The sequence below is a fragment of the Pseudonaja textilis genome, chromosome 2 (assembly GCF_049901715.1).
Source record: "Pseudonaja textilis isolate UNSWEBS1 chromosome 2, rPseTex1.2, whole genome shotgun sequence".
In the NCBI taxonomy this organism is placed as follows: Eukaryota; Metazoa; Chordata; class Lepidosauria; order Squamata; family Elapidae; genus Pseudonaja; species Pseudonaja textilis.
Window position 1 is genome coordinate 156,960,904 of NC_141991.1, and position 121,896 is coordinate 157,082,799.

The 121,896-nt window shown below is 40.2% G+C and overlaps 3 protein-coding genes across 7 annotated transcripts; 1 reads left to right on the forward strand and 2 right to left on the reverse strand.

The window, feature by feature from the left end:
- Positions 1-20,943: 20,943 nt before the first annotated feature.
- LOC113444447 (uncharacterized) lies at positions 20,944-58,753 on the reverse strand. Of its 2 annotated transcripts, XM_026713224.2 has the most exons (6): positions 58,484-58,753; positions 42,047-42,340; positions 39,789-40,040; positions 36,246-36,329; positions 26,717-26,800; positions 20,944-23,928 (listed from the first exon to the last, which is right to left on the reverse strand). In XM_026713224.2, the coding sequence occupies exons 1-6, from the start codon at positions 58,548-58,550 to the stop codon at positions 23,906-23,908; spliced, it is 804 nt and encodes a 267-aa protein (XP_026569009.1). In that variant the 5' UTR covers positions 58,551-58,753; the 3' UTR covers positions 20,944-23,905. The 2 variants fall into 2 exon arrangements, with proteins under 2 accessions (XP_026569009.1, XP_087782254.1); XM_087926128.1 differs by lacking the exon at positions 36,246-36,329 and having other exon boundaries at positions 58,484-58,719.
- Positions 58,754-61,851: 3,098 nt separating this feature from the next.
- Positions 61,852-81,892, forward strand: PLA1A (phospholipase A1 member A). The gene is made up of 11 exons (XM_087926129.1): positions 61,852-62,132; positions 64,943-65,144; positions 66,780-66,957; positions 67,095-67,203; positions 71,763-71,864; positions 73,130-73,219; positions 75,009-75,176; positions 77,178-77,267; positions 77,971-78,079; positions 79,207-79,371; positions 80,751-81,892. Exons 1-11 carry the CDS (start codon positions 62,066-62,068, stop codon positions 80,833-80,835), a joined length of 1,365 nt encoding a protein of 454 aa, XP_087782255.1. The 5' UTR covers positions 61,852-62,065; the 3' UTR covers positions 80,836-81,892.
- Positions 81,750-121,060, reverse strand: POPDC2 (popeye domain cAMP effector 2). Of its 4 annotated transcripts, none has more exons than XM_026713226.2 (4): positions 120,262-121,060; positions 109,218-109,326; positions 88,033-88,405; positions 81,750-83,121 (listed from the first exon to the last, which is right to left on the reverse strand). In XM_026713226.2, exons 1-4 carry the CDS (start codon positions 120,750-120,752, stop codon positions 83,036-83,038), a joined length of 1,059 nt encoding a protein of 352 aa, XP_026569011.1. In that variant the 5' UTR covers positions 120,753-121,060; the 3' UTR covers positions 81,750-83,035. The 4 variants fall into 4 exon arrangements, with proteins under 4 accessions (XP_026569011.1, XP_087782257.1, XP_087782256.1 ...); XM_087926131.1 differs by having other exon boundaries at positions 87,911-88,405; XM_087926130.1 differs by having other exon boundaries at positions 87,945-88,405; positions 120,262-121,059.
- Positions 121,061-121,896: the final 836 nt, after the last annotated feature.

Sequence of the window (121,896 nt, forward strand, 5' to 3'; positions counted from 1 at the left end):
GGCAGATTTTCTGCTCCCATCTGCTATTATGTGGCCTAATGTACAGATGCACCAGCTTCATAATTAACCATGACATTGTCTAGCACTCTTAGCATGGCTATGAGGCAATGGCTCCTACATATGCTGCCTTTTGCTTCTAGGCACAATCTAGGTCTATCTCAGCCCTTTCAATTGTTCTCTAGTTTTATGATCATCTCTCATGACTGCTGTACCAATTCTGATCACTATAAGTAATAAGATTTAAAGCAAGGTTAGGATTAGGGTTAAAGCAGAGGTGGTATTCAGCCAGTTCTTTTTTTATTTTTTTGTACATTTTATTTGAGTTTTCACAAAGAGAAAAAAAATACAAATAAAACATCTTTTTTGAAAGTAGCGTAATCCCGGGTTACATTTCTTCGTACAGACACAAATTCAGGTTCATGCTCATTTTTATATTCTATTCCATATCTTATTACTATTTTACATTTTCTGCATAGCTTCTCCCCTCTTTTAATTTTCTAGGAAGGCTAGACTATTTGCTTTAACATCTTCCCATGGTAAATTTGATGTATCTGTTCACAGAGTTGATATGTTTGGTGAATGTTTCCAATTCCTGTGTTTTGATCTTGACCCACGTATTTTCCACATACCTATACCAACGAGTGGGTGGAATTCTTATGAAGGAGTCTAGGGCTTTGGTTTCTACCTCTTTCATGTAGAGATTGACCACAATGGGGCACACAGGTAAACCCATGGCATTGCTGGGTTCTAGTCTGTAGAAACTTCATTGCATTTAAAATAGGTAGGGGTCAAGCAAAGTCCAGCAAAGCACATATGTGGTCTGGCCTAAGATAGGTTCTGAAACTGCCACAGAAAATATCCCAAGCAGTGACAGTACCACTTTATACTGCACTTGTGAAGCCACAGTTCGAATACTACACACAATTTTGGTCACCATGATACCCCAAAAATGTTGAGAGCCTAGAAAGTGTGCATAACAGGGCAACAAAAATGATAAGGGGTCTGGGGCAAAATTGTGTGATGAACGGTTAAGAGAACAAGGTATATCTAGCCTATCAAAGAGAAGAATTAGGGTGATCAACAGGAAAAGCATTGGTAAGATTGCAGTCTGTCACTTATACTATTCAACATGTTCACAGGAATAGTTATGAGAAACGCATATTTGCATACCATTAAGGTTAAAATTGATGGTATGGATATCAGCAACTTCTGATACACAGATGAAGCAACATTGCTCAGAGAAAGAAAGGAGGATCTGAAGTGGCTAATCCCAAGAATCAAAGATGAAAGTGAAAAATTTGGACTTCACCTTAACATCAAGAAAACAAAGAAAATGATAACTGCAAAGAACACAATAGTCAGAGTGCAGATTGACAGTGAGACATTAAAACAGTAAAGGAATTCATCTTCCTGGGTTTTAAAATCAACCAAAGTGGTGACCTCAGCTCTGAGGTCCAGAGGCGTATAGCACTTGAAAGAACTGCAAAGTCTGGCATAAATAACATCTGGAAGTGTAAAGACATCAACCTCACAACCAAATGCAGATTAGTTAACGCAATAATTTTTCCAATTCCTACTTATGGTTATGAACTCGGACTCTGAAAAAGGCAGATAGGAGAAGAGTGGATGCCTTTGAACTGTGGTGATGGAGGTGACTATTGGGCATCCTTTGGACTGCAAAAATAACAAAAAAGTCCTAGACCGAACCTCACCAAAAATATCAGTTGAAGCCAAGATCACCAAACAAAGGCTATGACAGTGAGAGCTAACTCACTCGAAAATCATCATGCTGGGAGTGATCAGTGGAAAAAGGAGAAGGGCAGGGGTGTGATCCAACAGGGTTAACTACCGGTTCGGTGATTTATGAGGTTCGATGATTTACGATGTGCTTCCCTGCACGCTGCGCACGTGCACCTGTAAATTGTCATCAGCACGCTGCGTGCAGAGAAACAGCCTTTGAAACAGCCCTCTTGTCCTGCATTTTTAACTGTAGCTGTGCCTCGTTCGGCAGCTGAAGTTGAAAAATCAGGAAATAAAGGTCAGGTAAGAGCCTAGATGGGCGGGTGGGCAAAAACATCAGCAGACATAGAACCAGTTCTATGTCTGCTGCTCTTCAGAGCTACTAGTTCTACAGAGGTGGACAGAACTGGTAGAAACCCACCCCTGGAGAAGGGGCCACCCTAGCATCTGCTGACTGGACACTATAAAGGATGACACCAGGATGTCAGTCGCAGATCTGAAAGAGGTGGTGCGAGACAGAGGGGTGTGGAGGGTGCTGATCCATAGAATGTCCAAGGCATAACTGAATGGCTGGGGAAAATTCTTCTCATAATCTTCATGAAAATTGCTGGGATGGAAAAGAAGACTTTAACCTATTTGTTTACTATCATTCTCTGCTAACATCAGCTGTCTTTTGGGAAAGGTAAACCAACCTCAAATTTGCTGCCACCCCCCACCCCCCCATTGCAATCCTTATTCTCAGAGGTGGTATTCAGCAAGTTCTGACCAGTTTCAGAAAACTGGTAGCAGAAATTTTGAGTAGTTCGGAGAACTGATAAATACCACCCCTGTCCCCACCTATTCTCTGCCTCCCAAGTCCCAGCTGATCGGCTGGGACTTCTTTTGTTGCTCTGCACAGGAGAACGGAGCTGGAAAGCAGGTTAGGGGGGTGGGGAGGGAATGGGATTTTGCAATAACCTTCCCCTGCCACCCCTACCAAGCCACCCCCATCAAGCCACGCCCACAGAACTGATAGTAAAAAAATTGAATCCCACAACTGCTTATTATGCCACAATCATATTGCTCCCAAATCTACTACATGCTAAGGAAAGGGATGAGGTTTGACAAAGTTTTGAAGAGGGCTAAAATGGCTAAAACCAACTCCAGGAAACATTCAAGATGATCCAGGTGCTAATGGATGCTGCTGTAGTGAAGTAGAAGAAGAGTTCTAAACCCATGGACCCAATAGAAAAAGGACAGAAACTGATGAATGAGTTAGAACCATTTGGAATAGTTGCAGGATGTAAAATTAATAGAAAGAAAATGAAATTAATACCTAAAAACTTAACAGAAAAACAGAAATCAGAACTAGAAGAGATAATGGGATTACAAGTGGTAAAGAAAATCAAATACTTAAGAATATGGTTGACAGCACAATGTAAGACATTAATGGAAAACAACTATGACAAATTATTACAACAGGTAAAGAAATATCTAGGGACATGGGTTAAACTGCAACTCTCCCTATTAGGGAGGATTGTCACTGTTAAAATATCCATTCTCCCTAAATTCACCTATTTATTTCAGACAATACCAATTAAAATTCACAGAAACTATTTTGCAGAACTTAATAGGATAATTGCAAAATTTATTTGGCAAGGGAAAAAACCAAGAATAAATTTAAAAGCAATGCAAGATATGAAGAGCAGGAGAGGTATGGCCCTCCCAAATTGGGAGTTATATCATTGTGCAGCTTCCTTAGTATGGTTGAAAGTGTTAGATCTGGGAGGATGGTTCAAGAACGGAGGCAAGACTCAGATAACAACAACAGTTCTTTATTAGTGACTTCAGATCTGAGCGAAATATCCCAGCCGCAGCAGCCCCTTATATAGGGCTGGCTGCGGCTAGGCAGCCAATGAAAGCGATTTGAGTTTGCTGCTCTTGGCTGGGCCAATCGCGGCAGCCCGTTTACTAGCCAATCGCATCAGTCTGCGGTGACCAATCACGATCTGCTACTCGCGGGCCAATCAGAGTTGCAGGCTTTCGAGCCTGCTAGTCCGGAACAGAAAGATTGGGTAAATCTATCTAATAAAAGAATACTAACTTTAGAAGGCCATGATTTACAGAGGGGATGGCACGCCTTCCTTTGGGATATGGGGAAAACCAAACAAAAATATTTTCATAGACACTTAATTAGAGATTCACTATAGGCCAATTGGAGCAAAATAAGGAAAAAACATTATTTAAAGGTCTCGATCTGACTCTCAACAATGGAGGCAATGGTTCACCTGAATAATTTGGACATTAATAAGATGTTAAAGTATAAAGATCTATTGGATATACAAGGAAATTTGAAATTATGGCAAGACCTCCAGGAACAAGGGTTACGAATTGACCAATGAGCATATCTCCAAGTTCAGAATAGATATAGACAGGACATGAAAGACTTCAGAATCTATAATAAATCACAACAATTAACAAAATAAAAAATAAATAAATAAAATTCTATTAGGCCCAGATAAAAAAAAATATAACAAAATTTTACAATTATTTATTAGAGATAGAATTAGAGGAAGAAATAGTTAAAGGTAATATGATAGCTTGGAGTACGAATATAGGCCGTAGCATTACTCCAACAGAATGGGAGAAGATCTGGAATAGAAACAATAAAATTACAAAATCGGCATCATATAAAGAAAATGCTTATAAAATGTTCTATAGATGGCATCTTCCCCCTTTGAGATTAGCGAAGATGTTTCCTAACATGAACCCTAAATGCTGGAAGTATAAAAAGAAAGAAGTAACATTCTACCACATGTGGTGGTCTTGTACAGAAACTGAAAGATATTGGCTGAGAATAAAGAAATGGTTGGAGGAAATTATGTCTGAGCAGATTGAACTCAAACCAGAATTCTTCCTATTAGGGATTCTCAACAGACAATTCCCCCCAAAAGTTAAATATATAATACTACATATATTGATGGCAGCTAGATTGGCTTTCGCACAATGCTGGAAACAACCCTATACTCCACCTGTGGGAATGATTATTCAGAAAATATCAAGCTGTGCAAGAATGGATAAACTAACTCTAGCACTAAAAAATAAAGAAGTATCAGAGTACTAAATGAGTTGGAATTGTTGGTATGAGTGGATTGATAGAAGATAGAAATAATAATAATAATAATAATAATAATAATAATAATAATAATAATAATAATAATAATAAATGAGGAGTGTTAATAGTAGTAATTAGATATTCGCACTAAAGATAAATTGCAAATATGGCACAAAATAATGAGATAAATAAGGAACCACAAACTGTTGATGGTGTAATTATTTTTAATCATTTACCCCTTTTCCCTTTTTGTTCTTCTTTCCTTCCCAATTTGTCTGAGTGTTGTTTGTGTATTTTAATTGTAAAACTTAATAAAGTTTATTTAAAAACCCCCCACATGTTTAGCAGTTTTCCAAAAGATGCTAAAATCCACATTTTGATATTGCCTGGCAATAGCTAACAGGTATATTTTATTTATTTATTTTATCCCCAACATTCATAGTTAAGCTGAGGAAATTGCCAATTTCCCATTGTTTATTTCTCCATCGATTCCTATCCATTCACTGCTAGTTGGCTATCTGCCCTCCACTGTACAATCAACCAGAACCTCTATTATACCTCCAAAAGCATGGATTTACACATGGGCAACTTCAGGTCTTTTCTGCCATAGGAAAAGGTCAGAGGGCAGTAAAGGAAAGTAAAAGGTCTCTCCTGTGCATAGGAAGTGATTCAGGGGTGGTATTCAGCAGGTTCTGACCAGTTCTGGAGAACCGGTAGCGGAAATTTTGAGTAGATCAGAGAACCAGCAAATACCACCTCTGACAGGAGATTTTACAGTATCCTTCCGTTGCCATGCCCAAGCCACGTCCACAGAACCGGTAGTAAAAAAAAAATTGAATCCCACCACTGAACTGATTGTGCCTGCAAGTCACATACTTGCTAAACTGGTTACCCCTAAGTAATTGTGCCACTCACTTGATCCTTGTATCTATGAAATTTCTGCATGCCCTGGGAAAACAGCAAGGGATACTCTACAAGAGGTGGCATTCAAAGATTATCAGCACCAAAAATGGAGACATCTGCCCATGTCATTTGTCCAAATCTTCATAAATGTGCCCCACATTTCACTGGTGTGATTTGGCTTATAATTAGACATAAACAAAATAAAATGGTTAGAAAACAAAATATTTCCTACTACAATAAACACATTAACCATGAATATAACTGACATTTAGTGAACTGAACCCAATAAATTTCAATCCAACATTTTTAACAGAAGATTATTTTAAAAAGCTATCCAAATAATCTTGATATGCTATAAACCAGTATGCAAATATTAATTTCTTAATTACAACAGTTATTATGGAAAAGGGAAAAATTGGGAAGGGAAAGGAGGGAACAATAAGTAGCAATCTAAGTTCTCCCCAGAGGTAGTCTGGCTTTGGAGCTAAGACTAGTTAGAGGCAGCAATAACTGCCTTAGAGCTGAGACTGAAAGTTTAATAGGCAATCAGCTGACCTGAAGGAGAATAATTAGAAAGGTTAAAGGACTTAATATTAGATTAATGTCTGCCTGGAGGAAAAAAGCAGATTCCTGGGAAAAATTTAACACTGCAGCACATTTGTGCTGTGCTATTGGTCTCACATTTCCCCTCTTCTCTCTCTGCTCTCAAGGACAAGTTAGCCTCCCCTTCCCCATTTCTCTCCCCAAAGGACAAATCTGCCCTACAGACAATCTCTCCTCAGTCATATGAGCTGTCAACTCAGCACAGCTTCCAGAAAACGGTATGGGGAAATCCAGACTCATATTGCCTGGAAGTCTGAAAAGAAGGAAAAAGGAGTGTATGCTCTGTTTCCTGGCAATGTGCTATTCTGCCCCCACTCCAATGTGACTAAGAAGCCAGAGACCGAAGAATCTTAGCATATTAAACTACAGGCAAGTGTGCTTGTGAGTGAGGTTGGGAGTTACCCTTCAAAAATTGGATTTAAATGAATCTAAATTGGAAAGAAATACAATTAATAAGAATATTTCACAGAAAGTTATTCATTTCACGCTTCTGTCATAATAACAATTATAATTCATCAACAGATAAGAGTCCTTAAACAGGATTTAGTGGCAATTTGAAAATGGAGTATGCTGTCAAATGCCCTCACCAAAGGCTCCTGCAGAGACTTTGGCCAGCCACAAAACAATTATTTCCTATCAGGAAAACCAGTGAGGTTATTTTCCTTGAGTGCAGGTGTTTTCAAACTTTTTGAGGCCATAGAACCTGTTAGTTAAAAACAAAACAAAAAAAACTCTGAGCCCCTATTCTCTGCCTCTTAGATACACAGAGAGCAAAGAGTCATATGAGCATGAGAAACTACCTGAAGAAAAAGAAGAAGAAAAGGCTTCTGAAGATCACCTGGCAAACCCACCCTTTCCATTGTACCATTAAAAATGGTTAGGGGTGCTGCCTCTCAGGGAACCTCATTGAGTTCTCATGGAACCTCGACGCTTCCAAGAACACACCCTCCCTAATACACCAGAAGCTCTATAGCTGAACTCAACTTATCTTTGGTTCTGATTTGTGACATCTTTGGATATAAATATAATGCTGGCACTTAGTTTTGCAACATGCCACTTTCAACTTATTTTCCTTTAATTAAAGAATTATATTTTTAAAAATCAGTTAGATGGGGAATCTGGCAGGTGCTATGGAAGGAATCGTATTCATTTCTATACAACATTAAAAATTGTGGTTCTCATTCTGAATCTAGTTCTGGAAGCAGAACAGTTTACAGTACAGAAATTACCTGGACAAATTCAAAGTTCAAGCAAGCAATCAGAATAGAGCTGGAAGGGAGCTTGGAGGTCTTCTAGTCCAACCCTCTACTCAATCAGGAGACTCTATACCATTTGAGATAGGTGGCTGTCCAGTCTTTTCTTAAAAACCTCCAATGATGAAGCCCCTAGATAGAACTTCTGAAGGCAAGCTATTCCACTGTTAAGAAGTTTCTCCGTAAGTCCAGGTTGCTTTTCTCCTTTATCAGTTTCCATCCATCGTTTCTTGTTTTGTCTTCTGGTGCTATGGAAAATAAATTGACCCCCTCCCTCTTCTTTGTCGCAGTCCCTCAAATAGTGGAATACTGCTATCATGTCATCCCTAGTCCTAGACTGGTCATACCCAATTCTTCATATGTTTTTGTCTCCAGGCCTTTAAATCATCATAATATTGCCCTTCTTTGCACTTTTTAAAAAGTCTCAATATCTTTTTATAATGTAGTGACCAAAACTGGATGCAGTAATCTAGGTATGGTCGTATTAAGGATTCATAAATCAGTATTAATACTTCACATGATTTTTATTCTATGTCTTGTTTATACAACCAAGGGTTGTATTAGCTTTTTTGGCTGCTGTTACGCACACTGCTGGCTCATGTCCCACTAGGACTCCAAGGTCCTTCTCACAGTAACTGTTTTTGAGCCAGGTTTTACCTAATCTGTACTTGTATCTTTGGTTCTTCCTGCCTAGGTGTAAAACCTTGCTTTTCTCCACATTAAATTTCATATAGAATAGAATAGAATAGAATAGAATAGAATAGAATAGAATAGAATAGAATAGAATAGAATGGAATGGAATGGAATGGAATGGAATGGAACGGAACGGAACGGAACGGAACAGAACAGAATGGAATAGAATAGAATACTTTATTGGCCAAGTGTGACTGGACACACAAGGAATTTGTCTTGGTGTAAATACTCTCAGTTATACATAAAAGAAAAGATAAATTCATCAAGAGTCGAGAATCATAAGGTATGACACTTAATGATAGTCATAGGGTACAATAAGCAATCAAATCATACCAGGAAACAGTCAATATAAATCATAAGGATACAAGTGACAAAGTAACAGCCATACAGTCACAAGTGGGAGGGGATGGGTGATAAGGAGTGATGAGAAGATTAATAGTAGTGCAGACTTTGCAATAGTCGAACAATGTTGAGGGAATTATTTGTTTAGCAGAGTGATGGCTTTCGGGAAAAAACTGTTCTTGTGTCTAGTTGTTCTGGTGTGCAGTGCTCTATAGCGTCGTTTTGAGGGAAGGAGTTGAAACAGTTTATGTCCGGGATGTGAGGGGTCTGTAAATATTTTCACAGCCCTCTTTTTGACTCATGCAGTATACAGGTCCTTGATTGAAGGCAGGTTGGTAGTAATTGTTTTTTCTGGATATATTGTTGGATATGGCCCATTGTTCAAGTCTGTCAAGATATTTTTGTATTCTGAGATTGTTTTCTGGGGTGTTGGCTATTCCTGCCAGTTTAGTGTCATCTGCAAATTTGATGAGTTCTTCATTTATGGACGTATTGAAGAATATTGGGCCTAAGACAGAAACCTGTGGTACCCTACTGCTTACTTCCCTCCATGTAGATTAAACTCATTGAGTACGGTTTGTCAGCCCGTTATAAATCCATCTGGGGGTGATGCTGTCTATCCCACATTTTTTTCTGGTTTACCAAGAAGTAGGTTGTGGTATACTTTGTCATATGCCTTGTTGAAGTCTAAATACTGTATATTATGTCAGCAGCATTTCTCTGGTCTACTAATTTAGTCACTTGTCAAAGAATGAAATAAGATTGGTTTGGCATGATTTGCTTTTAACAAACGCATGCTGGCTACTAGTTATAACTTTATTGGTTTCTAGATGTTCAAGGGTCTGTTTTTTAATTATTTTTTCCAGTATCTCCCCGGGTATTGATGTTAGACTGATTGGTTGATCTTATCTAAAATACTTCTTCTGATTGTCTGCCCTTATATAACATCATGTGCTTCATTCATTATCTGAGTTTATTTTAGAAGGAACCTCTTCCTTCCAGGACCTGAAAGGGGGATTGCACTAGCAATAGACCACTATTAGAGTGGAGGGGGGAGTTTTAATTTTATTTTGATCTGGCTTCATGATAATCTCATAGAAGATCTCTTCACTGAGAAAAAGTTAATACAGTTAAAAAAAAAAACCTGCTACATTATCAGTTTGAAACTCCATTAGTCTTCTAATAATCTCTAACAGGATGCCCTAAGAAAGTTTACGTTCTAGCTGTAGCAAGAAGCAAACAAATCTATTGTGTTTGATGCTGATATGGCATGCTAATGTCCCCTGGCAGGAAATACTAAGAGTTGTAGGATGTATTGAATGCTACTAGACTTTTTTTTTTTTTGCAGAATAATACTCTGCTGGTCTGGTTTCATCATGTACAGTTTTCATAACCCAGCATACCTTATTTCCTATTCTGGTTAAAATGGAAAAAATGCCATTAACTTGGAAAACAATGAGAAAATAGCACCACCAATTGACCAAGGTAATTCTTGTTCCAAATGAAGATCTAAATAAATATGGCCACCTGGCATCACCACTCTATGCAATCTTTTATGCAATAGGGACCTCTAGTGATCTGCTAAGTTGTGAACATCATTCATATTAATCCTAAATATAAACTTCCCATAGCAACTAGCACAGTAAAGAGTGGATGTTATTCAGAAAGTATCTGATTTCCTTTTCCTCCATGAATAGCTTCTATTTCTCCTAAATATCTTTGTTTTGACAGCCAACTTTTCTAATCTAGCAAGACAATTTTATTTATTTTTATTTATTTAATTTTACTAAATATAGCAATCCCAAGCTGTGTTGTGTCACCTATATATTTCTATTACACATTCTTTCAAATCCTTAATAAAAAAAATAATACAAGTGTCAGGCCCAGGACAGAGTTCTGAAGCATTCTACTCAATACCTTACACATGTTGTAATACCTTACTCAATACCTTACACACCTACTCGTTGCAGAATACCTTATGCCACCAGACTCGAAATTCTAAACCTAGAAAACCTACCACTACGCCACCTTCGGTCCGGTCTAAATATAGTATATAAAATCATACATTGCAATGTCCTACCTGTCAATGAATACTTCAGCTTCAATGAATACTGTCAATGAATACTTCAGCTTCAACCATAACAACACTAGAGCAAACAATAGATACAAACTCAAGGTTAATCGCACCAAACTTGATTGCAGGAAATACAACTTCATCAACAGAGTGGTCAATGTCTGGAATGCTCTACCTGACTCTGTGGTTTCTTCCCCAAACCCCAAAAACTTAGACTGTCTACTCTTGACCTCACCCCTTTCCTAAGAGGACTGTAGGGGGCGTGCATAAGCGCAACAATGTGCCTACCGTCCTTGTCCTATTGTTTCTTTTATATTTTTTTATTTTTCTTATATGTATTCATGTATTCATAACTATGTTTTATCTTATACCTATTATCTTGTAAGCAATTGACAAATAAAAATAAATGAATAAAATAAAATGTTTCATCCCTCACTGCTCTCTCTCAGCCCAACCCTTTTTTATGGGATGTTGTGAGGCAAATAGAAGGTGGAAATATTAAGTGCATTGCCTTGAGTTGCACTTAATAAAAATGGGTTGTAATCCAGTGGTGGGATTCAATTTTTTTTACTACCGGTTCTGTGGGCGTGGCTTGGTGGGCGTGGCAGGGGAAGGATACTGTAAAATCTCCAGTCAGAGGTGATATTTCCTGGTTCTCTGAACTACTCAAAATTTCCACTGCTGGTTCTCCAGAACTGGTCAGAACCTGCTGAATACCACCTCTGGTGTAATCTAATATCAAACAAGTAAATAAATAACTGTGGGTTGTTTCTTCCAGGGCTTGCTTTAAGAAAAAAACCCCCTAAAAATCTACAATCTACATTTCTACAATCAAACCTTCTACTTCCAATAATTTGTTTTTAATATTGTTAGCTTACATTTATGTTTGTTGTTCCTTATTGGTCATTTTGGAAAGATTATTATTTACAGATTTATAGTAATATTATTTTTCCTGATAGGTATTTTTGATTTATACTACAGGTAATCCTTGACAGATAACAATTTGCTTAGTGACCAAAGTTACAATGGCTCTAAAAAAAACTGACATGATTACTTTTCAAACACTTATTACAGCATTCCCATGGACATGTGATCTACATCTGGATGCTTGCTAATTGGTTCATATTTATGACAGTTGCAGTGCCCAGGATCATGTGTTCATCTTTTGTGATCTTCAGACAAGTCAATGGGGAAGCCAGATTCACTTAACACTATGTTATTAATTTAACTGTTCTGTCCTCACTACATGTTAGTCTGTGTACAGCTCAATATGCAGCTCAACCCACCTATCCTCCAATAAAACAGACCATGTCCATAGATATGAATGCTTTATTGAAAGAACAGAATATGGTGAAACTGGGGAAAATAGGGATACATACAATGAAAACCAAATACAAGATAGTATTGAGTTACTGCTGAACATAACAATTAAAAAATACAAGTAATTTAAATCTCATCAGCAATGCCATGTGTGTGGGATGTGGGTTTGTCCTTAGATGACCATGTGCCACAGATTAAGATAGATTCTTCTTTGTGTTTCTGCCTTCTCCAAATGCTAAAGGAAATGCACTTGTTTTGAGAATGCAGGCTGATGGGTAAGTGGGTTGGGTCAGCTTCAAACAATATACTTGTTATTTTGTTTCTCTGGCCATTAGATAGGGCTAGAGCACAACAACAGTATATAAAAGTTATATGCTGGGGCATGACATTAACAACTGCAATGATTCACTTAACAACTGTGGCAAGAAAAGTCATAAAATGGGGCCAAACTCATTTAACAAATTTTTCACTTAGCAAAATAAATGTTGGGGTCAATTATGGTCGTAACATGAATGTGCTGTCCAGCCAGTTATAGTTAATGGGAATTGGTATAATTAGTAATTGGGAGCTGTCCTCTTAAGGGAATGCATCATGGTAAATGTAGTTAAGGTATCCTGGGAAATGTAGTTCATGTCATGTGACCACATCTGTACCCCTTATTGGTCACTGAATTGACCTTTGGTGGGCTGAGAGAGGTTTCTTCACTCTTGCTTGGACCCCAGCAGCATGCTGGTGCTTCACCCTTTGCTCTTTCAATATCGGGATGAGAGATAACCATCTTTTTACCCAGAAAAACAGATATGCAAAGAATCGGACATTGAGAAGAATCTTGTCATAACTGTGAGTTATCTTGAGGATGCCTGATGATCCAATAAAAAGACTTTGTATGGATGCTTTGTGGAGTTATATATCTGCCTTTATACATTCAGTCAGTAATTATAGAGGACAGAATAATGAGGACTACCTGTATTAACCACAGTGCCACGGTGGCACAGTGTTTAGCATGCAGTACTGCAGGTTACTTCTGCTGCCTGCTGGCTGCCTGCAATTTGGCAGTTCAAATCTCACTCAGGCTTCCATCCTTCTGCAGTCGGTAAAATAAGGACCCAAATTGTTGGGGGCAATATGCTGACTCTGTAAACCACTTAGCGGGGGCTATAAAGCATTGTGAAGTGGTATATAAGTCTAAGTGCTATTTCTGCTGACCATTGTGGGCTAGTTTGGCCAAGAATGTGCAGGTTGCAAAAATAATAAATGAACTAATTTTATCTAAGCTTTTATTATTGTAATATTGAATTAACTCCAAGCATTCCAGAAACAATTGATTTTCTTGACTTTCCCTTTCAATATTATTTTTCCCAATTTATTTGTTGTTTTTTTTAGAAACGTGCATTTTTTTCCCCAAAATTTTTATTAATTTTTAAAAAACAAACATACAAACCAAACACAAAACATGAAAACATAAAACATCTTTTTTGAAAGCAGCTTGATCCCGGGTTACATCTCTTCGTACAGACATAAATTCAAGTTCATGTTCACTTTCATATACTTTAAAAACTTGTATTTTTAAAAACTTGCATTTTTAAAGACAGATATAATTGGGAAATTTTAAGTAATTGCTCACTTACATGTACATTCAATATACTTATCTTTATAGTTGCCGTTTTCAGTTGCATCAATATTTTTTATGCTTTGGACAACATTTTGAGTACGAATTAGAATCATGTCCATTTCTTTGACCTGGCACTTTGAGTGTATCAAAGTTTCTTCATCAGAATGGATAATGGTTGTCATAGTGCAGTGATGACACATGTCACACCTATGACACATGTCAAAGGAGACATGCTATGTTTTAGGTGATACACTGACATTCACCAACACCCAATTACAGCTATTCTCAAAAGCATGCCCTGTTCTCATGCAATTTTTAGAGGCTGCAGAGACTGCACAAGAATGGAATGTGCTTTTGCATGGCCTCCAGTGGTTGTGAAGAGGGTCTGCTCTTGAATGACTTCCTATAGCCTCTGAAGATTGTGTGAGAACAGTTGTGCTGTCACATGGTTTTGGGAGGCTATAGACTCTCAGGAGCCACTTCAGGAATGAACACCTCATATGACCAGGAGCAGCCTTGCATAGGGCACAGGGGCCTATCAACAGAAAGAAAACACTCTCTGAAAATAAGTGGCATATGGCAAATCCTAAGAATCATTGGGCTGCAGAGGCAATCACGTGGTTTGTATACCTGGCTTTCTTGAGTGGCAGTGATAGCACTCAGGCCCAGCTTTGGGGCTATCATGGAATGCCTCTATTCAGGTGGCCTAGATGGGGAAAGAGAGAAAATTATTTCTCTTTTATTTTGAGGGGGGAGTGGGTGTGTATGTAACATGACAATCTCAAATTAGGCATTTTCTAATTTTTGACATACCAAGTGTCAAAGGATTCATTATCACAATAACAATGTGTTGTTAATATAGCAGAGTAAAAACAAGAAGATCCTAATTTCAGCTACGCAGATCAGCTGTCCAGCATAGCTGTTCTCACTGTTATTATGTATACATTGAACATCTGATTAATTACACTTTCAGGAATAATCAATAGGTGATAATGCAACCATAATTGTAGTAAAAATGTCATTTGTATTATCATATATGTGTGTGTGCGCGCATGTGTAATCTTTTTTTTTTACACTAACACACTAACAAGCTTTTAATATATATAGTCTCAGTTGAGATACTGTTTTTTTCTTTTAAGCTGAGATTTTCTTTTACTTTGCAAATTTTATTCATCTGTCATTTTCAACACATGTGTGGATTACAAACTATATCAAGAGGGCAACATTAAGTGGAGCAGAGCGTCCACATCAGGACATCATACCTGAAAATCCCAGCAGTGGCCAGGCAACCAAAGAGCAACAAAGCAAGGAAGAACAGGATAAGTACAAAACACTTGTTGACAGAGAGAAAAAGGATAAACTTTCAAGGCAGGAAGTAGAAGGTTAAGAGCAAAGCATGCCCTAGAAAACAGCCTAAGATTTCCAACAAATAAAAGTATATATTATTTCATAAAGGTCCAAGAACTTTTATAAATTTTTTAAATATCCAAATTCTTTTTTTTTAATCTGTTTTCAAATTTTTATTGTTTTTTCAATTTTTAAATCTTTTTCCATTTTAAATTTCGTTTTCAGTTTTTTAAAACAAATCTTTTCAATGTTTTTATTTTTAATTTTTTAATTAAATCTTTTTTAAAAACGGTTTACTTATTTTAATTCTTTAGAAATTTTTAAATTCTTAAAGAGCTAAGGGAAAAAAATAATAAACCACAAAAAAAGAGGCAGACAGTTTAAAACAGGGAAGATAGTGATGAATTTTCCAAGACAGAGACTAACCTTATAAACTACTGTAAACTGACACTTTACAACTGGGAAAATATTTAATTCTTAAATTTTTAGATATTTAAATTTTTTAACAACTGTCCGCTGTCGAGCTAGCGAATCCAAAAAGAGAACCCCTAGGACATTGTACTTCCCAAAAAGTAAATGGAACACAGAAATAAAATAACATGGTGCAACAACATTTTAGAACAATAGAGGGGGAAACAAGGGTTTTATCTAATTAAGAAGACTACAGGAAGGGGTTCTGATAGGAGCAGAATAGATCTCTGTAAGAAACTTATGATGTAGTGCAATGTTCTTGGCAAAATCCATCATATTCCTTCTAGTAGGAAGATTGGAAGATCAAGCACTGAGCACTTTAGAAAAACAGAAGTACACAAAAGTAAGGCAGTTGAGGTTGTATTCACTTTATCAATATTTACATGTATATAGGCATGCACTTAATGGCCCCAGGACCTACAAAATGATGAGGCCATAAATAGCAAAGGGGTGTCAGGATAGAAGAGAACGTTAACCACCCATGAAACAAAATACAGCAGCTATTTTTAGCATTAGCTTTTTTGGAATGGAATGCCCACACATACATAATTGGCAGTCTGTAATTACCAAACACTATAGTAATTTATAGTAATTCTTAATGGAGATATATACAGGTGAGGAACAGGCCTAAATGAAGAGACACCCAGCTGTAGCATATTTTAGGGGCATCTGTCCTGTGGCAATAAGAATGAACTAACACTCTTCAATATATTTTGAGACTATGACCACATAAGCAAGCAGCGTAGTATTTTGAGAGGGCCAACAGGCAGGTGGATAATCTATGCCAAGCCGATCTTACCCTATTCTTTTAGGTGCCAACTTGTAGAAGTCAAGGATTATCAGTAAATAGGTTATCAGTCTAGAGTTCAAGCTATCATATAGAAAGAAGCACTCAACTTTAGAGAGTGGTAACAAACAGTTCAGTGTCACACATGCCCGTATCTTTTTCTTAAAATATTTGTGGAAACAGGAAGAAAAAAAATGTGCCCTCTCTCTTGCTAAGCTGATGGTATAAGATTATTTCTTGGGCCTGTCCCTTCTAAGTCAGGTATCTCCCTCTGCCTGTTCCTTTCAATTTTACTTCAGGAACCAGACATGTAGTTCCTATGGGAACAAGTCTACAAATTGCCTTTCAGCTAACTATGGAGGTTTATTTTTTTCAATTCAGTGCAAAAATATCCAAAATTTAAGACAATTTTCCTGACCATAAGGTTGACCGAACCTCTAACCCCTGCTTGTTCTCTAAAGTGGGCTGTGAAAATAACCTTCCAGGGGTGATAGTTGTCACCCCTGACAACTATCAGATAAAGCATATCTCAGCCCACAGAAGGATAAGGAAAAGGTTTCCCTGTCCAGTTGTGTCTGACGCTAAGGTGTTGTGCTCATCTTTGTTTCTTGGCCAAGGGATCCAACTCTGTTCAAAGATACTTTTTATGTGGCTGGCATGACAATACACCAAAGTGCATGGAATGCTGTTACCTTCCCTCTGAATTGATACCTATTAATCTACTCATATTTGCATGCTTTTAAGTGCTGGGTGGTCAGTAGCTGGGGCAGAAATGGAAGCTGACCCTGTTGTGTGGCGCTCAGGTCTCTAACGTGGGTTGCCAGCTTTCCAGTTGACAAGCTCAGCTTTTTTAACCACTGAGCCATTGTGCCCCCACAGAAGGAATAGGGGTGTGGAAAATGCCTTATAAGAAATTCTCTCTAGTTCTCTGGAAATTCAGGCAATGGAGGGGACAAGTGCTTTCAGACTTGCAGGATTCTATAACTGCAACCTTACAATAAAGATAGTACCTGTGGTTATGGTTTCTTGTTTGTATCTCAAAGGATTGACTTACTCTATTTTATGAGCAAAGTTGGTGAGCAGTTTTCAAATGTGCTTCTCAACAACCAGCCCTCCAGCCCAATCTCAACTAACTCACTGAATCAGAGCAAAGAAATCAAGAAGACATACATCAGACAAGATATTATTCTAGGAGATTTTAATCAAGGCGACTTATGGAAAGAGTTCCCAAAATATTTCCAGCATGTCAATTGTCCAACTAGAGCAGCGGTTCCCAACCTGGGGTGCTCGCACCCCCTGGGGGTGTGAGACGATATTCCAGGTGGTGCGAGAAAAGTCCAGGTAAATAATAGGATATTGGCTATATGTTGGCATTTTTATTTATTATTTATTTCAGGGGGTGTGAGGTTCAAGTGAAATTTCTTTAGGGGTGCAGGGTGAAAAAAAGGTTGGGAACCACTGAACTAGAGGCAAGAATACTTTTTAGACCAGGGGTCCCCAACCACTGGTCCCCGGACCGGTACCAGTCTGTGGATCATTTTTTACCGGGCCGCAAAGCTTGGGCACTGCCATCTTGTTTCAACGGCGCTTCCGGGTTTTCGGTTGCTTCCGGGTTTTCGGTTGCTTCCGGGTTTTCGGTTGGAAAGCAGCATTTGGGTGCTCGCGCCTTAGTTTCGTCGAAAGGGGGGGGCTTCAAATGAAGAGCCGTCCCGTTGGCGGTGGAGTCTCGCGTTACTCAGGTACCGGTCCATGGAAGAATAAATAATCATGAAACCGGTCCCTGGTTCAAAAAGGTTGGGGGCCACTGTTTTAGACCATTGCTACACAACACTAAAAGATGCTTAGCAGTCTTTACCACAAGCAGTTGTCGAACACTCTGACAACTGCATGATTTACCTTGTACTGCTTACAGACAAAGATAATGAAACCAACAATTAAATCAGTGAAGACTTGGACTGAGGAGGCAAAGCTAAAGCTACAAACTTGCCTTGATTGCACTGATTGGAATGTTTTTGAAGATACCTGTGCAGACCTAGATAAGTTCACAGATACTGTAACATCATATGTCAGCTTCTGTGAAGACTTATGTGTATCAACAAGGAACCTGCAAATATATAGTAACAATAAACCTTGGTTTACAGCTAAACTTAAGCAGCTACGTCGTTCCAAAGAGGAAGCCTACAGAAAAAGTGACAGAGTGCTATACAATGAGGCCAAGACCGTATTAGCTAGAGAGATCAGAGCAGCAAAAAGAAGCTACTCTGAAAAATTAAGTATATCAGTTCACAACAAATGAATCAGCAAGCATGTGGAAAACTATAAAATATCACTGGCTACAGCAAACCTCCTTCCCAGGCAGAAGGAAATCAACAACTAGCAGATGACCTGAATGTGTTTTTCTGCACGTTTGAAAAGAAACTACAGCTACCTATCTCCACAACCACCATCTCAGACACACCAACAGACAAACCTCCTACAATTGACTCCTTCTCAAACACATCAACAACAACCACAACTGACCCCAACCCATTGGGTTCACAACTTCTAGTGATCACAGAAAAAGAAGGGCATGATCTATTTCACAGACAAAAGCCAGGAAAAGCACCAGGCCCAAACAAGATAACTCCTTTTTGCTTAAAAGTCTGTGCTGACCAATTGGCCCCCATCTTCACCTGAATCTTCAATACTTCACTAGAGATGTGGTATGTATCTTCTTGCTTCAAATGCTTTACTATCACCCCAGTGCTGAAGAAACCCTCCATCAGGGAACTGAATGACTACAGACCTGATGCTCTAACATCAGTAGTTATGAAAACTTTTGAAAGGCTAGTGCTGTCCCACTTGAAAACCATCATGGATCTGCTGTAAGATCCCCTGCAATTTGCATACCGAGCAAATAGATCAACAGACTATGCTGTTAATATGGCTCTGCACTACATTCTACAACACCTTGAATTTCCAAATATCTATGCAAGTGTTCTCTTTGTAGACTTTAGTTCAGCATTCAATACCATCATTCCAAACATTCTCCTAACTAAACTAAACCAGCTAGCAGTACCTGAACACACTTGTAAGTGGATCATAAACTTCCTAACAGACAGGAAGCAGCAAGTGAAGCTAGGCAGAATCACATCAGATACCTGTACAGTTAGCATAACCCGCCCCCAAGGCTGTGTGCTTTCTTCACTTCTCTTCTCCCTATATACCAATGACTGCATCTCAGATGATCTGTTCTTTAAACTATTGAAGTTTGTAGATGATACAACTCTGGTTGGTCTCATTCGAGACGATGACAAATCCGCATACAGATGGGAGGTTGTACAACTTGCCTCTTGGTGCAACCGGAACACTCTGGAACTGAATTCATTCAAAACCGTAGAAATGGTGGTAGATTTTAGGAGAAACCCTTCCACACTACCACCAAATTTCTAGGTTCTATCATATCTCAAGACCTAAAATAGACACCTAACATCAAAAACATCATCAAAAAGCACAACAAATAATGTTCTTTCTGTGCCAACTCAGAAAGCTCAAACAGCCCAAGGAGCTGCTGATACAGTTCTACCGAGGAATTATTGAGTCTGTCATCTGCACTTCTATAACTGTCTGGTTTGGTTCTACAATCCAACAAGACAGATAGACTTCAGTGGATAACTAGAACTGCAGAAAAAACAATTGTTACCAACCTGCCTTCAATTGAGGACCTGTATAATGCTCAGTCAAAAAGAGGGGTGTGAAAATATTTACAGGCCGCTCACATCCCAGACATAAACTGTCTCAACTCCTACCCTCAAAATGACACTATAGAGCACTGCACACCAGAACAATTAGACATAAGAATATTTTTCCCCAGAACACTATCACTCTGCTAAACAAATAATTCTCTTAACACTGTCAAACTATTTACTAAGTCTGCATCACTATTACTATTACTATTCATTTTCTCATCCTTCCTTTCACCCATCTCCTCCCACTTATGACTGTATGAATGTAACTTTGTTGCTTGTATCATGATGATTTTTAAAAATTGACTGTTTACTAGTATAATTTGATTTGATCGCTTATTATTATGTTTCCTGGTATGATTTGATTGCTTATTTGTACCCTTTGACTATTAAGTGCTATACCTATGATTGTTGACCAATGTATTTTTTTCCTTTTAATGAACACTGAGAGCATTTGCATCAAAACAAATTCCTTGTGTGTCCAATCACATTTGGCCAATAAAGAATTCTATTCTATTTTAAGATACAGTCAAACAGTTCCACATTCTAAGAATTGAAAAAATAGAGACCAATATACAACCAGACACAAAAAGAGCTGGCACCATGCTAGAGTAAGACAATACAGACATTTCCTCAGATTCCTACAATATTTGAAGAGGTTTGCTCTTAAGTTAAGAGGTTATATCACTTTGCCATTAGCAGAAAATATTTTTAAGCAGAAATAATTTTTTTTTCCTGATTTTTTCTTTTACAAAATCAGCCAGCCATGGCTATACTTTTCTTTCTAGCAGATTACATCCAAGAATACTCTGATGTTTACATTCTGAAGATATTAAGCATATACTCAGAAATATGTGACTGGAGTAACTGTGATTAATGCTACCAAATGACCAACATCTGATAAAAGTACTTAAATTGTGGCATTTACATAATAACTTCATCATTTGCCTCCAAGAACAAGACCTCAATCCCAGGTATATTAAAGTGAAATAGACACCCATTGAGTTTTTATTGTTGTTTTTATAATTATTTTACATTTATTTATAGTTGCTTTTATATTTATTTTAATAGAAACAAACCCCAATTTACAGTACAGTCAGAATTAACATTTTACAGTCCTGCTCATGTAACTTCTTTGAAAAGAAATATGGCATATTGGAATCATTGCACTGATTTTCTTTCCATTAGTGCAGATAAAAATGAGTGCTGAGTTTGCCCAGAGCAATGCACTGATTTCCTTGTATTCAGGTCTATTTGAAGATATCATTTCGGGAAAAAACTGCAACAATTTTGATGTCTCTGATATCTTTTTTATTTATTTATTAGATTTGTATTGCCACCTGTTCACCATGGTGACTCAATATCTGCTATATTTTTGGTTGCACCTATGCATGTATGCACAAACACACTTATTTATTCCTCTACTCTCTCTATCACTCATACTCCCAGAGTTAAGGTGTGGGGAGGGGAGATTTATAGAATTTTTGTATTGATTACTATCCAAGCACCAGCATTCCTTAATAAAAACCCAAAGTGCCATTTTAATTGTAGCTGCTGTAATAAAATTTGAAAGTCATTTAATTATTTTTTCTCCCTTCCTTTTCTTTTATTTGTATTGTTTCCTGCACCAAGAGGTATGGTGCCATATAATGAGATTTGGCTATATCTCCCTTTCTTATGTCATGCTTTTTATCTTATGGAATCATGTTGTTGGAAGTGATTTTAAAGGTCTAATCTCGTCTTTCTCCTCTTTGAAATAACTCCAATTTTGGGCAGTTCTTTCATATTACAGATGCAAAAACCTGTTCTCTTGTCATTTTGACTTCAGACCCATAATTAATTATTGCAATAGCTATACAGTAAGTGAAGAAAGACAAACATTTTCTACTGAATTATTAAACAATAGTCAAAAGATGAGTGATCATTTAAACTGGTGGAGGACTAAGATAATAAAGTAAATCAGTACACTGCCCTGTCAAATTGGCACTTGGCATTCTTAAGTCAATGCATCATTTAGAGAGAGAAATGTGCATCCGGTAGGGAACAGTGTAGCAACACAGTGGAGGAAAAAGGTAACGGCTGTCCAATTCATCATGGCACCTGAGCAGCAGAAACCTAGATTTGAGATTTTTCCCATAATTATGAGAACTAGTAACCAGCTTTACAAACATTTAAAATTTCAAAACTATCAGTGCTAACCAGGGCAGTGTTTATAAAATAAAAAAACCCATATATCTCTGAAAAACCATATGAGCTTTAGTAAAAAAAATACAAATGTTTCATTTCTGGCATACTTTTTAATTCTTGAAAAAGTCACATCTTTATGAATATTAGTGCAAACATATTAGAAAGAGGCATTAAATATGAAAAAGTTAAATATAAAAGAATTTGGTCTTCAAAGCCTCATATGCAAACTGGTGTAAAAGAGTGAGGAACTGTTCAGGACTATTAAAAATAGGCAGAAAAAATATGGTAAGGATGATGGCTTTTGTAAAGTTACATGGAAACCAAGAAACAGGCAGGGGTTGTCATGTCCAATTCTTTTTTTTTTTTTTTGAACAAATTTTATTGATTTTCCAAAACAATACACAGACAAACAAAACATAAAATATAATGACATAGGATTTTTTTTTTCTTAAAAAGCCAGTACAACAACTTATTTAAAGACAGAATTATTCCAAGTTATCACATTTCCAAACAAGCACAATTTGATATATATATTTACCTTATCTGTTCATCTTCATATCTTATCCCAAACTTCTCTTTATTACTTCTTTTCCTTCTATTTATTCAAATTATATCTCTTTAACTTTAGATTGTATACATTTTTTATATCCATCTGTCTTATACATTTTCATTATTCTCTTCCAATAAAAAACAAACAAACAAGACATAAAACATAAAAACATAAACATCTTTTCTGAAAGTTGCTTGATCCCAGGTTAAAACTCATCATACAGACACCTCTTCAAAAATCATGTTCCTTTTATATATCATTCCATATCTTATTACCGTTTTCCATTTTCTATATAGCTTCTTCCTTTTTTTAACTCTCTTAATTTTATTCTACTCATCTCAGTTCAAATCATGTCCAATTCTTAACATCAGAATTCTTCCATCTCCTGGCTCCATCCCATGTACAATTTTGATTTGTTTGAATGATTTTGATTAGCTCTTTCAAAGATCCCCCCCCCCCCCAAAAAAAAGTATCCATGTTATTATTTATTTATTATTGACAATAGCTCAAACATAGAATTGACAGTCTGTGCAGTTAGAAGGCATTGTCTTGTTATGGACTTATTCGTTTCTTAAATATTCAAGTTGATCTGCTTTAGAAAAATATGAAGAGGGTGGGCAAGAGGTGTATCAACCTCAGGGTGAAGCTCTGCTGTTAAATCATTCAGTTGGTATGATTCTTCCCAGAGAGGAAGAAAGATCTAGCTGCTGGTGTGCTCGGTCTCAGTTTTGAAATCCCATTCCAGAACATCACAGGCAATAAAAACATCATTGGAACTTCTTGGTTTATTTTATTACTGACTGTACCCACTGGTGTTTTTTGTTTGTTTGCTTGCTTGCTTTTTGTTGCTAAATATTCAGCAATTTTAGGATGATTCAATGGTTTTGAAGGAGACAACAATTCTGAGTTTATTCTATATCTCTTCTTTCTTTTGTTCATTTTCTTACTGTCTCTTGTTTGTTTTCATAGTGGTACATAAAAGAGCTCATGAAATAAATAAAGCAGTCCATAACTATTTAAAATTCCATAATAAATTAGAACATGATATGAATAAAATAAAAACAGTTGAAAAGCAACATAAAACCAATTACAATTCAGCAAAATTGATAAAAGGAGGTAACGTATGAATTGGATTGAAGAGAGGCTGCAGAGGTACTTTCGTGTTGTCACCTTTCATCCTTGAAAAAATTACCTCTGACTCCTTTCAAGATTCAAGCCTAGAAGTTTCTGAAACAAAGAATAACAAGTAGGAATTGTTTAATCTGGTTCTGATGTAACTAAACTTAAATCAGGAAGGCAAAATACATTGGCTACACTAATACACTTACCTCAGAGCTACAAGGAACGGATTGAAAAGAAATTGTTCCCACAAGATGAGGTTTCTACTGTTTTCAAAATTGAATTCAATTAAACTAAATAAAAATACATTTTTATTTCTTTTATTTTTTAAGTCATTAAATTTAATATTTTTTAAAAAAATTGTAAAAGAAAAAAGAGATCCAGTGACTAAAATTAAACCAATTTGTTACCAAAAAATAAAAAGCAATTTATAAAACTATTTTTTTAAAAAACTGAACTTTTGTATTTTTTTAAAATAAAAAAAATGTAAATCTTTAAGACTTACATTTTTAAAAGAAAGGACCCAAAGTTAGTAATTGAGAATTCACAACTTTTCTATACCCTTTCACAATTACTCAGAGCTGAGAGGGGTTTTTTATTCCTTTTATTCCTTTCGCTTCTTCCCTCTGTGGAATACAAACTATATCTTGAGGGCAATTTGAATTGCATTTGATGTATTACATTTAAAGTTCACTTCAACATTACAGGTCGCAAAATGTTAACAATGAAGTTAAAACCAGAGGATGCAGTATTGAAAAACATGTTTAAATTTTAGTGGACTAGCGAAATGTTGTGGACAAAGTGTTCTTGGATTCAATAAGGCATTTGACAAATTAGACCACAACTTATTTCTTGATAAAATAGAAAAATGTGGGATAGATAGCTTCACCACCAGAGGGGTTTGTAGCAACCGGACTCAATGCATAGTCCTCAATGAAACTACATCTACATGAAGGAAAGCATGCAGTGAAGTTCTCCAAGGTTCTATCTTAGGGCCAGCACTATTCAACATGATTTGGATGAAGGGATAAAAGGAGAACTCATCAAATTTGCAGGCAATATTAAGCTGGCAGGAACAGGCAATACTCCAGATGATAGGCTGAAGATTCAGAAAGATCTTGACAGATTTGAACACTGGGGGCTATCCAGGGGTGGGATTCAAATTTCTTAACAACGGGTTCTGTGGGCATGGTCAAATTTGTGGGTGTGGCTGGTGTTCATGTGGCTGGGCGTGGCTTGTATATAAATATTGTAAATATATATGTAAAGATTGAAATTTTTTATTTTAAAAAGAGCAACTTTTACCCAAAATCAGGCAAAGCAGGCAGGCAGATTGAGCTGCTTGCAGAATCACAGCTTTACTCCCAGATCTACCTTTCTGCAATCTTCTGCCTGAGTCTGCACTGAAAAATAGAAGCTTCAATCCTAAGGAAGATTCAGCTCTGCTCTCAGGCCACTTCACCTTCCCCCAACCCTCTGAATGCCACCCCTGACTGGGCCTCAGGAAAGACTCCTGGGTGGGGTGGGTGGGGAGGGGAGGGGCCAGCCATGGTATGATTTGCCGGTTCTCCGAACTGTGCAGAATCGTAACAACCGGTTCTATAGAACTGGTCTGAACTGGTAGAATCCCACCCCTGGGGCTATCCAGAAAAATGCAATTCAGCTGCATGAAAAGAAAAGTTTTACACAGGCAAAAAAGTCCAAATGCACAGATACAGAATAGAATATAGAATATACTGTACTTGGCTCAACAGCAGCAACTATGAAAGGGATCTAGGAGTCTTAGTGGACAGCCACTTAAGTATGAATTAGCATTGTGCTGCAACTGCCAATAAAGCTACTGCAGTCCTAGATGGCATCAACAGAGGAATAATGCTATGATCACTTGAAGTGTTAGTACTGCCTTGCTGAGGCCACACTTGGAACAATGAATCCAGTTCTGATCACCATAACACAAAAAAGATGTTGAGACTTTAGAAAGAGTACAGAGAACAGCAACGAAGAGGATTAAGGGTCTGGAGGCCAAAACATATCATGAATGGTTGCAATAACTGAGAATGTCTAGTCAAATGAAAAGGAGGACTAGGGTGACATGATAGCAGTTTCCCAATATTTGAGAAGCTGTCACAAAGAAGAAGAGAATTAGCCTTTTCTCCAAAGCACCTGAGGGCAAGACAAGAAGTAATGGATAGAAGCTAATCAGGGAGAGATCCAACCTAGAACTAAGGAGAAGGTTCGTGCCAGGGAGAACAATTAATCAGTGCAATGGCTTTCCTCCAGTAGTTGTGGAGGCTCCATCACTGGAAGATTTTAAGAAGAGACTGGACAGTCATTTGTCTGGAATGATAAAGAGTCTCCTGTTTGGATTAGATGACCTCCAGTGTTTCTTCCAACTCTTGTCATTCTGTATTTATTCCCCTCTCTGTTGTGCTTTATTGAACAGTGATGCAACATTCCTCACCTTCACGTTCTTCTCTTTTTCCCATACTCTCCAATTCAGATTTAGTAAGTGACTTTCTTTCTTATTCTGGCAACTCAGAACTCTCTTTCAAATAGGAAAAGTGAAAACAAAAAAGGAACCATTCGAAACTCTAACCATACTTTTAATCACAATGATTTATCAGCATAATTTTGAGCACAATTATGGTTGTAAGTCTACCTGTACTTATTTTGGACTCTGGTCTCTCTCCAATCTTTCATTTTTAAGGAAGATTATTCAGAGAATAGTGGCATACAGTTTGATTGATTAAGATTCAATTGTTTTAGAAGATGCTTAGAACCTTCCAATAAACTAACAAATGAAAGTAAAAAAGCAAACATTTCAAAAGAAACTCAAAAGCATATTTATGCAAGGGGAGGTTATTATGCAAATGCAACAAAAATACAAACTTATTACCTTCCTTATAATTTCCTCTTGCATTCTTTGCTGCAGATTCTGATTCATTAAAGGTTCTTTTTCTCCGTGTTTTCAGATACTTCACTAATAGAAAACAAAAGGAGCCAAATGAGAATAAACCATTAAATAGTACTTATTAAAGAGAATTCTGATGATAAAATACAGTAAATGTTTGCTCTTTAGTTTGCTTTTAATGTTGATGTTTACATGTTTCAAAAATTAGTATGTTTCACGCAGGATTGGGGCCAGCCTAATGTTTTAGAAAATGATGTCCCCAAAAGCAGGTGCTGCTGCAGAAAGGCTCTCCTGTGTCCTCTCAGATGACATTCCTTGGTAGATGGGAGCCATAAAATGCCTCTCCTGCAAGACCTGATGGGTAGATGTAACTGGGGAGAGATAGTCACCCCCAGCCCATGTATGGCTTTATAGGGTATTGCCAACACCTTAAATTGAACTTGAAAGCAAACTGGCAGTCAATGCAGCTCATAGCGCAGATGTGTAATGTGTACTGATCAAGGAATGAGCACAACTGTCCATGCCACTACATTTTGCACTGGCTATAAGCTTCTGGATGCTTTTAAAGGCCAGCCCTATATAGCATGCATTTCAATAACCTATTCTGGAGGTGAACAGGGCATGAATGACTTAGAACCTTTTTATCTAGAAATGGGTGCAACTGACACCCATTTATGACATCCATAAAGTCAAGGAAACAATCAATCCACTAATGGGAGAAGATGGCAAGGAAGTGATGGGCAGCAAGGAGAAAGTTGAGCTGCTTAATTCATTCTTTGCATCTGTTTTCACACACACACACACACACACAAAATAGCCCAACCTATCAAAATCAGAACCACAAAAGACAGCCTAGGAATACAATTTAAAATAGGCAAGAGAATGGTAAGAGAACACATGTCCACCCTAGATGAGTTCAGAGCATCAGGACCTGAAGGAGCTGGTAGACATGATCTTGGAACCATTAAACCATATCTTTCAAAGATAAAGCACTGGAGAAATACCAGAGGACTAGAAAAGAGCTGATGTAGTTCCCATCTTCAAAAAAGAGAAAAAAATGGATCCAGGAAACTACAGCCCAATCAGCCTGAAATCAATACCTGGGAAAGGTATTGAATACTGGAAATACTGGAAAAGATACTGGAAAAGATAATCAAGCAACTAGAAGCTAAGTGATCATGTGAAACAAATCTTATTTCATTCTTTGACTAAATAACTAAATTAGTGGATCAATGAAATGCTATGGATATATTGTAGCATAGTTGGATTTCAGTAAGGCATTTGGCAAAGTAAACCACAACCTACTTCTTGGTAAGCTAGAAAAATGTGGGATAGACAGCATCATCAATATATGGATTTGTAACTGGCTGACAAACCACACTCAACATGTAGTCCTTAAGAGAAATACATTTACCGTGTTTCTCATATAATAAGGCTGGGTCTTATTTTTTTTTGAACCCCGAAAAAATGGCTAGGCCGTCTTTTCGGGGGTGACTTAATTCCCCCCCTTGCATCTTCGAGCGGGTGGCAACGGCTTGGATGTTGATCTGGGCGTTGGTGGGGCACTTCGTATTGGGGTCAACGCAGGCAGCACCATATCCGGGTGTGCAACAAAAGTACTTCCTAACGGCAAGCCCCTGCCACCATTCCCCCCATTTCGCATGTTTTAATATAGGCCTTAATTTGGGGGGAGGGGCTTAATTTCATTTCATGCCTATGAAACATGCTGGGACTTCCTATTGGGGGAGGCCGTATTGTTGGAGAAACAGGGTACATGGAGGAAGTAAGCAGTCAAGTACCCCAAAGTTCTGTCTTAGGCCCAGTACTATTCAATATTTTCATAAATGATTTAGAGGGAATAGAAGGGGAATTCATCGAATTTGCAGATGACACCAAGCTAGAAGGAATAGCCAACACCAAGATCCGTAAGGATCTCAATAGATTTGAACACTGGGCCCTATCTAATTAAATAAAATTCAATGGAAAGAAAAGTAAGGTTTTACACTTAGGCAAGAAAATCAAATGTGCAGGTATAGAATTGATGAAACCTGGCAACTGCGAGAGAGATCTTGGAGTCCTAGTGGTAAAAGTCATGTCTGACTCTCTAGGGCATAGTGTTCATCTCCGTTTCTTCGCTGAGAGAACCAGAATTGTCCAAATATATTTCCATGCTCATGTGGCCAGGATGGGTATGCACCAAAAGCACATGGAACCACTGAAAAGCACCCTTCCCAGTGAAATGGCACTATTAACCTACTTGCATTTACATGCCTTTGAACTGCTAGATGGGCAGGAGCTGGAGCAGGAATGGGAACTCACCTCCTTGCATGGTGCTCTGGTTTTGAACCCAGGCTATCAGCTTATCAACTGATAAGCTCAGTGTCATTAACCACTGAGCCATAGACAATCACTTAAGTATGAGCCAGCAGTGTGCTGCAGCTGTCAAAAAGCCAATGCAATCCTAAGCTGCATCAACAGATGGATAGAATCAAGATCATGTGAAATGTTAATACTGCTTTATAATGCCTTGTTAAGCATTATAAGTGTGGTTAAACATCCAGTTTTGGTCCCCACAAAAATACAAAAGATGTTGAAAACCAAGAAAGAATGTAGAGAACAACAACAAAGAACAAAGAGGGCTGGAGGCTAAAACGTTGGAAGAATGGTTAGGGTTAGGTAAAATTCTTGTTATAAACATTGGCAGGGCATACATTAAATAGAAATATTTCCAAAAAATATGGGAACTCGGAGGCTTGTTATGTTATGTGAGACTGTCAAGATTTTTTTCTTCTGCAGTGGTCTGTCACCTGCCCAGTTTAAGCACAAGGGTGCTTGTAGAGAAGGGGAAGGGGAGTTTAAAAGTCTTAGAATTATTTTTTTTTTTTAGAAAAAACTTTATTAATTTTACTTTTAAAAGAAAACAACACAGCTACAAATTATGTACAACAAAAAGACAAACAGGTCTTGGCATAGGCCAAGAGGGAAAGAGAGGAAGGCTTGAGAGAGGAAAGCGGGAAAGGTAAGGGAAGTGGGGGAAGAGTAGGGAAAACAATTGTAATAAAACCATATTTTTTGTGACTGTCTGTAAGGTCCTTTCTTCTTCAAAACTATCATTGGCAGTGCTTTTCTTTATCTCTGCTTCGGAGGCCCTTGGCCTTGATTTTCCTAGAGGTGATCTATCTTTGGTTTAGCCTATTATACAAAGGATTCCAATTGTTATAATAGGTTGAGGATTCTTTATTTTTTAATGCTTGGGTTAGTTTGTCCATTTTGGCGCATTGTAAAATTTTCTGAATAACCATAAGTTCAGTGGGGATAGAAGGTAGTTTCCAGCACTGGGCAAATGCCAGTCTGGCCATGGTTAAGATATGGATTGTAATATACTTAGATTTTTTGGATATTTGCTTATCAAAAATTCCTAGAAGGAAGGACTCTGGTTTGTACTCAATTTGTTCCTTGGTTATTTCCTCTAGCCAGCGCCTAATTTTTTGCCAGTACTTCTGGGTTTCCTTGCATGACCACCACATGTGGAAGAAGGTACCTTCTATGTTTTGACATTTCCAACATTTGGGGCTTGTGTTGGAGTGCATCTTCGCCAATCTCGAAGGGGGCAGGTGCCATCTATAAAACATTTTATATGAGTTTTCTTTATAAGCTGCTGATTTCATGATCTTAATGTTCCTGTTCCAGATCCTTTCCCATTCTGCTAGGGTAATGCTCTGACCCACGTTTCTGCTCCACGCAATCATATTTCCTTTGACAATTTCTTGTTCTAGTTCTGTTTCTAATAAATGTTTGTAAAATTTAGATATATTTTTTTTACTCGGTCCTAATAGAATTTTGTCTAAAGTCTGTAATTTATTGTAGATTCCAAATTCCTTAATGTCTTGTTTGTATCTACTATGAATTTGAAGGTACACCCACTGATCAATTATAAATCCTCGCTCTTGTAATTCTTGTCGTGTTTTCAGCTTTCCTTGTGGGTCTAATAAATTTTCGTACTTAATCATTTTAGTTATGTCCAAATTATTAGGGTGTACTATCGCTTCCATTGGAGATAGCCAAATCGGTATTTTTAGATAGAGTTTTTTACGTACTTTTTTCCAATTAGTTAATAAAGAGACCCTGATAAGATGCCTATGGAAATATGATTGTCTGGGTTTCATAGTTTCCCACAGAAAGGCATGCCATCCTTTCTGCATATCGTGGCCTTCTAATACTAGTGTTCTTTTGTTGGTTAGATTCACCCAATCCTTTATCCATAGTAGGGTGGCTGCCGTATGATATATTTCCCAGTTTGGCAGGGCTAACCCTCCTCTGCTTTTCGAATCTTGTAGGGCTTTTACATTAATCCTAGCTTTTTTCCCCTGCCAAATAAATTTCAACATTATCTTGTTTAATTCCATAAAAAAAAATTTATTTAATTTGATTGGAATTGTCTGGAATAAATATAGAAATTTTGGCAGAATATTCATCTTAATCAAAGCAATCCTGCCCAATAAGGAAAGTTGTAATTTACTCCAGGAATCTAAGTCTTTCTTGGATTGTTGGAGAAGTTTGTCATAGTTGTTTTCTTTTAATGATTTGCTTTGTGGAGTTAGCCAAATTCCTAAGCATTTAATTTTTTTTGTCACCTGTATTCCCATTGTTGTCTCTAGCTCTTTATTCTGGTCTCCTGTTAAATTTTTAGTCATTAATTTCGTTTTTCCCCTGTTAATTTTAAATCCTGCGACTTCTCCAAATCGTTCTAGTTCTTCTAATAAGTTATGTCCTTTTTCTATGGGCTCCTCCAGAAAAAAAACCAAATCATCAGCGAAAGCTTGTACTTTATACTCTTCTGATTTGATCCTCAGTCCTCTAATTCTCGAATTTTGCCTAATGTACATCAAAAGAGATTCTAGGGCGAATATGAAAAGCAGAGGGGAGAGAGGGCAACCCTGTCTTACCCCTTTTTCTATTTTTATCGGGCCAGTTTGTTCCCCATTTATTAGAATATTTGCCTGTTGGGTGTGGTAAATTGTAGTGACGACGTTTTCAAATCTGGTGCCGAGGTTCATATTATATATTTTTTGAATTAAGAAATGCCAATTTAAATTGTCGAATGCTTTTTCAGCGTCCAAAAACATAAATGCAAATTGTTTTTCCGGATGGGCTTCATAGAATTCTGAAATGTCTATCACTGTTCTTAAATTATTCTTAATTTGTCGAAATGGGAGAAATCCACTTTGATCTTCATGGATATATGTGTTTAAAACCTGTTTTAATCTATTGGCTATTATAGAAGAGAATAGTTTGTAATCTGCATTCAGGAGCGAAATTGGTCTATAATTATTAATAAGTCTGTGGTCTAGGTCCTCCTTCGGGATCAGCGAAATTAAGGCTCCCCTCCACGAGTCCGGCATCATGGTTGCTAAGAGTACCTCATTAAATACTTCCAGCATCAGTGGTCCAATTTGTTCTATGATTGTTTTGTAAAGTTCTACCAGTATCCCGTCCGGTCCTGGCGCTTTATTGTTACTTTGCTTCTCTATTGCTGACTTCAGTTCGGACAATGTTATATTTTTGTTTAATAATTCTATCTCTTCCTCTCCAATTGCTTTATCATTCGCTTCCTCCAGGTATTTCATTATTTTATCCTCACAGACTTCTTCTTTTTTGTATAATTTCCCGAAGTATTTAAAAGTGATCTCTTTTTTCTTCTCTATCTCCTCTTGCAAATTGCCCCCCTCATCCATTAATTGGTGTATCAATCTTTTTTCTTTTGTTTTCTTAAGTTTGTGGGCTAACCATCTCCCTGGCTTGTTTGCATGCTCAAAGTAGATTTGTTTAGTCATTTTCAGACTAATCTCCAATTTTTCTTGTTCCAGTAAATTTAGTTTGTGTTTAGTTGTTGTTAACTGGTTCTGTATTCTTTGGTTTTTGGGGTTCTTTTGTAGTTGGGTTTCTAAATCCTTAATTTCTTGTTGTAGGCTACTTTGTTGGGCATACTTTCTTTTATTTCTCATAGCATTGTAAGAGATTGTTATTCCTCTTATAAATGCCTTCAATGTGTCCCATATATTTTGTTTCGAAGTTAGATCATTATTATTTTCCTTTAAGAACTTCAGTTCTTCTTTCAGTTTGTTAGTATATTTCTTCTTCTTTTATTAAATGAGTGTTAAGAGTCCATCTTTTCTTTGGTTTTCTTCTACCTCTCCAGGTTATTTGAATTGGGTTGTGGTCAGCCCAGTCATTTGGTAAGATTTTGCTATCTTTGATTTCATTAATTAATTCACCGTTTATCCAAGCCATATCTATTCTTGTCCAAATTTTGTGTGGGTTAGAATAATAAGTAAACTGTTCTTTTTTGGGGTTTAATTTTTTCCAGATATCTACCAGATTCATTTCATTCATCATATCCTTACATGGCTTAGAAAATTCTCTTTTTCCTTTTTTGTTCTTACTCCTGTTACTATGATCCTTCCGGTAGTCAGCAATAGAGTTAAAATCGCCAATCAGGAAAATATTGCCATTTTCAAAATCTATTATTTTTTGGTTGAGATGTTTGAAAAATTTATCTTGATCATCATTTGGGGCATAGATTACTACCAGTAAAAATGTAATGCCATTAATCGAGATTTGTACCACCAGAGTTCTTCCTTCAGGGTCCGCCCAGATTAACTCTGCTTTTAAGTCATCTCTCACATAGATTGCAATACCTTTCTTTTTGTGTTTATCTGCTGGTGCTGTGAATAATTTTCCCAGTTTCGGACAATCTAGGAATTTCTCCTCACTTTTCCTAATGTGCGTTTCTTGTATGCAAATTATATCAACATTTTGTTTTATTAGTTTGGTTGGAATCCTTTTCCTTTTAGCTCTTGAATTTAGGCTGTTTATATTGATGGAAAGAATTTTCCTTCCTTCGTCCATTTAGTTAAGTCTGCCTCGCTTTTTGTCTCGTAACTATATGGCTCTCTTCTTGTGGTTGATATGGGGTTGTTTCTTCTCTTTCTTGTTGTAAGTTGTCTTTCCCTTGAGTTTGGACAGATCTTTCTTCTTTGTTCCTATGGCGGTTACGATCTTCCTGCATGTTCCTTTGGGCTTCCTCCCTAGTGTGTTGATCCTCCGTGGTTGTTAGCTGTTCTAGGAAGTCTTGTGCTTGTTCTATTGAATCCATTTTAATTTTTCTTCCCTTCCACGATATTAGCATCCCTTCTGGGATTAGCCATTTGAATGAGATTTCTTTTTTATTTAAGTAATTGGCTAAAAATTTATATTCTTGCCTTATGGCCCTCACTTTTCTTGGAATCTGCTTAAGAACTATGATCTCTTTGCCCTTATATAATATTCTCTCATCTCTGGCCATTCTAAGTATTAGGTCTCTCACGCATCTTCTTGAAAAGCGGATATGGATCTCCCTTGGGCAATTGTGACGCCTTGCATAACTGGTGTTCACCCTATAGACTTCGTCGAATTCTTTGAGTAAGTCCTTTCTCTTTTTCAACTAGTTCAGCCAACAAACCTGCCATTAATTGCTCTAGTTCTTCATTTTTGGATTCCTCCACATTTTGGAACCTTAGGTATGCAGCTGCTCTGTCCATCTCAAGTTTGGACCAAGGAATCTTCCATTTCTCTATTAACATTTTTAAAGTCTTCCTCAGTCCTTTCTAGGTTCCTCTCCGCTTGTTCTGTCCTCCTCTCTATTTCTTTTATTTTTATTTCAGTTCTTTCCATGGCCAATTGCATTGTCCCAACCTTATCTTCAACTCTCTGTATATCTGCTCTCATCTCCTCTTTTAATTTATCCATTTCTTCCTTCAGTTCGCTAATATCAGCTCTGGTCTCATTGTGATTCCTAATCATAATCTCCTGCATTCTAGACATTGATTCTTGCAGGGATAATAATGTCACTTGTAGATTGGCATTAGTGACAGTCGGTTGTTTTAATCCTGTCAAGGTCTCTTCTATAGTTTTCTGCGTTGTTGGGGAGGCAGTTGCCAAAGTTGTCATCAAGATCTGGGTGTTCTTCCTTCCCATTTTCAGGGCCGTGGTTGTTGTGGAAGTCATCTCTGATAAGATTTGTTTTTGCAATTGGACAATGTTAAGAATATTATCCCAAATCACCATTCGATGTAATAGCCCTTTAAGTGTGATTACAAGTCTATTTGCTAAGCTTACACACCAAGTTATTTTAGATCTCTTTCTTCGGCCCAATCTGTCATTCAGGCAGGTTAAATTCCAATTCAATAGAGTGTTATCAGATACTATACAATACTATACAATAGATATTATACAATAGAATGTTATCAAATATTATGTATTATGTATTATATATTATTCTCTATATTAAGTTCATATACCAGAGTTAATTGTATTTTACCCCTAATAAATCATTACCATATCAAATCAAACTTGTTTAAAGCAAACAACCAACTCTAGAATTTCTCACTCTATATATACCTTTGTCCTATAATGTATATTAATATTTAAGGTTCCAATTAATCTGAGACAACCCTATTTAACAGACCTTAAAAATTTTGTATATCCAAGAGAGTCTAATCAGTAAACCCTAATAACTATAACAAGCAGTTTGCCTTTATACTTGTATTTATAACTATTATAGAAAGAAAGGAAAGACCAAGAGAGAAAGGGAGAGAGAGAAAGAGTGCATGAGGAAAAGGGTCTTTTCAATTTTGGGGAATCACTAGACACGTATCTGTGGGATTAGTTCCATAGAAAAACAAGTCTGAGTTGGGGCTGGCGTTTTAGTCTTATAGTCTTTCCTCCTGGGCGCACCAAGGGAGCAGGGGGAGGAAGTGCTGACTGATTGCTGTCAGCGCTCAGCGCTCAGTCTTTGCCAGGCTTCCGTCTGTCTCTTCCTTCTTCTTCTTCCCTCTTCTTCTTCCCTTCTTAGAATTATTTTCAAGCTGTTCATAACTGTAGGTTTCCAAAGAAAGAACTAAAAGCAACAATTACAGCAGGTAGACAAAAGGAAGGATGATTTCTTTTAGCTTGACAGAAGATGTTGCTGTGAGGAGAGCAGATCAGATGGGACATGTAGCAAAGGAAGCAGGGAGCCAGACACACTATAGCCAAAAAGAAGAACCGGGAGGGAACCTGAGGCAGCGGAAGCCAAAGAAGAATCTGCAGAAAAGAGCCAGCAGAGAGAAAATGCAGTTCTGAAATCTAGGCAGTGGTAAAGCTAAGTTGGGAAGGAAGTGAAACACTGAAAGATTTTTATAGTATAAGCAAAGTAGCAGAAATTTAAGTAATTTACTTAAATTCTAAGAATTAAGGCATACATTGCATAATCTGCACTTGGTTACTCTAGATAAATGTGTTTACAAAATGTATACAGACAGCTTGTAAGTATAGTACTTTGTCCTATATTTACACAGTATTAAGCAGCTTTTCTTCTGCTTGCTAGCTGTCTGTGTGTGTGCCTGGGTCTGTGAACTTAGAACAAAATTCAGAATTCCATGTTTATTTCCAGAAAAAGAGTAATAAAAGTAGTCAAAGCAAAAAATTCACTTACTTATGTAGAAGTAAACTATCATTAGAACTGGAATTATTGCTATTGCAATTAATGATATTCTACTTCTTGATTGATGAACAGGTTCTTAAAAAGCAAATTTGAAAATATTATGTTGAAAGTCATTTAAAATCAGAAAACAGCCTTATGTTCATGTGCCCAAAATGTTAAATTTAGCTTTTTTCACTGAATCTTTCAAGTTTTCCAGACAACATAAATAAGTATTAATTATATTGCAACAGAATACAACTTATACCAAAAAATTCAATTAACAATTATTTAGATATGAACACAATAATGTACACATATAAAAGGAGGGAAAATGAGATTACATAATAATAGAAGAAACAAACATACAAATTGAAATGAGATAATTCAAACAAAGAATTGTCTCCTACAATCATAGAATTAGAAGGGGCTGTTTAGTGCTGAGTCCTCCTCCTGTCTTCCAGGGAATCTAAATTGTTGTCAGATAGTCCTCAACTTATGATCAGAATTGAATTGCAAACAAATTTTCTATTGTTAAGCAAGACTGTTGTTAAGTGAATTTTGTCCATTTTACAACCTTTCTTGAAGTTGTGAAGTGAGTCACTGTAGTTGCTAAGTTAGTAACATGGTTGTTGAGTGAATCTGGCTTCCCTTGACTTTGCTTGTCAAAAATTCACATTCACATGACCCTGGGGCACCGCAACTGTCATAAGTACATGACAGTTGCCAAGTGGCCAAATTTTGATCAAGTGACCATGAGGAAGCTGAAATTGTTGTAAGTGGGAAAATATTGCTTTTTTCAGTGCCATTGTAATCTCAAACAGTCACTAACTGAACTGTTGTAATTTGATGACTCCCTGTACTGCCATATTATTAAGACATCACTTCTGAGCCTATTTCTGTTATTCTCTTATTCCAGATTGGACAGAAAAAATCTATACACAGCTTCTTTTGGCTGGTAAACATCATAAGATAGTTCTTTCTGTTGTAAAATTTACATTGATAGCGTGTAGAATTCATGCATTGTTGATAGCAAAGTTAACTGTGCATATCTATAGGATTTTGTAACACTGTTGTGTGTGTTCTATCCTTTCTTTCAGTGAAATCTGGATGAGTGATTCATATAAAGTTTAAATTCAACTTTAATACACATGATATAGTGTAGTAATCAGTGGTGGGATTCACATTTTTTTACTACCAGTTCTGTGGGCGTGGCTTGGTGGGCGTGGCAGGGGAAGGATACTTTAAAATCTCCAGTCAGAGGTGGGATTTGCTGGTTCTCTGAACTACTCAAAATTTCCGCTACCGGTTCTCCAGAACTGGTCAGAACCTGCTGAATACCACCTCTGGTAGTAATGCCTAATGCCCTGCATGACATTTTGTACAAATGGGATAATACAAATGTCAAAAGGTGACAAGATACAGTAAATCTATGATGTCACAATTCAAACTCAGCATTTTTATATAACTCTGATGTACTTAAGGAAGGAGCTAGGCTTGTTTCATGATGCTACATCTCTTGTCATGTCTGTTTTGGTTTTTCCCATTGATGCCACTGCTTCTTAGACCATTTACTGACTTAAGACTATTTTAATTTACTGACACATTAAGAGCTATGAATCTGAAAGAGCAACCACGCAGCCATGGAAAGATAGAGAGCTATATGGCTCCTGCTAGAAAAGATTGTCATTGTATATCATTTTCAATATTACAGAATTAATATCTCAACAGAGGGACAAAACAGAATTGGTAATATTTCTGTTGATTTCTTTGTGCAGGAATATATATTTCAAATATTGCTTATATTTAATTTTTACCTTTTAAAAATATAGTATTTGCATTATACTCCCAACTCTTCCCCAAATTAAGGGATGACAGTCATAAAAAGGGAATTTTTGTAAATGGGTATTAGGATAGCCCAGAGTTTTAGTTGAAAATTTGCTCCAGAAAGAAGAAAAAGGTAATATCACTTTTACATGAAAATAGGGACTTAGAGAAATATTTTGCATGTTTTGAATATGTGTGTTTTCAAGGATGTTTGTATGTTTTATCATGTGCCAGCACATAACAGTGTTGATATGTATATTTTGAGTATTACCTACTGATTAATATATTCTGTATATTCAGAATATCATCAGTTCCCTTTTTGTGAAAGCAGCTTTTTATTTGTTATCTCTGGAAATAAAGATTCTGTTGATTTCATTGCTAATTTGTCTTTTTAAACTTTTAAATTTTTATACTTTAAACTATGACTAGAAAAGAAAATCATGGGTTTAAGAAATACTTTTTCCTATTGAAGCTTAGACCCTCAATTCTACAGCATCCATGTGAAAGAGGGAGGCAAACAGGTCAAAACGACAGCCTCAGTTATTTGATGAAGCCCCTCCCCTTTTAATGTGCCCTTTCACTTTAGATTCTTACATTCTTCATTTTTTTCCTTTTAGCCTAAATAGCAGTTTGCCTTTGCTTTTGTGGGAAATGAATATTTAGTGACTGAACATCTCCACAATGTCAGTCATCTCATAAATCTGAAAATAAACCATTGACAACAGATAGCCCTTGGCTTACGACCATTCATTTAGTGACCATTCACTTTTCAACAGCACTGAAAAAAGTGACTCAAGACAAGATTTAACAGATAATCAGAGTTGGAAGGGACCTTGTAGGTCATCTAGTCCAACCCCCCACCCAAGCGGGAGACCCTACACCATTTCGGACAAATGGCAGTCCAATCTCTTCTTGAAAGTCTCAAGTGATGGCACTCCCACAACTTCTGAGGGCACGTGGTTCCATCGGTTGATTGTTTTCATGCTTATATCCACCAGTCCTCACGCTTACATCCATTGCAATATTTCCTCAGTCATATGCTGAAAATTTCGGTGCTTAGCAACCAGCATGCATTTATGCTGATTGCAGTGTCCCAGGATCATGTAATCACCATTTGTGACCTTCCTTGCCAGCTTGCAACAAGCAATGTCAATGGGAGAAGCCAGACTCACATAACAACCTCGTGATTAACTGACAACCACTTAACAAACTGCACCACTTAGCAAAAAAGTTACAGAAGTTGGGTGCAATTCACTTAACAACTGTCTTGTTTAACCATGGAAATTCCGTCCTCAATGGTGGTCATAAATTGAGGACTATCTAACCTGACCATTACAACAGTGCTGAAAGCAATGACTTATGACTGGTCCTTGCACGTACAACTGTCATAGCATCCCTGCAGCCATGTTATTGTGATTTGGGTGCTTGGCAATCATCACACATTTACAACAGTTTCAGCATCCCACAATCATAGAAATTACCATTTGTGACCTTCCCAGCTGGCTTCCGACAAGAAAGGCAATGGGCAAGCTTACAGAGAAAATCACAAATCATGGGCACATGATGCCTTGTTTAACAACTGTGGTGATTTGCTTAATGACTGCAGCAACAAAAAAAAGGTCATAAAATTGGGTGCAGTCACATACTGACCATACTGTTCAACAATGAATTTTCCAGTATTTATTACAGTTTTAAGGCAAAGACTATAACCATAAAAATCTCCAAGCCTACCTTCTACCGGTATAATACAATCACTCAGATTGATGAAATTGCTGGCGTTTGAATTGGAAGCTACAACATAACATGTAATTTTCTGAAAATGGTTTGAGTTCCTCTGAAGCTGAATAACCGAATTCTTCACAGAGATTATTTCTTCATTTCTGCTGACATCCCAGGAGTATGCCAGAGGTAGATCCTGACTTGCTGATGTACAGTTTAATTGAATGGTATCATTGTTAACAGTGCAATTTATATCAGGCCGTACTGGAGATGCAAGAGAAGGACAGAGTGATAAATAAAATAGAAGTTTGAGTTACATGTATAAGGTTTACATGACAATATTTCTATGGCTTCCTTTAAATTAAGTTTTTAGCCAAACACACACACACACACACACACACACACACACACACACACACTTCTTAGAACAGGTACTCATTTTTCTACTCAAAATAAAAATATGTCTTTCAGCTCTCTCTCCTGATCAAAGTGCTTTCAAACTCTAAATTATTAAGTTGTGTGGACAAAGACTTTGTACATCAGTTAAATAAAACTGTTCATTGCATATGATTTTGTTTTTTAATGAACTGTTGGGATGGCACCAAGACCTAAACATTCACAGATGGCTTAATTTAGCTGCACGACTATCTGCCGGGCATTAAAAAACAACCATTAGTGAAGGAAACAATTAAGACTTATATGTAAAAATGTATTCAATAGACTCCTGGCATCTGATGTAATCACCAAAAGAAAATGCATGTTATTCAAGTGCGTATTACAACTTTTTTAGGCTTGATTATTTTGTTATAACATTTTTATATCATCAAATTACAGAATGTAATATTGATGTTTGCCATTTATCAGACCACAGTGTAATTACCTTGAAATGCGTATTTCAGAAACCAGATAAGACCAATCCCTGGTAGAAACTAATTTAACTAATTTAATTTAATGCCATTTAATTCTGTTTTTAATTATGTCTCTTTTATATGGTTTTATGGTTTTATCTGTACTGCCCTGAGTCATTTAGAGAGTGAGATGGGCAGTGTCTAAATTTGATAAAACACAACTTTAGATATGTCCAACTGTTCCGTATAAGGCTGCTTCTGTTGCAACCCAAACCCATAAAAACAACCTGAAACTGCCAGCCAATCATTGATTTCAGACCTAATGTTCAGGTTAGGAATGGAGACGAGAACAGTTTTTCCTCCAGTGGCTTTCTGTCTTGTCGCTCTTGATGGGATGCACCAGAAGCTGGCTGTTTAGCACAGCAGATAGATGGAAGCAATGCTGGGAACAACGTGTTCATTTCCTAGCTGTGTGTTTCCTGGTCCTTGCAATTCCGGCCTTGCTTTGGACTGTGCGGTGGGATTCAAAAAAAATTATTACTGGTTCTGTGGGCATGGCTTGGTCGGCCATGGCGTGGCTTGGTGGGCACGGTAGGGGAAGGATACTGTAAAATCTCAATTCCCTCCCCACTCTTGGGAAAAGGTTACTGCAAAATCCCTATTCTCTCCCCAGCCCACTAACCTGCTTTCCAGCTCCATTCTCCTGTGCACAGCAACAAAAGAAGAACCAGCCGATCAGCTGGGACTCGAATAGATGGGGGCAGGGCCAGTCAGAGGTGCTATTTGCCGGTTCTCCGAACTACTCAAAATTTCCGCTACCGATTCTCCAGAACTGGTCAGAACCTGCTGAATACCACCTCTGCTTATGGGCTTTGGAGTCTTCTTGATTCCTAAACCCTATTGCAGGTTTAATTTTCCTGGTGTACTTATCTTTGGGAACTTTGGGAACAATGAGACTTGTGGACCTATTGGCCATTGCTCTGTACACTAGCATTGGTTTGCTTTGGGACAGTTCTGTTTTTGGTCCAGGTGCTTCAGTGAGTGGTGCGCTGGATTTATATTAGTGAATATTATTATTCATATCCACGGAATTTAAAATTATGAATTTAGTGGTCCCTGAGATCCAAAAGGTTGGTGACCCCTGCACTAAACCACCATCATGTGCATGTGAGTGAGTGGGTCAGTTCACAAAGTCTTGACCAAAGTGAAAAACTTACATTTTAATTCTCTTGGGTTTTACATTTATGTCAAATATTCATTTCTATAGTTATAAAGTCTATTAATACAATTATATTACACCAGTACAGAATATGGCATGTTACTTTACATTGTGCTAATGTAAGCATTCATGTAATGTTAATTTAAAATGAAAATGGATGTTTTATACCTCTTTAGTATATGATCTAGCATATTGCTGCTTACCTAGTATTTTCAGATCAAAACAGGTTTCTTTGATTTCCTCATTAATGAAAATTTTTGCTGTGTAAGTTCCAGTATCCTCCTTTGAAAGGTTTTTGAGAGACAAATTGCCAGAGGAAGAATCAAAACTCCATCTTTGTTTTTCCTTTTCAGAAGGAATACTGAACCTGGAGCCAACCACTATATCTTCTCCTTTCTTCCAATAAATACTTGTTAGGCTGCCATTGCCTGCAACTGATGGTGCCAAAACAATATCTTCTCCTTCAACACCAACTATGGATATATGATTACTGCAATCTACAATCAAAGAAATAGAAAAATAGAATATAATCGGCCTGTGATAATCGGCCTTATCATATCCATCATATTGTATGCTTTTTTAGGTTAAGCATATTGTAAAAATACAGAAAGGGAGTAAGTAGTTGTGCTCTGACATGTGTGAGACTGTGCATTACAAAGAATAGACCAGCAGTCTAGAAATTGTAATATGAAGCAGATGAGGTACTAAGAAGACTCATGTCTGCATACAGAATTTCAGAAGGGCGAGGTAGGTCAGTTCCAATGGCTTTAAATCCTGAAGATGGGAAGGTACCAAAAAGACAATAGCTGCCTAATTTTGACAAGAGGTAAAAATGGGAGGAATATACAAAGGCCATCATGGATACACAGAGACCTCTGAAATGCTGAACATAAAAAGGGACAAAAATAAGAAATAGGAGGAGAACATAGTGTCTTACCAATTAAATATGAGCCAACAGTGGTGCAGCGGTAGCCAAAATGCAATCCTAAATTGCATTAACAGAGGGATACAATCAAGATCAAGTGAGGTACTGTTACCACATTATAAAGCCTTAGTAAGACCACACTTAGAGTACTGCATCCAGTTTTTGGTCACCACACTATAAAAAAGATGTTGAGACTCTAGAAAGAGTGCAGAGAAGAGCAACCAAGATGGTTAGGGGACTGAAGACTAAAACATTTGAAGAGCGGTTACAATTACTGGGCATGGCTAGTCAAGTGAAGAGAAGGACCAGGAGAGACATGATAGCAGTGTTCCAATATTTGAGGGGCTGCCACAGAGAGGAAGGGGTCATGCTATTTTCCAAAGCACCTGTAGGCCAGATGGATGGAAACTGAACAAGGAGAGATTTAACCTGGAAATAAGGAGAAACTTTCTGACAGTGAGAACAATCAACCAATGGAACACCTTGACCTTGGAAGTTGTAGGAGCGTCATCACTTGAGACTTTCAAGAAGAGATTGGACTGCCATTTGTCAGAAATGGGGGTTGGACTAGATGACCTATAAGGTCCCTTCCAACTCTGTTAATCTGTATATAGACCTGTATATTGTAGAAAGACATTATTCAGGATGCAAAAAGTTACACAAGTATGTTGGAGAAAGAACTGCCTCCTAAGGCATCAATCCCCAACCTTTTCAGCTTGGCAGCCTGGCCCAGCATGGTATATGTTTGAATGGAGGTGCACGCACACACGCATAGTTTCATTTGAAGAGGCACAAGCGGAGGGCACTTGTGCTCATGTGTGAAACTCCACTCTGTGCAAGCACCTGCCAGTCACATGACTGGAGCTTTGTGCACAAGCGCAAGTGCCTCCACTCACACAAGTGGCATTTTGCGTGCCCTTACCCATCTCTCCCATGGCCTGGTTTTGAATAGGCCACAGTCTGGTAGTGGGCCGTGGCCCAGGAGTTGGAGACCCCTGTCCTAAGGGAGAGCAGACATGAAGAATTTGCAGCCTAAGGTTGGGTAGGCAGAGTGACAGTTTAGCAGACAGCTAAGTCTGAGGGAGGAGCAGGCGTAGACTTCCTCAAATCAACAGCATGAAATTTGAAATGTGTTGTGGAGCGATGGTAAGGAAGAGGCATGAGACCAGAGCGTACAACTAACAAGGCTTTATTGCGGGGAATAAAGGGTTGTCGCGTCTGCTTGCTAACTTGCAGACTAGTGGGCGACAACGGGCTGGCTCTGCCCGACAGCCGGCTTATATAGCCAACTGTCAAACGGAGCCAACCAATGGGAGCGGCTGGTGCTCCCGCTCAAACAGCGGACCTGGTTGGGAACCCCCACCAGTTCCACGGACATAACACTCCTTTTCCCCAGCTGGGAACATGCGTAGTCCTGCAGGTAAGCTGGCTGCCTGCGCTGGCGACCAGAGCGTCTTAGTTCGGGTGAACTGTTGGCTGGCGACAAGTCCAGACCCTCGGGACGTGCCTCGACGGTCGTCGGGGCATGGGCTTGCTCTGGCACGGTGTCCTGCGAGGTTGGTGAGTCCCCTTGCTCGGGCTGACCCGGGCGAGTCTCGTGGTCCGGTTGGCAAACTGGAACGCTCGGCTGCTGAGTCGGTGACCCTGGCCGGAAACTCGGGTTCTCCAGTAGACCTTCCTGTTCGTCGGGGAAGCCCGGGTCCCACAGGGAGCTTCCGTCTGGCACCGGCAGGGAGACGTTGGCACTGGCAGGTCGAGTTGGGTTGGTATCAGCCGCGCGTCGCCTTCTGAGTTGGTCCACGTGCCTTCGCCACAAACGTCCATCTTCCAGGAGGACCCTGTAGGATCTTGGCCCTGTGACTGACACGATTTGGCCTGGTACCCACAAAGGATCCCCTGCATAGTTCCTGGCGTACACCAGGTCTTGCAAGGCAAAGTCTCGGACCAGACTGTCAGACCCTAAAGGGGTGTCTGGGCAGTAGTGGGGGTGTAGCCTGTCCAGGGTGGTTCTAAGTCGTCTCTCCATTAAAAGTTCGGCGGGAGATTTGTTAGTAGTGGTGCAAGGTGTCGTATGTTGGCTAAGCAGGAAACGAGACAGTTTAGAGTGCCAGTCTACCTGGCCAAACCTGGCGAGTGCCTCCTTGGCTGACCTTACCGCTCTCTCTGCCATCCCGTTGCTAGCGGGGTGAAAGGGAGCTGTAAGGACATGTCTGATGCCCAAATTAGCCATGTACATACTGAACTCATATGACGTGAACTGCGGGCCATTGTCAGACACCAGCGTGTCTGGAAGTCCATGGGTGACAAACAAACGGGTCAGGGCTTTGACTACTGCTTGGGTGGTGGTCGTGGGAAGCAAGGCCACGTCAATCCACTTGGAGTAGGAATCCACGACCACCAAGAAAGTCTTGCCATGCACTGGTCCAGCCAGGTCGATGTGAAGGCGAGACCAAGGGGCACTAGCACTTTCCCACCTGGTGGGCGTGGCGGCGGGCGGGGCAGCCCTGGTTTCTTGGCAGGGTTGGCAAGAGCTTACCCAGTTGGCGATTTGAGCATCCATGCCGGGCCACCAAACGTAGCTGCGGGCCAATGCCTTCATCCTTACGATGCCCGGATGGCCCTCGTGAAGCACCTTCAGGATGGGTACTCGAAGGGTGGCTGGGATGACTACTCTTGTGCCCCACAATAGACATCCCTGTAGCCTCGACAGTTCCTGCTGGCAGGTTTTAAAGGGAACAAAATCAACTGTACATTGAGTTTCTGGCCACCCCCTTCCCACCCAGTCCAGAACCTGGGCGATTATTTTGTCTTTTTTGGAGTGCGCCGCGATGTCTTCGGCTGTCACTGGAAGTTTGAGTTCGTTGACCTCAAAGATGGCGTGAATTGGTGCAGGGTCCTCGACTGGGACTGGCAGTGGGCAGCACTGAGGGCATTGGCATGACTCAAGTTCTTGCCAGGACGATGCACCAACTTGAATGAGTAGGCGGCCAGAAACAAAGTCCATCTGGTCATTCTGGGTGAAAGTACCTGCGGGGTTTGCTTATCTCCAGATAAAAGTCCTAGGAGAGGTTTATGGTCAGTCACAAGTTCAAAATGGTGGCCAAACAAGAATTCGTGGAACTTCTTAACTGCAGCAACCGCAGCCAGGGCCTCTTTATCGATTTGGCTGTAGTTCCTTTCTGCCGAGGAGAAGGTCCTAGAAAAGAAGGCAATTGTCGCCTCGGAGCCGTTGGGGAGTCTGTGGCTTAGGACAGCCCCAATCCCAAAAGGGGATGCGTCAGCAGCCAGGACCAGAGGAAGGCGTTGATCGAACTGGACTAAAACCGCTTCCGATGTGAGTAATGATTTGACTGATTTGAAAGCGTGGGCTTCTTTGGGTCCCCAATGCCATGGTGAGTCTTTATCTAAGAGTCTATGTAGGGGTTCAGTGACTGATGCTTTGTGCGGGAGGAATGAGGCATAAAAGTTTAGAAGCCCCAGAAAGGCTTGTAGTTCAGTCTTGTTGGTTGGTGTGGGTGCCTCGTGGATGGCCTTCACCTTGGACTCAATTGGGTGGATGCCGGAGGCGTCTATCCTATAACCCAGAAAGTCCACCTGCCTAGTGGCGATGGTGCACTTCTCCCTTTTAAGTTTCAGGCCATGCTGCCTAAACTTCTCTAGCACTGTCCTGACCCTTTGAATGAGTTGAGGTTGGCTCATAGCTGAGACTAAGATGTCATCGAAATACGGGACAACCCCCGGGAGACCTTGGAGAATCCGTTCCATGAGTGATTGGAAAATACCCGGGGCCACACTGACCCCGAATTGGTGGCGCTTACATTTGAATGCCCCTCTGTGTGTGACTATGGTTTGTAATTCAGCTGTCTGATCATCAACAGGGAACTGTTGGTATGCCTGGGACATATCTAACTTGGCGAAAATGGTGCCGGGTTCGAATGTGTGTAACAGGTGCTGAATAACAGGGACGGGGTATGCGCTGACCTGTAAATAACGGTTGAGGGTGGTTTTATAGTCTGCGCAGATTCTTAAACTGCCATCCTTCTTGAGTGGGGTGACTATGGGGGTCTCCCATTTGGCGAAATCAGTAGGTTCTAACACCCCTTGTTTAAGTAGTTTGTCTAATTCTGCGTCCAATTTAGGACGGATGGCGAAAGGCACCCTGCGTGGCTTAAGGCAGAGAGGAATTGCCTGGGGATCTACGGAAAACGAGATGGGGGTGCCCGAGTAGCAACCCAGCTCGCTGCTAAATACGTCAGAAAATTCAGAAAATAATGTATCTACGTCAGAAGTTGAGACAGCATGGATCCCAGTTACACTAAGGCCAAGGGAAGGAAACCAATCAAGTCCCAACAGGCTGGGGAGGGCACCATTAACAACCACTAAAGGCAAATGGCCTTTAAAGGCTTGGAATTGAATGAGGAACTTGCCTTTCCCGAGGACCGGAATGTTCTTGCCCTGATAGTCCCGCAGTGTCAGGTGGCATCTTTGGAGCTGTTTCCTTGACAGTCTGGGCTGGATCTTCTTCAGAGTGTCCCAGGAGATGATTGAGAGCGCCGATCCCATGTCTACCTCCATCCTGCAGGGTTTACCTTCTAGGAAAACAGAAATTTTAATTTTATCGGGGGGTTGGGAAGTATGGTTAGCGTGGTAGCAGGTATAGCAGTCCTCCACTTGCCTTTGGGGAATAGCAGGTGGCGGAGGTCTTTGAGGCAAGGAGCGCCCTGCTTGGCATACTCTAGCGAGGTGACCCTTCTTTTGGCAGTTCAGGCAGATGGCGTTTCTGAACCTGCAGGATGCCCTAGAGTGGGAGCCTCCGCAGGTTAGGCACAAGGACGGTTGTTTGAAGTTGTTTGTCTGTCCCGCTCCTACCTGTGAAGGCTTCTGATGCTTAAGGCGGTTGATGTCTGACGAGTCTGTGGGGTCTTCTTCACTGAGCACTTCTTCAGAATGGACTGTTGGGCTGCTGGGCTTTAATGGAGTGCCCTGAATCTCAGCTGCTGACTGGGCAGAGAGCTCAGCAGCCAGGGCTTCCTCCATGGCTAGGGCCAGATTCAAGTCCTTTTTTGCCAGCAAACGTCTTTGGAGTCTCAGGTCTCTAACCCCACAGACGATCTGGTCCAGCAGCATGTCTTCCAGATATTCTTTGAAACCGCACTGTAAGGCAGCTGTCCTCAGGGCAGCCATGTATTCGTTGATCGACTCCCCCACTGCCTGCTTCCTGATTCTGAATGCATACCTTCTAGCGATCTGGGATGGTTTTGGCGCGTAGTGATTGGAGAGTATTTCTTGTAATTCATCCCATGGGACGCTTCTGATGACGCGTGGTGCGACTAACGCTGTAGCGGTGTCAAAAACGGCGGCCCCACAATAGCTGAGGAAATAAGACTTCTTCCTATGTTCTGCAGCGTCAGCTAACCCGATGGCATCGAGGAAATGGCTGAAGCGATTCTTGTAGGAGTCCCACGTTTCCTCGCTTGGCTTGAATGGCGGGAATGGTGGATTAGCATTCATCGTGGGAAGTGTCAGGTTCGTCTTCTTCGATCGTCTTTGAAATCGCGCTCTTAAAAGAGCGCAGGCTGTGACTGTCTCTCTGGGTTACGTAGCTCTTTTTGAATTTCGCGCTCTTGGTGAGCGTTGGCGGCCGCGGCTACGGCGCCGGGGCTCGTTTCAGTGACTGCGGCTCGAGTAATGGTGGTTTGAATTTCGCGCTCTTTGTGAGCGTTGCGCGGCTGTGGCTACAGCGCTTGTGACTTCACTCTCAGTGATTTACAGCTCTTTGAATAGACGTGTCTGGCTAGCCTTCGACCATCCCATCCTCGTCGCCAGTGTTGTGGAGCGATGGTAAGGAAGAGGCATGAGACCAGAGCGTACAACTAACAAGGCTTTATTGCGGGGAATAAAGGGTTGTCGCGTCTGCTTGCTAACTTGCAGACTAGCGGGCGACAACGGGCTGGCTCTGCCCGACAGCCGGCTTATATAGCCGACTGTCAAATGGAGCCAACCAATGGGAGCGGCTGGTGCTCCCGCTCAAACAGCGGACCTGGTTGGGAACCCCCACCAGTTCCACAGACATAACAAAAGGGAAAGCAGAACCCAGCAGTCTCAATATTCCTGCAGAGATACTGAAAATCTAGGCCAGCCAATAGCTGATAAGACTCCTGCCCCCTGGTCCCTCCCAGTGCAAACTGAGAAACTGGTTTTACTAGTGTTTCCAGCAGCAGTTCAGCGTAGCTGGCAGCATCAGAAGCCAATTAATGTTATAAATTCAGGCAATAAAGGACAACAGAAATGTCCATAGGATTGTTTAGGAACTAGATCAACCCAGAGGCATAGATATATTGATTAGTGTTAAGTGTAGTACAATATAGCATAGGTTTAGTATTTAGTTTAAAGCTGTTTAAATTTAGATATTAGGAAGTTTGTTATAATAAAAAACCTCTCTAAAAACACCGGGAAGATGACAATAATCTCTTTGCTGGTGATCTCAATTTTCCATTTCTCAAAAGAGCCCTTACATTAACTGTTGCTAAATTCTCCAAATCGAGGCCTTCAGATAAGACCTGGCTGACAAACCTGTACCAGCTAGCACAACTTTAATCTTCTTTCTGATGGCTTTAGATGATCTCCCTACTCCTCCTTCTCTCTGCATGGGAGACAAATTGCAGGCTATATCATTCTTCTCTTTGTGTATCAGTTACTATGTCAGCTCCCCTACATTCAAGTCTGAATCATGCATCGCTTGCTTCAGCAGCCCAAGACTGCTTAATTTAGCCACATTTGGATAGCTGTTTTTCTTTTCTCTAGCCCCTCACCCATTTCAAAATACATTTTGTAACTTCTCCCTACATATGAAAGGTTCTCTGTTGGTAAAACTCAGTTATTTCTCAACTAATTATCAGCAAGGAAGTAGAGTTTGTAAGTCTTGGTGCTTACATAACAGGATAGAAGGTATCAGTTTTCCATTTTCTCACATAACTCTTCTTTTAGGAAGGGTAGGGTGTGTTCCCCAAGCCTTCCCCTGAATTCATTGATTCTTGTTTTGCAGATAGAATTCTCTGAATCAGTTTCCTATCTAAAGAGATAACCATCCATTTTTGTTGTCTCCTTACTGATTTGAATTACAAACCTGCATAGTTATAGTGTGAGACATCAGCAGGTAAGTCTTCAGTTGATGTCTTTAATGTTTTCAATCTAAAGTAATAGTTGGTATTCTACGACTAGAGTAATTTACAATCCCATCAGTTTTTTAATAGATACACATGTATCGAAATTTACTTTAAAACTTTCCACCTCCTGCTGCAGAGCACAGGCCTTCTTTTCTGAATACTTTTTTTATTTAAGTAAGAGTTTTTTTTAAATAATAATAATACAAAATTGAATACCCCCATCTCAAAGTGTGGCAACAGGATTTCTCCCAATTCCACATCAGATACATAAAAAGAAATGGAAGATTAAAGTCTGGAGTTCTTAACATAAACTGACTACAGAAAACAATTTTTAAACTCTTAGAAGGCTTTTTAGCATTCAGGAATCCAATGAAGCTTTAGAGGTTTACTCTTCTCAATTAAGAATTTGAAACCTTGTTCTTTAGTGGAAAAATTAGATATAAACTGTCCACAATAACCTAAGAATAATTTTATATCTTTCTTAGTCATTAGAGTTGAATCTATTGATTAGTTTGCAGCTTTTTCTCTTCTAGTTAAACTAATTGTTTACATAGCTGAAATATTGCAGTTCAGAATAATCTGAACTGGTGGTAAAGTCAGCTTCTTTGACTCTGGACTTGAGATGACATTATTTAATTGCTACCAATGTTCCTTACAAATAATACTGTAAGTTACTCCACAGTACATTCATAATAACAGAATCACAGAGTTGGAAGAGACCTTGGAGATATTTTAATCCAATCCCTTGCTCAAGCAGGAAACCTTATACCACCTCAGACAAGTGACTATCCAGTCTCTTCTTAAAAACCTCTACTGATGGAGCGCCCACAACTTCTGAAAGCAAGCCATTCCACTGAGTAATTGTTCTCCCTGGGAGAAAACTTTTCCTTGTTTCTAGATTGGTTTCCTCCTTAATGAGTTTCCACCCATTGTTTCTTGATTTGCCTTCTGTTGCTTTGGAAAATAGGCTTTCTTCTTCTTGGTGGTAGCCCCTTAAAGAACACAAATTGGAACACAGCTATCATGTCTCCCTTAGTCCTTCTTTTCACTAGACTAGACATATCCAATTCCTGCAACCGTTCTTCATATGTTTTAGCCTCCAGCCGACTAATCATCTTTGTCGTTCTCTGCACTCTTTCCACTGCTTCAACACTTTTTAATAATGTGGTGACCAAAACTGGATGCAGTATTCCAAGTGTTACTAGGGCTTTGTAAAGTGGTACTAATACTTCACGTGATCTTGATTCTGTCCCTTTGTTAATGCAACCTAGAATTGCATTGGCTTTTTTGACTGCTGCTGCACACTGCTTCAATTTTGCCTAAAATAATTTTGTCCATCGATTTCTAAAAGGCTCTTGGTGCACCATGTCAATCAAGTCATTTTGTAGACGACTACTTGAGTTGTCGCAAGTGCTGCCTTCTCCTCAGAATTCCTTTCTGGAGATATTTGGTATCTCATATCTGCATTTGATTATGCTCCTGAATAGATATTTAACTCCACATTCCTATAGTAGATCATCTATTTTAGACATCAAGAACCTGCTGCATTATATTACTACTGTAATATAGACCATAATTAAAAAAAAATATTTCAAACCGTTTTGAAATTTTGTTCCCTGAGACACTGCCATAGCAGAACCTCTAAGCATAATCTTTGAAAAATCTTTCAGGACCAGCTCCTCGCCTAACCTATGGTCACAAGCCACGGTCACCCCTATCTTCAAAAAGGGAGACCCCAGCCTAGTTGAAAATTACAGACCAATCTCCTTATGCTGCATCACCTGTAAAGTCATGGAATCAATTATTAACCAATCCATTATCCTCCACTTAGAGACAAACAACCTACTCTCCAATAAATAATTTGGTTTCAGAAAAAAACTATCCTGTAATCTGCAACTCTTACACTGCAAAAACATATGGACTACACAACTTGATCAGGGCCAAACAATAGACGCAATCTACATAGACTTCTGTAAAGCCTTTGATTCAGTGGTACAAACTACTAAAATTAAAATCTTATGGTATCTCTGGACAACTGCATAACAGGATAGAAGTATTCCTGTCAAACAGACAACAAATGGTCAAAATTGGGAGTGTCCTATCAAATTCTGTACCTGTCAATAGTTGTGTCCCCCAAGGCAGTGTTCTAGGACCAACTCTCTTCATACTCTACAATAAATGACCTCTGTGATCATATTAAGAGCAACTGCGTTCTCTTCGCTGATGATGTAAAGTTGTTCAATACCACAGACAATACTGCTACCCTTCAAAAAGATCTTGACTATGTATCAGAATGGTCAAACAAATGGCAACTTTAAATCTCAACAAATAAATGCTCTGTCTTACATATTGGCAAAAAAATCAGAAAATAAAATACAAGCTGAATAGTCAAGACCTTGTTGATGATCCAAGCTATGTAAAGGACCTTGGAATACTCATCTCTAATGATCTAAGTGCTAGAGCCCACTGTAACTACATAGCCAAAAAGGCATTAAGAGTTGTTAACCTAATCCTACGTAGCTTTTTCTCTGGTAATATCACATGACTAACTAGAGCATACAAAACATTTGCTAGACCAATACTCGAATACAGCTCATCAGTCTGGAACCCACATTACGTATCTGATATTAGCACAGTTGAGAAAGTCCAGAAATATTTCACAGGAAGAGTTCTCCACTCGTCTACTCGGTATAGAATACCTTATGCCACCAGACTTGAAATTCTAGACCTAGAAAACCTAGCACTATGCCACCTTCAGTCCGATCTAAGTATGGTATATAAAATCATACATTGCAATGACTTACCTGTCAATGAATACTTCAGCTTCAACCATAACAATACAAGAGCACACAATAGATACAAACTCAAGGTTAATCGCACCAAACTTGATTGCAGGAAATACGGCTTCAGCAACAGAGTGGTCAATGTCTGGAATACTCTACCTGACCCTGTGGTTTCTTCCCCAAACCCCAAAAACTTTAACCTTAGACTGTCTACTATTGACCTCACCCCTTTCCTAAGAGGTCTGTAGGGGGCGTGCATAAGTGCACCAATGTGCCTACTGTCCCTGTCCTATTGTTCCTTTTATTTTTCTTATAGGTACCCATTTCATGTATTCATAACTATGTATATACTTATACCTATTATCCTGTAAGCAATTAAATAAATAAAATAAATCTCAGATCTATACAATGACACACTGTTCCATAAATATACCAAACAAGTTTGTACCAATAGAAGAGAATATTTGTACCTCAGAGTTGAACTGCGGGGTCCTTGGTGTTCTCTGAGCTTGGTTGTTTTCTTGCAGATGATTTATTACCTAAATAGGTAGCATTATCATTGCTTAGATGATTCATTGATGATGTTACCTAGTTGGGAAAAGAAATGTCTGCAACAAAACAACCAAGTTCAGAGAGCACCGAGGACCCCCACAAACAAGTTTGTCTGCTGTGGCTTTTCACTCCTGTTTTCTCTCAGGAATTTCTCACTCCCTTAAAGATTTTTCACTTTGAGCCTCTCTCTACTTCTTCCTTGGAGTTTCACTTTCTCTCCTGGGACTTCTATCACATTTGGAAACCCCCAGTCTACCATTTCTACTTTCCAAGGAAGTGTTCTATTTTCCTCCTTTGCTGACTTAGGAGTGCTAAAATGGTATAAGAAACTTCACTTGGGACAGGACTAGCATCTGATCCACCCTCACATATACTTTCACTTCCTTATTTTACGAACTTTACAGCTTGGACTAATTATTGTAACAACTTCCTGCTCTCTTTTCTCTTTCTGCTGACACAGGAACATTATTCTGATTCATTCCTGACCTACTAGTACTAGTGGGAGTACAAGTTTAGTATAGTACTAGTATAATCCATGTATTGAACTAAAAAGATGTGCTCTAGATATTTACTTTCTCTTTCTTAGAGAAACATTTTTCTTCATATTACAGCAGTCTATATTACTAAACAAATTAAAAGCATCTGAAACAATGTCCAAACTTTTCAGTTTTAAAGAACTTTCATAACAGGTTAGATAAATCAGAAAAACCAACCTGTAGTTACAACATATAAACATTATTCGAGCAGTAGCTTGAAACCAAGACAGTAATTTGGAGCTGTTTGGTGAAGTCCAACCTTTCGAATGCTGTAATGTTTCTTGTAAATGCTAAATTCTTGGGCGATGAAGAAAATGGAGAATGTGCTAGAAAAGCCTGAACTCAATCCATCTAAAACAACTGGCATCAGTGTTAAAGTCTTAGGAAGTGTTCTGTTAGTCCTTGCTTCTAAATTCTAGTTGGGTTCTGCAAACTGGTCAGTACTGACCACTAAAAGCCGCTGTGGTTATTCAAGGGTGGGAATGGACAGATGGTTGAGGATCAAAAGAGTGTTGATGAATGATGGAAGGTCAACTGGGCTCAATTATCCTTTTGAGATCTCTGTAGAATTTCATACCAGTCCTTAATCCTGAAGGTAAAATTTATCTATTTTCTATTAGTATTGTTTTCTTATTATTAATAATACTATTAGTTAAAGCAATATTAGTTAAATTATTTTCATATAGTGTTTGGGGGCTTATAAACAATCTGAAACTTTACAAAGGAAGTGTTGATACCTCTCTTCTAGGCAATTAATTTTCAAGCATGTAATCTAATTTAGTGTTTTAAAGCAGAAATTATCAGATATTCTTAATTTACAATTTACCTTTAATAATAGATATGTTCTGCTTATTATGCTCTGGATGGGTATAAAGCAGACAGAGCAACTCCACAAAGCATCCATACAAAGTCTTTTTTATTGGTTCATTAGGTATCCTTATCAACTCTCAATTCAACAGCTCTCAATTCCTAACTAACTATGCCAAATCCCATTAACTCCAAACTGTCTGGACAGCACAAGATAAAACATATGGAAGGAAACTTTTTAATTATGTCCTTTAAGTATAATAGTTATAATTAACTGCTTAACTAATTAATTATTTAGATTATTATTTATAAAAATAATAAAGGCAGGATATAAATAAATAACCAGTCAATTAACAAGATTATAAAAACCATTTGACATGCATCAGAAAACAACTTTTTTGTTAATTTGATTATGTTACACATCACTTACTTTGATTTAAATAAATCCAACCTTTGTGTACCAACAACTGAAAAAAGTTTCTATTATAAAAAAAAAAAATTATTTTTTTTTTGCAGCTAAAATGAAAGCCAATTTGAAGCAATTTTCCCAGTTTCCCTTCAGTAAAAATGCACTTAATGAGTGTAAATAAGACCATTTTATTTCATTTGATTTTTAAACATAGAATGGCATTAAACATAAAATGGCAGAGCTAATGTGAGCTGTCGGGGTTCTGAACAGACATAGGAATGATTTACGAGTTGCCATGAGGGATTTTGTGTTTGCCACTGCCTCTTACACCAACCTATATGACTGAGTGGTTGTAGGGAAGGATAGGAGTAGGGAGTGCTATGAATATTTCTGAGTGAAAGGCAGAATATAAACATGAAAATAATGTCAAATTATCCAAAGTAGTATGCCTTAAACTTCAGTTGTTGGAGGGGGACAATAGGAGGAAGAAGAATATATTGTATACTGGTTTAGGCTTTCAGGGTTAGTAGGTATGTATTGGGTAGGGTTGAGTTTCAAGGTTTAGTGACTTTGATCTAGACACAAAAACCAAAGACACAAAGTTTCTTATGTTTCACTGCCAACTCTGTTTAGATTAGGGTCGCTAAACCCTGAAACCCCTTTACCCAATGATGGGAAAAGTGTTACTGCTTTCTGGAGCTTATGCACTTGGTTTGAAAAGGTGTGATCCAGCATGGTTCCTGTTATCTAAATTGCCCAGAGAAAGTCCACTTTGCTTGCTCTAAATCAGTGGTTCCCAAACGTTTTTGGTCCGTTGCCCCCTTGGTGCTACAAACTCATCCTTGGTGCACCCCACCCAGGGGTGGAATTCAAATTTCTGTGGGTGTGGCCTAATTTGAGGGTGTGGTTTGCTGGTCACATGACTGGGTGAGCGTGGCTTGCTGGTCATGTGACTGGGTGGGCATGGCCAGGTGACTGGCAAACCAAATACAAGTGGTCCTCACTTAAATGACCCGTTGTTTAGCAAGTGTTCTAATTTATGACTGGCCTCCCCAGAGCTACTTGACCAGTTTTGGGAGTTTTGACAGCTTTAGATCAGGGGTCTAAATCCCACCCCTGCCTGTGTGTGAGAGAGAGAGTGGGAGAGAGAGGTTGGATCAGATCTCTCTCACTCTCTCTCTCTCCCACCAACGCCAGAAAGCCACCGTCAGTCAAAATTCATATTAGTGGTCTCCGGGATTTAAAATTATGAGTTTGGTGGTCCCTGAGGTCCAAAAGTTTGGCGATCCCTGATCCAAAGGGATGAGCCTGAGAGGGGGAAAGAGAGAGAACAAAGAAAGAGAGGAAGGAAATAAAGAGAAAGGGGAAAGAAAGAAAAAGGGACAAAGAAAGGGGTGGTGGTGGAAGGAAGGGACAGAAAGAAAAATAAATAAAGGAGGGAGGGAGGGAGAAGAAAGATGATGAGATATCTATTCTAGTCCAATCACCTGCTCCAGCAGGGTTAGAAGGGCGTGTGTGCTTGTGTGTGTTCTCCTTGTAATTTACCAGTTCATTTTGGTTTTGCCTTCTTCAGGATTGGCACTGTAATACATTGGGGAAAAGTAATTTTTAGGGTGGAGATCTGGTCCAATGGATCTGTTTAAAGCCTCAACAAAATGTGAGAGCTTCCTAATAGTCTTGGCCATGTTTCATCCACAAAACCTTTAATAGAAACCAAAGAGGTTTCAATGTGCTGGCAAAGATGTTTCAATGTGGAAAAGGGCCTCAGTCTAAACTAGGCCTCATTCAATCTGATGCATCAGGTCTCTCTCTTTCTGTCTCTTTCTCTCTCTCTCTCCCTCCCTCCTTCCCTCCCTCCCTCCCTCTCAGACTGGCTTTGCTCTACTTTCCCGATGTGCCTGCGGGCCGGTGCTTTGAACATGGATGAATGGATGGATGGATAGAGAGACAGGCAGGCAGGCAGGGAGGAAGGCAGGCAGGCAAACAGACAGACCTTTTGGGTGGATGGATGGATGGACAGACAGAATGCGACAGCGGCAGCACTTTGGGAAAGCGGTGGCAGTGGCTTTTCCCAACGTGCTGCCGCATTCGAGGCACCGGTTCTGGAGCATTACTACAGTCAATGGGTGAACCTGTAGGGCCAGCACCTCGAACGCCCCCCTGCCGCCTCTTAGCGTCCCCAAGGGGGCCAGCAGAGGGGGGCTAAGAGGTGGCAGTGGGGTGTTCGAGGAGCCGGACGGCCCTGCAGTTTCACCCATTGAGTAGCACTGCTCTGGAGCCGGCGCCGCCAATGCGGAAGCGGTGGCATGTTACATGCCGCCACGGCCGTGTTCGACGCGCCACCTCTCTGCCGTCTCTTAGCGCCTTTCTGCTGGCCCCCTCGGGGATCCTAAGGGGTGGCAGGGGGGCATTCGAGGCACCAGCCCTGCAGTTTCACCCATTGACTAGCACTGCTCCAGAGCCGGCGCCCCCAATGCGGAAGCGGTGGCACGTTACATGCTGCCACAGCTGCGTCCGACACACCGCCCCTCTGCCGTCTCTTAGCGCCTTTCTGCTGGCCCCCTTGGGATGCTAAGAGGTGGCAGGGGGGATTCGAGGCGCCGGCCCTGCAGGTTCACTCCTTGACTGTAGCACCACTCCGGAGCCGGCGCCTCAACCGCAACCCTGAACGCTCCCTTGCTGGGGGGAGGCGGCATGAGAAAATGGACGCGTGGTCTTTCCATTTTTTACTGCACAGATCAAAATTAAAAATTAAAACACTGCAATAAAATAAATAAAATAAAGAGCAGAACAAGTAATGTGTAATTAGTGCTGAGATAATAGAATAACAGAACAACAGTGGCCAAGTCTGGCTAATTTTACAGCCAGTAAAGCAGAATTCCGCTACATTCAAAGAAACGGTATCCTATTGATCTGATAGTAATCGCTATCCATAAAAGAGATCAGAATTCCACGGATATTTTGCCAGGTAACATATTATAAAACTAATCCTTGGATTCTTGTAGAAGACGCAATTTAACAGAACGTGAGCTGTGGTTCCAATGGACTCTTGTCATTCTCAGCTTTGTTATCGGCCCGCCAGAACTGCTGTGGGGAGAGCGTTAGAAGTGCTAGAGTTGATCTTTGGGGAACGTTTCAGTCCTCGAGAAGCGGAAGGACTAAAAAGTTTGTCCTGCCGTCAATGCCATCTCAGGTGCATCATAAAATCCTCACAACATACTTGTATTCTTTTTTTTTCCTTAAAAGTTTGTGCCCTGTCTAACCTGGCATCCGAGGAGGCAGCCTGGGTCGCCAAAACGGACGAGACCCCTATCAAACAACCTCTTGTACACAGGGAGAGGCTCGTTTTTAAGAAGACCCGACTCCGTTTCGGCCAGCCAAGCCAAGATCAGAGCCCGGAGCGGAAAATAACGGCCCCGGGGAGGGGGGGAGGGGGGCGCAGCAAAGGGAGAACTTCCTTACCTTTCGCAACACAGAGCGCGGTTGCTGCCCACAGGAGAGGACACAGGAGATGTTTCCGGATAGTCATATTCAGTATTGAATACTGAATATCGCAAGTAAAAGTGGGTGAAGTGACGAAACAAACTGGTCGTCTCTTCCTGTTTGCCGATCGTCCAGGAAATGTTTCGTATGAAACATTATTCTGGGACTGCGCCTCTTTGAACTTTGCTAGTCCTCTGAATACCACAGTAGAGAGCGAAGACCAGCAGAGAGCAGACCCAACCTGCTCAAAGAGCAATCTGTCCGGTTTGTTAACTCTTCTCAATCTGCCGGATGGTAGGACGTTTACTAAATGCCGCAGCCGTTGCTCCTCTCCTCTCCCCTCGCTTGCTCATTCAATTTATAATGAATGATTCATTTAACAACATTAAGCTCATGCAAAGAAGATCTCCGTAGTAGCAATCCAACAAACCAGTAGAGACAAAACCTAACATTCTAATACCTATGTAGCTCCAGATACAATTATTCACAGAACCCATACTGACCCACACCAAGGCTCATGCAAGGGAACAGCCCACGGTTCAGAGTCTATGACAGCTCCTCAAGTACTGGAAGACACCTTTCATGTCCTCCCTAATCTTCTTTGGTAGACAAGACACATCCAATTCCACAATGATTCATCATACAATTTAGCCTCTGGACCCCAGAGGTGGCATTCAGCAGGTTCTGATCAGTTCTGGAGAACCGGTAGTGGAAATTTTGAGTAGTTCAGAGAACTGACAAATACACCTCTGACTGGAGATTTTACAGTATCTTCCCCTGCCATGCCCACCAAGCCACGCCCACAGAACTGGTAGTAAAAAAAATTTGAATCCCACCACTGCTAGATCCCTTATCATCTTTGTTGCACACTTTCCAGTTCAGGGGTGTTAAACTCACGTCATCACAGCAGCATCATGTGACATATTGGAACTTGTTTCCCCTTCACTAAACCGGGCATGGGCCTGGACAGCACATGACACATCCGGCCCACGGCCTGGGAGTTTGCCAGCCCTGTTCTAGGGGCTCAGCATCCTTTTTGTACTGTGGTGACCAAAAGCAGTATTCCGAGTCTGACCTCACTGGTGCAATATAAAGCTTGTGATCTTGATGCTATCCCTTGTTTGTTTTAGATCATTTATAAAGCCACCTACTCGCTCACAGTGACTCTAGGTGGCTTACAGATAAATCTGTTAATGCACCGGCCTTCTTGGCAGTAGCAGCACACGGCTAGCTCATACTTATGTTGCGGTCTGTTAGAACACCTAGATCCTTCTCACTGTTAATACTGTTGAGCCAGTCTGAACCAACTTGATATGACTTTGAAGACACCGTTTTATTATTTTTATTTCAATTCTTAGGTGATCCGATGGATATAAAGGCAGGATATAAATGACAATTAATGAATGAACAAATAATGTCCTATTGAAATGGGTGATGAATGTGGAGTAATTATCTGTATCAATTGTTAAGTATACCCACCATTCAAAGCATCCAAGACCTACAAGGCTTAGTAGACCAGCGAAATACTGTGAACATAATATACTTAGGCTTCAGCAAGGCATTTGACAAAGTAGACCACCACCTTCTTCTTGGTAAGCTAGAAAAAAAGTGGAATAGATAGCACCACCACTAGATGGACTCGCAACTGGTGGCAAACCATACTCAACGAGTAGTCCTTAATGGGTTTAGGTCTACGTGGAGGGAAGTAAGCAGTGGGGTGCCACAAGGTTCCGTCTTAGGCCCAGTACTCTTCAATATCTTCATTAACAACTTAGATGATGGAATAGAAGGGGAACTTACCAAATTTGCAGATGATACTAAGCTGGCAGGAATAGCTAACACCCTAGATTAGTGATGGCTAACCTTTTCGTTGTTGCATGCCGAAAGTGTGCATGTGCACTTACACACACACACATGCCTGCACCCATAATGCAATGCAGGTGCAACCCCCCAACCCCTGCGCATGCATGCATGACACCCCCATGTGCGGTGCACAGCTCTGCGCATGAACGTGCATCTCCTACCCGCCCCCGCACATGCACAGCAGATACCCAACAATCAACTGGCTGGTGGGAGGTGCGCGCACATGCACAGTGGATCTGTTTCGGGCGACGGCTCATGTGCCGGCAGAAATGGCTCTGCATGCCACTTCTGGCACGCGTGCCATAGGTTCAATATCATGGCCCTAGATGATAGGCTCTAGATCCAGATGGCCCTTGACAGACCAGAACACTGGGCCATACGTAACAAAATGAAATTCATTGTAGAGAAAGGTAAAGTTCTACACTTAGGCAAGAAAAATCAAAAGTACCCATATAAACTGGGTGAAACCAGGCTCAATAGCAGTAACTGTGAGAGGGATCTTGGAGTCTTAGTGGACAACCAGCTAAATATGAGCCAGCAATGTGCAGCAGCAGCCAAAAAAGCTAATGCAATCCTAAGTTGCATTAACAGAGGGATGGAATCAAGATCAAGTGAGGTACTGTTACCACACTATAAAGCCTTAGTAAGACCACCCCTAGAATACTACATCCAGTTTTGGTCACCACACTATAAAAAAGATGTTGAGATTCTAGAAAGAGTGCAGTGAAGAGTGACCAAGATGGTTAGGGGACTGGAGACTAAAATATATGATGAATGGTTGCACGAACTGGGCATGGCTAGTCTTGTGAATAGAAGGGCCAGGGGACACATGATAGCAGTGTTCCAATATTTGAGGGGCTCCACAGAGAGGAGGGGTTCAAGCTATTTTCCAAAGCACCTGAAGGCCAGACAAGAAATAATGGATGGAAACTGAATAAAGAGAGGTTCAACATGGAAATAAGGAAAAAATTTCTGACAGTGAGAGCAAACATATAATGGAACAGCTTGCATTCGAAAATTGTGGGAGTTTCATCACTGGAAACTTTCAAGAATAGACTGGACTGCATTCTGTTAAAAATGGCGTAGGGTCTGCTTAGACGGGGGTTTGGACTAGATGACCTACAAGGTCTCTTCCAACTGTATTAATCTGTGTCTTAGCCTTCTCCCAAATTCCAAAAAAACCAATTCCCCCTTCCCCATTAATCTCTTGTACTCTAGCAACTACAAAGGGAATGCAGTAGAACTGTGTATCCAGACAACATTCTTTACACCAACTGACCTAAACCCATAACCTTGGTTTCAGATCTCCAGTCAATTGCCAGTCATCCCTGTCTTTGAAGAGGAGATGGTAAATAGTACTTTGATACTTTGCCCAGATGGTTATGAGGCTTGGATTCATTTGTGTTTGCCCAGCAAACTAAACAGAGAGCTATTGAAAAGAAACCATTCTTGAAAACAAAACAAAAAACAGGGCTTGTAACTCCTCCTCCTAGCATATTCCTGCAATTGAATACATTCTCTTTCCACAAATGGTATTGCAGGCAAAGAAAGATGAACATCCCAATTCTTCTCTCATCCCAAAATCTAAGAGCATCTGGATAATTGACCACATTTTTAAAAAATAAACAAGAAGGACTGGAATTCATACACTGTTCCATTTACTTTGGATTTCATCATCTACTAAAAGGTCCTGCAAGAATGAATATGAATCTCAGAAGATGGCTGGCCTTAGTACTCATGGTACAACTACTTTTCATCTTCGCAGGTAAGGAAATTATGGGTGACTTATTCAGATGGCAAGCACCATTTTTTAAACAAAATTATAAAAAGCTCTGAGCAATTTCAAGTTTAACATATATTTGGGTAAATTGGTGAAAAGCTTAGATGAAAAGATTATGTAAAAGCAAGTCTGGCTGAAGAAATAAAAAACATTGCTCTGATAAAAGTAACTACTGTACTGCTTTTCAAATAGTTTTCGGGAAGTTGCTCACTACAGTCCTGAACAAATGTAATAACTGTTAGATAATAATGTTGTTATGGAGCCATACCTGGAAAGAAGCAGAAATCATTGGAAAGCTTTTGCAATGGAAGGATGCAAGAAGATGGATTCCTGACAATGAATGTATCAAATCTCTTTTCTTAAAAGCTTTGCCAGTGAGGTGGCCACTTTTATTGACGACAGCTAATGATTCAGGGTGTCAAAAAACAAAAAGGGATGAGGCAAGAAATTCCAAATTCTGTAAAGTGGATGAACTTTAATAAACAGCAAAAGCCTCTAAAATCAAGGACACAGAAATAAGATTGGACAACACTCCATCACACATACAGTACAAGCCATGCACACACTTTTTGCAAAATTCTTCATTGAGGACCATGAAATATTTGGGAGAGCAAAACTCAGAATATTCTAATTTGCAGGACACACTGTGGCAGAGAGAAATGTATGCAAAAGGAACAATTTTTGGGGGCTTTTAGTTATATGGATTCAATTATCTTTTTAATAAAGGAACAGAAACAAATGAAAATGAACATTCTTTTCTTTCAGTTTTAATGTTATGGTAACAACTTATCTTTCAAATAATAAAACAGAAACAGATATAAGTAATAGTGATAGGTTTCATATTCATGAGAACTAATTAGATGTGAACTTATGAAAGAGGGTATATTTTAAAGCAGGGGTGTCAAACTCACGTCATCACGGCAGTGTTACTTGACGTATCAGGACTTTTTTCTCCTTCGCTAAACTGGGTTTGGGTGTGGCCAGGGCATGACACATCCAGCCCAGGGGCTGTGAGTTTGACAAGCCTGTTTTAAACATTTAAACCAGTCTTACAAGGATTTGAATTAATAGCTTTCTGCACTTACATTGAGGATGCTAGTTGAAAAAAATATAAACGTGTCTATTTATTTTTGAGGGTCATTCATTCATTCTACATACATGTATGCATACATACATGCATACATATCATGCCTTCAGTTGTGGCTCAGTTCATCAATATCTCCAGATGCTGATGAACAAAGGTATTTCTCCTAAGTCTACTAAGGCCTGATAGCCATGAATGCAATTACCCACTTGGGAAAGAGGCATTAAATGTTTCAATTATAAGATTACTTTCAGTACTTTCAATGTGAATGCTAGTATTTTGACAGTCATCTGAGCTTAGAAATTATTCACTCAGCAAAAGCTGGATTCATGTGAGGATCTGAACAATTGTATAAGAAAAATTGAGGGTCTCAAGAAAGAAAATTTTAGTTAACTTAATTTCTAAGGTTACAGTTTTAGGAATTATCCTGATAAACTTTACCTTCTCATTATTCTCCAGTCTATCATGCTAAATTAAGTGGAATATAGCTTCTTTCTTTTTTCTTTTTTGGCCTTGTAGAACAAATAAACTAGAGATAAACTTTTATAGAATCAGAGAAACATAATAAGGATGATCAGGAATAGAAACTAAGTCCTGAAAGAAGAGAAAGAAGGAACTGAGAATGTTCAATAACGTTGACAGAAGAACAATTTATCCAAAGAAGTTGTGGATGCCTCCTCATTAAATGTTTTCCTGTGGAGGTTAAATTATTGGGGTTACTGTACTGAGTAGAGACTTAGATTTGATATGCTAAATGGCCCGTTCAACTCTATGATTCTAATCCTTGTTCTTGGTTGTCCTTTACATAATCAGCCAATGTATGTTTTTTCTTCTTTCACTCTTTGTTTGACTTGAAGTAAACCTCTGTGCCTATTTCTGCTGGGCATGCATAATCGATCAATATCACTATAGGGATATAATTCATAGTGATAGTCATTGTTGTTCTTGCTTTTTTGCTACAAACTATCCAGTTCAGCTTGTGTTCAGTTAATAATCCAGCAATTTATTATATCACAGGTATGGCCCAGCTTTGATTACATTTCCATTGTTCAGCTTAGTCTTTAAGCAGTTCTTTCACTCTTTGGATGTAATCTTTACCAATCAACCTTTTAATTTGTCTGTGCTTGGCTGTTATCCAACTGTAAAATGCCCAAATACCTGTAGGCTTCATCCTGATGGAGGATGTGAGTTTGAACCCTGGTAGAGGCTAATATTTGCTCCTGCTTGAGTGGGGGGTTGGACTAGATGACCTCCAAGATCCCTTCCAACTCTGTTGTTCTATGTTCTATAATGGTTTCTAATGTCTAGCCATTCAGCATTTCAATTCCATTTACCCCAATTTATTGCTACTGTAGTACATTTCTCTAGGCCAAATTCCATTGCTATATCTGTGCTAAAAAATCGTATAGTGTTTGTCAATGGCTGGATTTCACTTCTGATTTTCTGTAAAGCTTCTGATCATCCGTATACAGAACATGTGAGATTTTATTAGCATTTTTTGCTGTTTGATAGTCAAGATTTGTTTTCTTCAAAATTTCTGAAACTGGAATCATAACTGTGACAAATAATAAGGATTTAAATGAGTTTCCTTGGAAGATGCCTCTCTAATGTTGACATATTAACATTATTATTATTATTATTATTATTATTATTATTATTATTATTATTATTGTTGTTGTTGTTGTTAATTATTGTTATTGCTACATTTCAGAGACTAAAAATACTATGAAAAATCAAGAATGTGCTGAGTTTCAATCTGCACATTTACTATGGGGTACAAATCTCCAAGTTCGATTTCTTCTGTTTCCCCTTTCCAATCCCAGCTGTGGACAGCTGCTTTCACAACAGGAGGACATCCAGGAGGTTGGATTCAATGCCAGCTTGGGAACTAAAATAATCATTCATGGTTTCAGGTACAAACATTCAAAATAAACATACGACCTCCACATTATGTGTAATTGTATGTGGGGATGATGTTTGGAGAGAGGAGAAAGAGCCACAGCCTAGACAATCGTCATGCCAAAGGCATCTCAGACCACAGAAGGAAAGGGGGACATAAGAAGCATTTCAGAAAGGGCCCTCCCTAGTTTTCTGGAAAGTAACTGTGAAGGAGGAAAGAAGTGCTTTCAGACTTGCTAGACACTGTTATTGTAAACATACAATAAAGGTTGTGTTAATATTCATGGTTTGAGTTTCTTGTCTGGACTACCTTGAAGAGCGAACATTATGGGTTTGATAATTGGGATTGCTTTAACAATGAAAAGTAATCTGTATAATATATTAAAGTATATCTATTAATATACTGTACATACATTAGAGAATAGAGCCACTAGATTGATTATCAATGACTGACTCTCCAACGTCAGTGTGTTGCTAAATGCTTAAGAACTGGCTCTGTTGGCTCCATTTTCCTGGCACTGCACTGCTAGCTAGGTCCTACTAGTTGGACCATTCTTTGTAGCTACACATGTCATTCTTGTGAGCTTTTGCCTACAGCTTTCCCTCACACTGAAAGCATAGTTTTCCATCATTCTCTCTGAACCCTGGAAGCTGTGCCCACCCCCCATTATCTTTTGTACATCTCTTCCCTCAAACCTCCCACATGCTGTGAAGGAAAGAAGAATCTGAGTTGGAAGATATTTTGGACTTAATGCAGGAGGGGCAGGCTGAAATATTTCATTTGCTGAAAATGATACCCAGGTACTGGCCATTTTGAGAAGTTACCAGATGGTGCTCATGTAGCTCCTGTTCTTCATCGGCATTCACTTCTATTGCAGTTCCCACTCACCTGTCAGCAATTCTGACTTCTTTATCGACAGGGGAGGGAGAATTTTGTATGACTAATGAGAAGCAGAAATTGCTACATTTGAAGATGGTGGGAGAGTTCTGGAATGGAGAGGGTTCCTCATAACAGAAGTAGAAGAGATTAAAACATTTGCATTACCTGCTGATAAGTGACAGAAGGAGCAATGGATAGAGATGCCTGAAATAATGAAAATTCTGACTGGTGGGAAAAATAGAAACGGAAGGAGGAACATCTGGCACTTCCAGACCCATAAGAGGAAGAGAAGAAGAAGAATATAAAAAAGGATGTTCTCCAAGAGGTGAATGAAATGTCGTCAGGAAGGAGCCAGTGGTTCCTAGGCTAGACATCTTTTATGTCAACACAAAGCAGCCAACAAGGTATCCACTGAATAGTGAAAGAGGAAGGAAAAATACTAGAATCTTAATCCTGGGCACAGGTGTGACCCTTGACTTCTGTATACTGCAGTTGACAAATCTCTGTATACAGTATATGGCTTCATTATTATCTGGTAAAGAGACAAATCTTGGTTATGAACATGCTGTTGAATAAGCCAAATTTTGAAAAAGAACTTACGTTTCCAGGAAGCTGAGATATCTGCTTTGAATACAACTTGAGCCATTAGCTTTACTGTAAATTGAGGGTCTCATGATTTGTTGGATATTAAACCTTGCAAATTAGGCTTCACCCTTTATTTATAAATGGAAATGCCCTCACACATTATCTTGCTTGTATTTCTCTTTAGGGCACTAGGCACCAAACCGTCATGGATAGATGCACTGATTCAAGCCTTCCTAGAGGTAGCCAAAGTCAATGTGATTGCTGTAGACTGGGTTCAGGGAGCCACAGCAGCCTATCCTACTGCAGTGGAAAATGTTATGACATTGGGACTGGAAATTTCTAGTTTTATCCGCAAGTTACTGGTAAGTAGAACACCCTGAAAAACTACTGGATCCAATGTAGTCCAGAGAAAACCAAGAACCAATTGATTAGATTGTTGGGGGGGTGGGTATCTGTGTGTTTTGAGGGCATTTTAATTATTATTTTTCCCAAACTTCAGGCTATGGGGGTGCCAGAGTCATCCATCCACCTTATTGGGGTAAGCCTTGGAGCACATGTTGGGGGCCTGGTGGGCCAATTCTATGAAGGCCACCTTGGAAGAATTACTGGTAAGGAAAGCAGCAAGGTGAAAATATGTTATATGGTTTATGACATTTTTCTTAATATACTGATATTTGAAGAGTACTTAATTTAGCTCTTAACTAATTATATTTTGGGGCACAATGGTTCATTGATTAAAGACACTGAGATTGCCAGCTGGTAAGCTGATAGCCTAGGTTTGAGACCCAAGGTCCATGTGACAGGTTGAGCTCCCGTTACTTGTCCCAGCTCCTGCCCACCTAGCAGTTCAAAAGCATGCAAATGCAAGTAGAAAAATAGGTACCACTTTGGTAGGAAGGTAACAGCATTCTGTGCGCCTTGGCATACAGTCATGCTGATCACATGACTACGGAAATGTTTTTGGACAAAGGTGTCTCACTTGGCTAAGAAAAAGAGATGAGCACCCCCCTCTGAGTCAGACACAACTGGAAAGGGGGAACCTTTACCTATTATATGTTATTAATATTGTATTGCTAACATCTTATTTCTCTTTAGTTCTCTTTTAGTATTTTAAAGATTCATTGCACTTAAATGTTTTTATGCATTTCATCCATCTATTTCCTTAGTTCTTTTTTGTTGTTAATTTCTTGGTATTTTATTATTTTAGCTTTGTATAAAGATTGGTCAGTAACTGTAATAAATTTGAACAATTGAACATATGCGTATAATAACAAAAAGTAGCACATTTTTCTTATAAATTAATTTATATAAAATTAAAAATTATTACTCTGTGGTAAATAAGGGTATGGGTGAGCCTTTGGTTAGAATGATTATAGGCTATGGTACTTTGAAATAAGAATATCCAAACATTAGGCCAATGTGAAGCCACAAGATCTACGGTGCCAAAACTGTGATGTAATATGTCTTTAAATTTGTTACATGTTTTACTTTATTCTTACATATCTAAAAACCCTTATGGATTTAGTATCTTCCTTCATGAGAGTTTGATGAATAGTGTATTGTCCTGTTTCCCTTATTCAACTTTGTAGAGGTGTAGATTGTGTCAAGGCAATCGGAACTCTGACACTTGGCTCTTTCTCAAAGGTCTTCTCTAATGAGTACATCATATCAACACAGCTTCAAAGGAAAGACAAATCTAAATCTTTTCTGTTGTTTCAGTATAATTAAGCTAGGAAATAATCCCATCCTCAAGAGTCACAGGTCATGTTGGCCAATTAAGTTACTTCAGGCACTTCTCTCCCATCCTTATCGGTTGCCTGTGGAGGTGACCTCGGTTCTGAGAGGAAAGCTCTTTGTTGTTTCTAGTAATGCATTCCAGCCTTCTTCCCACCCCCCAACTGAGGAACAGAGAGATGGTTGAGGCCAGGATCAGTCTGAAGTTGACAGTTTGTTTAATGTAATTCAACATCATATTGGAGATTATCCTAAGGTGATCAAGGCTTTGTCCCAAAAGTGAGTTGGCAACGCTCACCTACAATAGTCCAGAATACTGGATTTTTAATGATAAAGTAGATTTGTGGCATGCAAGGACCAAGGTCCATGTAAACCAATTAAGAGAATAGTCTTAGAGAAAGAAGTCAACAGAGGGAGAGACTGAACCATACAATGGAGTTTGGGAGATCCTCAACCTAGATTAGCCTCTAGTCTGACTCTTAGAATTAGTACCCCCAGTAGGCAGGGGGTACCATCTTTGTAATTTCTGAGAGATTAAAATAGCATGTCAATGGCCCATAATGAAGCAGGCAGCATATTTGGCATGCTGGTCTGACTGGAATTGCTTTGAGAGCTTAACCTTCTAGATAAGGGGTGGCGGTGAGAAACATGAATAGATCTAAAAAATGTGATTCTGCACCCAGTGTGAAATAATGAGGCATGCTCAGAAAATATTCCTATGAAGAGTTAGAGAATTGAAAGCCATATTGTGGGATTTAGGAATCAACTGACTGCAACCTGATGTAAAAAAAAAACAGAGGAGATAGTAAAAATAATTTTTGAATAGTTTCAAAAATATATGGAATATATAAACATACTAGCTTACTTATCTGAAAAATTTGACCTAATATGGAATATCTCCTGAAAATGTTGGTGGAGGGGCTACCCATAATTCTCCCCCCACCCTTTTTTTTTTTTGATGAAGAGGCAAGAGTTTATTATTATTGTTGATGTTGTTGTTATTGTTAGTGCAAGTTTTGTGGCAGTTGAAAGTGGGGGAACTTTGAGTCAGAGTATGCAAATTCTACTTTGGGTGAATTGGAGGGAAAACTGACTAACTCATTGCAAAACTTACATGGACGGAAGGCATGAAGAGAATGAAATCTGTGCCCTGTTGAAGTGTCCACTATTTGTATTAACAACACTTTCAGAAGTAAAGAACAACTCAGAGAAATATTTCTAGCAGAAAACCTGCATTAGGCTCCAAGCTGGTTCTGAACTAAGGTCCTGCAATATATATTTTTTCAAAATAAAGAGATTGTGCATATTTATACACTGCTCAAAAAAATAAAGGGAACACAAAAATAAGTCATCCTAAATCTGAATGAATGAAATATTCTTATTAAATACTTTGTTCATTACCTAGTTGAATGTGCTGACAACGAAGTCACACAAAAATTATCAATGGAAATCAAATTTAGCAACCCCTGGAGGTCTGGATGTGAAGTTACACTCAAAATTAAAATGGAAAAAAACACTACAGGCTGATCCAACTTTGATGTAATGTCCTTAAAACAAGTCAAAATGAGGCTCAGTAGTGTGTGTGGCCTCCACGTGCCTGTATGCCCTCCCTACATTGCCTGGGCATTCTCCTGATGAGGTGGCAGATGGTCTCCTGAGGGATCTCCTCCCACACCTGGACTAAAGCATCCTCCAACTCCTGGACAGTCTGTGGTGCAACGTGGCGTTGGTGGATGGAGCGAGACATGATGTCCCAGATGTGCTCAATTGGATTCAGGTCTGGGGAACAGGTGGGCCAGTCCATAGCATCAATGCCTTCATCTTGCAGGAACTACTGACATCATGTGACTTCAGTCACATGAGGTCTAGCATTGTCTTGCATTAGGAGGAACCCAGGGCCAACTGCACCAGCATATGGTATCACAAGGGGACTGAGGATCTCATCCCGGTACCTAATGGCAGTCAGGCTACCCCTGGTGAGCACATGGAGGGCTGTGCGGCCCCCTAAAGAAATGCCACCGCACACCATTACTGACCCACTGCCAAACCAGGCATGCTGGAGGATGTTGCAGGCAGCAGAATGTTCTCCACGGTGTCTCCAGACCCTGTCACGTCTGTCACATTTGCTCAGTGTGAACCTGCTTTCATCTGTGAAGAGCACAGGGTGCCAGTGGCAACTTTGCCAATCTTGGTGTTCTCTGGCAAATGCCAAATGTCCTGCATGGTGTTGGGCTGTAAGCACAACCCCCACCTGTGGATGTTGGGCCCTCATACCACCCTCATGGAGTCTGTTTCTGACCATTTGAGCAGCCACATGCACATTTGTGGCCTGCTAGAGGTCATTTTGCAGGGCTCTGGCAGTGTTCCTCCTGTCCCTCCTTGCACAAAGGCAGAGGTAGCGGTCCTGATGCTGGGTTGTTGTCCTCCTACGGCCTCCTCTACATCTCCTGATGTACTGGCCGGTCTCCTGGTAGCACCTCCATGCTCTGGACACTAGGCTGACAGACACAGCAAACCTTCTTGCCACAGCTCGCATTGATGTGCCATTCTGGATGAGCTGCACTACCTGAGCCACTTGTGTGAGTTGTAGACTCCGTCTCATGCTATCACTAGAGTGAAAGCACCACCAGCATTCAAAAGTGACCAAACCATCAGCCAGAAAACATAGGAACTGAGAAGTGGTCTGTGGTCACCACCTGCAGAACCACTCCTTTATTGGGGATGTCTTGCTAACTGCCTATGCTTTCCACCTGTTGTCTATTCCATTTGCACAACAGCATGTGAAATTGATTGTCAGTCAGTGTTGCTACCTAAGTGGACAGTTTGATTTCACAGAAGTGTGATTGACTTGGAGTTACATTATGTTGTTTAAGTGTTCCCTTTATTTTTGTGAGCAGTGTCATACAGATTTTGTTCCTTTTAGATTTTTCAATGAATTGTGCCAACTTGCTCTATACTGTAGCTTTGATCAACCTTCTGTTAGGCTATCATGCTGACAAAACATCTCGTTGGTTTTGCAAAAGATGTAAATGGTTCCCAATAATTATAGATGTAGAGGTTTAGCAATAGTATTGAGTAAAGCTCTTATAAATAAGGGACATTTCTTTTTTTTTTTTTAACATTTTATTGAAAGAAATGTTTTCATTGTGATTTGAGCTGATTCTTAATCCCATCTCTCAAAGCTTTCTACAAATAAAATAATAGTAATAGCAATATGGAAAGCATGAGTATGATGATTGAAGAATTTAGTTTTGTTTTTGTTTCTTGTGAAAAATGCCACAAGTTCAATTCTGTCTCAACAATTCAGGCGCTGCCTTCTGAATCACAAATGGTCCATTTCAGGTGACCTTGTACCCCACAGTCACTTGCTGTCCTCCAAATTCATCCAATGAAAAGTGTAACTGGTTGCCACTTTTTGTTCCTCATGTTTCAGCTCTGGATCCAGCCGGGCCAAAATACACAAGAGCCAGCCCTGAGGAGCGTCTGGATCCTGGGGATGCTCTCTTTGTAGAAGCCATTCACACAGATTCGGATAGTAAGCTAATGACCTGCTTTCCAATCATATTTCAGTTTTATTTCTTTTTAAGGACAATATCATTTCTAAAATTGTTTTTGTATCCTTGGAAATCATTGTTTGCTATTAATTTCCACTTTTTAAGATGTGGTGATAATCACAAATAATAGGTGTTGTTTGTCTGTCCTAGCTACTCATCTTACTTACTGTCTCATCTTACTTTTTCTGATGGGGTGACTTTGGGTTTATGGACCAACAATTTCAGGGTAATACTGGACTACCTTGAGCTCTGAATGGGGTTGAACTCTCTCTCACACACAAGTGGTATGCAATCTGGGCAGCCTTCTGCTCTTTCTCAAGCAGCAGTTGGTTTTCTGGCTCAAGGGGCTTTTTTGTACAATTACATTTTGGGTGTTAATTGTGATTATTCCAGAACTGGGAATTCTTGCTCATAGTCACTCATGGCCTAGTCACCTCCTGCTCAGATTATTGTCAATGTTGCACAAATGGGCTGGGTTGAAAAGCATTTGAAATATAAAGCTGGTATCGAATGCAATGGTCTGGGCTGTGATGGAGTATCTGGTTACCCATGGGTGATTCCATTGCTTTCGGACTGCACTTATTGCCAATCAGCTTCTGGTCCATTAAGGATCCAGATCTTCTCTTCTTTGCCTCTGCTCATCTAATCAAATCAAAGAGTATCAAACATCTTCTAAATCCTGCCTGTCTAGGGATGCCATCTGAGAGAACCTTGGAAACAAATGTTCTCAATTACTGCCCCTAACTTTAGAAATCCACTCTATTCTTTGTCTCCTGGGTTTCAGGAGAACAGTTATGACCTGGTTATTCATCTATCCCAAAAGGAAGGAATTTTGCAATTGTTGGGGTGACCTAGCACATAAATGGTTTGGGATCATTCCCCCTCATCACTGTGATACTATAGGGATGTTTTACTTTTTTTAAAATTGCAGTCTTTCAAAGTTTAAACTTCTTCATAATGGATTTTACGATTTGCAATTAAAGTTAAACAGTAACTATAATAATTTACATGGTTCAGTTGTATGCATATTTTGTGTGTTTCAACAGTTGGCTTTCTTTTATTTGCATGGCCAATATTTGGAACAGAATTAGATGAAATATTCTGGGGAAAAATTATCTTGTGGAAAGATCTTTTTCATGCCTATATGTATCTACATATGTGTGATCAGTGCTTCCAGCTACAGCTTTGCTCCAGATACTTGCATCATTTTAAAAACAATTCTAACACAGATTTCCTCCCCCTCTAGATTTTGGTATCCGAATACCTGTGGGGCACATTGATTACTATCTTAATGGAGGAAAAGATCAGCCTGGATGTCCCCGTTTCATATTGTCTGGTAATAATGGTTCTTGAGTGATTATTTGAAGCTGCTTTTCTGTCAAAGCAGTATACCTTATACAGATACAGTAGATATAATCTCATCAGGGATATCTGTATCAAATGGGGATTAACAGGAGGTTGCCAGAAAGGTTCAGTAAGGGAATTTAATGGGAAATCCCTGATAATTTTTCCTTTTGAGGGCCTTTTCCACTTTCTATCAAACCATAGCACAAACTGAGCAAGCAGCAGTCTCTTTTTTTCTGTGGAGTTCCCATGTCTATGAGATTCTATTAAGTAGTCTCCAATAATTAAAATAGCTTTTTCTCCCTTCTTCTAATACTGTTCAAGGACAGTTTCAGAGTATATACAATTTGTTAGACTTTGTCACTCATTATTTTGGAACGAATATAGAAGGCTGCAATAACTGCAGAAGCAATCAGGGTAGCTTATCAGCATTGGGACTATTAAAAGTCAGGCTGTTACAATATTCTATTAACTCAAGGATAAGTGGTAAGCAATCCAGCAGTGGGAAAAGGCCCTTAGTCAAGAATTTGTACTTGAATTTAGAAAACTGAGAGCCTAAGAAGGGACAAAAAAAATGCTTTTCTAATGATTTTGGCCTAATAAGATAATGTCAGTATTGCAGCCATGGCCTGAAATGTTTGTGGCTTGGCAAGCCTCCTGATTTATTTGTAGAAAATGCAAGAGCATTTTGGACAGGAGTCATAGGCTCAAATGGAGGCTATACAGCTATCTTTCTGGTATACATGAATTTAGATTCCTGTGCTCAGTAGACTGGTGGACTCAATAGTCTAATCAGTGTTTTTCATCTTCAGCAATTTTAATATGTATGAACTTCAACTGTCAGAATTCTTCAACCAGCAGGTTGGGAATTGAAGTTCACACATCTTTAAGTTGCTGAGGTTGAAAAACAAAGTGGTTTGACAATTATCAAAGAAAAATCTGTGCATTGGATAAGAGGATAAGGAAGTTTCAATTTCTATTTGTGCTTTAAAATTTCAGCAATTCGAAAAATAAAAATGTATTTTATATACACTATAAATGACATGTTTCGACTTATTTACTATTCTGTTAGATATAATGCAAATGTATAGTTAAAGCATAAGAACAAATCAATTAAACCTATATTTAGTCCATTAATTGAAATCTTCAGGACTGGTTTAAAAGCTTGGCATCTTCCTGAATTAAAAATCTCTTTCTCTTAAATTTATATTTTAGCTTTTTATTTCACTTTTTTTTAACCAAAATGATTTAGATTAAAAAAAATGATTAGAAAACCCCTGAATAATCTTTGCTGTTTTTTTTTAAAGGCAAGGAAAGGGACTTTCATCAATTTGAACCCTTTTTAAAGAAAAGATTCCTATAGATTTCCACAGAGAACTATTTAATGTACTGGTTAAGGCATGAGGTCAGAAACTCTAAGAACATAAAGCTCAAAACCAACTGGGTGATTTAGGGTCAGTCATTCTCTCATAGCCCTAAAAAGCAGGCAACCCATTTTGGAAAAACCTTGCCATGAAAACTGTACAGATTAATCCAAGAAGTCGCTAGCAGATAAGACAAATCAAAATCACCAACAACCCCCTTCCCCATTGTCAGGCCATTTCCCCTTTTTATTGCTTTTCAATTGTTATGCCAATTTAAAAAAAATTAAATAATGAAACGGTAATCAGATTGATATTTTGATGGCCAACAAAGAAATTAAGAATAATGAGAAATGGCATCATCCACTAAAATGATGACTGATATGCAGCTTCATATACTCTGTCTCTTTCCCTTTCCAGGCTACCAATACCTGATCTGTGACCATCTGAGGGCTGTGCATTTCTACATCAGTGTCTTGAAAGATTCCTGCCCAATGATGGCTTTCCCTTGTTCCAGTTATAAGAATTTCTTAGCTGGTCACTGTTTAGATTGCTCCAATCCTTTCTTGCTCTCCTGTCCCACAATCGGTATGTTACTTCTGCACTAATCTCAGAATCTAAACTTTGAGAATTTGGGATGTGAATGGAGTTAAGATATGTGCTTCCCATCAGATGACAAATGAAATCAAGATCTCTGTTGAGATACTATTTTATTGAAAGTTCTGTCAAAATTTAAACTTGCATACCTCAAATCTGAACAATTCTAAAATGCAGGTAAGTTGTTGAAATGTTTGGTTTCAATTTCCCATCAGGCGTTACTTTTTATTTCCTAAGTATGTAGACAGTAAATCAGAATGCTGCAGTAATAAAGCAATTTTGTTCCCATTCTCAAGTTTATTTTTAAAAAGGAACAGAAAAATAAAGAATTAAATACCAACATTTACACAGGGGGGCAGGAGGAGAAAGAGCAGGAATCAATTGTATTGAAGAACTAGTCCAATCCTAAGATTCAAGATTCCTAGAGTTTTTCTACAGTAGTAAATTTTGGAACTGAATTTTTGCTGTGACAACAGGAAACGCTGCTAAGACAGCAATGAATTGTTCCCACTCTCTTGTCTATCCCCTGCCTGCATTTAATGGCATGACAGTTATACATTAAGCATGCAGAAAACATGGTCTGGAATTGAAATGGAGATAATGATGTAGATGGCAATTAAAATAGAGTAGTCAGGCTGCCTATTGTGTTTCAAAAATGAGTATGTCTTCTAAGACCTTTCCTTACTTGCACTGAACTCCAGTACAAATATGCCAGAGCAGCATTATTATTTTTTTGTTATCTTCCCATGATATTGTCTTCATCAGAGTGTCTACTATATAGGCATGATCAAAAATCCAAGAGATCAGCCACAAAGGTGTGATTGAATCTTTACCCATTTTAATGTGCAATACACTTAAAAATCAAATGGAGTTTTTATTACAAAATCATGGCTACTATCTTGACTTTTTAAATTATACTCTGTGGATATCCTTGTTTTATCTCATTCGTAGTCCAAACAAAGACTAGTTTAAGTTGTCATGTGATATTCCAGTGTTAAAATAGTTTCCCCCGTTTATCTGACAGCTTTAAGGTGCTTCTAAATATTGAGACTTTGTCATTCATTATCTTGGAAGGAAGACAGGCGACTGACAGAGACTGAAAACAGAGGGATTAGAAGGATAAAGATAAGCAATAAGGACAACATTTGACTTGAGAACAGCAAATTTCATGCCAGTATAAGTATCTGCCCAGTCAAGGATGAGTGAAGAGCACTTACATTCAGCACCGAGGAAAGGGACATTTGTTTTATGATAGCAGATTTTAGGTTTCAAGTATGAATCAGAATAGATCTTACAAGCTGGGTCTTAGTCGAGATTCTAACATTAAGCATAACTTAACAAACACTTCTTCGGTGGTAATACCAACTTTTTTTTTCCAATTAAGACTGAGCTTGTAAAAAGGAAACTTGTAAGAACATACTGTTCCCCATTTTCAGCCTTAACATTCCCAGCTCTCTATAGAGTGGCCTAAAAATATCCTTTTGCAGATTTGGTGGGTGGGGTAAGTTAAAAGGTAGAAATGGAAATGATCTGGCTTCCAAAGGCCTCTGTACCCATTGTCATAATTCTCTCTCTCATTTCTGAAACTGTCTCCCCAAGGTTGGTCCCTGCTGCTTTCTAGTGATTTCACCACATCCTCAAAAAGCTTCCTGCAATTCTCTGAAAGGCCTGGAGCCTGCATTTTGACCCACAGTGCCCAAATTATTGCTTGCTCCTGATGGAAGAGAATTATCCTGTGTGTGGATTCTTCGAAGAGTCAGTGCTATAGGTGGCATAATTAATTCCAGCTATAGCACTGCTGCCTTTATCTTGCACACCTTGAATTTCACCTGATTCACAAACGTCTGAGTTTTTCCTCTTCATACTTACTTTTGCTATTTAAATGAAAAGACCTACAAAATCTCAAATTTGAACCCAATACTAATTGCATGTTCACTCTTTACTTATGCACCATAGAATTCACTTTTCTTCTGTATTATAATGTTGATTTAGGACTTTTGGACAATGGAGGACTCAACATAAAAACATTACCTAGAGAGGTTAAAGTTTACTTGGCCACAGCTGCATCAGCACCATACTGTGGTGAGTAATTCAAAATTGAAAACTTTCTTCTTAATATTGGAGGACAATAATTTAGAATTCAGAACCAGGGACACCGATAGCTTTCAAATGCAAAATGAATACACAGTATAGAAAATCTTCCTCTTGATTTTGTAGTTAAAAGTTCTGCTTTAAAGCTCCTCACTGAGATTGAATGGTTTACATCTGTCTCTACTGGAAAAGATCTAAGTACCTACAGTACTAACCTATATGTTCAAACGAGGAACAGAGGCAAGACTAGATCTGGGAGAAAACAAACATTTCATTTAGATAGTAAAAATTGTTAATGATCTGGCTGAATTCATTGTCTTTGAGATTTAAGGGGAACAAGAAGGAGTAAAATCTTATTCCTATCTTTAAGAAAAAGAAAACTAGAGGATCTAGACAACCAGAGAACAGTAACTCTGCAATTGATACCTGAGAAGATTTTAGAATAAGTTTATAGTGTTTTAATTAACTATTTGCGGTATATCGCTCAACAACTCGCAGACAATATATGCCTATGTTCTCACATAATAAAAGTAATATAGACCCATTATTAATTGATTTTAAAGGATCTGACTGATGAGGGGACAGATATTCTTGTATGAATTTACAAAGAACCTAGCAACAATTTTCTTTTTAATAATGGAAGCTAATTATGTTTAGTGCTTTCTGCTGAGAATGTATTTTCTCTGTTGCTTAGTACACCATACACTTGTGGAGTTCCACTTGCAACAGAGGAGAACTTCAGATACCAATATTGAGATAACTTTTCTCACTAGCAATTCCTCAGCTAGCACCAGCTTCATCATGTGAGTAATAATGGACAGTTCCAATGTCCTCTTTTGTTCCTTTCAGTTTGCACAATTATCCAATAGGCAGCGTAATCTTGACTAGCCAAAATGGCAATGAGCTGTCAGACTTGTGGAATCTGTTCTGTGTCAAATCTAATTCCCTTCTGACTCCAAATATGTGATGCATGTTTGCTTGTTTTAAGCTTCTCTTGGATTCAGTGTGCTGCAGGATAATGTAAAACTAACCCAGCCTGTCTTCACTTTGTACCAGCATTATGAATATCTGCCCAGACTGATTTGGACATGGTATAACACGTTTCTTCTTCTAGCCCACTCTCGTCCCATATTTTATTTTTCACTGCATATATTGGCAGATCTTTTTTTCATCAAAAAAAAAATCACCATAGTTGGCAGAAATTATTTCTGGAACACACTCTAACACTACTAACGCTTATTTAATTAGGATTGTGCCATGGATGTTTCCATATAATATTATAATAGCAACAGAGCCATATACATTTGTATTTGAAGCATGTAGATTTGCAGTGTTAGTCTATGAAGACATGAGCAATTGTGCAGTTGCAGAATTCTCTGTAGTATTTAACTAAATGTTCAAAATCAGGATTTACTGAAGTTTCAGAAAATTATTACTTTGATTGCTTGTATAAATAGGGGAGCCACATTAATTCTCTTTACTATCAGCTTCTTAATTGTGCAGCTAAATGAATAACCAAGAAAAATGCTAAGTGCAATCTTATATATACATTATGTGCACCAAGACAATGTTGAATTTACAGTGCAGAGAGAGTTGGCCAGATGCTGCCAAATGTTGAAGCAAAGCTAAGCAAACAACTGCAGTTATTTAGGAATGCAGATTTTGCTTTTCCTGCAGTGCTTGATTAGTCTCAATGAGTTTTTTTGTCCTCTTGTACTTCAGCTAATATGTACAAAATAAAGGTGTTGCAGAAAGCATAGAATTTCCTTTGGATCCTCATGGAAAAAGGCCTGGCTCTCATTAAGAGTGATTCAGAGCTTAGTTTGCAGCTTGACTGTAGCTGTTCCCTACAATGTATTTATATTTCTACAAAAAGTCCATAAAACTTTGGTTCCTCTTCTCATACTTTATATCCTATTGGGCTTTGCAGACCCAAGCAGCAAATGCTGGGCAAAGGCTTGCTGATTCATTCTGCTCCACTATGCCAGATAGAAAATGTGATGTTGCAGCACCTTCACAAGTTTTGGAAGAGGAACAAAGATGAGCCACCTATTGTTGGACACTTTTGTACTGCATCTCTGCCTGTGGATAAAAAGTAAGCAAGAAATACTCTTTTTTTCCTAGCAAGAAAAGTATTGAGAGATTCTTTGTTTGAATTTTAATTTATTTGGGGATAAGTTAATTAAGATGCATTTGAAGCATTTTCCTTGTTCACTTGTCTATATGGTATGTATTTATTTTAAAATATATGAGATTCGAACTTGGTTTGCTTTTAGCTTAAACAGTCTCAGAAGTGCTGGGCAGCTCCAAGTAGCACCATTTCCTTTCCTTCATTCGTCTTTTTTGAAAGCAGTGGTAAAATCATTTTTGCTTGTACCAACTGGCATAATATTTGCTTGACATGACGTCAGCCCTTATCCCATCACCATGACTATTGCCTAGCAGTAGCATTTGTATTTGTTGCATGCAGGAAAAGTTAAGAAAAGGGATTAGGGATTGCCTTGGCTTCCTTTCCACTCATGAAATGTCATAGCTACCATTAAAAATATCCACCACTTGCTCTCCTTAACATGAGTTGGTGGTGGGGCTGGGGGAAAAGGCAAGAACAAGCAAAACTGCCATAATTTGTTCCTTGCCTAAATTAAGGCCCAATAAGGACAATTTAAGGTTCTTCAAGTATGAATAGTGAATAAGATGAAATCAGTTTCAATACAACAGAAACCAAACTTAAAATTAAGGATTAACATAAATTGATTGATCTCCATTTCTTCATGTTACCACTGGTAATGTTGGTTGAAACTGTCATCCTTTCAAAGGCAATTTAGAAAACAACCATTAAGGAGCAATATATTCCAGGAGTCATTGTCCCCCCCCCCAGTGTATCCTTATCTTCTTGCCTTTTACTTTTCTTGATGTGCCTTTTCCCTTGCCAGCTGAAATACTTCAAGTTTTGAGAAGCTGCTGTTTTAAGGGGCAATATAGCCTAACATCATATTAGATCAATATATTCTTTTACTTGAGAAACATAAAGAATGGCAGAGAAATAGATTTGGGAATGAAATAGATTGGAAGAACTAAGTACATAAAAACTAAGCCCAGGTGCTTAATTAATCTATTTTGCATATAGCCAAAAACTCCAAACTTATCCTCATCCCATACTCCTAAGGCGCTTTAGTGAGCAAGGGCTATTGTTTGCAAGGAAAAGGTTGCTAACCTCTATTATAAAAGGTAACACATCTTAGCAAAGATAGCCCAGGACTGAAAGCCTACCTCTACCACCACCACAAAAAAAGCGTTCAGACAAAAGAAATTATTAAAAATGTCATAGGGTAGAAAATTATCTGCTATTAATTCAAAAAGGCAGGCTGAAGAATTTCAGTTCTTTTTGTAAATTATTATTGTTGCATGGCAACTTACCAAAAATGCATTAAAAGCTTAGTAATATCCTTTAACTTTATTCTGTTCTTTCTTCAGTGAGAAGATGATGTGCTTGCCACAAGTGCTGACTATTACAAGTCATAACCCACTTCTTCAGAACCTCAACATTCAGTGTGATTAACCCAGTTTTCCCTTGTGGACACAGATATTATAAGGGGGCTATAACTTTGAAGGTAGATATTTTAAAATTAAATGTATGGCGTTAAAAAAAAATAATGTATTGCCTGTCACAGAAAACTTGCTTTACGTCAACTGCTAATAATTTAAGCCTGTTTTTAGTAAAAAAAAAATTAAATAGTTTTACAACTATGAAGAAAATAAATACAATGTATATAAAATGGAACAGCATCTAATTGAACAGGACCTGTTATTAACAAATCTGGAGTAAAAATAAATAGATTCTGCCAGAAACTGGCTGTATGTGGTGCCAATTGTTTTAAGTGCTCCCTATATATTACTGTCCCTTGTAAATGCAGTTCTCCCTTTAGAAGGAAGCAAATGGGATGTTTTCTTGATGAACTTTCAGGAGTGGGAGGCCATTATCAAGGAAGAGGGTATTTCATGAATTTCTCTTCTACTGCGTATCTCCATTAGCACATTCAACTCAGTTTTCTGACCCATTAGATCAGGGGTGTCAAACTCAAGTCATCACGGCGGTGTCACATGATGTATTGGGACTTTTCCCCCCTTCGGTAAACCAGGTGTGCGCGTGGCCAATGCTGGATGTATCTGGCCCGCTGGCTGGGAGTTTGACAGCCCTGCACTAGATGAAGACTTTACACAATGCAGGATAAACTTTTTCCATTTGTATCCCAAGTAGCATTTTGCAGTAAATGTAAGCAAAATTCTGCCTCTTAGTCTAAAATCTTTACCCAAGACAACTGGCATGTTAAAAATATAAAGATTTTCTAGATCATATTTCCTAATTCAAAAAAAGAAAAGCATAGAAAATGGACATATACATGTTTTGTCTGATCTTCACTCCTTTTGCCTCAGCAAAATCCTCTGGTATTAAAATAAAAACATCAGAATTGGTTACCAAACTTGGCATCACTATTTTATTTTGTAAAAATGTTTTTGTAGGTTTTAAAAGCAACACCCTCAAAACTGTTAACAGTAGAACCTTTGCCTTTCATTAATAATGTATAAAATAAAGTTTTGATTTAACTTTCCATTCACTTGGGCTTCCTAGTGTAAGTCTTTTCATCGCACCAGTGCTTTCTGAAGAGAACTTGATGTCACTGAGGACAATGCTATTGAAAAACAACTTCATTTCTGTCATGCAAGTTGGATGAATTATTGAAACTAATAGCAGCATATACTGTATGCTTCATCCTCTCAATTCATTGCATCCCTACAGTTGGTATATTATCCAATGCAGGAAGAAGGAAGACAGTGTTGCTATATTAATTTATATCCTGATTTTCTCTCCATAAGTTACTCAAAGCAGTTAAGGTAACAATTAAAAGCCAACACTTAAAATATTATAAATCACTATATAGATCACTATAAACTAGCACAAATTGGAAAGGGATGTATTGACTCTTTCCAAAGACCAATTGGAAGAAAAAGGAAAGCCTTTTACTCTGTGCCTAATAAATAAAACTTGGAAAGATGATGCATCTTCAAGAGAATTTCTCCAGCTGATATTACTTTCTCAATAGATTCATCCTGTGGTCCCTAGATAGTTAAGTTGTGAACTGTTTAAAGGCAAATTCTTAAAACTTCACCCTGAAAGTGCAGATCTTGTATCACAGTTATAATGTGTATCTAGTATTATACACCAGATAGCAGCCTATTTGTTGAATGTTATACCAACTGAATCTTCCAGGTAGCTACTCTCAGCCTGGGGGTGGAAAGTTAAATATTTAAGTTCTGTGCAATCGTAGGATGCCTTTGTGAAGAATATAGCTTTAGTGAGAAGAATGACTCCTCACATTGGCAAGCACACTAATGATAGCCAAAAATGGAAGGAACAAATGAAAGATTGTTTTCTTCCTTCTTTGATTTGTGAAAGAAGAGAATTAATAGAACCTCCATCATGTTCCATGAGTTAATTATACCATCATAATTCCAAGACATATAATATATTTAACATATATCAAGTGTTCAAGAATACAAACATCCAGGTGCCAGAGCAGATCGATAAACTCTGGAAAATATCCCATCACTGCCTCTCTGTTCTATGTATGTCTTTCATGGTGCATCATATGGACAGAAATTTTATATATATTTTGACACACAAATAATGAAGGCTATCGTGATTGGTGATCAGTGATCTGATTGCTTCATGCAGGTCTTGGATTCCCAATAGCTCTTCTCTAGAGTTCTGGGGTCTGAGTTGGAGCCAGAGGGGCTTGTCCTTTTGCAAGGGCAGGATGATTAGTCCTCAGGTGGTTTCCCAAAGCTGTGTGAAAGAGAAGCCATAATTATTTATAAGAACTAGCTTATACCTATATGTCCAGTTTTAAAGGAAACAACTCCATTGCCCAAGCTAACATCCTAATGTTTCACAAAGTCTTATCAGTGTAGGTGACGACTTGGCTGAGCCCGAGGGAAGGATCAAGCGCATCATCAGCCTTGGATCCCTACATACCCACAAGAGATCTAAATCCAGCCCACCTTGAATACACGGGCAGGGGGGAGAATAAATCTGGCATCTCAAGGAGAAAAGCTTTAGAACTGTAACCTTGTTGAATCAAATCCAAACATTGAGATGTAACTCAACAGATCTGAGAGTACTCTGGTTGCATTGCAGGAAATCAGACCAAGCAAACCAAATCTTACTTTTTTCCTTTTCATCACTCTTCCGTACAATAGGTTTCCTGTTAGAATTGACAGGAAATATATTTTAAAATGTCCCAAAGATTCTTTTCAAAAGGCAACTGGATTTCTTTGGCTTTTTCCTTGAAAATGTTTCACTTCTCATCCAAGAAACTTCTTCAGTTCTGGGAGCTTTAGTTCAGTTCAGCCAGAACTGAAAAAGTTTCTTGGATGAGAAGTGAAACATTTTCAAGGAGAAAGTCAAAGAAATCCAGTTACCTTTTGAAAAGCACCTTTAAAACAACCATAACCCGGATGATTGAGAATCTCCATATATGTGTGTGTGTGTGTGTGTGTGTGTGTGTGTGTGTGTTTTCTTAAGTTTTCACAGGTACTTACATGTATGGTATTCAGCTTTGTTCGGGTATTTTCCCATGTCATTATAGTTGTGCTTTTAAAGTTGTAGCAATGTTTTAAAGTTTTAAAGTTGTAGCAACATTTTAAAATTGTAGCAAACCTGTTCATGGAAGAATTTGAATCCAGAGCCCTAGCTAATGCTACCCACAAACCCAAACTATGGTTAAGATACATTGATGACACATATGTGATTTGGCCCCATGGAAAAGAAAACCTAAACAATTTCCTAACACACCCCACAATAAAGTTCACCATGGAAACGGAAACAAACAAACAATTACCATTCCTAGATGTACTAATCTACAAAAAAACAGATGGCACACTAGGACACACCATATACCAGAAGAAAACACACACCAACCGCTACCTCAATGCCCAATCCCACCACCACCCAGCACAGATAAACTCCGTGGCCAAAACACTAATCACCAGAACCAAATGCCTGGCAGACAAGACACACATAAAGACTGAACTATGCACCCTGACTAAAGTACTGACAGCTAACAGCTTCCACAAAAGCAAAATAACCGGCTTGATCCACAAAAACACACTGAGACATAATGGAGACCTAGAAGATGAACAGACCTATGGAACAGCTGTCCTGCCCTACATAAAAGGTAATACAGACAAAATCAGTAAGATACTACACAGGCATCACATCAAGACTGCCTTCAAAACAGACAGAAAAATAGCAGCCATCCTAAGAAACCCCAAAGATAAAATTGACCTGAAAAACCAAGGCATATATGAAGTCCCCTGTGCATCATGCCCTGCCACATACATTGGACAGACCAATAGAAGAATAAGTACCCACCTGGATGAACACAAAAATGCAGTAAAAAAGCTGGAACACACTTCCTCACTCGTCCAACACGTGAAAGCAACAGGTCATAGCATCCACTTCAATGGCACCAAAACCCTAGTCACTATAGAAAACCCCAGCTACAGAATTATCAGAGAAGCCATAGAGATTGAAAAAAGACCTGAAAGCATGAATAGAAGAGATGACTCCACCAGACTGTCAATTATCTGGAAGCCTGCACTCTCAAACAAAAAAATCTCCACACCACAAGCCAGGCAAACACCTGGGCACAAACAGATCCCCCCCTGATACCTCCAGCTCAAACACACCCCAACCAGGCACCCAGATGAAACCTAGCTTCCTAATAAATGATAGCCGTCCATTTACTCAGAGCCAAGCTGCACTAAAAGCCTCCAATACAGGAACACAATGTTGCTAGCCAATCAAGACAAAAAAAGCCACAAAACAGACGGAAGATATTAGAAACACCAATCAAGCAGAATGCAGCAAATTCCAAGACCAATAAACACAGACCAAGACTCCCAACCAATCAGGATGAAGAAAAAAACCATTCTGGCACAGCAGTAGGCTAGCCACAAATTTAAAACTGAAACGGCTGTGAAAGTCTGACTCACAGACAAACGCTATACAGAAGCCTGATGATGGCAGATGAGATTCTACTGAAACGTTGCTACAACTTTAAAAGCACAACTATAATGATGTGGGAAAATACCCGAACAAAGCTGAATACCATATATATATGTGTGTGTGTGTGTGTGTGTGTGTGTGTGTGTGTGTGTGTGTGTGTGGATTTTCTCAATGACTTGTTAAAGTTAGTGCTAGCCTTTTAATATCAGAAATGAAGAGTATAACCAACGACACAGTCAGCCTCCACCAAAAAGCTGTTTTCAGATTAGTAAGAATTTGTGAAAAATATTAACGTGAGTTTGAACCTATTTTATCAAGACACAAAGATCTTCTCTTTTAGATTCTTTGTTAAAGTTAAGTTTATTTGCTTCTCAAGATAACTTGCAATTTAGATCAATAAATATTACTGGAACTTTATAGCAATAACAATAGCACTTAGACTTACATACCCCTTCATAGTGCTTCACAGCCCTCTCTAAGTAGTTTACAGAGTCAGCATATTGCCATCAACAATCTGGGTCCTCATTTTACTGATCTCAGAAGGATGGAAGGCTGAATCAACTTTGAGCCGGTGAGGACTGAACCACTAGCAGTCAGCAGAGTTAGCCTGCAATACAGCATTCTAACCATTGCACCACCACAGCTCTTATGTTTTTCCTATCTTCCCATGTTCACAAACTCCTTTCCAAAATTTGATATTTGGTTGTACTATGTTTAAAGAGACTGTCTTACTAAAACCTTGGTGGATGAAGGAGAGCAGTTAAAATTATGTCAGTTGAAGATTTCCATTTTTCCCGAACTTCCTAAAAATAACATCAACAAATAATGGCACTTTTGTCATCAAATTGCATGTATATGAACTGAAAATTACAAAAAATGGTGTGATGGGGAATGCAACCTGATTTGCTTAGCCCTGATCTGCAGAATGGTTTCAAACACAAATTTTAAAACAAACAGTAACAAACAATAACAAATAGTAAATAAACAAGTATATTAATAACTTTTAGCTGCAAACCCAAACCTCATGAAAACATCAGTAGAACATACAGCACATAATTCTAACCATTTTTGAAACAGATATTAAAGTTGACAGAAATAAATATGACAAAAGTATCATAGAAAAAAGTCCATAGTCCTGGTACCATCAATGAAAAATGAGATGGTGTAATTCAATCTTCTTGATGACAAGCACAGAGACAGAAGCGTGAATCTGTTATATATTATTCACCCAAAACTCCATTCCTTCCCCTTCTTAGGATGGGCATTGTGTAAGGGCATACTGCAAGATTTCATGACAACTGGGCAGGATTCCAAATGATCCCTGCACTGATTATCAATCTGTTCTTTAGCAGATTCAGCTAGATTTATGTGTTTAAAGCTGAGAAGGACAAAGATGTGAGAAAATTAGAGGCTGTCTGCTTTTATGCCACAAATCCATACTTTAGGATCTAACAGAGAGGCCTTTTTTAATATCTCAACTGATGCAGGCTCAGTTCACATGGAAAAGAGAAAGGGAGAAGTTAGTGCTGCACTTAAATTGTGGAATATCCTACACCAGGAAGCAAGGTTGGTTTATTTGTATCATATAATTCTTGCTTTTTCCTCAGGATTCAAGCACATATTCACTGAGTCACAGCCTATGAGTTACCAGCTGGTCCAAATCATCTAAGTGAATTCTCTGTCAGTGAGCCATAAAGGAGATGCCACTTGTCTCCTCAGACTTCTTTCAAGGAAAGATACTCCAGGCTCTGTCCTTCTGGTGTGCACTGTGGGCAATCTCTCAGCATACACTACAAGTGATCAGCCTAGAGCCTTCCTGGTATACATTGGGAGTCTTCTAGGCTGACCAACTTCAGCACATGCAAGGCAATCCTGAAGCCACTGGGCTTTGGAGCACTTCAACCAGTGCCAGAAGAGAAGGCTGAGATCAGTAATGGTCCAAAGCGACTTTATTGAGATGAATCAAGTCAGGTCTTTGCTTTGACAACGTGAATACGGTTGCTTCACAGAATGAATAATGTCAATGTAATAAATCTAAATTGCTTCATACAAGCCTTATATCATTTTATGTCATCTCTAAATATAAGTTTTCCTTCTACCTCATCCAAATCACTAATAAAATTATTGAAGAGTAACATGCCCGGGATTGAACCCCATGGCACTCTAAGTAGTATTTTCTCTCTAATTCAATGAAGAATCATTAATGAGCATTGTCTGAGTTAAGTTTTTGAGCTAGCAATCTATTGAACTAATTCTCAAACCATTTAGCCTACGTTTAGTTTATTAGTTAAGCAGAATGCAATGGGTATGTTGTTAAATACATTACTGAAATCAAGATATATTATGTCACAAGCATTCTTACAATCATTAAGGAAGCTAGTAGTTCTTCATTAAAAAAATGAGATGAAGTTTGACAAAGCCATGACCCAAAGCACTTTTCTGATGCATATGAACTAAGAATTGATATACTGCAGGTTCTAAGGAAATGTGGGGCAATCAGTATGCTGGGTTCATTAGTTACCCTTTCCTAGATATGTTTCTTTCTAAAGGCACAAAGAATACTTACTTATCCAGGGTGATGTGTGCCCATGTTTACTCACTTCAAATACTCCCCTTCACTCATATAGTCCATAAAAGACCCTGTCAACTCAGCAAAATCTTCCAATACAAGACTGGTAGAGTCCTCACCAGACAGGTCACTGTCAGGCCGAGATTTCCTAGGATGCGTAGAATGAGACACAGTGCAAGGAACCACAGGAGCTGTTTGGCCAACTGCAGGTGAATCACCTACAGGCATCACTGGCTCTTCATACTCTGCCTTTTCCACCTCTGTGTCTGAAGCAGGTCCTAAGACATGATAGAGGCTGGGTAAGCGGATGTCAAACTGAAGGCCAAACTTAGCAAAAAGCTTTTCATTCAAGGCATAGAGCTTTTCTGAGATGTCATAGCCAAGGAGGACAGAGAAGAGACGGGCAATATAGTGCTCCTTAGCCAGAAGCAAATAGAGCTTTTCCCTTTGCCAAGTGATAAAATAGGAGTCAATCTCTGCTGTCAAAGTTGCCTGCCAAAGAAAGAAGAGAAAAAAAGTTCATTTGTTTGTTTTTAAGCATAATGAAGTCACTGTGTTACCTCATATTTTGTTAGATTTATTATACAAATATACAAGAAATCCACATTTTGAAATAAATTCATATTCAATATACTGTTTATTTGTGTGCATTATCATCTTTGAAAATGAGTTTTTGCAATACATTGGTCAAGTATTTCTTGAATAGTTTGGAACACAATGTATCAGGTTTGTTGCAAATGTATTTTTACATTTCTACTTTTAAAAAGCTCAGTTACATTGGGAAAGTGGATTGATCTTTGAGGTTCACAAAAGCAAAGGAAGCATAGAGAGCATCTCTTTATTTTGAATGAGGATAAATAAGAACATAAGCAATGCCCAGTTGGGCAGATTTCCCTGTCCCATCTAGTCTGTTCTCACAGTGCCATACCAAGGGCAGGAGGAAGCTCACCAGTCTCACAGCAGATGTTCTTTAGAGGTAGTCACACCATTATTAAGGCTAGTAGCTTTGACTTCCATGTAACCTCTAGTCCCCTAATCATCCTGGTTGCTCTTCTCTGCACTTTTTCTAGAGCCTCAACATCTTTTTTGTAGTGTGGTGATCAAAACTGGATGCAGTACTCTAGGTATAGTCTTACTAATGCCTTATAGAGTGTATTAGTACCTCACTTGATCTTGATTGTATCCCTCTGCTAATGCAACTTAGGGTTGCATTGGCTTTTTTGGGTGAGGAAGTAACTTGGAATACAAGTAAAGCAGAACTGCTTAATTCATTTTTTGCATCTGTACAAACCAACTTACCAAAAACAGAACCATAAAAGATAGACTAGGAATGCAAATTAAAATAAGCAACTATCAGGACACCTATCAATGCTAGACAGATTCAAATAACTGGTCCTGACAGATTACATCCCAGAGTTCTGAGGAAACTGACAGACAGAATCTCAGAACCATTGAACCACATCTTTCAAATTTCTTGGAACAACGGGGAATTACCTGAGGACTAGAAAAGAGCTGGTGTGGTTCCCATCTTCAAAAAAGGGGAAAAACAAATCCAGGAAATTACAGATCCATCAGCCTGACATCAATGCCAGGGAATATCTTGGAAAAGATAATCAAGTAACAAATCTACAAACACCTAGAAGCAATATTAAAACCAGAAGCGAACATGGGTTTGTCAAAAACAGATCACACCAAACAAATCTGATTTCACTCTTTGACAAAGTGACTAAATTAGTAGATGAGTGAAATGCTGTTAATAAAGTGTCAACTCTCAAAACGACTTTAGCTGAAGCCATATTCCTTTTACTTTGTTTCTTAGTTGCCATACAAAGGTGGCGGGGGGGACGGACTATGGGGTGTGGGATAATTTCCTCCCAGTTGCCAGACATAAGACCCATGGGAATCAAGGTTATCTCAATGAGAGCTCGTAAGGCCTGGAAGGAATAGCTGAGCAGCCTACCATCTACCTGGTTAGTTAATATGACCAGTATGTTAGGGGAGTGGGTGATATCTATTTCTTTTGTTATATTAAAAATGCAGGAAATATTTACAGTTGGTTTCACATTTGAACATGGTGATATGATGTACCCAATAAAATAGAACTTTGAGAGAAACCACAGCCTCGGAGTCTTGAATCGATTGGAGTCATTACTCGGAACCTTGAAACATAGTATATTTAGATTTCAGTAAAGCATTCGATAAAGTAGACCACAACCTACTTCTTGGCAAGCTAAAAAAATGTGGGATAGACAGTACCACCACCAGATGTGTTTGTAACTGGCTAACAAATCATATTCAACATGTAGTCCTCATGTAGGGAAGTAAGTGGTGGGGAACCCCAAGGTTCCAATTTTGTCCCAGTACACTTTAATATCTTTATGAACAATCTAGATGAGGGAATAGAAGGGGAAATCATCAAATTTGCAGATGACAATAAGCTAGCATGAATAGCTCAAGATCCAAAAGGATTTTGACTGACATGAAAACTGGGCCCTATCTAACAAAATAAAATCCAATGTAGACAAAAATAAGATTTTACACTTAGACAAGAAAAAACCAACTGTATAGGTACAGGCTCAGTGAAACTTGGCTTAATACCAGTAATTTTGAGAAAGATCTTGGAGTCCTAATGGACAATCACTTAAATATCAGCCAACAGTGTACGGCAGCAGTCAAAAAAGCCAATGCAATCCTGGGTTGCATTAATAGAGGGATAGAATCAAGATCATGGGAACTTCTAGTGCCATTTTATGGAGCCTTAATAAGACCACTCTTGGAATACTGTATCCAGTTCTGCTCACCACAATATAAAAAAGATGTTGAGACTCTGGAAAGAGTGCAGAGAAGAACAATGAGAATGATATAGCTGGGGGCTATAACATATGAAGAATGATTACAGGAATCGGGTATGTCTAGTTTAATGAAAAAAAGGACCAGGGGAGATATGAAAGCAGTGTTCCAATATTTGAGATGCTGCCACACAGATGAGGGTGTCAAACTAATTTCCAAAGCACCAGAAGGCAAGACAATGTATGGAAACTAATCGAAGTGGGAAGCAACCTAGAACTAAGATGAAATTTCCTGAATGTAAGAAAAATCAACTAGTGGAATGGCTCGCTATCACTGGAGACTCTATCACTGGAGAAGAAACTGGACAGCCATTTGTCTAATGGTAGAGGGCAGGGTCTCCTGCTTGATCAGGGGGTTGGCCTACAAGATCTCCAAGGTTCCTTCCAACCTTGTTATGCCTTTTTCTATCAGGACCTGAGAAAACACTAGTGCAATTCATGAAAAGTTAATTTGCTTAATTACTTAAGGAAATACAGGTTGCTAGCATGGATTTATCAAGATAAATCTTGTCAAACTAAATTTGCTTCATTTCTGGACTGGGTTACTTTTTTTATAAATTGTGGGAATACTCAGCAATTTAGCTTCCTTTCAACAAAGTGTTTATATATCATGGCATTCTGATTAGCAAGCTGGTTGCTAACTGTGGACTGGATGGTATGACAATGAAAGAAATGTGTCAACTGGCACTCTAAAATACAGCAAGGCAACCCACAGACCATAGACCATAGATAGCTTGAACTACACCCCCCCCACACACACACATATCTTTGAGGTCAATCATATGTTAACTCTACAACATGTTCATAACATTTTTCTGCCACTCTTTTGCTTATATCTAGTCCTGCAAAAATCCTCTATATTTCTTGCCTAGGCTTATGGATTGCCTTCTCTTAATCAAGTTCAGCATATAGCTGAATTAGAAACGAGAGCTGCTGTCTGGATAAGTTTCTTTTCTCTTTACTTGCTGAGGTTTGCTAACAAAATTCAGCAGTAACTATGGCATCTTTCTCTATAACTATTACATCTTATTCACCTCACTCTCACACCCTAATCTCTCCACCCTGAAAGCTTGTAAACGAGAAAGCCATTTTGTGGGTGCACTATCATAACAACGCATTGTTGCTCTTTCCTTCTTCCTGTGCATTATGAGATCACTGCCAATGTGCGCAGGCAGAGCTTCATGTTGCCTGAAGGCAGCATCTTACACAACAGGAGAAGGATTCTAATTGAGCTTATTATGAAATTAGTGGCCAATAACATTAAGAGTAACTATTGTTAAATAAATTGATGTCATAAGTCTTTGGAAAGTGAAATTAAAATAATGACAAAGTATTTTTAGGGTTTTTTATTTTGAGTATATGATATCACAATAAAATGTGCAGATGAGATGAAAGGATTATGAAATTGTAGTTGATTAAAAGTTGAATATTAGTCAGCAGCCAGTTCAGTTGTAAGATACATCAACTGAAATATTGTTTCCAAATCATGATTCTTGACTCTTGATGAATGTATCTGTTCTGTTGCGGGAAAAGACCTGACTCAAGACCAGTGTGATTTCAGCTCTTTATTTGCTCTCAGTAACTTCAACAAAACCGGAGCCGTGGCAGCCTCTTTTATAGCGGCTGCTCGCGGCTCGCGGCCAATGATGGCTCCTTAAAATTCCCACCATCAGACGGACCAATTAAAAGACAAGATTACAAGTATTCAATACGGACCAATCAAAGGCAGTATTTAGGACAAATCAAAAGGTAGCATTGACGGACCAATCACAATGTGGTATTTCAAGTATGCAAATATATAACACCCCTCCCCACTTGGTTTGGTCCAACCTACGTTACGTAGTCATGTAAGTAGGCGGGTCTTCTATGGTTCCTACTTGACCTGCTCAATTCAGTTGTGGTGTTGTCTTCGGCCGGTTCGGACGGGATCACTGTTTCTCCCATCTTTCTCTGTGGAACCTCCTGGAAGGGTGAGTCAGCCATGCCACTCCCACCTGGTCTACCCGGGCTGGTTGAGTCGGCTCGGTTGCTGCTCCCGCCTGGTCTACCCAGGCTGGTTGAGTCGGTTCGGCTGCTTCCTCCAGGAGCAGCTTCGAGTTGACTTTCTGCTACCTGCTCCCTTCTTCCGAAGTCATCTTCAGATAAGTAATTGTGATTTCTTACCAGGGCTACTGGTGGTGTTGGTTGGCGGGTTGTTGTTATGTTTTGTTTTGTTGTTTGTCGTGTTAGTGCGGGGTCTCCCCCTCCCCTTTCATTTGTGTTTGAGGGATCTCCCCCCTCTCTGGCTTGGTTATTATTATCTTTTAATGTTTGATGTGGCTCTTGTGTGTGTGTGTGTTCTTCTCCTTCGCTCCTGGGGTTGTCGGTATTTCTTTCTAGTGTTCTAGACCTCAGTTCGTCTATGTGTCTCCTCCAGTTTCTTCCGTCATCCGTCTCTAGTCTGTATGACCGGGTTCCCATTATTTGGGTTATCCTAGCCGGTATCCAAAGTGGGTCCCCGGTAAGTTTTTTGCATATACCAAATCCCCTGTTCCAAATGCGCGGTACTTACTGGAGGAGTCTGTTGGCTTTTCAGGGTTGTATGTGGGGTGTAATCTATCCAGGTGAGACCTTAGTTTCCTGCCCATTAATAGTTCTGCTGGGCTTTTATTAGTTGTGGTGTTTGGTGTTATGTGTTGTATGGTTAGCATTTTATAGATTTTGTCTTGGATGTCACCCGTGTCTAGTTTATCTAATGTCTCTTTCGTAAACCGAACCATGTGTTCCACCCGTCCGTTAATAGCCGGCTACAATGGCGCTGTTAGGGCATGCCTTATTCCCTGTTTGGCGAGGAACCTTTCAAATGACAACGCCATAAACTGCGGCCCGATGTCTGAGACCAATACATCCGGTAACCCATGCGTTGCGAACAATTTCCTTAGCTGTCTGATGATGGCTTCTGTCGTCATGGATTGCATGACACTTACCTCCAGCCAATTGGAGTAAGCATCTACTATTATCAAAAATTTGTGTCCTTTTGTGGGTCCTGTGAAATCTATGTGTATCCTCAACCAGGGTCCCCTTGGTGTTTCCCAGTCAAGGACAGGTGCAGGAGGGGGGGTAGGTCTGGATTTCTGGCATTGCGTGCATGTTTCCACCCATGTCCCAATATCCTTACCCATCCCTGGCCATCATACGTAGCTCCTGGCCAGGGATTTCATTCTTACGATAGCCAGGTGTCCTTCATGCAATATATACAATACTTTTTCCTTTAGTCTTTCCGGTATTATAACCCGATCCCCCCATAGTACACATCCCTTCAAAATTGAGAGTTCAGTTTGTTCGGTTACGGAATGGCTTAAAGATCTCGTCATTATCGGTTTCCAGCCACCCTTTACCTACCCAGTTTAAAATCTGCGCCAGCTTTGTGTCTCTTGCAGTTTCTTTTGCGATGTCTGATGCGGTTATGGGTAGGTTCGGTAATGTCTCAATTTGTAGAATGGACGTGATTGGTGCCGGGTCGTCTTCCAATTCAGGTAGGGGTGAATGGCTCAGGGCATCAGCGTGTGATATGTTCTTCCCTGGCCGGTGGATTAAATTGTAGCTGTATGCAGCAAGGAACTCGGACCACTGTGTCATTCGTGGTGACAGGATGTTAGGGGTGGCCCTGTTCCCCGCGAGTATTCCCAAGAGTGGCTTGTGGTCTGTAATTAGTGAGAATGTCCTACCATAGAGGTATTCGTGGAATCGTTTGACCCCGGTTATTGCGGTTAGCGCATCTCTGTCCAATTGGCTGTAATTCCTTTCTGCTTTTGACAGTGTTTTGGAGTAGAACACGATCGGTGCTTCTCTCCCATCAGGTAAAGTGTGGCTGAGTATGGCCCCAACGCCGAACGGTGATGCGTCGCAGGTTACTGTTAGTGGCAGGGTTTTGCTCTATTGCATTAGTACAGATTCGGATGTCAGCAAGTCTTTGACTCCCTGGAATGAGGCTTCCTCTCGTTGCCCCCAGGTCCAGGTAGCCTTATCCAGTAACCTGTGCAATGGTTCCGCCGTCATTGCCTTCTGTGGCAAAAAGACATTGTAAAAGTTAATAAGTCCCAAAAATCCCTGTAAGTCTGTTTTATTTTTGGGTCTGGGGGCTTCTTTGATTGCCCTGATTTTCTTCTCGGTGGGGTGGATCCCTTTTTGATCTATGAGGTATCCCAGAAATTCAACCTGATTGGTGGCTAGCTGGCATTTCTCTCTTTTAACTTTGAGTCTCGCCTCTTTAAATCTTTGCAAGACTTCCCTCAGCCGGCCTTCCAGTTGTTTTTTGTCCCTGGCGGATACCAATACGTCATCAAAATATGGGACCACCCCCTTGATTCCTTGCAGAAGGTGCTCCATCAAGCTTTGGAAACCGCCTGGGGCCACGCTTACTCCAAATTGTAGTCTTTTGCATTTGAATGCCCCCCTGTACGTCACAATTGTCTGTCCCTCTGCTGTCTTGGGGTCGACTGGCAATTGCTGGTACACTTGTGCAAGGTCGAGCTTCACGAAAACTTTCCCTCCCCCCAATGAATGTAAGAGGTGCTGTACTACCGGAAAGGGGTATGCGCTTTGTTGTAGCTCGTGGTTGAGGGTGGCCTTATAGTCTCCGCAGATGCGCACTGACCCATCTTGCTTGATGGGAATCACAATTGGGGTTTCCCATCTTGCGTGATCTATGGGTTCCAATATCCCCTGTGTGATGACTTTATCCAATTGCTCATCGATTTTCGGTTTTAATGCGAAGGGGACTCGCCTGGCCTTTAGCCTGATTGGGGCTATGTTAGGGTTCAAATTAAATGATATAGGGGACTCTCGGTACTTGCCTAGCTTCCCATCGAATACATCCTGGAACTCCTTCATCAGGCTCTCCTCCCAGTCCGTCTCGGTGACGCTGTTGATTCTGGTCACTCCGAATCCCAGGGGTGCGAACCATTCGAGTCCAAGCAGACTAGGGCGATCCCGGTCTACTATTGTCAATGGGAGGATTTCCATGTGTCTTTTGAACTTGACTTCGAAATGTCCAAGTCCGACTACAGGGATCCTGTTTCCCTGGTAGTCTTTCAGGGTTAGTTTTTGCTTTTCCAATTCTTTTCTTTGCATGTCTGGTATCAGGCTCTTTATGGTATTCCATGTTACCATGGACAGATATGAACCGGAATCCACCTCCATCTCGCATGGCTGTCCTTCTATGTTGACTTGGACGTGCACCTTTCTTGCATCAGTTGCACTCGAATGGCCAATGATGATTCTTCCTTCTTGTTGAACCGCTTACTTCTGTTTTCTAGGCTCCAACGGCTCCCGGTCTGTCTCTCTCTTGTTCTCGGGGGCTGCTGCCTCATTGTTTAGGGCTGTAGCTCTTTCTGTTCCGGCAGACTGTAGCTATGTGCCCCCGTTTCTCGCAGTGTCTGCAAACGGCATCGAGGAAATGGCACTCGGAATGTGGGTGGTCTCCTCCGCACCCAGCACAATGGAATTCTGACTTCCTTTCTCTCCTCTCTCGCCTATTCCATTCCGACTGGAGTCTATGTATTTCTTCTTCCTCGTTGTCGGTGTCGGGTAAGGAATCGATGTCCTCATGGTGGGTGGTTGTGGTGGTGGGCTTCTGAGTGCCCTCTGGTTTCTTGGCTCGGGCTCGGCTCGGTTCGCCCAGAGTTTCTTGTGTTGCTGTATTCATTAGCTGCATGGTGGCTGCTGATTTTTTCACTGCTTCAGTGGTGGTGGCTTCAGCGATGGCCTCGGTCACGGTGATGTTGGGTCGGGTCAGCAGCTGGGTCTGTAGGGTGAGATCTCTCAGTCCAAGGACCACGCGGTCTCTCATGGCTTCGTCCATGTTGAGAAACTCGTATGCCCCTCCAATGTCCCATAGAGCCACCATGAAATCCCCGATGCTCTCACCTTCTTTTTGGTCTCGTTTGTAGAATTCAGGCTGGAGACGGTCGGCACATAATGGGCTCTCAGTAGTCGGTCCAAATCTGGCCACGCCATTTGCTTAACATCCTGGGGCTTGGCCAATGCCTTGGCCATCTTGAACACTGTGGGCCCACAATGTGTCAGGAAAACGTCTCTCTTCCTGTTGTCGGATATCCCCTGTAGCTCATTGCTCTCCAGGAACATAAGGAATCTGTTGCTGTATGATTCCCAGTCCTCCGTCACTCGGTTGAACGGTGCGGGTGGTGAGTTGTTGCTAGCCATTTCGTCGTTTGCTCGGTTCTCGTTGCCACGTGCTCAACTGGTCTCCTTGTCTCAGTATCCCATCCTCGTCGCCAGTGTTCTGTCGCGGGAAAAGACCTGACTCAAGAACAGTGTGACTTCAGCTCTTTATTTGCTCTCAGTAACTTCAATAAAACCGGAGCCGCGGCAGCCTCTTTTATAGTGGCTGCTCGTGGCTCGTGGCCAATGATGGCTCCTTAAAATTCCCGCCGTCAGACGGACCAATTAAAAGACAGGATTACAAGTATTCAATATGGACCAATCAAAGGCAGTATTTAGGACCAATCAAAAGGTAGCATTGACGGACCAATCACAATGCGGTATTTCAAGTATGCAAATATATAACAGTATCTTTTCTTTTATGTACACTGAGAGCATTTGCACCAAGACAAATTCCTTGTGTGTCCAATTGTACTTGGCCAATAAAGAATTCTATCATCAGAAGGGGAAGAACTGATAGTTTGTACTGCCAGATTCCAGGTTCAGTACTGTTTCCAATTTTGAGAAAGAAAAAAGAAAAAGGATAGGATAGGATAGGATAGGATAGGATAGGATAGGATAAGAGAGAGAGAGAAAGAGAGAAAGAGAGAGAGAGAGAGAGAGAGAGAGAGAGAAAGAAAGAAAGCAAGAAAGGAAAGAAAGAAAGAAGGGATTTGAGAGCACTATTTCAGATAATGAAAAGGTACAACACAGAAAAAGCCCTGTTCATTGTCATCCCAGGATGCATATCCCAGAATTATGGTCTTATATAGGAAAGGAGTTTACAGTTCTGCCTTAGGAAAAACTTTATAATGGCAAAAGCATTTTTTTAAAATATAGTTTATTAATTTTTACAATTAAAACCAGTCACAATACATACACAAATAAGCAAAAGAAAGAAAAAGAAAGAAAAGAGGGGAGGCAGAGAGGGAAAGAATTTTGAGAAAGGAAAGAAAAAGAAAAGGGGAAGAAAGAAAGGAGGAGGTTACAAGGTTAAAAGTATTCTTATTTTAACAGTTTGCAAGATCTTCTTTTGTTTTCATAACCTTAACTCGTGTCATATAACCACACCTGTTTTTTACTTATATCGCTACCTCGTTATTATGGGTTGATACTGTTATGTCCCTGGAACTTAAAGAAGTTCCCACCCAGGTCCGTTCGCGCTGTGGGGGCGGTTGTCCTCTCTCATTGGCTGGTTCTCCCCAGCAGCCAGCTATAAAAGCAGGCTGCGGGGTCCAACCAGTCGCTGATCGCTGCGAGCCAGTTCCAGGCTTGGCAAGCACGTTCAGTCCTTTATTATTTTAATAAAGTATTGTTGCACCCATGCCCTGGTTCAGCCTCTCATTATCCGAACTTAACACTGGCGACGAGGATGGGATGGCGACCAGAGGCATAATGCAACCGCTGAATCACTAGACGCTGATCCGCAGCCAGAGAGAGCGGTCAGCAGGCAACGAGAGCGAACGCTGATCCGCAGCCAGAGAGAGCGGTCAGCAGGCAACGAGAGCGAACGCTGATCCGCAGCCAGAGAGAGCGGTCAGCAGGCAACGAGAGCGAACGCTGATCCGCAGCCAGAGAGAGCGATCAGCAAACAGTGAGAGTGAGAAGCATCTGTAGCCGCTAGTTAGCCAGCTACAGGGAAAGTGTAGCACTGCGAGCCGCAGCCGCTCGTTTCCTTAGGCGCGAAATTCAAATGGCTGTCATTTGAATTTCCGCCCAAGAGTACAGCGCGGTGCTGTATTTCGAAGTCACTGACGCCCACGCAGGCGCGAATTTCAAAACGCTGCCAACGGCCGTTGCAGCCTAACCTCGTGTTAATCCAGAGAGAGGGAGAGAGTTGTGAAAACCTCCCCAGAGCTGAAGTCACTTGCCTGCCATAGGCACAAAAAACCTTCCTGCTGCTGCCCCAGAGAGATTTCTCAACAGATTACCCAACGAGATTCTCATCATGAACTCCAACCCAGTTTTCCCAGCGTTCAAACCGGATGAGGAAAAGTGGGAGTCATACAAGAATCGTTTTAACCACTACATCGACGCCATAGGGCTGGCTGATGCAGGGGAGCACCGGAAAAAATCATATTTCCTGATCTACTGTGGAGCCATCGTCTTTGATACTGCCACAGCACTCGTGGCTCCACGTGAGTTAAAAAACGTTCCCTGGACAGAACTGTTAGAAATCCTTACTAACCACTATTCTCCTAGACCCTCACAGATTGCCAGGCGGTTCACCTTCCGAATGAGGAAGCAATCAGACAAAGAGACCATCAACCAGTATGTGGCTGCCCTCAGGACGGCAGCACTCCATTGTGGGTTTGGGACCTACCTGGAGGACATGCTCCTCGATCAGCTAGTCTGCGGGGTCAAGGATCTTCACCTCCAAAGGCGCCTACTCGCCAAGAAGGACCTCAACCTCGCTCAAGCCATCGAGGAAGCCCTGGCAGCGGAGCTGGCAGCACACTCAGCCACCGAGATCCAAGGTCCTGTCTCCAAACAAAGTGCAGTTTCCGTCCACTCTGAAGAGGTGGTCATCGAGGAGAACCCCAGTGATGCGACCGACATCCACCGCCTAGCCCACACCAGACACCCGCAGGTAGGAACCAAGCAAGAAAGCGTCGGTCCATCCAAGCACATCACCCTGTGCCTATCCTGTGGTGGATCTCACCTGAGGACCACCTGCAAATTCAAGGGAGCCACCTGCAACAATTGTCACAAAAAGGGGCACATCGCGAGAGTCTGTCAAGCCACTCACAACTCGGCACAAAGGGTCCCTTCCTTTTCACATTCCGGACTCCAAAGGCAAGTATTGAACTGTCGCACCCACCACCACGCTAAGCACGCTTGCCATAACATTAGTAAAATCTCTCTCTCCGTTTTATTAGAAGGTAAACCTTGCCACATGGAGGTTGACACGGGGTCAGCGCTCTCAATTATCTCTTGGAGCACCCTCAAGAAACTACAGCCCAGTCTATCCAGAAACCGGCTCCAGAAGTGCCAGCTTAGCCTGAAGGACTACCAGGGGAAGACCATTCCTGTAATCGGCAGAGGCAAGTTTCTTGTTAATTTTAAAACTTTTAAAGGCCACCTACCTCTAGTGGTAGTCAGCGGCAACCTCCCTACACTTTTGGGACTTGATTGGTTTCCCCACCTCGGCCTGGGGTTAACAGGAGTCCATGCGGTCTCAACCTCTGACACTGACTCCCTATTCGCTGACTACTCAGACGTATTCAGCAATGAGCTGGGGTGTTATAACGGTACCCCTATCTCATTCTCAGTCGACCCCCAAGCAGTCCCAATCCGGTTGAAACCTCGTAGAGTTCCATTCGCTATTCGGCCTAAATTAGATGCGGAACTGGATAAATTATTAAAACAAGGGGTCATTGAGCCAACAGATTTCGCCAAATGGGAGACGCCCATTGTCACACCCCTCAAAAAAGACGGTAGCCTGAGAATTTGCTCGGACTATAAAACCACAATTAATAAGTTTTTACAAGTTAGCGCTTACCCAGTGCCCGTCATTCAGCATTTATTACGCACTTTTGAACCTGGCAGCATTTTTGCCAAATTGGACATGTCTCAAGCGTATCAACAGTTCCCTGTTGACAACCAAACAGCGGAACTCCAGACCATTGTCACACACAGGGGTGCTTTCCGGTGCAAGCGTCTCCAATTTGGCGTAAGTGTTGCCCCAGGCATTTTTCAATCCCTCATGGAGCGGATCTTGCAGGGCCTCCCTGGTGTAGTACCCTACTTCGACGACATCTTAGTCTCGGCCAGGGACAGACCCCAACTCTTCCAGAGAGTTCGAGCAGTGTTAGAGAGGTTCAGACAGCATGGCCTCAAATTAAAAAAGAAAAATGTGCCATTGCCACTAGACAGGTGGACTTTCTGGGTTATAAAATTGACGCCTCAGGCATTCACCCCTGGAGTCCAAGGTTAAGGCAATTCACGAGGCATCCACTCCAACCTCCAAAGCGGAACTGCAGGCCTTCTTGGGGCTATTGAATTTTTACGCATCTTTCCTGCCCCATAAAGCATCTGTGGCGGAACCCCTGCACAGACTTTTGGATAAAAATCGCCTTGGCATTGGGGACACAAGGAAGACTCCGCACGCGCAGTCAAATCACTACTCACGTCGGAGGCGGTCCTTATTCAGTTTGACCCCAACCTTCCATTAGTGCTAGCAGCGGACGCATCCCCCTTCGGAATTGGGGCAGTGTTAAGCCACAGGCTCCCCAATGGCTCCGAGGCTCCCATCGCTTTTTTTTCCAGGACGCTCTCTGCAACAGAGCGCAATTATAGCCAAATCGATAAGGAAGCTTTAGCAGCTGTCGCAGCAGTGAAGAAATTTCATGAATTTCTTTTTGGCCACTTTTTCGAGCTGGTCACGGATCATAAGCCTCTCCTGGGTCTACTAGCAGGTGACAAACAGACCCCTCAAGTCCTGTCTCCTAGAATGACGAGGTGGACTCTCTTCCTAGCGGCATACTCGTATAGACTCATACACCGTCCAGGTAAAACATTGTCCCACGCAGACGCCCTCAGCCGCTGCCCCTGCCTGCTCCAGCTGAGGATCCTGCCCGGTCCATGCTATCTTTGAGGTCACCCAACTGGACCTCCCCATCACTGCCCTTGACATTGCCGCCAAATCCAAGGCAGACAAAACGATTGCCCAGGTACTGGACTGGGTGAGGAGGGGGTGGCCGGGCAGTGATGTTGAAACCAAATTCACGCCTTTTAAGACCCGCCTACAGGAGTTATCCAGTTTGCAGGGCTGTTTGCTGTGTGGCACACGAGTGGTCATCCCGACCTCACTGCGTACCCAAGTTTTGGAGGCGTTGCATGAGGGCCACCCTGGCATCGTCAGGATGAAGGCATTGGCACGCAGCTACGTATGGTGGCCTGGCCTCGACGAAGACATCAGCAGATGGGTAAGCTCCTGCCATCCCTGCCAGGAATCCCGTCCATCCCCTCCAATTACCACCCCCACTAAGTGGGAAAGCGCCAGCGCACCTTGGTCCAGGATTCACATCGACCTAGCGGGCCCGATGCACGGCAAAATGTTCCTGGTGGTCGTGGACTCTTATTCTAAATGGATTGATGTAGCACAACTATCCACAACCACCACGCAAGCGGTTACCAAGGTATTAACTCGCCTGTTTGTAACACACGGGCTTCCAGACTCTATAGTTTCCGACAATGGCCCCCAGTTCGCATCAGCCGAGTTCAGTCCCTTCGCTGCCAATCTGGGCATCCGCCACATCTTCACGGCTCCCTTTCATCCGGCCAGTAACGGATTGGCAGAAAGAGCCGTTAGGACCACTAAAGAAGCTCTAGCCAGGTTCAGCAAGGAAGACTGGCACCACAGACTCTCCCGTTTCTTGCTGAGCCAGCACTCAACCCCGTGCATAGTCACTAATAAGTCCCCGGCTGAACTCCTGATGGGTAGACGCCTGCGGACTGTATTGGACAGGCTTCACCCACATTACTGCCCTGACTCTCCCCTCGCTTCCACATCGGGGGTTAGGCATTTTGTCTTACAGGAAGCCGTGTTCGCGAGGAACTTCGCTGGAGACCCCCTGTGGATCCCGGGCGAGATCGTGGCCATCACCGGACCCAGGTCGTATCGAGTCAGACTGGAGGATGGCCGAATCTGGAGAAGGCACCTGGATCAGCTGCGGAGGCGCCAAGGCACTCACGTCAGCAGTGACTCATGGGTGCAGACCGGTGCGAGGCTACAGCATCAACCCCACATCAGCACCAATTCCGGTGACCTGTTTAATCGTGCAGCCGAGCCGGGAAGCCCGAACGCGAACCGTGACCACCAGATGGCTGACCAGCCCGAACCAGTCAACGGGAGCACATCCCCAGTAACCAGCCCTACGAGTCCCGAACCAGCACTGACCGAGGAACGCGTTCGTGACACCCCACCGGTCCGACCTTCCTCTACAGACTCTGAACTACCAGACAACTCACCAGAGTTGCGCCGTTCTGGGCGCCAGCATAAGCCTCCCGCGTACCTTAAGGACTATGCGTGTTCGCATCTGGGGGGAAGGGGTGTTATGTCCCTGGAACTTAAAGAAGTTCCCACCCAGGTCCGTTCGCGCTGCGGGGGCGGTTGTCCTCTCTCATTGGCTGGTTCTCCCCAGCAGCCAGCTATAAAAGCAGGCTGCAGGGTCCAACCAGCCGCTGATCGCTGCGAGCCAGTTCCAGGCTTGGCAAGCACGTTCAGTCCTTTATTATTTTAATAAAGTATTGTTGCACCCATGCCCTGGTTCAGCCTCTCATTATCCGAACTTAACAGATACCTTTTCTTTAATGCCTTATGATATATAATTTATAATTTTATAAATTTTATAATACTCAAAGCTGCCCTTTGTTCAATACTGAAACAGCATCTAATAAGGAGTTTTCATTTCGATTCCTGCACTAAGCAAAGCTTGGACTTAAATCATTAACTGCTTGAATTCAATAATTCAATATATCTGTTTATTTATGGAAATCATCTATACTGACCAGTTTATAAAAAGTATACTGTGAAAATGGAGGCAACTGAGCACTCAGCTGGTTCAGACAAACATAGCATGGCCTGCCAAGCCACAGTAATCTTTTATGTGCTCCTCATATGCATAATAGTGGTGAGAGGGATGTCTTGATCTCTCTCACATAGCAATTGCAAGAGGCCAAAATAGGCAAATCGAAGTCAAAACTTAGTACTGAGTACTTACAGCAAAGCTGATAGACAGCAGCAGGGTCAAGGTCTTTTCTTGGTTACAAATATGGCTTCTCCTTTCTTGCTATACTTTGTAAAAACATCTCGTCAAATTAGGAGTTCTTTGCAATGTGTTAATCTGCAGCTGGTCAAGAAAGGTGTTATATCTGGGAGGATGGTTCAAGAACGTAGGCAAGACTCAGATAGTAACTAAAGCTCTTTATTTGTGACTTCAGATCTGAGCAACTAACCCCAGCCGCAGCAGCCCCTTATATAGGGCTGGCTGCGGCTAGGCAGCCAATGAAGGCGATTTGAGTTTGCCGCTCTTGGCAGGGCCAATCGCGGCAGCCTGTTTACTGGCCAATCACATCAGTCTATGGCGACCAATCATGATCGGCTTTCAGTGGGCCAATCAGATTTGCAGACTACGAGCCTGCTAGTCCGGAACACCCCTCCCCTCTCGGTTCCATTTAAGGGGTGGAGTAATATAGTCTCGCAGGTAAGCAGGTCTTCGCACCTGTCTGCCTGACTTACGCAGTTCCGCTTTACCCTGTTCAAACCCGGGTTCAGATGGACTGCTTGCTGGATCAAACAGGAACGGTGAACCAGTGTCATGGTCAGGGCTCTCCTCTGGTGCCTCCGGGGTGATGAAGTCCTCAGCCTCGCTGTTACTGTTCTGGCTCCCGGGGCTCGCTGAACCTGCCTGGTTGCTGCTTCCTGGCGAAGCATTCGACTGTCCAGTCTCAGTTGCAGCTGGTGAGTGTTGCCAACCATGGTGCGGTGATCTCAGTGATAGCTCGGAATAGACAGGTGTTGGTTCTAATTCTGAGTTCACTGCTTCCCCCCCCCCCAGTGTCAAAGTTAGGGTCAGGGTTGGAAGATGTGGTTAGTCTGGAGCGCAGTTGGTCAATATGGCGTTTCCATGGTCTGCCATCTGTGGTGAGTAGACGGTAGGAGCGGGGGCCCGTAACTTGAGTTACCTGGGCAGGAATCCAAAGGGGATCCCCAGAAAAGTTTTTTGCAAAAACAAGGTCTCCTACCTTGAAAACATGGTGCTTGCTGCTGGAACCCAGGGGCTTTTCTGGGGTGTAGGCAGGGTGCAAACGATCTAGAGGCGATCTGAGTTTCCTGGCCATCAGGAGTTCAGCTGGGCACTTGTTGGTTGTGCTGTTTGGTGTGATGTGTTGTAGGAGCAGCATTCTAGTGACTTTGTCGTGGATGTTGCCTTGATCCATTTTCTGTAGGGTTTTTTTCGTAAACTGAACCATTCGTTCAGCCCGGCCATTCGCTGCAGGATGAGCCGGCAATGTGAGTGCATGTCGGATGCCCCGTTCCGCTAAATACTGTTCAAAGGCTAAGGCAGTAAATTGGGGCCCATTGTCAGAGACCAGGACATCTGGTAACCCGTGTGTGGCGAAGAGTCTGTTCAGTTTTTTAATGACCGCCTCAGTAGTGGTTGCTTTCATTTTATTGACCTCAAGCCAGTTTGAGTAGGCATCAACAGTTATTAAGAAGGTGTGGCCTCTCATAGGTCCCGCAAAGTCAATATGAATGCGAGACCAAGGACCCCTGGGTGTTTCCCATTCTGTTGGTGGTGCTTTAGGTGGAGCTGAGTGGTTTTCCTGGCATTTGTTACAAGAGGCGACCCAGGTTTCGATTTGTTTATCTATACCTGGTCACCAGGCATAACTTCTTGCCAGCGCTTTCATATGTACGATGCCCGGGTGTCCATCGTGTAGCATTTGCAAGACCCTTTTTTGTAACTTAGTTGGTACAACAACTCGGTCTCCCCACAAAACGCACCCTTTTTGTGAAAAAAGTTCTGTTTGTCTGTTTTTAAATGGCTTAAACATTTCCTTAGTGTCATAATCTGGCCATCCCCTCTCCACCCAGCCAAGAACTCGTGCCAAACAAGAGTCTCTTTTGGTTTCAAAAGCGATGTCTTGAGCCGTTAGTGGAGGTGATGGCATTGTCTCTATTTGCAGTATGGGGAGTGTGGGAGCTGGGTCTTCCTGTGGCTCGGGTAGCGGTGAGCGGCTCAAGGCATCTGCGTGAGGAATAGATTTCCCTGGGCGGTACTTTAATTGATAGTCGTAGGCAGCGAGAAATTCCGACCATCGCGTCATTCTGGGGGAGAGAATGTGTGGAGTAGGTTTGTCGCCCGCCAGGATCCCAAGTAGTGGCTTATGATCCGTTATAATAGAAAATGGTCTCTCATAAACATATTCATGAAATCGTTTTATTGCAGAGACAATAGCAAGGGCTTCCTTATCTAATTGGCTATAGTTTCTTTCTGTTTTTGATAGAGTTCGTGAAAAAAATGCAATTGGTGCTTCTGAGCCGTTTGGTAGGACGTGGCTCAGGATGGCCCCTATCCCAAATGGTGAGGCGTCACACGTGACAGTCAAAGGTAGTGTCTCGTTATACTGAATTAGTATTGCCTTTGAGGTAAGGAGGTCTTTTACTTGCTGGAAGGCGTGTTCCTCCCGACGTCCCCAATTCCAGGATGCCCTTTTATCGAGTAGTCTATGAAGGGGCTCAGCAACAGTCGCCTTCTGGGGCAGGAAGATGTTATAAAAGTTAATAAGTCCCAGGAAGGCTTGGAGGTTGGTTTTGTTTTTAGGTCTTGGGGCGTTTTTGATAGCTGCCAATTTTTTTTTCTGTGGGGTGGATTCCTTGCTTGTCAAGGAGGTAGCCAAGAAACTCCACCCTTTCTGTGCAAAGCTGGCATTTTTCCTTCTTAACCTTGAGGCCAGCGTTTTTGAACCGCTGTAGGACTGTTCTGAGATGTTTTTCTAATTGGTTTTTTGTGGGTGCTGCTATTAATATGTCATCAAAATAGGGCACGACCCCTTTTATACCTTGTAATAGTCTCTCCATCAGGCTTTGAAAGATGCCTGGGGCTACGCTTACACCAAACTGGAGCCTGTTGCATTTGAATGCACCACGATGTGTGACTATAGTTTGGGCTTCTGCAGTCTCGGGATCAACTGGTAGCTGTTGATACGCTTGGGCCAGATCTAATTTTGCGAATATTTTGCCACCCCCAAGTGAATGCAGGAGATGTTGAACAACTGGCACTGGGTAGGCGCTCTGCTGTAGCGCATGATTGAGGGTGGCCTTGTAGATTCTTATGGACCCGTCAGGTTTTATGGGGGTGACGATTGGTGTCTCCCATCGGGCGTGGTCAATAGGTTCTAACACGCCTTGCGCAATTAATTTGTCCAGTTGCTCGTCAATTTTGGATTTAAGAGCAAAGGGAACTCGGCGTGGCTTTAGACGAATGGGTGCTATGTCGAGGCGAAGATTAAATGAAATGGGGGACCCTTTGTACTTGCCTAGGCTTTCGTTGAACACTTCTCGGAAATCGTGGATGAGAGCCGCCTCCCAGTCATTGTCTTCAGTATGATGGATGCCAGCCACTCCAATTCCTAGTGGCACGAACCACTGGAGACCCAATAGACTTGGCCGGTCTCGGTCTACGACGGTGAGTGGTAGAATTGCCTTATGTCCCTTGAACGAGACCTGCACATGGTGGGTACCTGCGACTGGAATCCGGTTGCCTTGATAGTCTTTCAGTATGAGTCTCTGACTGCTGAGGTCTTGGCTTTAATTAATTATCAGTTGCTTGAGTGTTTTCCAGGATACCATGGATAGTGATGACCCAGAGTCGACTTCCATGTTGCACGATTTGTTTTCAATCGTGACCTCTACTCGGATCTTTTTAGCGTCAAGTGATGAAGCGTGGCCGATGGTGATGGTTTGATGAGCCTCCTCTCATCTGGGGGCGTCGTTAAACCTTCGGGGTCTGCTGTACCGGTTCCATTGGTTGCTAGGGCGGTCCCTCTGCGTGGTGGCGTTGCCATCGTTTCTCTTTGGGCTGCTCCCTCTCCGTCTGGGGCTGGAATTTCTCTTGTTTCTGCATACCTTCGCGATGTGTCCCCGTTTCTCGCAAAAACGGCATATGGCATCTAAGAATCTGCATTCGGATCGGGGATGGTTTCCCCCACATCCGGCACCATGGTAGTTGGCTTTGCGACCCCACTGGTCCCGTTGCTCACGTTCTGACCGGAGCCTGTGGACTTCTTCTTCCTCGCTGTCTGAGGATGACTCGACGTCTTCGTGATGGGTGGTTGATGTGTACTTGTCTGAAAGTTTCCCAACATCGTTGGTGGGTTGGCGGTTGGTCCCGCTGGTTCGACGCATTCGTGCTGCCGATTTACAAGTGGCTTCGGCTGCTGTGGCCTCTGCTATGGCATCTGCAAGCGAGATGTCTCCCTTGGCCATGATCTTGCTCTGGACGGTTGGGTCTCTGAGGCCAAGGACGATGCGATCTCTCATGGCTTCTTCGAGGTTGGCGAAGCCACACAAACCACCCAGGTTCCTCAGGTCTGCCACAAAATCCCCAACGCTCTCACCCTCATGTTGGTCCCTCTGGTAGAACTCATGCCTGCGAATGAGAGTTGGCACGGCTGGGACGTAATGGTTGCGCAGGATGGGAGCAAGGGTGTCCCAATCCATGGTTTTAACTTCAGCTGGCTTGGCTAAGGCTTTAGCCATCTTAAAAACGGCTGGTCCACAATGGGTTAGAAAAACAGCTCGTTTCTTGCTGGGCATGGAATCTTTGAGGTTGTTGGACTGCAGGAACATTTGAAATCTGTCCATGTATGAGTCCCAATCTTCGCTAGCTGGATCGAATGGTGCGGGTGGTATAGCGCTGCTGGCCATGTCGCCGTCGTTGCACTCTGTCAACCATGTGCTCCTTCAGCTTGCTCAATTCAATAGCTTCTGTTGCCTCCGCATCCCATCCTCGTCGCCAGTGTTATATCTGGGAGGACGGTTCAAGAACGGAGGCAAGACTCAGATAGTAACTAAAGCTCTTTATTTGTGACTTCAGATCTGAGCAACTAACCCCAGCCGCAGCAGCCCCTTATATAGGGCTGGCTGCGGCTAGGCAGCCAATGAAGGCGATTTGAGTTTGCCACTCTTGGCGGGGCCAATCGCGGCAGCCCGTTTACTGGCCAATCGCATCAGTCTATGGCGACCAATCACGATCAGCTTTCAGTGGGCCAATCAGATTTGCAGGCTACGAGCCTGCTAGTCCGGAACAAAAGGTATTGGTTCAATTATGATTAGCACAGCTGCTTTTGTGTTTATATTGCTGCAATGTTCCTTCTTTTAATCATTCCAAATCAGAAATTCAAAAAGAATTTGTGGAAAAGATCCCAGGACACCTCAGTTTGGAATCTTAGTCCTGGACCTCACCAATTGCTACCGTAATCTCTTCAGTTAGGGTTTGTTTGAAGTTTGCCTAGTTTCTTCTTTGCAAGTAGAGTTTTTTGCAAGAGGTTTTGGAAAGTGTCTCCTCTTTCAAGAGCAGCTTAGTATGTACTACAGCAGGAAGAGTGGCAGCAAACGTCCCAGACATAGTAAACAAGTTGAACTACACAAACACTTTCCTGGATGCTCACACTCTTCGCCACTCAACAGAAAATGAAAGATGGAGGAAATTATAAAGAAATCAGAACATTATGAAGAACATTACCTGAAATGTTCCCTCTTCAGAAGGCCGTAATGATTCCCACTCTGGGGAGTCCAAGAATTGATAAGGGAAAACATAATGTAAAAACTGTCCATCTTGACTTACTTTAACCCTGCAGAAAGAGAGAAAGGAGGGCAGGGAAATTATAAAATCAAAAAGTCTGTTGTGCATTTGCTGAACAATTAAAAGACATATGATAAGGTTCATGCAGGTGGTCATTTATATACAAACAACATTTTCATATAGGATAGAGTTGTTTTAGACATCAATATCTGTGGCAGTTTAAAAATAATACTGTTTAACAATAACAGATTTTTCTGCACACAACATAAATAACGTGAAGACAAAGCAAGCAGATGCAAAGAACAGTTACAGTCAGGAAGAAGGAAGTAATAGTGAGACTTCAAGCTCTGTGTGCCAATTGTTATTCATTAAGAATGACTAGCTATCACTGGAGGCTCTATCACTGGAGAAGAAACTGGACAGCCATTTGTCTAATGGTAGAGGCCAGGGTCTTCTGCTTGATCAGGGGGTGGGCCTACAAGATCTCCAAGGTCCCTTCCAACCTTGTTATGCCTTTTTCTATCAGGACCGGAGAAAACACTAGTGCAATTCATGAAAAGTTAATTTGCTTAATTCCTTAAGGAAATACAGGTAGAGCCTTTTCAGAGTTCCATTCCCTCCTTGGGGGCAGCCATTTTCTGTATTGGACAGCCATTTCATTCAGCCTTATATTGGACAGCCATTTCATTCAGCCTTATATGCATCTACCCATTTTGTCTGTGATGGGAAAAAAAGCAAAGGTTGTCTATGACAACCTATAATCTTGTCCCGCCAATCAAGACACTTTTCCTATCTGAGAAGAGATCTTAGAAAAGATGTGGCAAGGCCCTGATCATTGCTTAGAGAGCATTCCCACCTTCCAGGCTGGATCATCCCCTGGAGCTTTCTTTCTACATTGTTGCTGATGCTTGTATATGAACTATATAATGCTACCAAGGTGCTATTCTTTCTCAAAACAGAGGATAAATTTACCCTAGGGCAGGGGTGTCATCGCGGCCCGTATCATGATGTATTTTGCCTTTGCACAACTGTGGTGGGCGTGGCCTGCACAGGCCATATCTGGCCCACAGCTGCCAGTTTGACAGGCCTACCCTAGGGTTTTAATAAGCATTGTATTATTGAATGCTTCCAGGAAAAAACACATCAATTTTCAAGGATATATTTGGCTTTTGCATTGTTCTAGGAATTTTCAGAGGAATTTTAAATATTTTGCATTTTGAACAGTATGATTAAAGATACATACCTGGTAAAAGTTTTCTGCATTTCATCACAATGACAAACCAATTCCAGAACACCATCCAGTTATTGCTAAATTAAAACATTACTGTCAAGAGTAAAGGTTAATCTTGTGACTTCATTTGGCTTTGCTATTGCTCGAGACTGCCCCTGTTTCACCTGGCTGTACTGCTAATTTGCACACACCCCTAAAAAGGGACTGAGATATGGCAGATAAAGAATAATGCTAGAGGCCAAGTTTTAACTTTTAGATATCTTACGTACAGTGTTTCAACACTCCAAAGTTTGGTGAACAAATTAAATCAATCTCCAATAATGCTAATAATCATATTATTAAAGCTATACTCAAATTTCTTTTATTCTAAAGGAAGCAAGAATATGCTCACTGCCATAAAGATCAATAGCAAATTTTTTCATCCAGATGGGGAAGTTTTATATCAAAATATACTATGTTTCCCAAAAAATAAGAACCGGTCTTATTTTCTTTTAGGCCCTAAAATAAGCATCAGTCTTATTTTCGTGGGTTAAATTACCCACTTACCTTAGGACCACTGCAGGCCTCCCATGCCCCAACCTGTCACACTGCTGCCCGACTTCTGCAGTCGCTCACAGCCGCTTGCTTCCAGATACCATGTGGCTCATCGCACCGGTGCCGCCATTCATGGCAGGAGTCTGCATGGCATATTGCACCATTGTGTGCACAAGCAGTGGCATCGGTGCAATGTGCTATGTGGCATCCTGCCATGAGCAGCAGCACTGGTGCAATGTGCCATGCAGCCTCCTGCTGCAAGCTCCGCCACCAGCAAACCTCTTTGCCCTCAGGCAAACCTCTTTGCTTTTGGAAATAAATACTTCTTCTTTCCTCACAGCTATCTGGATTTCATTTTTATTTACTCTTGTGAAACCCCGGCTTGAGTTGAAACCCCAAATTATTCTTTTTGACACCTTTAACAACCTATAATCCACAGAAACAGCAACTGTCCAGATTCTTAAAAGTGATATTTGGAGGACCGACCTGCATTTCAAATGTAGCATTTAACTCAGAAACTGGGTTAATTCCCTTGGATTTCAGGGCCCGTTTACCCCAGCTGTATTTCTGGCATAACATTTATTTTTCTACTAATTCCCTGGCTACCATGATCCTTCTTGATAACTGTCTCTTCTGGGAAAGTCAGGATCCAGCTTGACTTATATCAATCTGATTTCTCACATTCTGCCCTTTTGACCTTGGGGATTCCCAGTGCAGCAGTAGGAGCTTGATAGATCTTTTCATTTAGAGCAGGGTATATTAGATCCCGACACTGTCAGCCCATTTCAGTGTGTTGCCCTTTGCAATACTGGACACAACTCTTTCTGTAGAACACACTTGACCCTAGAGGGAGCTGCAGACCTGTTGGCAGTAGTTCAAACTCCATCCTCAGATCTCTACCTGCCAACATAAGTTTGCCCTGAAGGGAATCTCATCTGCTATTTACTCTCAGATCAGAACCCAAACACCCCCAGGAGAGTTGCCAGTTCTCTATGTAGTATATGGTTTTCCTTGCTTGTATACAATTTGGATAGCATGCCAGTTTAATAAATTACTGAATAATTATCCTTCTTCCAATATACATTTTAACTCATACATATTTATTCTGAAAAAACACGTATTTATACATTTACTTCATAGCCAAAGAGATAGAATTTCAATATTCTACATTTAAAGTATTTTTATTAATTTGTTTCTCTTACTTAGGATTTATTTTTAGCATCTTGTCACTTGTACTCGCTGTGTTGTAGTAAATTGTATTATGCATGCAAACTGATGTTTTAGAAATGCTTTAAATTGTAGGGATTGTTATTGCTTTCTTTAAGCAAGGTTCTGTTGAATTTACTGGTTAATAACTGTAATAAGGATTGTTCATATAGTAAAATTAGATGGCAACCCAGGGCTCATAAAACAAACTTGGGGACCATATGAGTTGTGTAGGCCAAATATAGAGAGATTAGTGAAGCAGATCTTATTACAAAAAGAAGATGGAGTGTTGATTTCCCTTTCATCATTTGTGCTCTTATTATTTTCATTTTCAACTGCATTTCTTGTTGTATTCAAGTATTGCTCATCAGAAAGCAACAAAATACAAACTTTGGAACAAAGCCACAGATGCCTTCCAGACATGCATGCTGCATCCACAAGACAAGTCATCCGGCCACCTAGCCATGCCTCCACACTGCCACAGTCAAAGGGCAGACATGGCAGCCAGAGCTCTCACAAGCTAACCAAACGTGCTTCTGAAACTATTGGCACAGGACAAGAAAGACATTGTGGGAAGAATAGCAGGAAATAGAAGAAACATCCAACCAATTTTACTCATGGTGATTTACTTAATGCCACTTCATTATACCTAACTGTATTTCTTAGGTCTTATTTAAAAAGCTATATTTTGTCATATCTGCTATTTCTTCCTAAAAAAAAACAACCCTTATATTTTCCTCACTTAAAAATACTGCATCCTGGCTATTCTCAATCGTTTAGAGGTTGTATTTATTAATGTTCTAAAATCTAGGTGGATTCCTGAATAATGATTAAGACACTGATTAGATTTAGAATCCTAGAACTGAAAGAGACTTTGGTATGAGACCTTACATCATCTTGACAAATGATTGTTCAATATTTTCATGAAAACCTCTATCTGTTCCATTGTTTAATTGTTCTCCTTGTCAGAAAGTTCCTCCTTAGTTCCAGGTTGGAGCTATCTAATGAGCTTCCACTCATTGCATAATGTTCTACTCTCAGGAGCTTTGAAGAATAAATCAACCCACCCACTTTCTATGGCAGCCCCTCGTGTACTGGAAGACAGCTATCATGTCACTCCCTAATGTTTGTCTTCATTGGGGTAGATATACCTAGTTCCCTTTAACCATTCATCATATCGTTTAGCCTTCACTCCTTATGATCTTTGTTGCTCTGCTCTGCACTATTTCTAAGATTTCAGCACCTTTTTTGTATCATGGTGACTGGAACTGTAGTTCAAGTGTGGCCTCACTAGTGCAGTATAGAGTGGTACTATAACTTCTTGTGATCTTGATAGCAATGGCAATATCACTTAGACTTATATACTGCTTCACAGTGCTTTACAGCCCTCCATAAGCAGTTTACAGAGTCAGCATATTGCCCCCAACTGGCTCCTCATTTTACCAATCACAGAAGGATGGAAGGGCGAGTCAACCCTGAGCTGGTGAGAATCAAACTGCTAAACTGCTGGCAGAAGGCAATCAGTAGAAGTAGCCTGCATACCATATTCTCACCAGTGGTGGGATTTAATTTTTTTTTACTACTGGTTCTGTGGGTGTGGCTTGGTGGGCGTGGTGTGGCTTGGTGGGCATGGCTTGGTAGTCATGGCAGGGGAAAGGATACTGCAAAATCTCCATTCCCACCCCACTCATGGGGGAAGGTTACTGCAAAATCCCATTCCCTTCCCACCCCATTAACCTGCTTTCCAGCTCCATTCTTCTGTGCAGGGCAACAAAAGAAGACCCAACCGATCAGCTGGGACTCGGGAGGCAGAGAATAGATGGGGGTGGGGCCAGTCAGACGCAGTATTGCTGGTTCTCTGAACTACTCAAAATTTTCACAACCAGTTCTCCAGAACTGGTCAGAACCTACTGAATACCACCTCTGATTCTAATCACTATACCACCACGGTTCCTCTGTTTGATGCATTGGCTTTTTTGACAGCTGCAGCAAACTGCTGGCTCATATATAAGTGGTGGTCCACTAGGATAATAAAGGCACAACATATTTTGTGAGACTTGTACTGAGAATGTCTGACAGTTTAAGAGAAGCCTCCTGATTTGGAATAACAAATAATTCTGCTCTTTTTTTCTATGCTTCCCTGTTCAAAGGAAGCAAAGGTCCATTATTGGAACCAGTATATAAACTGTAACCTTTAAAATTAACTAAGTTCAGCTAATAATGCAGATGCCGGATATGATCTTTTTCTTCTATTTGATAATCTATAAAAGTTTCAAATTTTGTTGGCACATTAGCTGGTTTTGTGCACGTTATTGAACTTTTATGAAGTTATTTCAACCTGATCTTCACCTTGCAAATCTGCACCTGCTGTATGTGAAAATTGTAAATTCCATTTTAAAGATAATACTGCTACAGCATATAAAAACTACATCAATGTGGCTCTATTATACATCAGTGTGGCTCTATCAATGTGGCTCTATTATTATATTATATTAATAATACAGTGCAACCGGACACCTGGCTCATATTATCATATGTGGTGGACATGTGTAGAAGACAAAAAATATTGGACAAAAATACATATGTGACTGGAAAAAATGATACAACCTGAAACCTTGATTTAAAACCTGAAATATTCTTGTTGGTGATCTTACCTGAAACGTATAGTAAAGAGAATATATATTTAATTATACATGTACTAACTGCAGCTAGAATTGTATTTGCTCAAAGTTGGAAAAGTAAAGAGATTCCTAATGATGAAAATGTGATTAGGAAAACATTAGAATGTGCAGAAATGAATAGATTAACACTTGCAATTAAAGAGAAGGAGCAATCTGAATATTATAAGACATGGGAACTATTTTATCAATGGTTAGAGAAAAAACATGAAAGCTAGAAATATCTAATAGATTAGTGAAATAAAGAAAATATCTTAATACATGGTAAATATGGTAAGAAGAGAATTAAACATGGTAAGAAGAGGATTGTTATAATAGTAGATATATTATGTATACTAATAATAAGTGAAGATCTAAACATGTTATTGTTATAGTATAAGAGATATTATGTATATTAATAATAAGATAACAATGGAGAACTAATATCAATATAATGAATATGGTAGTAATTTTGATTATTGTTGCACAAGATATTTGTACCCAGACACACCTTTAAATGGAAGATGAATTGTTTGTACTTATAAAAAAAAAATTAAAAAAACTTTTATTAAAAAAAAAGAACTGTCATGTAAACTTGGAATGCCTTTCTTCTCCACAGAGTGCTTGTTCTGAAGAATCATTCCATTACTATTTTTGTAAGGGAGACCTGTTTGTTTTTACTAAGCTGCCATCACCTCCTCCATCACTCTTGATAAATCTGTCAAGGGCTACAATAATGTCTTGAAGAGGGAGGAAGGGAATGTCACAGCATCTGTTCCGGTATTACTTCAATATCTCCCTAGATAAATTCCACTTATAGTATCATTGCTTTAACCCCGTTAACAATATTTAAGATAAAAATTCATTATGGTATTCTATAAAGCTTTTCTTATTTAAATTCAAAGTCTCAATCTGTTACATATTGGGTCATTTTGTCTCTAATCTGTTTTCCATAAATTTTGACTTCCATTCTTTGCATATATTTAACACTCAACAGGCTTTTTGTTGTTTCTTTAATGTTTTGCTTTTCAACAATAAATTTCTTCTAAAGGTTTAATAGATTGATCCCATATCTGAGGATCTGTGTTTGGGTTTGAAAGGCAGCCCATTTCATGATAAGTACATATTTTCAGGCTCCTTGTGAGTTGTGTTCAGATCCTCTTGTGATTTATTATTATTATTATTATTATTATTATTATTATTATTATTATTATTATTATTATTATTATTATTTTGTTGCACAGTTAGCCAGATGTTCAGACTGGGTTTGGCATTTTTGTGGCTGGTGTATTGATATCAGTGGTAGGATTTTAAAAAAATTTCTACCGGTTCTGTGGGCGTGGCTTGGTGGGCGTGGTGTGGCTTGGTGGGCATGGCTTGGTGGGCATGGCAGGGGGAGAATACTGCAAAATCCCATTCCCTCTCCACCCCACTAACCTGCTTTTCAGCTCCGTTCTCCTGTGCAGACAGAGGCCAGCCAGAGGTGGTGTTTGACGGTTCTCCAAACTACTCAAAATTTCTACTATTGGTTCTCCAGAACTAGTCAGAACCTGCTGATTACCACCTCTGATTGATATGCTAATACACTGATAAAACCTTAAAACTCAGTCAATAAATAGTAAAAAATTTGAGGCAGTACTGTATGAGGGAAAGTTTTAAATAGGTCAAAGTTCACTGCAGAAGAACTTCAGAATTTCATTTTAATTTATACATATTCAAACAAGCAGACAAAACCAAAATTAGGCATTAGTTAAAAAGTATTAATATAGCATCTGTACAATCAAAAGAGGAAAGGAATAGGCCAAATAAGCAGAGTAATAAAAGAATGCTAATACAAGAAACCATTAAAATATTAACTAAATCACTAGACCAAATGAATGTACATATTATTATTTTTTGTATTTAGTACTTGAACTGCCACTGACAGTTCTATGGAAATGTGGCCTGAATTGGATGTAATTCAAATACTTTCAAGGACAAAACAAAGCTACCTCCTTTCCTGATAGCTTTTTTACTTTTGATTTAGAGCCATTATTAATAAAGGCAGGAAATAAGGAATTAAAATGTCAGAAAATGATCCTCTTCTAAATGCCTACATGACTGATACTGCCCTTTGTTTATCAAGCCCTTCCGCCACGACAAGCTGAATAGGAAACTCTTTAGTCTGCTGGTATTTGGAGCCACTGTACGTGCCCACAGCCAGAACTCCTCTGGAGTACCAGCCCTGCCTCCTCTGGAGCAGCAGGGGCAACAAGTGCCAGCCTGTGTCAAGACATCAGCTCTGCTGGCCTCATTCCAGAGGTTCAGAAAGTGACCTGATGTTTTGAGTCTGATGTATTTTTCTCTTGTCTTGAGGGTAGTGGGAAACTCCTTCTGGCTATGTGGATGAGCCTGAAGTCTTCATCCCAGGCTAATAATATCCGAGGTTTGAAGGTGTTATGGATGTCATTTCAGAGTCCTTGTCTCAGAAATCTTAGTGTAGTGTTAGGGGACTGGAGAAAGGCCAGCATTCCTGTCTTCAAAAATGGAAAGAAAAAGACTGGGGTAATTATAGATGGGTCAATTTGATGTTTATACTGGACAGAACTTGAAAAATTATTAAGCATTTTGTTCCCAGCATATACAAAACAACACATTGCTTAATAGGAACCAGCATGGAGATTTCAAGAACAAGGTATTTGACTGTGGGAATACAACAGAAGAGTAGACCATGATACTAGCAAAGTATTCAATATTTTATGTTAATAAGGAAACCAAAAATGGATGTAACTAAGCTACTCTGAGATATCTGAATAATCAAAACCAAGGACTGAATATCAATAGCCTTGTATTAACCTGAAGGGAAGTGTTGCATTCTAGGTCCTACACTATTCAAAATATGTATAAATGAGTTTGATGGGTGTTAGAAAAGGAGATAAATACTTTTATCTGTCTTGGATATTTGAAGGTTGCTCTTTTGCACCTTTGGTTATGTCCACATGGTGATGTTTCAATAAAAGCTCTCTAAACCATATGTTACTAATAATTTGCTAGTTTGGGCAAACAGTTAAGGAAATAGGTTAGAAATGGGAAGTGGAGAGTTCTAGTCCTAACTCACTCTCAGCCCAATTTACCCCAAAAGGTTGTTATTGTGGGGTATATAGGAGGGAAACATGTTGAATATGTCCACTGCCTTGAGTTATTTGTAAATAAAATAAAATAAACATTCCCTATATAAGAACACTAGACAGACCCTTATATATCGTGTCCTGAAGAAATTTCCAGGTAGAGAATGTGAAATAAATATTTAATGATATTTAATGCTACTTTTTTTGGACTTGAAAATAACCTGTGAGATCACCCAATTTTCTGCTACTGTTTGTACATTACCGTGTAAATCATTACTTAGATTTGGAACGTCTTATAATAGCATTTTATTTAGATTTATTTTAGCATCTTTGTTCTCAATTTTTTTAGATTCCATTGCATTTATTGTTTTTCTGTTATGCATAGAACCTTTATAGATTTTGGTTTGTATTTGGCCTTAGGATTGTAATAAATTTGATTTGATTTGAAAAGGAGATGATGAAATCCATGGACCAAACAAACACTGTGTTGTCAACCTTCATTTTTCAAAAAGATCTTTACCAAGTGAAGCACCAAGGCAGAAACTGACAGGAAGAATTTCAACAGAGAGAAATGCAGATTCCTACATTTTGGCAGGAAAAATGAAAAGTTTAGTTTTAGGAGGAGGAATAGAAGATCATATTAAGTATGATTTCTAGTCTGTTTTTTTACAGTTGTGTTTTTGGTAGATTGGGCTATAGTTTCTTTTTGCGTGAAGACTGAGAATGAGTTAAGCAGCTCTGCTTTCTCTCTGCTGCCTGTTACTTCTTTGCCAACTTCTCTCTTTAGTGGACAGCTTTCTGAATTTTTTCTTTGTTATTTATAGGTTGAAAGAAACTTTTTAAAAAATTATCTTTGACTTTTGATGCAAGTCTTTGTTTATGCTGAGCTTTTGCTTTCCTGACTTCATCTTTGCAGATTCTGGCTATCTGCTGATGATATTCTGCCTTAGTTATGTGTTCCTCTTTCCATTTTTTGAACTTGTCTTTTTTGTCTTTTAGTTTATCAGAGAGATCTTTGTGCAGTCATGCTGGTTTCTTCTTGGATTTCTTATTTTTCTTCTTCTGTTGAATTGTACTGGACTGGGCTTTTGTGATCATACTTTTTAGAGTTTCCCAAGCTTCTTGAGTTGTTTTCCCCTTTAGGATTTTCATCCAAGGAATCTTTCCCAAGTCCTCTCTGTGAGTTTGTTAAAATCAGGTTTTTTTAAAATCTAAGACTCTGGTATGATTATGTTCTATTGCTTGTGTTTGCATTATATTGAAATATTGAATTCTAGTATGACATGGTCACTCTCACCCAAAGTTCCTGCAGTTTCAACTCCCTCTGTCACTTTTTCTCTGTTTGTGAGTATTAGATACAGTATGGCTGTCTCTTTAGTTCTCTCCTCTACCTTTTGGACAACTTCAGAAATGTCTCATTAATAATATGATTCTACAAAACCTATTACTTTTAAAGCTTTTTTTAAAACAAATCTGCCATTTGTATATTCGTATATAACATACAGTATATTCAGTTTCAAAGATTATAAATGGGAGTGAACAGTCTCCAGGGCAGGAGGGTCTACTTTGTTTTTTTTAATTAAAAGCCTGGACCCTTCCCTCAATATGGAGAGAGGTAGAAGGAAACAGAATTAAAGAATTGTGAGCTCAGCAATTGTTCAAACTCTTAACTTGAAATAAAGCTCATCATCTTTCTAACTAATAAGCAAATCCTTTTGAATATGCTAATTATTTTTCATTCAGCAATTTAGGGTGAAGATAAAGTTCTTGTTATTGTTAAATAACTGAGAAAGTATTGCAAATCACCCCGGTATCTACCAGTAGATGGAAACCCATGTTCTGCCTCCCTTATCACAATAATTAACCTTCCTAAATTTGAAGAAGTCAGTTTGCAACAGAGAAGCAATGTGGCCTTAGCCCATTAGTTTTCATTTCCCCACTGATCACCCTCCTTTTATATTCATATTTTAAAGTTAAGAGGGCTAAAGGCCTTCACTTCAACTTTGTTTCTGGGCTGCACAAATACATGCTGAAAATGATGGCTCGCATTATACTTCCTCTTATGCACCTCCTTCCCCATTTGATCCAGATAAAAAAGCCAATTGGGGTGAAAAAATGGGTTTTTCCTCCATAACGTGAGAAAGAGGAAAGCATGCAGTTCCTATGCCTTTCTACCTTTTGAAACCACTTAGCAGTGTTCAAAAGCACCACTATCATAAGGGATATTTTCAGGAGAAAAAAAGACCTACCTGCCAGATAGCAAGAAGGACAAACGGTCAATGGATGTCTTGCCCTCCACAGCATAGGTTTGATCTTTGGCCAAAGGCAAGACCTGTTCATCACAGCACTTGATTATTTCTTTATAAGTTTGAAGAGGCACTTGCAAAGGCTGGCAAATTTGTTTATACAGGAGATCAAATTCCTCAGAAAAAGTGTCTTTACGGAGTTGGTAAATTAAATGTGCTAGCTGAAACAAGCAGATCAGAAATAAAAGCACATTCCAAATGACAATGTCTAATCCACAAGCGTTGAGCCAGCCCCATACAGCAGAGCAAAGAAAGCCAATGGACAACAGCACAAAAATATAGATGGCACCAAAGGTTCCACTACCTCCCATATAGCCAAGGAGGAGGAAGAAACTAGCAAGGTGATAGGCTGCTCCTTCCATAATGTATTTCCAGTTCTCACACAAAACCGGATTAAAAATTATCCGATCCAAAAGTGTGTTTTCTTCATTCATTTTCCTGTAACTTCTACCCCTAACTCACTTTGAAATTAATTGCATATACAGAAACTAATTCTTACACCTACACCTCTATGGAGATTTTAGAGGAACATTTCTAAAATTATGTATTTACATCCAACAATTCCTGAAGTTCTTTTCCACAAATTGCAATACCCAGCGTTCCTGATGAGATTTGAGACCTTGCTGATGAACTTGTAGAAGCATGAGAAATTCAATCCCGGAAGCTCCTTTTGAGAACTGGAGTGGAAAAATCAGAGTAGCTAAGAGTGTTTGCAGCTTGTTTTCTCCCCTGCCTTGAGATAAATTAAAATAGACACAGTGAAAGAGCAGCAGGGAGGGCTAAAGGGGTGGGGAAGACAAGCAGAGGGCACTAGTGTTTAATTTGGAATGTATAGCACTAAGGCATGGAAAGCAGAGAGAGGCGCTACATAGATAACCATGTTTGGCATTGAAATCCAAGAAGGAAAGGCTAGAACGGGAAGAGAGAGCAGCCAGACATTTGCCACTTAACATAACTCTGAGAACTAGATTACAGAGTATTGTTTCTGAATACTGCACAGAGTTTTCAGTTTGTTCTCAGATACACTTTATCACCAAAGAGTATTTTTACATGGGGGGGGGAGTAGTAGTAGTTCATTATTACAACTAAAAGCAATAAATTAAGAGATTAAAAAGGATATGAATAATAAATATCTTTATATGATATACAATCACACAGAAAGAGTGGTGTGGTGGCCTAATGGTGAAGACACTCACCTCTCACTCAGAAGTTTGAGAGTTCAATCCTAAGTAGTAGCAAATATTTATCTCCTAGGGCACAAAGAAAAAAATATCTTCTGCAATCTCAGTTGTGGCATCAGGAAGGGCATCCAACCAGTAAATGCTCCGCTTCATCCAGTCACTCCAACTCTACCCCAAATTAAGGGATTATAGGATCGTAAAAAGAGAGTTTTATATAATACAGAAGAGGAAGACAACTGGGATACTTAGGAGAATTATCAGCAGAAAATCTGAATAGGCAAGGACAATTCCTTTTCTGAAATTGAAACTGGTTTCTTCCACCCCGAATAATTTTTGATTAAAATAAGAAGATTGTCTTCAATTAATTGAGAATACATTAAATGAAGCAGGTAAGAAG

What these genes read in the sequence shown, in the direction of transcription:
- LOC113444447 (XM_026713224.2), bottom strand. Translation starts at nt 58,550, where the DNA reads ATGACTATCCGGAAACATCTCCTGTGTCCTCTCCTGTGGGCAGCAACC. An exon ending in TTGTATTATACCGGTAGAAG is followed by an intron (nt 36,330 to 39,788) that starts GTAGGCTTGGAG and finishes TTGCTTTTTAAG; the next exon opens with AACCTGTTCATCAATCAAGA. An exon ending in AAGAGGAAATTATAAGGAAG is followed by an intron (nt 23,929 to 26,716) that starts GTAATAAGTTTG and finishes TCTTTGTTTCAG; the next exon opens with AAACTTCTAGGCTTGAATCT.
- POPDC2 (XM_087926132.1), bottom strand. Translation starts at nt 120,752, where the DNA reads ATGAATGAAGAAAACACACTTTTGGATCGGATAATTTTTAATCCGGTT. An exon ending in TCCTTCTTGCTATCTGGCAG is followed by an intron (nt 109,327 to 120,261) that starts GTAGGTCTTTTT and finishes CTCTTTCTGCAG; the next exon opens with GGTTAAAGTAAGTCAAGATG. An exon ending in CTGAAGAGGGAACATTTCAG is followed by an intron (nt 88,406 to 109,217) that starts GTAATGTTCTTC and finishes TTTCTTTGGCAG; the next exon opens with GCAACTTTGACAGCAGAGAT.
- PLA1A (XM_087926129.1), top strand. Translation starts at nt 62,066, where the DNA reads ATGAATATGAATCTCAGAAGATGGCTGGCCTTAGTACTCATGGTACAA. An exon ending in TCCCCGTTTCATATTGTCTG is followed by an intron (nt 73,220 to 75,008) that starts GTAATAATGGTT and finishes TTCCCTTTCCAG; the next exon opens with GCTACCAATACCTGATCTGT. An exon ending in GCTCTCCTGTCCCACAATCG is followed by an intron (nt 75,177 to 77,177) that starts GTATGTTACTTC and finishes ATGTTGATTTAG; the next exon opens with GACTTTTGGACAATGGAGGA.